We start from the raw sequence: 144179 nt of genomic DNA on the forward strand, positions 1-144179 counted from the left end.
TGATTGGAGAAAATTGCATTGCAAATTGGACCGGAGCTAAAGGAAGAAACATTAATACATTGTTGTTTTTCAATCAGTCAGCTTCATTGGTTTATTAAAGGGCAAGAACACCATCGATTTAGTTAAATTACAATGTCATGTTTTGTATTACAGTGTCAGTGAATCCTCAATACTATCGTGCCTTACAGTCAGATAATGAGCAGGTTGTGAATTATTATTATTATTATTATTTTGCATTTCATGGAGTTGTATAAAAATAACCAACCTTTGAAAATTCGGGCTCAATCCATTGTGTGGGTCGGGAAATGCAAAACAAATACAAATAATTAGGTTGCAACAACCAAAATCAGCAAAGTGTTGTTTTTTATTGTTTTTCTGTTTTTTTTTTTTTTGTTTTTTTTTTTTTTGGGGGGGGGTCGCTTTTCGGAAACTTTTTTCTTAAAATTGATTTAATTTCAAAGGTAAACAAATTCTAGTATGAACTTTAGTGAGTAAGCTACAAAATCAGGTGCTTCTCCCACTGTTTTAATTTGCCAGGATACTTGGTGTGAGGCCAGGAAGCGAGCACTCCCCAAAACAGTTTGTTTCTATCAATGTGCAATATCCATCCAATGCTTGTCATCTTTTTTTCTCACACTGCTATATAAAATAATACGAACAGAGATTGTATTTGTATTCCCCAGACGGACTACACCATTCCAGATTGTCACAATTAATGAAATAAATCAACTGTGATAAGGGGAAAAGAGAAGGGGGTGGACATAGCTGATTTATAGTTTCACAGTACGGAAAAACACTTTGACAATTCAGCTTCATGTTGTAGCTTCCCGATGTGGTGAAGTCTAACGTTATTTAAAAGTGTACAACCTTACCGGTCAATTATAAATTAAATTTGTCGGCCTCTCTATTTGAAATTGATCTCGATATGTTAAGCGGGAAGCCCATTTACCGAGGAGCTTGGGGGGGGGGGGGCGGCTCTGTCATCTTATTTCCAGTCTCAGACTTCATTATCAGTGTCTCCATGGCAACCAAGAAAGCTTCATGATTACGTTGGTTGCTTCCATCTAGCTGTCATGTAGAAGTTTCCCGTTGAGCAGTTTCACCGAGTGCCAATAAAACTGACACCCACATCAGCCTCTCGACATTTATAAATTTTAATAGACACGAACAGGGATCTTGTGCACCATTGACCAAACGAAGACATTATTATTAAAATGGACCGCCATGTATTCGGCATTTAAATGAAAATGCTCTCTTGTTAAGCAATGTTTCCTTTAAGTGGAAGGCTTTTGATTGAAAGCAACAAGGGAAATAAGTATTTACAAGTGATGAAAATAGATTTGAACAATTTTTATGAATATGTTGTCCTATGGGTGGGTTTTACGTTCGTATTTCACATGTTTTATGTCAACGATACCTTGCTTATGACGTCACCAGCTAAATTAGCGCCCTCAAGGCAAGGATGGCCGCCATGACGCATGCACGGCGCACGTTTTCAATATATAATCAGTTTGCAGCATATGCAAGGGTCTAGAGTTTACGCTAGTTAGACAAACTTCAAGATAATCAAGCAAATAGAAATAGAGGCTTTATATGTACAAGAAGAATTACACAATCATCTTTAATTCAATAAAAAAATAGCCTTGAAAAAACTGTATGTGGAAATACTATTTGTTTAAGTTTCTGCAATGCTACGTACATTGTTATCACAAATCATAATGAGATATTGAGGCTGCATCATTAACTGATGAGTTAATAAATGTCCTGAGTCTTGCTGTTATCGTTGCTGTTGCCGCTGTCATTGTTGTCATCGTCGTCGTCGTGGTTGTCGTTGCCATTGACGTTGCCGTTGCCGTTGTCGTTGTCGATGTCATGTCGTTGTAGTTGTCGTATGTCATTGCCATTGTCATTGTCGTTGTCGTTGTCGATGTCATGTCGATGCAGTTGTCGTATGTCATTGCCATTGTCATTGTCGTTGCCGTTGTCGTTGTCGTTGTAGTTGTCGATGTCGTTGCAGTTGTCGTATGTCATTGCCTATGTCATTGCCATTGTCATTGCCGTTGTCGTTGTCGTTGTCGTTGTCGTTGTCGTTGTCGGTGTCGTTGTCGTTGTCGATGTCATGTCGTTGCAGTTGTCGTAGTCGTTGTCGTTGCCGTTGCCGTTGCTGTATGTTGTTGCTGTTGCTGTTATTTCAAAAACTCTTACAACTCTAGTGGACTCTGAGGTGCGTTTTTCACAAGCTGCTATGAAACATTCTGCACTTAATATTCATCATATGTCACTTGTCCACGTTGTCAAGGGTGTACTTGAAACCATACTGGTCCGTAGCTGCTTTTCATTAGGTTCATGGCATCACTATGTTCTGTGTTTCAATGTAAGTCTCTTAACATTCTATATGTTTGTCTTTCACTGCGATAGGGCCTTCCTCTGAGATTGTTACTGGCGCCTTTCAAGTGTTCAGGGTAAAATGTATTAATTGGTCACACGCAACATACGGTCTGAGATTGAACTATACGTCCCTGTTTGTAAATTTCTCAAGAGTAACGCGTTTTAACAGACAGGACATAGACCATTATGCATTGACGTCATCCAGCCGCCATCTTAGTGGTAAATAGACAACGCACAGCGCACGGGATTGGCTAATGAACAGCCCCATTTTGACCTCTTGGCGAGGGCGCCCTACTGAAATGACGTCATATGCATAATGTATATGGAGACTAAAACATACACTGACAGTGTTTACTTAGCATAAAGTAAAAAAACTAAAACAACGTAAAGAGAGAGCAAATGAACAAAAAATGTTAAGCAACATGTAGTAAAATCGAAACTATCACATGTTCATTCGTGAATAGGTTATAATGTAAGCAACAGACTGACTAACAACACAAAGCGTATACAAGAAAATATATATTTCACACTTTTTTTTATATTATTAATAAGGGTTATTTTCTCTGTGAAACTCTTACATGTTTTGTGTACAGAGCTCTTGTAAAAGTTTTGGTTTCTTCACTATGACAAAAACTAGAATCGTTTCTGAAAGATTGTCAGCATTAGAAACAAGTTTAAAGTAATGTCTGCTCGAGCAAGCCTTTGTTGTACAATTGTTAACAAATATTTGTGTGAAATTAGACGCAGTCGATCCTTGATATGAGTTCAAAACTGCTGAACCATAAATACAAAGATCATAGCTTTAATGTCCATTATTACAGCGTCGGTCTTTATTAAAACAAATGTGGATTTATACAAAGTTTGCCAATGGGGCCAGACTGATGCGTCGTACAGAAATCGCCCCAGGCCTAAAACGAATAATGTGCTTTCGGGAAAGATTGGTTTAGCCTTGGATAATACAGGAACATGACATTTATTATTTAATAAAACACTGATATTATTGATCATGAAGGAAGACATTTTAAGGTCAGAATTCTTTATTTCATAGCCACCTTGAAATTGCTGATCACTTTATGCGAAAATTTAAGCTATAATCCGCGGAACTGATTAGCAAACATCATAAGACGTGGCTGAAATATCTAAAGATGTTGTCATCTACAGACAAGGAATTGTTTGAGGAGATAAAAGATTATCAGAAGAGAAGAAACTCCCTGTGCCAACGGAATACGTCGGGCACGTGGGGTGTATATGGATTAAACTACTCAGCTCAAGATGTGCTAGCCTTGCTCAAGGCAGTCGCATTATTCGCTCCGAAAAGACGCAGCTGTAAACCCACCCGCCGTATACCCTGTGCATGGTGTGTGCGATCACACCGAATGACCAACCCGTATACACACTGTCACATCGCACGAATACTGTTCACACAACTCATCGCACTCGTACACCACTAACCGCATGCGGAGGCCGTCAGGCCGACAGCCTTGTCGGATCTGTATCTTCCCGTTTTAATGTGTTGTATTGAAAAAATTCCAATAGTGGACGAAATTGGGGGGCTCGAGGATATGCTAGTATGCAGCTCATGAATAGGTATATCGTTCATCAGACCTATCAGACAACACAGGATGTGAGGCAAATGAATTATTCATTTTGACGTCCAATCACGCACTTCCCTTATCACGACCTTTGGACCCTATCATGCGTCCGTGGTGGTGGTGTGTGAGGTAAACATGTCTCGTCTTTCGCGGGCATTATGGTAATGAGCTGACCGTGGGAACTCTTCGCTTATTATAGTAATGAGGTCAGTGGCTTCAACACATATCCTACAAGGCTGTCGGCCTGACGGCCTCCGCATGCGGATAGTGTACGGGGGCATCGTGTCGTGCGATGTTACGCACAGTGAATACGGGTGGGTTTTACGCACAGTGAATACGGGTGGGTTTTTATACAGCGGCGGTCTTTTTTCGGAGTGAATAATTCGACTGCCTTGAGCAAGGCTAAAGATGTGCATGTTAGTCTAGTGGGATTTCTGGAAAAAGTAACTGTTTGGGGCATTTTAAATACAATTTTGTTGTGCTTGGGAACAGTTTTTTTCGGAATCAGCACACCAAAGTTGTATTATAAAGTCTGGTTCCCCGCTTTTACCCCAAAATGCCTCAATCCCCTTATCTAGGGCTCTTTTTCAGAAATCCCACTAGACTATGTACAGTATATTAACGTAACTAAAGTCTTTCTTTATGGGGAATTTTTAGAAGTGTTTGTGTTGGTTGGGGAAGAGGAAGGCTTCTGATGTACCGAACCACGCAGCCATATAATAAAACAAACCCTTTTCTATAGTATTTAGACGTGTGCGTAATATTATCGTCGAAGTAAACATCTATTATCATGTACGACACAATAGTGTAGCGTGTACATTAATGATAAGCGAGGTTATTTTATTCATATGGCGACACTTTGCTTCCTTTTATTGTGCATTTTTTCTTGTTTCAAGAAAGTATTTCCATGTTCTCTATTTGTAAATGTATGAATGACTTTCTTATACTAATCCTTTAGCAGCAGTCGTGTAACTGAAAAGAAGTACAATAAAAACACATTCTCAAACGTCGCCGCACCTGTGATCCGTTCAAACTATTATCCACCACGCACGGTTGCATCAAACGGATTGGACGAAACCCTCTAATGCGATTTACTTAATGTCTTAGAAAACGTCTAGACGGTATAAGCTTGTTTTTCTTCACATTTCTCATCAATCTCAAAATAAGCCTCGTTCAAACAAACACAAAATCACAACAATATCAATGCTAATAATATCACGATACATTTATTATGGTGAGTGAACTTGATCGTCTTAAAGGCTGTGGACACTATTGGTAATTGTCAAAGACTAGCAGACATAGTTGGTGTATTTCAACATATGCATAAAATAACTAACCTGTGAAAATTTGAGCTCAATCGGTCATCAAAGTTGCGAGATAGTAATGAAAAAAGAAAACACCCTTGTCACACGAAGTTGTGTGCGTTTAGATGGTTGATTTCGAGACCTCAAGTTCTAAATCTGAGGTATCGAAATCAAATTCGTGGAAAATTCCTTCTTGCTCGAAAACTACGTCACTTCAGAGGGAGCCGTTTCTCACAATGTTTTATACTACCAACCTCTCCCCATTACTCGTTACCAAGTAAGGTTTTATGCTAATAATTATTTTGAGTAATTATCAATAGTGTCCACTGCCTTTAAACAATGGTCCGATGATAATCTTTTACCTGCTCCCTTGTGTAATATGAGTATGTTTAACTTTAATGCTTTTTTTTCTCAAATTTTAATAGATTTAAAGTAGTAATAATTTGTGTATTTTTTACTCTTTGTACATATGCATCCGCATTTCGGCTTTTTGGCCGCCATGCTTGCATTTTTTATAAACCAATAATAATACTAATAATAATAATTGGCATTGTGCAGGAGCATGCACATCAAACAATATAAAACAGCTGAAAGTATGAAGCAATAATTGTTGTACAAGTTCGCGCTGAAACTTTTTAAAAGCCACTCTTATGGGTAGTCTAGATCGTAGGATGGGGGAAATGCACCAACATCGAGTTCCAAAAAGCTGCAGTAGGTCTACAGGGGAATAAAGCTGTTAGAGTGCCTCCTCGTTCAACATCTCAGCAAAGTCAGAGGAAAGAAGCAGAAATCATGGTATCACGCACAAGCATCATGAAAGGAGGAACCGGGTTGGACCCACTGGTGGTGGAAGTTTTACCAGGGCCCAATTTCATAGAGCTGCTTAAGCAAGCACGAAAATAGCTCGCTTATTTTACACATGTTACTGGCCAAAATGTCATGCCATATACCGTACATTGCTTGTGACTTGTATTTAGCTGTTGTTTACTTAGCATACCAATTGAGTGGAGTCTTGGCCTGTCATCTGATTTTACTTACCAATGATTTTTTTGCTTAAGCAAAATTGTGTGCTTAAGCAGCTCTATGAAATTGGGCCCAGGTTAATATACGTAGAAAAGATAGAGGTTGGTTAGAGACCTACGGTGTGAAAGACCGTGAAACAAATGTAGATTTCTGTTTCTCTTTGTAACTCGACGGACACTAACCAGACGTGACTATCTTAGGCTAGTGCTCTCAGCTGCCTGGGAAAGTTATTTTTAGAATTGAAGGATGTACGTTGGCTCGCCCAGGGAACTAAAATATGAAAAATCTCATGAATATTTGACACGTTTTGTCCTTCCACTGCCTTAGGAGAGGCGTTGGAACATTGAGGGCAAAATGGACTAATTTAATAATGGTTTTAATAAATGCAAGTATAAATTCAGAGATATAGTGCTGTAATGAACGTATAAATGGTGTAGTCATGCTTCCTTCTACAACTCAATACTGAAAATGAAAATACAATAATTCGAAACAGGTGAATTTGCAACATGTTTTACTAGCGTAGCTTATAGGCTATAATGATTTTAAACTCAAAAACATACTCTACAGCACACGGACAATAATTCAAAAACTGTTTCGTTTTTCTTAGATTTGTGTTGTTTTGTTGTTGTCTTTTTTTCTTTTTTCGTCATGTTTGTTGTTCTTTATTTCACATAAAATTGCCACGCATCAGTGGTAATCTAATTTTATTTTGCATTTCGATGTTAGTGCAGTTTTAGAATCTATCAGCCGTTTTCAGATTTGACTCCCTTGGGAATAATCTTTAAAAGGAATCAGCAATTTAAGAGCAGAAGTATTTTTAAAGTCCATTCAACCTGACAATACTCCGAGTAGTGCTGATGATATAAGGAAATGGTAGCAATCAATGTTCAGCTCTAATGCTAGCATGGATCGAATAACAACCTGGTTGGTTTTCTAACCGACTCTCCCGTACAGCATTTCAAGTATTCTGATTTTTGTCTTGTGTTTGCCATCATGTAAAACAGAGTCGAGATGTAATCCAGCATACAAAATAGACACACTGTCGATACGTCTGCATAGTGTACAGAGAGAGACAACCACGTGTAACATGTTCGATTCAAACGTCAAACTGTATTAACGGTAGAATAAAAAATGGTTAAAGGCAATGTGGATACTATTGGTAATTACTCTAAATATTATATGTGAACATAAAAACCTACTTGGTAACGAGCATATGAGAGCTGTTGATAGTATAACTCATCGTGAGAAACGACTCCCTCTGGAGTAACGTGTTTTTATTTTTTTAGAAAGATGTAATTTCTCACTTTTTTTATATTCCAATCTGCAAAATGCTTCAGGCCTGTAGCCTTTTATTCAGGCATCTGAAAGCACACACAATATTGTGCAACAGGAGTGTTTTTCTTTCATCATTTTCTTGCTACTTTTCTTCAACAAATTTCCACAGCCTTGTTATTTTATGCGTGTTCGGATACACCACTGAGTGTACCGGTCTTTGACAACACCAAACGTGGCCAGTGCATTTAAAGCCATTATACACTTTCGGTACAGACAAACAAATAAAAGTTCACAGAATTACAAATAATTTACAGGGTTTACAGAAGGTAATGGTGTAAGACTTCTCTTGAAACATTAAAACAATATAAATTCTCGTTAGCGAGAATTACGGATTTATGACACGGCGAAACGCGCGGAAACAAGGGTGGGTTTTCCCGTTTTTTACTCCCGACTCCGATGACCGATTGAGCCTAAATTTTCACAGGTTTGTTGTTTTATATATAAATTGTGATACACGAAGTGTGGGACTTGGACATTACTGTTTACCGAAAGGGTCCAATGGCTTTAACTCATGGTATTATGTTATTGGTTAATGTTAACGTTTTGTTTTATTGTCACATGTTAAACAGTGAAATGCATTTCTGAATTTGCGTGTCTAAAAACATATTTATACTAAATCATGGAGCAACGCACTCTTTCCAGTAGTGTTGGTTCTGAAAATATTTATTTGTATGCACCATCATTCCTTACAGCCGCCATGTTTTGTCATTTTGGTTAAATTGCTCCCAACACTCTGTCAGTTTCAATAGATGCAACGCTAAATAAGTTAATTTGAAATGTCTAAGGTTTGCACGTGTTTGGCCGCTGGGTGGTTATTTTGTATATTATGGATTCAAAAGCAATAAAAGATCAGGGGATAGTTACGTCGTTATCGGTGGATCAAGGCTCGATGTCAAAGCTGCTAAGCAGATGAATACTGCTTATCCAATAAATGATATACGACGTTGGTCTTTCTGAATAAATTGTATGTGCTTATTAATTTTCCAGTTCTACCAAAATTGCTCATATAAGGAATTACATAAAGAGACTATTGTATACTGATGTCTGCTTCACTCGCATTATATCGGAATGGTGGATCGATGAGTGATTGTTGTTCATTATGTTTTCTCTTCCGTTTTTTATTCTTCTTTATTTTCCTCTTTTGTACTTCGTCTTCTTCTGATTATTCTTGCGGTTGAATCTGATGACACTTCAAGCATTACATATCTTGGGGAGAGGGAGGCCCTAACAGTATTAATTACGAATGCTCATCGCGGATTTCCATTTCTCTATATATCACCATACACGTTGGTTTTATGTCTTAGTATTCATTGACATTCAGTAACTCAAGATTCGATGATATTCTATCCTGAATATTTTCAGTATGTAATTAAAAATACAATGTCAAGTATTACCGCATAATGTGGTTGCCGTAGGCCCTACCGCTTTACAAAGTTATGACGTTTTGGAGCTTATTTGCGTGACATTGCATGCAATATGACCGTTAAGTATGTCAATTTGTTTCAGTCTCGTCAATTATTTTGGTTGTCTGTAAATTATTTGTACAATCCTGTAAAAGTAACCATTTTCGTAAGAAAACATATGTACGATTAATCAATAGTTTAAGAAAATATACCTTGTTTAAATAATTGTCTCTACAACTTTTATAAAACTGTACATGGCTTATTGAAATAATTCACCTTTAATTAGCCACTCTTGGGTTTATGAAAGATTCATCGCGAGGTGATAACATTTATGTGAAGGATTCCAGTAGCATAAATTAGAAAAATAAAAGAAATCAGAACGAATCCTCACTAGTTGAGCTCTATAGTGGGTAGTCATATTTTAACTATTTTGAGAGAAAGCGTTTAGCACTCGGCGCACACGGCTTAAGGTGAAGGATTTACGGGTTGTTTGTTAAGGTGAATTTGCAATGAACGAAAGCTTTCCTGTCCCAAGCTTCCACGCCAACCAATCAAGTATGAAGTGATATTTTACGGCACAGAAGTCTCACCATACGCCAACCCATAATGAACGCCATCCCTCCCGGGACCTCACGACGGAGGCCAAGGAGTTTAATTCCCTCACCAAAGGGGACGTTCGTATTAAGTCAATAGCGAGCAGTTAAAATAAAGGTGAATTTGAAATTCACTGAATATTAAGGTGTCAAAATGAATCGTCAGTCCGTAGCTTCGGCTACTCAGAATGACCGCGTTGCCTATATCTTCTAGAAGACAGGGGTTAGTATATTGTGCGCGATATTATGAGAACGGTGAGGGTCGGAGGTTGTGCACATGTTATGCGATATTCTGAAAGCTATGGGTTGGGGTTGTGCCGATGGTCATAGGTTTGAACTTAATTATTTTGTGGGTAATGATGGTCATGCTGTCGTTTTTAAGAAATTGGCAAAATAATAGTTTATTTTGTTTATTTGCTCAGGAAAAAGATGAATACATGTTGAGTAAAGGTATACCTTTTTCTAATGAATAAATTACACAGGCAAATAATGCATGTCTTGGCTGGGTAGTTCCGCATATTTGCTATTCAAAAATTATGTCAGTGGGAATTCACTATAATAGTGACCTGTGGTAGACAAATACCGTGTTTCTAAATATATTCAAAGAAGTTTAAATTGAACGTCCATTAGGTTTGAAAGGCTCTCTTTTGAAAATATAGCTTTATGAAACATTTTAGACCTCTCTATCAATATTTTTGCGGGTGTGTGGGGAACGATAATCACTAACTTGATGGGCTTCGGAATGCTTTACACTGCATGTATGAAACTTGACTCACAGTAGGCAGTGGAGCGTGTTTGCTGGGTCTGGGTTTTTTATAACAACCTTTCTGGCACAAACTATTGGTGGCGCCCTGCACTTTATTACTCTGCCTTGTCGTTGTAAAATTGCAAAACTTTCAAAATGTTTCATTAAAGTTCGTCAAAAACAAGGCTAAAGGCCACCTGGGGTTATTTGTTACAAGAAGAAATCAGAAGAAGACGAAAACTTGGGAGTTTATTTTTTATTCTCTACCAACACCGTGTCAATTATGTCATCTACTGCATAATGCAATTGTGTCCGCCCGGACACATGTGCATAAGCAGTTGTGTCCGTCCCTGTGCAAAACCGTCCTTGCTGTAAATTAAACGCCCTTGGTCGACGGAACACGTTCGCCATTTTTTTTTACAAGCTAAGTGCATTTCATGATCAATGACATGGGAAATGTTCGGCCGTTGGGTATTCGCTGCAATTATAAAATACGTGAATATTCATGCTGGATATTTTATTATACGTTAGGTTCAATGCATTCGCTTACGCGCGCACATTATATGAACAGTCATGACATGTCCCCCGGACGGTTTTTGTACAATCCCGGACATGATTGCATAGGCAAAAATGTCCGGAGCACACAGTTTTGCATGGCGGACACAATTGCATCTGACAGCGGTAACCGTTGTGCGGCTTCAAAGCGTGGGATAATTACCTCGTACACTATGTGTCTTCCATTATGTGCCTTGTTGGGTTATTACAGAAGTCGATATCAATCATAAATGGGATGGTATTTGACACTGAGAACAATCATAATTTAAATCTCAAGTCATTCTCCAGGTTTCATATGTGGCTCCATTTCATTTGGACGAAGGTGAACATTCAGAGCACCAACATACTCCTGGCATTCAGGTTATTGGTGTAGTGGTATATTGTCTTGAATTCCACCGCAGGGTCCACGGTTCAAGTCACGCCGGAGCTCTACGTGGATTGGGTTTCAGTTCCTACCTCCTGACTGCGTGGGTTTATCTCCTGGTATAAATCTTTGATGCTTTCGTCCCACATCAAAAACTAATACTTCCTTTGTTGTCTTTTCTTGGCTAGTATCGTGGTTAGTTTCGCTTGTTCTGAGAGTCCTTGGCTCCACAACCAGATTAAATGAAATGAAATTAATTGAAATGACATGAAATAGCACATGTTTGTTTGCTCGCAAGCACTAGACACGAGACCTTTCTATCCCTGTATCCTTGCTATGCAATCTAGATTTTCGTCTAGTCAATTGAACTGAGCCAATCTCAGACTTGAAGGACATGACACACATAATCCGCTTCAATTTGTTTAGAAATACAAACAATTATGGTTATGTCTGAAGCTGAGGGTTAAAGGCTGGGCGATTTTACGTTTTTTATTTCTGTGGACAGGCTGTGCAATCTAACTATTATTTTGATTAAACTATAAGTTATTGTCGAATAAAGTTTTATAAGAACTAAGCTCAAAATGAGGCTATGAGTAAATGAGTAAACACAAAATTAGAATACTGAGACTTTTTAACATTTTTATAAAACTAAATTTCGTTGGAGTGTCCCCTAATAAATAAGTACAAACACGTCATCGTGGAATGCAAACTGTGAGTTCTAAATCAGTACTTGTTGTCTCTGAGTGGAAATAAACAGAAAAGTTTGCGCACCATCACATTAAGTAAATTCATGCACACGACCCTTTATCAATAATTGGTGGAGAGCACGACGGTATCATCCATTAATTACTGCTGCAGCGACGCTCCACGACAATGTTGGATAGCCCCGTCCAATATGGACGCTTGCAGTTTTGTGACCAAAGTAAGCATTCCTCGCCCATTTGTCTGAACGAGGGGGGGGGGGGGCTAAGTTCTTGTCATGGCGGACAAGGTTTATGTGACTGTCTACATTACATCGTCCACTTGTTTAGAAAAGGTTGGTGAGTTTCCGCGTCTATTTTTGTGTTTTGGTGAGAAGCTCAACTACATGTAAATGAAAAGAATAGATGTGTGGGTTGTCATCAAACAAGTTGATTATAATTATTTCGTTTGTGCATAATCGACGAATATAATCACACTGTCCATATTTCACAGCGTGATTGATCACTGCGTGATCATATTCTGCGTCAATGCTCGTATAGTACCCCAGCTGACTTTGTGCAATATTCTGTGAATTTAATAACACTCGTTTAGACTTGTTAGACATATTATACAAAGCCGTAAAGTTTGCCGACGTCTCAAGGGTTCTCTGATACAACAAATCAATTGCTAATGTTCAAATTTTCAAATAAATTAAACCACTGAAAACGCCCCCATATCAGACCTGATTTAATCTAAATATCAATTACAATTGCAATACCGCTCGACCGGACATTCTATGTAAAAAAAAATACCGTAAGAGGATACGTTTTTGATTGAAATATATGGGGGAACATTGATGTGGATGATGAATTTTATGTTCCGAGGATAATTAAATTGATATTCCAAGAACTCGTCACTGATGGACAAACTTTGTATGTTGCATCTCAAATGCGAAGCGTCTCGACTTTTCGACTATAACACTAACCATATCAAGGTATAGGCACAAACCAATGAATTCTAAACTATCTTTGGCGATAAGAATGTTGTAATGCTAATAAAGTTTTATTGGTCGAGTTTAGTGATCATTATTACAATACAGGGCTAAAAATTGTGCCCTTGAATCTAGTCTGTTCTCCAGAAGTAAAAGCTTCAATTCGTAAGTGACAGGAAAGAGGTTTGCAACATTCACCACACCCGTATCTTTTTAATTTGTTATTTGTTCCCATAAAAACAAACACTCAGTATTGGCGAGTTACAAACCATATCCTCCACATTTTTTAACATGATACCTCTGGTATATATTTCCCAAGTTTTATTCTTTTTAACTCTGGACTCAACTATCACTATTGTATTTTAGTAATTCTTATCATACGTTATAATAAAAATGATAAAAAGTTACAAACTATCTAAAATTATTTGTATTGGTCATGAATTCAAACCTGAGGAATATGGTCCAGATCAGTTAATGCAATACGAAGTCAATACTTAGAAATATTTTTTTATCAGAAATCCGTCCTCCGTGATTAAACCATGGAGTAACTAACCACGGCATTAGGTTGTGAATAATTAGTAGACGAGAACAATCACGTGATGTGCGCGTGTGTACATCCGAGTGTTGAACTTGCGTATGGGTTCCCCATTATGGTACATTACCTGGATTGTAGTACTTGAGTGATGTTCCCCATTGTACATAAACTTGATTGTGCACACTGTTTGGTCTTTACCACAGCCATGTAATGTGAGAAACAGCCCCGGGTAAGAGGTTGCAATTTCGCTGGTACATTGGTTTGACATTCCGTGCAAAGTGCCCTTCGTTAGAGAACATGCAAACAATTATTGGCAAGTGCCGCCTTTGGCGTTTACAATTCCTTCGCCACAGGCACTGTTCGTCTGTTTTTAACCGTGCCAGTTTCGTCTTAATAATGTTGGGATGTATACAAATCGGTAAAGGTACAACAAGACAATTGCACGCTGGGTAATGGTGTCCTTTGGTTTTAACAAAAATGGCGCCCTGTGTTGTACAAAACACCATTGACTCTGTGTAATTCGCAGCGTGTATTAAAACACATCAAGCTCTGACGTCCTTGAAGTAATCTCGATTGACATCTGGAAGGTGTAATGCATTAATTTTGCCGACTGAGAATATAAAGGCCAGTTTCCAAACGTTTGGGCTCTTCTTCTGTTGTTTCTATAAACAAAGCAGGTGTTTGACTAATTAAGGCTCTTCTTGTGTGTATGGTTTGCAAAATATTATACTGTTAAGGGCGGTTGGGTTGTATGGATTTCCCAAAAGGGGATAGGTCAAAAACAACACCCTTATCGGTAAATTTTGAAATATATTTCGAGAGAACGAAATCGAACTTTACATTTTCATTTTATTTTTAACCTGTCCCTTAAGGGACTCCTTAACAGGGTTGGCGTAGGTAGTGTCTTTCCTCGCCTTTCCCCATCCCCATTCCCGGCCCCTCGCGGTTTATTTTACCTTTTGTGTGGGTTTTGTTTGGAATAATTCTCGAGGGTTTTCTTCCCACATCTAGAACTGAAACTTCCTTTCTTGTCTTCTCTCCATGGAGCTGTTAGCTAGTACAGCAATTAAGTTTATTTTAAAGAAAGTCCTTGGCTTTGCGATCTTAATAACAATGCAATGAAAATAACAACTGCAAAATGGTAAACAAAGTTGACAGTTATTTTTAATCATACTTAAAAAAATCAAAACTGACGTGCCGTATCAAAATTTAGCCTTTTACCGTTACTCGGTTAATCACAACTTGGCTTTTTTAATAATAGTGATGTCAAGCCTTATTGAGTTGTTCAACTTTTACTTAAAGAATAATTTTTAATGTAGTATTTTTGTAGTATTTGTTTCAGCAGTGATTCGCATTCTACACACGTGTAATCCCTACACCCGGGGTAAATTAATGAATTAAGAATGATGGAAACAAATCGCCTCCGTAGATGGCAGTGTTCAAATAAACCTGACAGTTCGTGCTAGAAAGTGTCAATTAAAATGTGCTCACCATGCCTCAAGCTATCCACAACCACAGTCAAGCCTCGGTTGCTCATTACTTCGTGGTATGATTCCATACTCACAGGAATACATTGTAATAATGACAAAGTCCTGCCTGTGAAATGCAAGACCCAATACTGTCTTCAGACTCAAGTTTTACTCCAATCACTTGTTCTTTTATATGTTCTGGATTTGGATATATTCTCAACGCTCTCATTAGAGGCAAACGGGAAGAGAAGACAATGAAGAAGTTTCAGTTTGAGATAAGGGAGGAAAACCCCAGAGATTTTTTTTCAGGGAAAAACCCACGTACTCAAAGCATGGGAACTGAAAATCTCAATCCACATAATTACCCCGATGTGATTCGAACCGAGGTCCAGCAGGCGTGGCAATACACCACTAAACCAAACTTACCGCCTTACTTAAGGTGGTTTGATTATTTAGTTGCAGTGTTCATTCTCATTGTTCTCAACCTTCCTCTCAAAAACATTAACGGAGAAAACAACCATAGGCTGATGAGTTGTTTCTTGTAAGTCTCTTTGTCTCCGGTGTGCGCGTCATTTCAAGACGATTACTTCCTCGCAAGATAAAGACCTCTCCACTTCCCTTGAATGATTGTTCATTCTCTTACAAATCGAACTGCGTTATTTAATCGGATTTCCATGAGCGAAACACTGTCTAAGTAGAGACTTCACGGCAACTGCAAGTAGCTGTCCACATGAGTGTCTCTTCGAAGCTTGTGACCATAATTCTCTATTGTGGTTGAAACAATGATAAACAGTAATGGTTTTTGTTGCTGCTTTGGTGTTGGAGGTGTGCTCATTTAGTTCTACTGAGAAATGGCTCCCTTGCCGCCTTTTGCGATTTCAAGCCTAAAATGTGACGATTTCTCAATAGAAAATTACTAAAGAAAGTTTTTAAATATTTCCATATTCTTTATACTAGAATAGACAATGCAAAATATTATTTTCAAACCTCAATGTTTTAGAGAAACTAAAACAACATGAACCCAGCTTATACATATGAATATGTCTCAGCAGACCACTTTAATCACATCTTGATATGAAAAACAGGGTATCATCTCCGCATATAGGATTTCATGGTTTCAGAGAATTCTAACCCTCAAACTTAATCCTCTCTTATGATGCATGCAAAGGTCGTTGTATCCAATGTCTTAAAAGAGTGGACTTGACCCGACTGCCATTGTGTAATTTAAGAACTTCAAACCAAGTTTCACTGGCATGGCTTAGCGCTCCCTCTCAGTTACCTTTCGTGGATTTTAGTTCAGACGTAGACATGGACTTTGCAAGTGAGGTAGGACATGTGAGATGCAACTCAAGAAGGTTTTGCAAACAGCAAAGGATAATTACAGCTCTTTTTAAGACGAACATTTTTGCCATTCTGAAAATTGCTTGGACAAGATTAAGATGGCACGTTTTTTTCTCAAAACATACTCTGACTGTGTTAGAGTTCCAAGCCAGTATCTAAAGGCACAACCCCATAGTTACAGCATATCTGAGAAATAGCAGCCATTTTAAAAGGAAAAAGTGGAAAAATATCTACAATGACACTTTAGCCAAATACTTTTTCTCATGCCGACTCTCGCTGTTAGTTTCAACTCCATGCTTGTAACATCAAAGGCACTGACCCAATAATTACTGTTCCTTTGAAAAGGAGAAAGGGCAGCCATTTTGCAAAAATTTCGGACGATCCAACATGGCACTATATCCAATTTTTTGTCCCATGACAAACTCTGACTGTGTGTCGAACTCCTTGCTCGTATCATATTTATCTCATGACTTACACTGACTGTGTAGTATCATCAAAGGCATGACCCCATAACACAGTTCATTGAACAAGATAATAACTGCCATTTTGAAAATTGCTTGGACAAATTTACAATGGCTCCACATGTATAGCCAAACACTTGTCTCATGACGTACTCTGACTATCGTCATGATTGTGCCATCCAAGGCGCAATCCCATACCTGCCGTATTACACTTGATCGAAGGTTGAGATGGCGGTTCGTTTTATTGAGTATTAAATACCAGCAAGGAGCGTCCTATATTAAGACAATCAAACCATTAGTATTAACTTAGCCTAGATACGTAATGGTTACAGAGTTTCCAGAAATGGTAAATTTGCCGAGCGACATACGCCAAGGTCTTATTTCCAGGTTAAACATGATCTGGAAGATTCTTAAACAAAGACGAAGTAGATCAGTTTAAATAAATGCTACAATGCTCTCCGTGTAAGATTTGGAGAATTAAGATAGTGGGACTTTAAATCAAATTTTCAATTTTTAGACCTACGATTGGTGGATTGTCTTCAATATTTTGACAATAATTTAGAGGTCCATTTATCATACTTAAAAATTGTATAAGCCTTTATAAGCTTTTACAAGGCAAGGTCAGTAGAAGGATAAATTTTTGAATGGCACATCCGGCACTTCAATTTGTAAATGCTAATACTGATGAATACATGACTGGTTGAGTTCCACACAAAAAGAAAAGAAGAAAAAAAACTAAACCGGCCATATTAATTTGTAAACCAAAAGCTGTTTGATTTATATCAGAAACGAAACATTGATGAGAGTGCTACTATTTGGAACATTATTACTTCAATCTTCAATCAACTGTTCTTCATATTGTCTCAACAGTTGTGTGTTGCTTATATTATTGGAAATAATAAATAATAATAATAACAATAATAATAAGACTTGTAATGCGCACATATCCACCCTGCTGGGTGTTCAAGGCGCAGTGAGTACCAACTTGTGTTGAATTTAATTGAATTGAGTTTATTAAAAATGTACAATTCAACGCTATGTTGAAGCCAATGTGTAACCTGTTTTCGGGTGCAGTTTCCCTACATTCTCAACCTGCTACAAAATTCATGGACCTTTCCCAGATGCTAAAGCCGGGCCATTAGTGGTTTGCAACACCGTGCAGGAGACACGATGCGGTCATTGCACCCGATGATCGAATGTCCGATTCCACCCTCTCATCAGCACGTCAAAATCGTGGTCATTGCACGCGGTGATTGAATGTCCAGTCTTCCTATCAGGACAGCTTGTGGTTTGATGAGCGCTTTGATGAGCGCTACTAATCAGCCAATTCTGACCTCTCAGCACGTCCAAATCAATTCATTCAAGGCTTTCCCATGATGTCAATTATTGGCCAGCAAGAAAGCAAGAAAGCGAAATGGTCGTTCGTGAACAGAAGATTCCCCAAATCGATACAATGGTTTCATTTCAAGAAACACAGCAAAATAATTCGATTTAAACAATAATTAGGCCCATCTTGAGAAAAGAGAATTTTTCTTTATCAAAGTGAAGCAGGTACGCTCAAAATTGGCGATAGTTCTCCGTGATCCCATTGAGCACCTGAAGTTGACCTGTAGTCCTCTTTCAACAAACCTGCGGTCTTCTTAAAAGCATCTATCGATTACAACAGGTTCAAGAACAGCAAGATTTAAAAGGAGGCGATCTCAATCAATTAAAAAGATTCGAACAAAAGACACACAAAGTATAAAACGTCCGACATCAAATTGGAAAGGGTTAGCCGCATGTTTGATCTCTCCTAAAGTTGTATGAAATGTTCCTTTTTATACAAAACAGTATTTTTACTTATTACGTCATTTCAGACCCAAATATTTATTTTGATCGCGAGGTCGTAAAGCTAACAAACAATTAAACAACTACTGACCGGCAACCACATTTTTATGCGTTTACCCCGGGGTGGGGTGGTGGGGGGGGGGGGCACGTACGTCATTCGTGTTCTTGTGAATACGAACACAAAGAAATCGGGGGAAGTCACTGGTTGCCATGACAACATGTTATTGCCTACTGTCGTGTAAATGGCATTGGCTGGGATGACCTACAGTTTCCGTATACTTCATGTCTGATGCTACAATCTTGATACGGGTTGGCTCGGGTTATCGGAATTGTCCACTGTCGGAAATTGATTTTTGAAATCTAAGAATTGATTGAAATTGCCTCTGGATTGTTTTGTCCAAATAAAGGGATGTGAGTTCTAAGTTTTATTTTGGCAAGTGTAACAAAAAAATATTAGTGAATCACATTTCTTAAGCCTTGCACAATGCGAAATATATGTAAATTGCACATAGCGCGTGCGCGCTAACGTTTTGGTTGGCAAAATGAGGGAACATCGCGCTGTTTTGTACACGGCTAATGGGTACGTGACGCACACGCAATTGCGCGTCTGCTTAGTGCACAACTCTATAGACCTTTCCGCAAATACTGGGGCGCGCGCGTAAAGCTTGGAATTAGATGCATTGTGGTCTAGCTGGTAGCAAAATTTGATTCATATATATCCCACAATGCACCTCATTCAACAGTCTGCGCTTGCGCATTGGTATTTGCGATAAGGTCTATGGCGTTTGCCAACCAACAGGGTATGTACGCATGCGTGAATGTGATTAGCATATTTCATGGGAAGGGTCCATTGGCTGAATACAGTTGCCTGCTTATTGAACAATAATTTTTTTTAATTCGAACTCCAACTGAAATATGGTTCAAATCAGTCCACTCTGCTGTGTGATAGGACGAGACATTGCCAGTTGAAACCTTCAAAGCTTTTATTCAGTGAGTTTTGATTCAAAGCTAGGTCGACCAGATTTTGTTTTGCTACTGAAGGCAGGTCTGATAAAAGCCTCTTATACTGGCAACATTGAATAATCGAAATGGCATTGGCGAAAAAAGGGAGGTCGATGACGTCCGATTATTTAACCTTTCAAGTTATCGAACAAAGCTTTAAAGGCACCTGGAAATATGATTTTTTTTTCTTTTAAACATAAGAGTATATGTTTATTAACAATAAAACAATTTTTTGAGTAATTGTTTGTCACGATTTATATGTTAAAAAAATTAACTAAGTGACTGGGGGTTGACTCCGCCTACCCCTTTTGTGACGTAGGAAAAGGAAGACTTTGCCTCGATCAAACATAGACCCCCTCGATGCGTAGATAAACACACGTGCAAAAGTACATGTAATTCTAAGACGTGAGTTTGTACGCTGCGAAAAAGGTTTTTTCTGGCATTTTTCCGGCATGCCGACCAGGTGTATTGCTGCTGGATGCAGCAAAACAACTAAAGATGGGGTCAGTCTTCATCTGTTTCCTGCAGATCCCAAGTATAGGCGGTTGTGGGCTGCGAAAGTCAGATTAACTAGAGCAAAGTGGTCCGGTCCGACGTCTTTTTCAGCGCTGCAGCGAACACTTAGAGCCGTCGTGCTTCGAATCCTGGATACACAACTCATTTGACATGACGAGAAGAGCCATTCTTAAACACGACGCCGTCCCAACAATTTTTCTAGCTAGTGGGAAGTCGAAGAAGGTATCTGAAAGACGTGACGAACTCAGAGGAGCATTTGCTAAACGTGAAAAAATTCGGGTAAGTTTGAACTTTGAGGGTATGTTTTTAGCTATTGCCAAGTGACACGATTTTGTGTTGGTACCGCATGCGATTCACCGTGCGTGCAGGTCCTATGTGACCGTCCGCCCATTATACAGCAGCCATAGTGCGTGCGTGCAGTCTGCTCCGTGGCCATATTTCTATAATAATACGTAGGCAGACCCACATCTTACAACCCATTTGGTCACTAAAAAGTCGCATAGTTAAATAAAAATAGCAGCAATGGCTTTTGTAAAAACCACTAGGCGTTCAACATGTTCAAGTTTCAATGTACGTATGTGTGTAAAATCGTGTCTAAATTTGTTTTGATGTGCCATGTTCCCAGACGTAATGTTAGGGGGCCCGACTACAAATTTTCTCTCCAAATATCGCACCTTGAAATACGTCACGAACAGCGCCCTCTCGGGTCGGGGCCTACTCGTAAATTTGTAAATACGATCAAAACTAAGATTTTTAAACCTTAGTTAATTTTTTATTCACATTCCTCTCATAAAAACACATATTTTAGTGACAAAAGCTTTATTTAAAAAAAATACCACTTCCAGGTGACTTTAATACATTTACGCGCATGTTCTTTTCTATGTTGCTCATTATTGTGTGATGGGTTTAGTCAGACGAAATCTTTCTCTCATTCTGTAGTAAATTGTTTTGACTTAGATTTTACTTTCTGGACCTACCATACAGCAAGGACACTTTATCTAACTTGTTATAATATGCCTTGGCAACATGAGAAAATGGAATTAGCTGTTGCAAACAACCCAAGCATCCCTTGGCATAAGACTTATGTCTCAGCATTTAGACTTGAATGATAATTCTCAAGGCTCTTTTTGAAAAGACTACAACTAAAGTTAGACTGATCCTGAGTTAAACTGCTATGGGTAATCTGGTATGCACAAGAATATGGATACATTTTAGGTACTAGTTTTAACAACAATCTTTTTCTTTTTAATAACAAAAACTTGACAAACAGTCACAGCAACTCTGATCTAAAAACCACCATAAAGCGAATGTTGGAAAGTATAGTTGAGTAATATAGACTTAGATGATTATTATTTCGATGAAGTTTTCACGTTATAGTATATCAGTATCTTGCGGATGAGATTCAGACCATGCGAGCAGTTTGTCGTTCATCATGATTGCCAACCACAAGAGGGCGATATATGAAGGGAAACGGCTTGAATCTTATGCGCTTTATGCCACCTGGGGGCATGGACATAAGGTTACCTTTTTTGTTGAGCTTGGGCTCGCAACCCATAAGCAAGAGGTGGTGGCTAAATAATTATATGCCTCTGTTATTTTATATGAAACAAACTTTAACACTCGAGTTTGTAAACATCACCAAACATTAGACTGCGTCTTCCACAAAGTTGTGAAGTTTGAAAGCTTCTATATGGGGGATGGGATGTGGCAGTGACCTGCCAACCGTAGGGCCTACCCGTAAAAAAAATGACATCGTCTTTGAGCATTGGTACGCGAGAGCGTCACACACACCGCACGGCGCGAAACGCCACCAAGACATTTTACGCGCCAAGCACTAACATTAGTTTAGGCGCGCTTTATGAAGCTTAAATATTCCATCTCCACTGCGTTGCAAAATCTTTTCGTGAGCTTCGATAGCTAGCTATTTATATCAACCTAATTTGACTGTAAAATGAAACAATGTAACTGGACATCAATATGTGGTGATGGCGATCATCCCCATAATGACTTCTGAGCAAAACGAAACCAACACTAGCGAAGCCCCAACCCCGTCGGGTAAAGGCAATGGTACCGCCAAAGAACGGGGACAATCGGTTCTCGAACAGCATGGCTTTACCGTCGGAGAGACAATAGGACACGGGTCTTATGCTGCCGTCAAACTCGCTTACTCCAGCAGGCACAAGTGTAAAGTTGGTATTAAGATCGTATCCAAGAGAAAAGCTCCTGAAGACTATCTCAAGAAGTTTCTACCACGAGAGATTCAAGTTGTTAAAGTTCTGAAGCACCCTAACCTCATCTGTTTCTTGCAGTCAATCGAGACAACCAGTCGGGTGTATTTCATCATGGAACTGGCAGAGAGTGGAGACCTCTTGGACTACATCAAATCACATGGAGCTGTGACTGAGTCTCAAACGGGTATCTGGTTTCATCAACTTGTAGATGGGATGGAGTATTGTCACGATCAAGGGATCGTCCATCGAGACCTCAAGTGTGAAAACATTCTACTCAACAAAAATAACATTCTCAAAATCACTGATTTTGGATTCGCACGAGGCCACATGAAGCCACCAGACAAGAGAGTGATCCTGAGTGAGACGTACTGCGGCAGCTACGCCTATGCCCCTCCCGAAATCTTACGAGGAATTCCTTACGACCCTATGCTCGGGGATATCTGGAGTATGGGTGTGGTCCTCTTCACCATGGTCTTTGGAAGACTACCCTTTGATGACACCAACCATAAAGTTCTCCTTCAGCAAGTTCAGAAATCACCATCTTTCCCGTCCAACCGAAACGCAGCAGATGACTGCAAGGATCTCATCTGTAGGATTCTGTCAGTAGCCAAGAGGCGGATCCATATCAGTGAGATCAGGGAGGACAGATGGTTTCGGAGACTGGGAAGTAACATTATCAAGACCAAGAAGGCATCAATGGTTAAGATGCCAGCGTCCAGTGAGGCCAAGCTTGGGGGTACGGGAGAAACGGCGGACAGGACGGCAAGCAAGAAGGTTGCTGACAAGAGCGATTGATCAAAATCAACGAAACCACCAATCTAGCGAGGTGTTTTCTAGAATCGACATTGGATTCAACTGATTGCTGGATTTCTCTTTTCAACATTCAAAATAATTTGGGTAGGAGGGAGTAGGGGGTTAAAATGTTGGTTGGCTATCAATCTTATACCATTAAAGGTTTTTTTTTGCTGCCGAAGTTTTTGTTAGAGGGGCATTGTGTTTCTACATGCAGTCAAGTCTATTTTAGTATGAATAATTATCATCAATTAACAAAGTTTCATTTTTTGGTCATCTTTAACTTTTCTCATCTTTACCTTTTTTCATCTTTGATATAAGCTCGTCACTTCATCCAGTCTTGCGGGCTGAATAGTGGACAAGTTTTGAATTGTCGCCGATGATTTAAATCTACTAAGTAATGAATTCGGGAGGGGCGGGGGGTGATTGGCGGAAAATGATTTTACGGGAATGTTTTATTCAAAATGCCTTTAAGGCTCCAGAATAAAGGTTGTATGATCCCGTAGTTGTGACGGTTGATTGATTGTTAATTCCTTTATCAACCAAGCCTGTCTGGTTTACATTAAAGGTGTCATTGTGAAAAGCTCCCATCTCCTGCAAAGCTCATGTTTTATTCTGTTTTGTAATGTACTTTTCTCAAACTTTGATTATCTCAACACTTGCTTTGGAAATGCATTAAGTGGACGCCTTCGGGCGTGTCTTGGTAAAAGTTGCCTTCACGCGATATGAAGAATAATAATGGACCCGTCACTTTCCTTTTCTTAATTATAAAGGGAAGGTACACTATTAATTGGTAATCGTCAAAGACAAGTCTTCTCACTTGGCGTATCCCTACGTGGCATAAAATGACAAGCCTGTGAAAATTTGAGCTAAATTGGTCATCGAGATTGAGAGAAATTGATGAGAGAAAAACACACTCGTTGGACGAATTTGTGTGCTTTCAGATAGGAATAAAATACTTCTAGCTAGAAGTATTTTATTATTTGTGTGAGACATTACCTCTTTCTCAAAATCTATGCTACTTCAGAGGGAGCCGTTTCTCACAGTATTGTATACTATCAACAGCTCTACAATGCTCGTTACCAAGTCAGTTTTTAAGTTAATATTTGTTTTGAGTAATTACTAAACGTGTACCTTCCCTTTAAAGCCATTGGACCCTTTCGGTACAGAAAAACAAAAAAGTTCACAGATTTACAAATATTTTACAGGGTTTACAGAAGGTAATGGTGAAAGACTTCTCTTGAAATATTAGTCCATGAAATGCTTTACTTTTTGAGAAAACGGTAAAACAATATAAGTTCTCGTTAACGAGAATTACGGATTTGTTATAAACACATGTCATGACACGGCGAAACGCGCGAAAACAGGAGTGGGTTTTCCCGTTATTTTCTCCCGACTCCGCTGCCGATTGAGCCTAAATTTCCACAGGATTGTTATTTTATATATAAGTTGTGATACACGAAGTGTGGGACTTGGACAATACTGTTTACCGAAAGTGTATAATGGCTTTAAAGATGAAATGGTGGTTTAAAAATGAAACTTGATGATCAAACAGATTTATTGCAATTGTGTAAAAAAATTAAAAGTTAAATTTCTAAATCGTATGTCAACATACGTTCACAGAAGAAATTTGGCATTTTCAGTATGTCAAAATTTTCAATATTTTGGCAAAACAAAATAAGACCCAATGCAATTTTAAAACATCCATGCTATAAGTAATTTTGTTTTCTCTGGAAGCGTGTTATAATATTGAATGAAGATATGGCACGCTGCATCTCATAGCAACATTGTATTGGAGCAAAGAGAAGAGGTACATCTTTGAAATTTTTGAAGAATAAACCACACAAAAAATCTTTAAAACAAATGTTTATTTCAAATAATTATTCAGAAGGCCTATCTACTGGTAAAAGAATGCAACAATACATTGACTGTATTTCAATTTAATAACTATAGTTTTTATTTATGACATTAACAAGTCTTTTTTAATTCAATGATGGTGCATTTACATATTATGCAAATAACCTTATACAATGGAAAAGCTAAATAGTACATGAAGAGTAGGGAAAAGAAATAAAATTAATTTACACTAATATGTGAAAACAAAAATAACATGACAAAGACACTACTGACACAACATAAAAGTTGAACAAAAATATATTAATGTTAACAGCAAAGCTTACCCAATGTAAACTTGTTTCACTGCAAGGTTATATGCTGTGTCCTGTTATATAATTTGCAAAACTGTACACACAAAATCCCTCACCATTATTTGTTCTGTAATTGACACATATATATGCTTTCCTGACGCTGTCATTAACTTGATTTAATCACAAGCAACAAAGCAACTGCCATCCTTGACCCAGTCATTACCAAACCATCAGTCAGAAATAAAAATGATGTTTCCTTTCTGCAATCTAATTAACCAACCTCAAAATGTTTTAACAAAGTGGGTTGAGAAAAAATATATATATACTATTCATAACTTGGTAATAAATTGAGTGTTTATGCTTCTGACTGGCATCCATGAATAAAGATATTGAAAGAAACGTGAGATAGTCATCATTGGCGCTAGATAGCCAAGTAACATCACTGTCCTCACATTAAGGGCACAGGCTCAAGGCTATACATGTACTCAGTTTTTTCTTTGTTCGAATGCAAATAATTCAAACATTAACCCGGTCAATTTCCCTTGTGGTAAATTAATGACATGTTTTTTTTCTACTAATATTTACATCCTGTTTCTGGATCAATTATATCCAGAAACTACAAAGCTACACTTTTGTTTATCTAACCACATGATGACATCTACTAAAATGACTCAATTTCACAAGGACTCAATTTCTCCTTACCACAGAATTCTGCTCTTACGTCCCATAGAAATCTGTGTTATACAGGGCCCTATAAGCACAACATTCCATCATGAGGAGAACCATAACATTAGATCCTGATGTTTGTGTAGTTTGAACAAGAAGGTAATTTTGACCTAGAGGTTTTTCTTGTATTTTTAAAACAGTTGTGTTTTGCAACAATTAAAAATACAAATCTTGGGCACTTAGTTTTAGTATATTTTGACCCAAACTGACCTGACAAAATGACCCAAACTACTACTATTTTAATTAGCAAATTGATTTCCCATGTATAGGTTTGCCTTACTTTGCATGGTTATCCCTTTTAGTGATCGATCTCCTCTTCACCATTCTTCCATTAAACTCAAAGAACCTAAAATCTCTCAAACCTCATCTTCTTACCAAATCATCCTTATTCCCAATGGCCATCTTTTGCCACCCTAGCCCCATCCCCACCATCTGAAACCTACACCCATCAGCTCTTTCAATTGGACACTATTCAAACACTTTGCCCACTTGACCCTGAATGTAATAAAACATCACAGCCAATCAAGAACCTTCTCTAAAAGGGAAAGTATACCTTTGGTTTTAGTTAGGGACCATTAATTGTTTTAATCCTATATACATGTAAATATAGATGAACAGTTAAATTAACCTGTGTAAACTTCAATTCAAAAGGTGGTTGTGTTTTTCAGATATGGCTAAATCCACAGCGATTATATATTTAAGCAGGAAGAACAAAACGTAATTGAAATAAACAATCTGAGAAACATAACTGTCAGTAATACTTCCCAGATTCAATTTGTTTATGATAAAAATTGACATATTTTATCATAACCACCATACTTCAAAGTGAAATTATTCTCAAAATGCTTTATACTATCAAAACCTGCTGTACCTTTAGCCAAGTTGGGTTTAGTGCCATTAATTTGAAGAGTGATTACCACGGATTACATGGGCTCTTTGCTCAGACCAACCAAGGAGATTAAGTTAACTCATAACATTGTCCATGCTCAATCACTGCCGGACTTTAGGAAACTTCTTAAGTCTATTTTATTTGACTCATAATTTTGATTTCCTTTATTTTGCTATTTTGGTACTCTGCTTGTTGTGCCCTGTGATACAGCTCCGTTTTTGTGTGTATTGTATTGAATTGAACCAAATGTATACCTTCCCTTTAAACACTTCCAAGATTCAACCTCATACCCAAACCTAATCAACCCCCCAACCCCACAACACAAGTCTATTCCCTAAGAGCTCTTAACCTCTGGTCAAGACGATCCTCATCTCTAACCGACCTTGATGATGACGAAGCGACAGAGAGAGACCCTGACGCAATCGGGGCGGCATTCAGCTCGGAGATCATCTCTAAGCCGTTTTCTTCAGCTACTTCTTGGATGAGTTTATCCACCTGGTCTTGTGGGGTGGTGAGTGTAGTAGCTTGACCCATAGAACCCTCCATCACCTGTGAATGGATAAAAGGACAAATCATAGATTCATACATTTTATCAGTATCAATCATAAAAATACAATCATAAATTATCAATTTTCTTTAGTCACTTTTAGTCACTTGGTTGCTGGACGCCATTTTTAGTTCAAATGTAGCACAACAAACCATTGTCAATGATTGCAGACTACATGTAGCTATAAATTTCATTTTCTTGGCCGGTAGTGCGCGTTAAAGAACCAAGAGAACTTTATCTTTGAAGAGTAGGGTTTAACCTTGTTGTTTCTGGTTCACATAGCAAGCTCCTTTTATTACAGGTTCATTAGGCTTGCGAGCTACATGTACATTGACATCTTTGGTTTTGTTACCAGAGGTTAATAATAATGATCAACTGATGCTTGACTAGTCCAGAGTCATGGTTAGTGGATAGATGTCATTGATAAAAAGATAAATATTACTTACCTGTGTGTGAACGTCAAGGTCCTCAAACTGTTTCTCAAACTTCTCCATGACGCCAGCAATCTATTGCAAACAAAAAAATGGACATACAATTAACTGACTGCCAAACATTAATTATAACTAGAAGGGCTAACTGTGGAATGTGTAGGCATTCATCGCACTATATCATAGTACAGTGGTATAGTTAACCGGACCCAAGCTCAGGTCTTGTCAGTAGCAGGGTCTAGGTTCGATTCCCGGTCATGTCACTTGTACTGTAATTAACTATAATTCATTTGTTAAAAGTTGGGATGGTAGTGCATTCTGCTCTACCAGTCAGGCTCCTAGTTGATGATACATGCCTACAATCTGATGGACCGTGAAGGGGGTAACCCTGTTTTAGCCGCAGGAGTAGGTGGTAAGGTGGCAACATGCTCCTGGTGAAAGATGATTTGTTTTGCAGCCCAAATTAGTTTAATGTAGCCCTCACCTTGAAGCGGCCATCAGTGGCCTTGAGATATTAGGTAATCTCTCATAAACAATAATTTTTAACTGTTGTGTATTTTAAAAAAAACATATTGCTATTTTTCTCATGTTTTTTAATCCTGCACTTTAATGTTTTTCTTAACTGTACAGCGCTTTGAAACAGTGTTAAAGGGCTTTAAAAATGCATTTAAGTTAAGTTAAGTTAAGTTAAGTTTAGTTACGCAACAAAAGTTGTCAGAAAGTATGACGCTTATAAATCTAACTGACCTTTTGAAGATCCATCGACTTCATAGCTGAATCCATTCCCTTCACGACTTGACCCATTGACTTTGTCAGCTGGAAGAAGATATATAAACACATTAGTTTACGTGTCTCTCCGAGAAATACAGTCAGTTAAACTTCCCTGTAATGTGTAGCAATTAATGATTTCCCCATGTATAATATAGCAAAATGTCGCACAAAAACTCATCATTTGCTACTCATTATAAGCACTCAGTGTGCACAAAACATGTTCAGTCTAGATATTTTGCTATCAAATCGTTCCCTGCATTGAACTTGTCTATTGACCCACCCCTTGCACATGTGTCATGCACCTCTGCAAAATGTGCACCTACCATTTCTACCACTTTGGGAGTCAATTCATTGGACGAATTTGAAATAATCCAATGAATTTTTAGATTTTGCTTTTCACAGTCTTCTGTTTACTGAAAAAATTAATTAAATAAATGCAAACTCTCAATCTGTAACATACATCTTTCATCATCAGTGCTGACTGTACCCTTGATGATACTGCGTCTACCCTTGACGCCATTCTCAAGAAGTTTAGCCCCTCATTCTTCTTCCTAATAGCATTCTCAGCATATATTCTCGCTCCTTCAACATTCTTCTGTTCGATCGCCTGTTACCAAGAAACAATATAAACTTTTAGTGCATGATTACTGTAGATATTTCTCTGTTAAACAAAATAGGGATTCTTGTAAGAACAGTAAACTACAAGACAAGTTAAACCCTTCAAGATTCGATCCAGAGTGTCTGATGGACGGGGCACAGGGCCTTCTATCAGATAAACTGAAAACACAGCCCTCTTTCAGATCTAGCTTGCTCCAACCCTTTAAAGGGAAGGTACACGTTTGGTAATTTCTCAAAACAAATATTAACTTAAAAACTGACTTTGGTAGCGAGCACTGGAGAGCTGTTGATAGTATTAAACATTGTGGGAAATGACTCCCTCCAAGGTAACGTAGTTTTCGAGAAAGAGGTAACTTTTCACCAAAATAATATAAGACTTCTAGCTAGAAGTCTTTTATTCGTGTCTGAAAGCACACAAGTTCGTCCAACAAGGGTGTTTTTTCTTTCCTCATTTTCTCACAACTTCGATGACCAATTGAGCCAAAATTTTCACAGGCTTGTTATTTTATGGTTATGATGGGATACACCAAGTGAGAAGACTGGTCTTTGACAATTACCAAACATGTACCTCCCCTTTCATTTAATGACAGCTTCATATATGTAGAAGAAAATGATAAAAATACAACACAGACGTTTTACTACTTAAAAATGAAATAGATAGGTTCCAAACACTTACCTTCTTTACTTTGGCCTGTTGGACTTTTTGGTCTTTTTCACACTTTTTGGCTGATCGCTCAAGTTGCTTTGTAGCAAACTGTTAGAGAAAACATAATGTGACTTTAGTTATGATTTCATAATGCCATATAACCCACAAGAGGGAACTTACTGTGTAAATATCATTCATAAACTATAAAAAATACTTAGAGTTGTCAAATAAGAATTTAAGTCTACTGGTCTAAGGCAAGTTAGTTTTCAAGTCTTAAGTTTAATAAAAGACGTCTCACATCCTCTTAACTGGTAAGTGAACATTTCAAATTAAGTTTCACCGCAGTCAATGATTAGTTGGAACCGTTTCTCACAATTTACATCCCATGATTGTACAAGTTCAAGTAAAATGTCTGAAGTCCTTTGATTATTTGTTAAGAAAAAAAAACTGAAGTAAAGACAGTCCAGGTACTTTAAGTTTTAGAATACTTTCTCACACAGAAGAGTAACAAGATTTTAACAAGTGAAAAAATGTAATACATTGATACTGAAATGAAGTAATGATTCAATGAAAGACTTTGGAACTCTAGGTGGCAGTAGACATTATCAGGTAAATTTCCATTGTATTTCTGCCCATATCAACATTTCCAAGAACAATGGATTTACCTGGAAAGTCTGCTCCCACCTAGCGTTCCAAATTGCCTCCTTTTGTAATAAAATGTACACATTACATACCTTGAGTTGAAACAATGTGTCTACAAAGCATCAAGTTCATCAGGCGTCACCATGTGGAAGAAGAAAAGATGTCGGTGAAAATAAACTCAACCGAAAAGCAAATGACATCAAAGGCAAAAATAAGCATCATGCATGGCATCAATAACCCTGATAAGGTTTATCGTGATTCAGAACCGCAATGCGTTATGGGAAGGCATATGGGGCAGTTTCTATGCAGTTTCTACGACTCGTGCACACAACACCAGTACCTATGTGTGGGTTCAACTCTTGACATTTTGCTATTCGCGATAAACCTTATTGATGAATTTGATTTGCTTCTATGTAATGTATGCGGTAAGACTTCAATAATGACTCAACAAACATTCAACATGTTTTTTAGTTGTACCTACAGTGAACATAACCAAACATTGTCACGTTGCTTGAGAGCTAACTTCAAAAAGTACACACTTTAACGCATTTGCAGATTGCGCTCGCTTTGTTCTCCCAGCAGGTTCCGCTAAAATTCGGCAGGGCGCAAAACGCTTCTTGCGCACAAGTTTTTCTCGATTCTTCTTCTTCCTTTAAAGTGCTGCGTCAGAAAATTTGAAGATTACCGCACTGTGGTGAGCTTTGAAAAATCTCACGCATAGCTGGCCTCTGGACTTGGCATCACTGAAGTTGGTTCCTACCTACATGTATCTATTGTTAATTAATTTTATATCTTAGTTTCCTTGCTCTATGGGGACTATGGTTTTATTTTTGGATATTTTTCCGTATGGCGCCACCACTTTTTCACTCGTTTTTACAAAAAGGGATTTATCAATCAGGTAAATTAGATACTATATTATTTTATTTCGAATGAAAAAGTGGTGGCGCCATACGGAAACTTTTCCTTATTTTTAGTGGACACTGTTTTAGCATGGAGGTAGGCCCCCATGGTTTTAGTATTTACACTTTTTTACAGAAACGCAACCACCCCACTGTATATGATTTGCAAACACTTACTGAGCCTGAGCAATGACAGCTGACAGCCAGTCACCTGATGAGCTAAGCTCTGAAAAAGTTACTCTTCGAGATTGAGAACTGAATTATATGGACAACTTTCCGTATGGCGCCACCACTTTTTCACTCATTTTTACAAAAAGGGATATATCAATCAGGTAAATTAGATACTATATTATTTTATTTCAAATGAAAAAGTGGTGGCGCCATACGGAAACTTTTCCAAAAAAACGATCAATTAAAAACCACAATTACAACTACCTTCTATTTTCGGCATTTTCCCCTGAAATCTTTACCAATCCTAGGCAGAATACTTTGCAGCTCAATCAACAAATGACACAAATCTACACGAATGTACAGAGGTATTGCTAGTTGGTTAGATAGTAAGCAGAGAAACCAATGGTCAATGAATCATCAGGAGTTAAAAATAGGAAGTTATGTGTTGTTTTGCTGCTTAATGCGGTCCTACTAAAAGCCGACAACAAGCCGACAACGCCGACAACAAGTCCAGAGCGCCGCCAACACGCCGCCAACACGTTTTAAATACCTCTAAAATGGCAAATAAACCATATACATTTTAGAACTATATGTGTTCTGTAATATAAACATAAAGTTAATGTAAAAACTTCACAAAAAGTGTGAATTTTTAACCAGAAAAAAACTTCACTTGCACGGAAAGCGGTCGGACGCCATCTTGGCTTAAAAACCGTGTTTGGACCAGACCATTATGATACGGGTAGATTTAGCACTTGTCAACAACAGAGGGCGGGCTTCATGTGAAGACCTTCACTGCAGTGTGCACAGTGCATGACGCCCGCCCTCTATTGCTAAGTCTGACTCACCCGCATCATAATGGACTGGTCCAAATACGATTTTAAGCCAAGATGGCGTCCGACCGTTCTCCGTGAACGTTAAGTTTTTTTTCTGGTTAAAAATTCACACTTTTCGTGAAGTTTTTCCATTAAATTTATGTTTATACTACAAAACACACATAGTTCTAAAATGTATATGGTTTATTTGCCATTTTTGAGGTATTTAAAACTTGTTGGCGGCGTGTTGGCGGCGCTCTAGACTTGTTGTCGGCGTTGTCGGCTTGTTGTCGGCTTTTAGTAGGACCCGCTTAATGAAACAGCGCCCTCAAGAGCCTACTATTTGTTTATTGCGAAACATGGCGAAAAACAGAGCGACCCACGTTGTAGTGGACACAGTTGCATTCTTTAAGAATGTCCAGTTACAGGCAAGTAATTGTTTCAAGTTTTTGAGATTCAGTAACCTATTTATTATAACAATGATTTGTCTGTGTATAAAGAAACACAGCTAACTGCACTTCTCGTGTTTGGCACTCAGAACCTATTTGCCCAGTTTCCGGACTACTGTTGGGGTGTTATGGTTCGGGGTCCTACTAAAAGCCGACAACAAGCCGACAACGCCGACAACAAGTCCAGAGCGCCGCCAACACGCCGCCAACAAGTTTTAAATACCTCCAAAATGGCAAATAAACCATAGATATATTAGAACTATGTGTGTTCTGTAATATGAACATAAATTTAATGGAAAAACTTCACGAAAAGAGTGAATTTTTAACCAGAAAAAAACCTTAACTTTCACGGAAAACGGTCGGACGCCATCTTGGCTTTAAATCGTGTTTGGACCAGTCAATTATGATGCGGGTAAGTCAGATTTAGCAATAGAGGGCGGGCGTCATGCACTTTGCACACTGCAGTGAAGGTCTTCACATGAAGCCCGCCCTCTGTTGTTGATAAGTGCTAAATCTACCCGTATCATAATGGTCTGGTCCAAACACGGTTTTTAAGCCAAGATGGCGTCCGACCGCTTTCCGTGCAAGTGAAGTTTTTTTCTGGTTAAAAAATACACACTTTTCGTGAAGTTTTTCCATTAAATTTATGTTTATATTACAGAACACATATAGTTATAATATATCTATGGTTTATTGGCCATTTTTGAGGTATTTAAAACTTGTTGGCGGCTTGTTGGCGGCGCTCTGGTCTTGTTGTCGGCGTTGTCGGCTTGTTGTCGGCTTTTAGTAGGACCGATGGTTCGTTCTGCTTCTGGTTGAACAGAATACACAGCGTTGTTATTCCAATCATCATAATTATTAATTAAAATCTGGCAAACTTTTTTATGCCCCCTAAATTAACAATTTACAATGTATCAATACCACACGTGATATCTACTAACTAAGTATTTATTAATATTATTATTATTAAATTAATTAATTAAAATAAAGTTTAAATTAATATTGAGTTGGATTTTTGGAAGGATTTCTTCTAACTGTTCAGTTCAGCTACATACATGTATTGCCAAAATATTTATGTTTATTTATTTATCCATTTATATTGACTTAATTAAAAGGATAATTTTCCATATGGGCCACCACTTTTTCACTCGTTTTTACAAAAAGGGATATCTCATATTGAGGTAAATTAGATACTATAATATTATTTCATATCGAATGAAAAAGTGGTGCCATACGGAAAATTTTCCAATTAAAATTTCAATCCACTTAATTAATAATAAATGTTATAGGAAATTGTTACTTATTTTAAATCAATGTCAGCAATTAGCGCTAACCTAATAAAGTATTTAAGTTAACCATGTATCTATATTATTCTTCCTATAGGAAATTGCTGAGACTGTGTACACTGTCCCGGACGTTGTAAGTGAGATCAAAGATGGAGCCACAAGGAAGAGATTAGCGGTCTTACCGTATGAGCTCAAATATAGAGAACCATCCTCTGCAAGTATTCAAACAAGTAAGTCCTAAAGAGATTCCGGGAATTGGGAGCAGACCGACATTAAGCATAACACCATAATCGGAGGCCGACAATTTGGGTAATGAGTAATCCTGGTCAGGGCTTGATCTTGATACCGGACCACAGGCAGAGGCCAGTGATTTTAGCATTGGGCCAGTAAACTCATGACCAGACAAGTCTTGCACCGATGGTCTTGTGTTTGTGTTCAAATGTTGACTTTCATTCTGATTTAACTCTGTTGAGTTATGAAAAATGCTACCCTTGATACAAATGAGATTACTCTTTTCTTAGTATTTTTTTCAAATTCAAACAGGTCAATTGTTAAACTGTGTTGGGTATTTTTTTTTTTTTTCAATTAGGGTCTACACAGAAAATTCTGGTCCAGTAAATAGTTTGAGCTACAAACTCAGTGGTGTTGTTTGACTTCCCTCTAAATTTGAGCTCTGTTTGTGCTAGAGTTGGGAAGGATCCTTGTAAATTACTAAATTTTGTAGACAGTACACAGACATTTCCATTGCCAGATGATTTGATTTATTATGTATACTTTCCCTGCAGTCTCAGAGTTTGCCAAGAAGACTGGAGACTACCACAGTCTATCTTCAGTGGACTTGAGGGTACTTGCTTTGGCTTATCAACTGACTAAGGAACATGGTGGTATTGAGCACCTCAAACTGGCCCCTGAGAAAAAGGTATCATGCAACTGTCATTATTAACATGTATGTGTCTATCTAATACTGGAAAGAGATAGGAATACAAGTTTCATTGTGTCTTGAGTATCAGCTGTTTCTCTTAAGGACCTGTAAAACTTCACTCCAAGTGGTTCTGCTTGTTGCCATGTAGTTCAGCTTTGAAAAGCTTCTCTATTTCATTTGAAATAAGGACTGGTGAAAGGCTGACAGGCTATTGAAATGATAAGAGAATTGGTTCTGTTGGCTAGTCACTAGGGCAAACCCAGCTTGAACATTATTTATATAAATGCTGCATGCTGGGCGGTGGCCATTTCTAAAAACTATAGCATTTCGAGCAAAGATGTTTTGAATGACCACCTTGTTTTCCACCTTGATCATCTTTATGGCATGTAATTTATGCACACCCTCTATAAGTCTAATTGATTTCAAGGATCTTATATTTCCTCATTAAAAAACTTCAATTCTACCTCATGTTTGTTGCAGGTAACTTTAACAAGTAATACGAGGCCATTGCAGAAAGCTACTGACATTGTTGGATTTTATCTACCACCGAAGGTAAGGAGAGAATGTAGAGTTTTATAAACCAAGCCTCAAGAAACCCACAAGTACTAACAAGGTACATACAAATAGTTCAGCTAAGGTTGTTGCAGCTTGATAATTGAGTGTTGTGCTTTTGTTTCTTTTTATAGGATACCAAAAACAAAGACAACAAAGAAGAGGCCAAGACTGAAGAAACACAGACTGAAGAAACCCAAGCTGAATCTACTCCTCACCAAGACACTGAAGAAAATCAAGACGTCCAACTTAATCTTAGTAAACTCAATGTTGAAGAAAATAGTGATAAACGGACAGAGCGGGTTGCAAACAGAGACAGTGAAGGACTTGAAGAACAACAAGTGGAACAAAATACCAACACAGATTCAAACCAGCCCACATCAGAGGTCATAGGGCAGAGGTCACAGGATGACCTTGTGAACTCTTCAAGTACAGATGCAGCTCAAGCTGACACAGCGTCTTCAGGAGTTGCTCCTGAAGATGATAAGGAGAATGTTGAGACAGATGGAGTCGAGGGAGGAGATGGTATTGATGGAGAAGATGATGCGGATTGTGATGAAGAGAATGAGGAGGGTGAAGACGGTGATGATAATGATGGATGGATTACTCCACAGAATATCAGTCGTATTCGTGAAGGAGGTGTTAGCGACAGGCCAGAGGGAGTAGGCGTAGGATGTATGACAGCTGATTTTGCCATGCAGGTATGTACATACAAGGATTCAGGCTATTATCTTTGCATATCCTCTGTTTTAATATGCCTCTGTAGCACAGAGTACAGTCCTCCCAGTAACTCTCCAAATCTCCAGTTGAAGGAGTAGCATGGGGAATATCAAATGAGTCCTAATTTCAATGAACTGTTGCAACTTTGGTTTGTGGTCATGGTTGTGGCTGATCAGTCTTCATTGGACTCAAGTTCTGATGGCTGAATTATTGAAAAGTGGGTTCGATTCCTGATCATGACACTTATGTCCTTGAGCAAGGCTCAATAGAACTTTAGCCCTTTATAAAGTGTTAAATGGCTTGGTGCCCTTGACCTTTCAAGAATGAAGCATTTGGACTGCTAGTCTGGTAGCCTGATGCATGTGTTTTTATTGCTCTAAGTTTTACCCAATAATTATTTATTAAGGTTTATCTATTTGTTTATTGACAGAATGTACTAATCCAGATTGGGATCCCAGTCCTTTCTGTTAACGGAATGCTCATCAGGAGCGCCAGGAGCTTTGTGCTGAGATGTCGAGGCTGCTTCAAGTAAGTTAAATCCTAAATAACACGTTTTAATCTGAAAGGTCCAGTTTGAGTTAAGCAAGGATCCATGATTACAGTATGTGCTATGAGAACAAACATGGTTTTCATCGGGGATAAAGAATATTAATTTTTGTTTGTACCCATACACCGATGTCTATTAGCACTGTATACTCAGTACTTTCCTGAGTCCTGTGAACAAATATCAGAGGCATATAACTCTATTTTGCTTGAAGTTACAGGACGTAGAAATAGAATGTGTAGAATGCTTAGCCTTATTTTCGTCTGTGGTCAGCTTTCTATGGTCAGCTGTGGACATAGAGTATCAATACATTGTGATATGCATGTATGGCAAAATTCCATGGTCAGTTGCATTACACTTTTTTGGTCATTTCTTGATCTTGGTGCTAGAAGTTCTATGTGAGATATTCTTTCCACTAAGTTTATAGACTGATTTGTACTTCACACCCAAGGCTTTGAATTGATGATATTAGAAATGTTGTAGACTTTCTGCTCTGGATGTTATAACGTTGTAAAAAGCTGTCAGTCGCATTACACAAAAAGGACATGGTAAAAAACATACTGGTACAATTTGACAACTTCCTCTAACCAAAAAGCTTGCGAAAGCTTTACTATATGTAACACACAACTATTATACATGAGTATCCAACAGGATACCTATAAATGGTCAGCAACTTGAACTTTCAGGTTTACATGGCAAAACCATGGTCAGTCGCATTACAGTTTTCCAGTCAATTTAGCCACGCCTACATGGAGCCCAAGCTGAGTTCTTACTGTGCAAAATTGGGTTCATTCCTTGTTAACAACTTTTAAAAAAATTGTTTCATATGTTAGCTATAACTTTTAAGTGGAAAGAAAGTTGTGACAAAAACTTAAGTGGAAAGAAAGTTGTGACAAAAGTTGGTGTCATGTCCATGTTTGCTTGGAATTCCCCATGTATGACAAAATGAATTAACTTTCCTTTAATAACTTAAAGGAACACGTTGCCTTGGATCGGTCGAGTTGGTCTTTGAAAAGCGTTTGTAACCGTTTGTTATAAAATGCATGGGTAGAAAGATGTTGTAAAAGTAGAATAGAATGATCCACACAAACATGCCTCTAAATTGCACGGTTTTCCTTTTACCTCATCGACTAACACGGTCGGTCATTTATGGGAGTCAAATTTTTGACTCCCATAAATGGCCGACCGTGTTAGTTCGCACAGTAACAGGAAAACCACGCAATTTTGAGGCAAATTTGTGTGGATTATTGTATTCTACTTAAAAAAAATCTTTCCAACCATATGCATTTTATAAAAAAACGGTTACAAACGCTTTTTATAGACCAACTCGTCCGATCCAAGGCAACGTGTTCCTTTAAGTTACTTTATCTGCACTAAGCCGATTTATAAAACATCACCATTGCAAAAACTCATTATATTTCTTGGTATCTAATCTTTTTGCTCCTGTACAGAATTACAAACAAAATGGACAAGGTCTTCTGCCCTCACTGTGGTAACAAGACATTAAACAAAGTAACCATGACAACAGGTGAAGATGGCAGTCAACGTATTCATCTCTCACAGCGAAAAGTCATCAATAAACGAGGAATGAAGGTAGGCAAGGTCCTAAATCTCCCTCATTGGTCAAACTATTGTAAACAGAAGGTAATAATAATAATGAAGAAAAATTTATGAAGCGCAAAACAATAGCAGAAAGAATCCGCCTCAAGGGGTTGGAAAAGAACAACAATAAAAGTCTGAACCAGACAAACTTACAAAGCAAAGTATTACACAGTAAAATAATTTAAAAATCTAGATAATACAGAAAGCTGGCACATATTTAAAAAAATAAACAACCAATTTAAAAAGATGAGACTTGCAAAAGTTAAAAAACAATGTCAAAGTCATAAATACTGAAAAAAATGAATAATACTAACAGCTTTTGCATTTTACATCGTAACAAGTACTGTACAATAACGACAATTCAAATTTTACAATGTTAAACAATACTGCTTAAAAAGATCAGTCTCAAGGTGGGTTCGAATCTCTGTCATAGTTGTTTAGTCTTTGGATGAGACACTTTACACTTATGTTGGTCCTAAGAGGCAGGGAATGGAAGTCCGTCAGATCTGCCATGTACAAACAATTTTCCATGTGAAATGGATTATGTCCATTGTGCATTTTTAAAAATTATTCTAGCAAAAATCAGGCCATTCAACTTTAAGTTGCTTTCTTGGCATTAGTGAGGTTTGAAAATTGTATTTAGCCTGAATAAGTATTATTATTATTATGATGAAGTGCATAATTTAAACCACTTAACAATGTTAAATAATTTATGCTTAAATTACTTAACAGTTTCCTCTGCCACTACCAAAGGGAGGAAAACACGCTGATAATCCCATCCTCGTCGCTGATCAACCGATTGCTCATAATCATCTCTCTCGTAAAGCTCAGATGAAGACGGATATCTTCAACTCGGATTACGTGAGCGGAACCTCTCCGTTTGCTTTGAATGATACAACCAGTAAATCAGCACAGCTTGGTGTCCGTGGTTTCACCAGTAACGCTGCCCACAATCGACGCAATCCAAACCAAGTCAAACCAAGAAAAGGGCGCAAGAAATGATGGATAAATTTTACACTTAAAAATTTGGCTGTAAAAGTGACACAACATTTCTGCGAGAGAAATTTGGCATCATTCAGTTTTAAAGGGAGTGGGTCATAGATTGTTTTTTATCAACATAATATTGACTTATAGGAAATTGTCAATAAAGGTTCCATATAGTCACCTGTGAAAGTTTTAGCTGAATTCAGTGTCTGCTCCTTGAGGAAAACGGCAAAAAAAATGTCACAGCGTTTTCTTCAAAACTTATGCGGGGTACCAACCGTATCTCAGTCCGCAGTTCACAAACTTATACCACAGAAATGTCGATCTCCAAAACTCCCCTTGCGATGAGTTCTGGACATTCAATTTTTTCTACATATCAGCGATCTTGTTATTAGATGCATTGCATCCTGCAAAGGTCAATCTCATTTTAAAATTATAAAAAAAAATCATAATTATTTTTTATTATTGAGCTATTTTACAATTATTAATAGACAGTCCTTTTGATAGTTTCAAAAATATTGAATAAATTTTAGAAACAAAATCAGCAAATCTATGGTACTGAAGCAAAATTGTATATTTTAAAGGAACACGTTGCCTTGAATCGGTCGAGTTGGTCTTTGAAAATCGTTCTGTAACCGTTTGTTGTAAAATTTATATGGTTAGAAAGATATTGTAAAAGTAGAATACAATGATCTACACATATATGCCTCGAAATTGCGTGGTTTTCTTTTTACCCTGTCGACTAACACGGTCGGCCATTTATGGGAGTCAAAATTTTGACTCCCATAAATGGCCGACCGTGATAGTTCGCGACGTAAAAGGAAAACCGTGCAGTTTCGAGTGATACTTGTGTGGATCATTATATTCTACTTTTAAAACATCTTTCTAACCATATGCATTTCATAACAAACGGTTTCAAACGCTTTTAATAGACCAACTCGACCGATCCAAGGCAACGTGTTCCTTTAAGATGATAAACTGCCTGTATTTGATCTCTGTAAGATCTATATCATTAAAGTGGTAAATTACAGTCAAGACTCACACCTATACAAAGGCTTAAAGCCTGCACATGGAAGGAATGTTAAACATACACTGGATAATGTCAGAATAAAGTGATAGAAACTATTCGTGGAAATATTAAATGAATATTTGAAAACTCTGGACAAATAACAATGCTGTAAAAAACTTTGTTTCTTTGGTGTATTTTGTCTGTTTGCTTTGTATCGAGGGTATCAATAAGATAGATCATGGTTGGATTTGTGAAGTTGCCTAACCAGGGACCAGGCTAAAACGATTGATATAAAAAAATAAGAATTAACTACTTTGTTGAATGGCTCAAGATATGTAAAGAAACCTTTATTTAAAAACTTTAAAGTCGAGTTTATTCAAGAAACTTGTCATATAGCAGGTGAATACATTTGCTTTACTTAAAAAAAAAAACTGCTTTTTTAGTATGTGATTGTCGGTTCCCCTTACAGTGCTACCAAAATGGCCAATGTTTAGGGGCGGTCCCTTTGGGTACAACGATTTGGTGGTATCTCCCTTTTTTATTCAACTTGATGGCATGAGTTGGATCTGAAAAGTTTGGGTTTATTTCCAAAGAAGGGACAGATAATCTGGCCCAACTTTGGAAAAACTTTGAATTTAGATGGCTATTCTTTTTTGCTTTATGTTCGTGGAGTTTTATTTGTCTTTCTAAATCAAAAATTAATAAAGATTTGGTTTTTTTTAAATGGTCCGCCATGCGCCACTGCCTATTTACCATCGCGCCACCAAAAGTAAAAATAAAAAGTTAAAAGATGAAAAGATGATGCAATACTTTAGCCGGGTCCCCTGGAATCTATGAAAGTGAATCATATAATCACCATATAGAAGTCTGGATACTTTTCTAGTGTGGCTCTCCTATTTCTGTCCCTGGTGTCCGACGCTGCTTTTGTGCTAAACGTTCGCAAGTCAATGTTTACCAACGCTCTTCCATATGCTTCGTACGCCGTACATTGAAAGCGCATGTGTTTCGTGAATGTGTATTTGCCGACAGTAAAAAAAAACTACTTAATTCCTTGAAATAAACACATATTATAGTCACACAGAATTTCATAATTTGCTGATGTTATATTTGAATCTTCAAGGCATCCAATAGTATTAATATTTTGTTAATTTGAGAAACTTTAATCGTCAAAATGACCGAGGAAGAAGCGGTAAGTCACTGAATTTTAGGGTTAGCGTAAATGATTGAATGGAGTTTTGTGCATAAAACAATAGGTTGGTTTTCGTCTGCAGAATACCGGTTTTGTGTTGCATGGTTGCACTATGTTGCAGCATTTGCACGAATCCCTATTTAGTATTTGCACTATGGTTGCTTTCTGAGCTATTTATTTAGAAATCAATACTCATTCATTTTTTCATTCTATTTCTAGTTCTAGATCTAGATTCAAAATCATTCATTGAAATGAATTTTTAAATTTTATTATTTTCTGTTGATTGGAAACGAAGTTTGAATATTTCCCCTACTAAAAATATGTTATTTGTTGTGAAACTGAAATAAAGGAAATTTTGTATGAACCTTTCATATATTTGTATAAATTTCTAAACTGATGCGCTGTAATCTTTTTATTTAATTAAATGTTGACATCTGCATTCTACGTTCTACTACTAGTACTAGTGAAACTCGTTCCCAAATGCGTTACAAATACAATTCAATGGAATGGGCACTTTTGCTATTCAAATTTCCAAATCCCCAGCCAGCCACCCCAAAATAAGCCCCACTTGTGTGGACAAGACTAGCGGAATCGTTAGCCACATGTCGATACCATTTCCTCATGCAGCTAAGAAATAGGCCTAACCCCCCCCCCCCCCCCAAAAAAAAAAAAAAAATTCTGGCACCTCCCATACCCATTACGAGCCACCCGGCAGTATAAGCCGGCTGAATGTGTTCACCTAACTCTTAGCTTGCTTTGTGTGTATTGAAAAGTGAAACAAATACAATTTTAAAAAGAAATTTTTAACGATAATTTTGCTACCTTTCTCCGACTCTAATTTTACTAATTTCCTCGATTCGTACTCGGCCCAGCCATCTTGGAGTATGCCAATCAGCATGAAGTCATTGGCCTGCCGAGCTGTGACCCCATGAGGGCGCGAATACATATCAATTGCTATTTTATGTGAATTAAGCTTGGGTATTTTTCGTGAACTACATAGTGCGTAAGCGTAAAAATTACACAAGCTTAATTCACATAAAATAGCCGTTGATTTGTATTCGCGCCCTCACGGGCCCACAGCTCGGCCGGCTGATGACATCATGCTGATTGGCATATTCCAAGATGGCTGCGCCGAGTACGAATCGAGGAAATTAGAGTTGGAGAAAGGTAGCAAAGTTATCGTTAAAAATTTCTTTTTGAATTTTTATTTGTTTCACTTTTCAATACACACAAAGCAAGCTAAGAGTTAGGTGAACACATTCAGCAGGTTTATACTGCCGGGTGGCTCGTAGGGGAGGCACCAGAATGTTTTTATTTTTGGTTATTTCTTAGCTGCATGAGGAAATGGTATGGACGTGTTGCTAAGGATTAAGCTAGCCTTGGCAACACAAGTGGGGCTACCACAAAAAATGGCCCAAAATCATAACGACAATGACAAAAAGACTAAACAAAGAAGCTTGATAATTGCCCACTGGCAAATATATTCAATTTCACTGGAGTGCTAAATCTACATCTATCTACATCTATGCCGGTACTCGTCAAACGCCCTTTCAGTGCAACTAAACGAGGGTTGTGTGTGAATTTTTGTGATGTGTCGCAGTTTGTGGACACATGCACGAGGTGCTCTTTAAATTTACAAATAGTGGAAGTAAAAATTAGATCATGATTTAGACACTGATGGTTCCCTTGAACTGCGCAACTGTTGGCAGCTCAATGATGACTTGAGGAAGGGCATCCCAGTCCCGCAGAGTAAAGAGGTTGTTTTTGTAAATTTTTGTAATAGGTGTACACTACATCACCCCTTCTAGCAATATTATTATGCCTTCAAGTTCTAGCATCTCCACGGATAAGTCTTGCTTGCGTTTGGAGCTTTTCAACCAAGAACCAAGAACCCCAGCCCAGTTACTGAGTTTTACTTGGGGCACTTGTGTACTATATACCTCAGATGTCAACAACAAAACAATGAAAAGAGTACAGCGTCTCTGACTGGGTCCTAGATGAAATGATAAAATGATAGTAAACAGACACAAAGATTTGTTTATGTATTTGTATTGGAAACGGGAAAAAGACCTTCCAAATTTACATTCACTTTATTTATTTAATTGATTAGTTCTAGTTAAATACATTAAAGCGACCCGGCCAAACAACACTTTTTTAATATTATTTGGACATTATCTGGTGTACAAAATGTAGGGGTAGGTTCCATAAGATCACTCATGTTTTTGCTGGTATTACTGTACACATGCTCGATTCACAACCCCCAAACAGGAAGTGACAGAAAACTGATCTAACATACTTCAAAAGGACCTCTAACCCAGCAAGAGTTTCACGAAGAATTGATCTCTTTCAAATTCTCACACAATAACAAAAATGAAAACAGTGTCATTATTTTAAAAGCAGATGGCTGAGATTCAAAGCCTGTAACCTACATGTCCGTCCATGGTGATTGGTGTCTCAACAGCACATAACTATGGTCTATTTTTATTTTTCCTTGACAGATTTTCGATCCCAACATGAAGAAGAAGAAGAAGAAAAAGAAGACGCCCTTTGATCTTGAGGCGGCATTAGAAGGCGGTGGAGACACACCAGAAAGCACGGATGCACCGGCAGCGGAAGATACACCCCAGAGCACAGAATCCAAAGATACAGAGAAAAAGACAGATGGTAAAATGAAGCATCTTATAATCTTTAGAGGAATTCAATCTACAGTCTACAGTGGTGAAACGCTGGGGGAACAAATCACTTTACCAACCACTTAATCACAGTTTTCCTAATGCAGAAACTGCATTTTATAATTTGTAATTTGGAAGGGGAAATGTGGTTAGAAATTGCAGGGTTCTCACCATGTACAAGCTAGCGAGCATATTCGGCCGATACGCACTTATTACGTACCAATTCGCAAAAAATAAACAATAACTAACTTCACAAAAATCACCAAGTTAAAACCATGCTCAAGAATTCACATAAGGGCATTTAAAACCAAGATAAACACCAAGTAGGAAACATTCCAAAGACCTTAGTTCAATTCAGAATCCAGAATGCCCCACAGATATAAAAAACTCTTGTGGAGAACCCTGAATTTCCTTTGAAAAAAATTGAATCATCAGTATTTTTATAAATGTTTTAATCCTCAATGAATTTCATCAGCCCATGTGAGGAGCAAAAGCTAACCATGTTGCCTCATGACTTGGTATGTTCTTAAGACTGTAACTTCATAATTGTTTACACTTATCTATAAAGTGAAAGATTTTAAACATTTAAACAAATATTTTCTCCGTAGATGATTTTGACTTGGATGAGTTTAGTGTAAAGAAGAAGAAGAAAAAGAAGAAGACTTTACCCTTTGACATGGACACCATGGAGGATGCCTTAGCAGTAAGTATTCCTTTACTTTATCACCCAAGATGCTAATTATTGACTAGCCCGTCGAGCTACTAAGCACGTTTAAGCATGGGCAATATCGATTTATTTTATTCACGATATATCGCCGACAATATATCGCGATATTCGATATAATCGCAATTAATTAAATTTGACATCATCAGTCTTCAAACTCCAGGTGAAAGTTGTAGAAGAGACAGTCATAGCATAATAGAGGTGTTCTAATGACCTATTCTTCTGGTTTTACTCCAAACCTGGGGTGCAAGATGTCTCAGCTAGCAAATACATCGCGATATTTAATCGGTATCGCGAAATATCACGATATATCGTGATTATCGCAATATATCGCGATATTTCGATATTTCGATTAAAACCAAATCAATCCGATATCAAAATCGTTTCCAAATTAATATCGCGATATTCGATAATATTGTGATATCGCCCAAGCTTAAGCACGTTTGACATCACTCTTGACTAGTGATTGCATGCTGGGCTAGTGTCTAAACCATGCCCTGAATGATTGTTCACACACTGATGTGGCTCTTTATGAATCCATCAAGATGAGTTGACACACAACGCATTTATTCAGAATTGCCCCTTCCTGTATCAATAATTTGTCATTTTCACATCATGTGGGTTTGCATGAAAACATGGACAACATGTCCACTTACATGAATGTTATCTTCATGAATACAGTAAACAGTCAACCCTCCTACTATCTGACATTCATTATCATCCACTTTGGTTTTGAATAATAGACACACTATGTCAGCTTACAATAATCATGTGATGAATTTTCACAGTCGTACAGAAACGTCTATGGACATTCATTTGCATGTACCACACAAAACCTGCACACCAGTGCTATTCACATGTTACAAAGGGTTGGTCAACAGTACATTTAATGGTCTGGAAACGAAGAAAGATAAGTCTGACATTGAGTTCTTTCTTAATGTATTTCTTGATGATGATCTTAACAGGAAGCAGAGAATGCAGCTGATGGTGAATCTCAAGATGCTCCGATGGAATCAGCTCAGATGGACACCACTGACTTTGATGCTGATCTTAACTTCTCTCTCACAAAGAAGAAAAAGAAAAAGAAGAAGGTAAGACAAGTAGTTTGTGTCATTTTAAAAACAATTATGTAGCAGAAAGAACATCATTGGAATTTTGAATCCTGAAGAATCTCACTCCTATCATTTTGTTTTTAATAAACACACCACTAGACCACAATTTAAATTTAAGTTACATGTTGTTCAAGCCTGTCTTAAACTGCTGCAAAATGCACCGCGTGGTAGTAGCCATGGACTTAAACACCATACTCTGTTGTGCTATGCTGCTTTCAGCAGGGTTCTACATGGCCATAACATGTACATGTGCAATCCCAGTCCCCAGCTAGCTCCAATTGATAATAGTTGAACCTAGTGACAAGGCTGGTAGAAAACAGTTCACAATGCAGCAGACTTGTGACGTGTCATGGCTGAGCGGTTAACAGCACCAGATTCAAGCTCTGCTGTTTGATCAGCAGAGTGTGGGTTCAAATCCCGGTCGTGACACTTGCTACAAGAAATTGGGGAGGTAGTGCTTTCTGTTTTACCGGCCAGGCTTTGAATTGATGATATGTAAAAGGGGTAACCCTGTTTCAGCCCCAGGAGTAGTTGGTAACAGCCTCTGGAAATAAATTATTGTAGCCCACACCTTGAAACGGCCTTCAGGCCTTGTGTGTCTGGCAACTTGCATAAAAAAAAACATATTAAAAAAATAACAATAATAGTATTAATTTACTCTTGCACAAATTGCTGCCTAATGACCTCATCTAAGACCTGGGTCCAATTTTGTAGAGCTGTTTCAACACAAAAGGTAGCTAAGCACAACAACTTTATGTTTACCAGAATAAGGTTACTAGTTGAAAGAGTATTTCTTATGTACCATTTGTAACTGCTATCCTGCTTATTTTTGCTTAGCGGAAAAATATTTATAAGCACTAATTGCTGCTTAAGCAGCTCCATGAAATTGCACATACATTTAATTATATATTGATCGATTGATTTGATTGATTGATTGATTGATTGATTGATTGATTGATCGATTGATTGATTTGTTTGTAGCCCAAGCTTGAAGACATTGAAGCGGAAGTAATGGAGAACGGTGAAAAAGAAGAAGAGAAGGAAGACACGGAGGTGAAGGATACGAGTGGTACAACGTGGGCTGGCACCGAGAGAGACTACTTATATGATGAGGTACAGTGGAGAAATAATGTCCTACCTAATTTCTACTGTCGGAATGGTTTATAAACTATTCAAGTCTGCAATATCAGGGCTTGACTTTGGGTGGAAAATCCACAAAACCACAGGACTTTAGAGCTCAGAATCTTTACGGGGCAGGGATTTTATTAATAAGACCGGAATCAAAACGAAAAGAGATTAGAATCAAGCGCCACGGCAGCCCTCATGTTGAAGTTGCCTTGTGATGTTAGGCAATTTCTCATTTTCAAAACAGTAAACAAAAAAAGGCAGGTCAATTCACTGAAGCTGGATGGTTAATCGTGTGTCTTATTTTGACAGCTCCTTTCTTTGTTAAGTTTGCTGTGGATCCATTTGTTCAGGCAGGTGCTGGTAGTAGAAAGAATATTTAACCCTGATTTATTCTAACCTCTCATTGATCATGCGTTCCATTCCACTCCCAGCTCCTGACGAGAGTGTTTGACATCATGAGAGCCAAGAATCCTGATATGGTGACTGGTGAGAAGAAACGGTTTGTCATGCGGCCACCTCAGGTAGTCAGAGTCGGAACCAAGAAAAGCTCCTTTGTAAACTTCACCGATATTTGTAAAATGTAAGTAGCTTCATGTACTCTTTATAAATTTTCTTAAAGATATTTCCAAACTGCAGGCCCTGAATTTCATCTTTGAGAGGGCAAGGCCATTTTCATGTTCTAATAGGGCACTTTCATTGGAAAATCTTTTGTCGGGGCATGAAGGCATTTGGTAAACAAAAGGCAAGTCGGAAATTCCAGTATGCCATGCCCGATTAATGCTTGCCCACGGTAAAGACATTCCATAATTTCTTGAACGAAAACCTCAAATCCTGATGCATTTAATGAGAGGGCATTGAATCTACTTGATTACTACTCTACTGGTTGGTATAGCAAAGATCCCTGAATCTATCTCTCTCACTTTGTGTCTGTTTTTCATCATTTAATTTGTTGGTGTATATCTTGATTAAAGCCAAGTCTATGATTCGGGCTTGTCATTGAAGACCAAGCTTCCTCACCTTCTCTTCACTTATTTGCATTGTGTGAATCTGTCCATCAGGCTGCATCGACCTACAGAGCATCTACTGGCATTCTTATTAGCTGAGATGGGAACCAGTGGCTCCATTGATGGCAACAACCAGTTGATTATTAAAGGACGATTTCAACAGAAGCAAATTGAAAACATTCTCCGTCGATACATCAGTAAGCTCCACTCACATTGTTTCTTTCTTAAAGGCAAAGTAAACCTCTGGTTTTTCGAACCGTTTGATTGTTTGAAGGCAGTGGACACTATTGGTAATTACTCAAAATATTTATCATCATAAAACCTTTCTTGATTACGAGTAATGGGGAGAAATGGATGGTATAAAACATTGTGAGAAACAGCTCCCTCTGAAGTGACATAGTTTTCGAGAAAGATGTAGTTTTCCACGAATTTTATTTCGAGACCTCAAGTTTAGAATTTGAGGTCTCGAAATCAAGCATCAGAAAGCACACAACTTCGTGTGACAAGGGTGTTTTTTTCTTTCATTATTATCCCGCAACTTCGATGACCGATTGAGCTCAAATTTCCAAAGGCTTGTTATTTTATGCATATGTTGACATCCACCAACTGTGAAGGCTAGTCTTTGACAATTACCAATAGTGTCCACTGCCTTTAATCCTAAATGAATGAAGATTAAACAATAAAATTAACATCTGTAAATTTCATTTCAAAAGGTGGTCACGTTTGTGAGGTACCACCGATAATCTGGAGCGAATATGTCCATTAATCCCTTATAGGAATCCACAACGCTTCTCAGATTAAAATTTTGTGGTGTGAAAACTGTTATCTTTTTACACATAACCACAATACATTGAAGTGAAATGTTTCTCATTATGCTTTATACTAATCGAAAGTTGCTGTAGGCTTCCAACCCAACACTGTTATTGCCATTAATTTTAAGAACGATTATTAATCGTATACCTTTCAGGCCTTGAAATAACCCACGGTACCACCAGCAATTGCCGTGATGCCCTGTGCTTTTGCTTTTTCAAAGTTCCAAAACAAATTTTCCTCAAAGAAGTTCCCTTTACCAGAGGAAAAACGATGTGCCCCTTCAAGAGCAAAGTTCATGACCTAACTTTCCCTTTAACGAGGCATTCTGTTTTTCCTGTATTTCATAATTTCCAAATTTGTTTACCATTTTCTAATCTAATTTTCATTTTCTTTGCCTTTTTCAGAGGAGTATGTCACCTGTCACACATGTCGATCCTCGGATACTTTCCTTCATAAAGAGAATCGGCTCTTCTTTCTCCAGTGCGAGAGATGTCAATCTCGCTGTTCTGTTGCCAGCATCAAATCTGGTTACCAAGCCGTCACAGCTAAACGTGCACAGATTAGAGCTAAGGCAAATTAACATCGGGGGTTAGGGAAGGGTAAATCAGTTCAGACGAGGTACAAATCAGGAATCGGGCGGGGTAAGGGTGTGGCCTTGAGATTGGCACCACCTCAGGATTGGAAGAAACAAGTTACTCAATTCTTCTCACAATGAGGTATATTTTTATGGTTATGAAATACGTAGAAATATCTATGTAAATTTAATCCATTTATGGGTTTTTGGGAATACCACTGAAGCTAACCATAATCTTATTTCTATTTCCAGTCTGTTATAAGCTGATATTTTTAATGAACTACTTCATTTACTTGTATGATTCAGTGCTACATATTAGTCTGCCTTTGATGAATACAGTATGACTTTTGTATTAGCATTGTGCATAACGCCATGTTTGCAGGGAAAATGTACTAACTGTGAATACTCTTTGCCAACAGGGCCTGGTTTCATAGAGCTGCTTAAAACACAGAATGTTGCTTAGTAACATTTCTTCTTGCTAAGCAGGAATATGCAGGTTACCATTCACAAATAGTTCATGTGACATTATATTTTGGCTGGTAAACTTATTGTGGTGTAAAGCACAATATTTGTTGTGCTTTCAGCAGTTTTATGAAACTTGGGCTTGGTTCTACTTCCCTGGGGTATGTTTTACCGGACGGCCATCTGTGACTGATTTTCTTGTAATATGCTGAATATTTTATCAAAATCATTAGCTTTACGTTTTTCAGTTGTAGTTGTTGCTGATACTGTGCTATACCCTTGAAACTAATAAAATAAATGATATTCATATGATTTGTAAAGGGAAATTTTCAATGACCTTCTTCCTTTTAAAGGAATGGTTTTACAAGCATTGATTCTCCAATGTGTTTAAAGGAACACGTTGCCTTGGATCGGTCGAGTTGGTCTTTGAAAAACGTTTGTAACCGTTTTTTATAAAATGCATATGGGTAGAAAGATGTTGTAAAAGTAGAATACAATGATCCACACAAACATGCCTCGAAATTGCGTGGTTTTCCTTTTACCTCGTCGACTAACACGTCGGCCATTTATGGGGGTCAAAATTTTGACTCCCATAAATGGCCAACGGTGATAGTTCGCACAGTAGAAGGAAAACCACGCAATTTCGAGGCAAACTTGTGTGGATCATTGTATGCTACTTTTAAAACACATTTTCAACCATATGCATTATATAAAAAACGGTTAAAAATGCTTTTGTTTTTACCAACTCGTCCGATCCAAGGCAACGTGTTCCTTTAATTGGAGTCATAATCATGTGTTTTGGCGACCATAGAACAACTTTTCCTGACATCAAATCTACTAACCCAAATATTTTGTGAGAGCCAGCGAGGGATCAGAAACAGATTGTGACATAGATTCATTTCTTGAAAATTACTCTCACTTCTTTTTTCATGTCATGAAACTTAATGTTCATAATTTTATTTTGGGTATTAATTTATAAAAACCTGTCAATCCTGAACCAAGACTCTAGCCAAGAAGTCGGTTACATTTTACAATGTGGAACAGCTACATAAATGCGGTGAAAATGAATTCTTGAAAATCGCTTGTAACCAGTGACTGAAGCTTTTAAGCTTAGTCCCTGACCATGGTTAAAAACTTTTAGGGGTCAGGGTGGGCAAATCGCACCTACTGACTCGAGTTGTAGGTGGTGTTAAAACAATGCCCTGCCATACGTATTGTTTTCCTTTTCCTAACAACTTGCGCCATTATACAAATTCAATCTAGTTTCTGTAGTGACAGAAGTTCTCTTTATCCAAAGAAGATTTCCCCAAATTCTTTTGTTGAAAACTCTGAAGTTAATACAAGTTTTGTATTAAGTGTGATTGTAGTGGTCATTTATGTAGTCATTGAAATAAATCAACAGTTTAAACAGATTTAATGTTTTTTAGAACTTTGACTTAGTTCAGCGTTGGTTCTTGGCATTCTTTATCTTTTCCCTATCTTTGCTTAGCATTGAAGTGTTTTTATGCCTTGGGCATGTTGGGTTTCAGTCTACCTGCAGGTCACTAATTTCCTTTGTGATTTATCTGCAGAGTTCGCATCGTTTTTTCGTGCGTGACCTCTGTGTGAATATATATTTAGTCAAAAGGGCTTCTGAAGTTCAGTCTTTTTTGGCCTTTTCTGAAAAGTCTCAACCAAAATAATGTACCAGTTAATTGAAACGAAAAGCATATCTGTCATAATGTATAAAAAAAATTGATGCAACTCAAATTTAAACTAGAGCTAAATTGCATTTGTGCACAAATGCAGAGCTGTTTCGTCAACAAAAATTTCAAATTTCTCAACTGAGTTTTAAATTTGTTGGGTATTCAAAGCAATTTTACCCAATGTGGCATAAATAAAAAATAATTTGGATTATACCATATTCAGATAGCAATTTATGTGTTAAAGGTGCAAAAATTGAAAAAATCATAAAAAATCTTGTGATGACGTCATCATGACGTCCTTTAAAATTTCATAAGAACTTGTCAATATCCAACAACCTACCAAGTTTCAACATGATCGCATAATTACTTAGGGAGTTATATTAGTTCAAAAAGTGCACCTTTAAGGCCGCGTCACGTGACCCCCGATGACGTCATTGATCTGAAACTTCACACATATGATGGCTGTCTGACAGTTAACTTGTGTGTAAAATTTAAAGTGATTACAAAAAACTTCACCACAGACATCTTCAAAAAGTCCATTTTGAAGAGTTTTCATCCTGCCGCTAGAGGGCGCCGTTGCAATTTGTGACGTCATTGGTATTTTTTTTGAACTGCCCACCCTTGCCACGCACTAACATCGTTAAAAGCAACTTCATATCTTTTTCCAATTTGGAATTAGAGGGCCACTTCCGGTTTCGACCGGAAGTAGAGGTCATGTGAGGTCACGCACACGAAACAAAATGAAGACCTTATTTATTCCTCCCCAATCCCGCAAACAGAAACCTACGGTCTCTTGTGGCTGATTTGTTATAAATTTTCAAACATTTAAAATACAACACCTTTAAGATGACGTCACGTGACTTCTGATTATGTCATAATGACATCCTTGTTTCGCAATGATCATTGCACCAATACCTTTCATCCCTGAAAATTTCATTGCAATTGCTCTTTGGGAACATTGCAAATCAGCACTTATATGAAATTTTTCTGAAGATGACAAATAAAAAAAAAAATAATAATAATAATAATAACTAGACATGATTGCATTTGTGCACAAATGCAGAGCTGTTTCGTTAATAAAATTTTCAAATTGTCCCTCTCAATTTGAAATTCTCTTTGCATCAAAGCTGTTAAGACAGTCCAGCCTATTTAAAAAAAATAATTTTGGTTATACCAAGTTCAGATAGCAATTTATGACTTAAAGGTGCAAAAAATTTAAAAAATCATAACAAATAATGTGATGACGTCGTTATGACGTCGTTTCACAATTCACAAGAACTTGTCAATATCCAACAACCTACCAAGTTTCAACATAATCGCATAATTACTTCGGGAGTTATATTAGTTCAAAAAGTGCACCTTTAAGGCCGCGTCACGTGACCCCCAATGACGTCATTGATCTGAAACTTCACACATATGATGGCTGCCTGACAGTTAACGTGTGTGTAAAATTTGAAGTGATTACAAAAAACTTCACCACACACATCTTCAAAAATGTTCATTTTGACGAGTTTTCAACCTGCCGCTAGAGGGCGCTGTTGCATTTTGTGACGTCATTGGTATTTTTTTTGAACTGCCCACCCTTGCCACGCACTAACATCGTTAAAAGCAACTTCATATCTTTTTCCAATTTTGAATTAGAGGGCCACTTCCGGTTTCGACCGGAAGTAGAGGTCATGTGAGGTCACGCACACGAAACAAAATGAAGACCTTATTTATCCCTCCCCAATCCCGCAAACAGAAACCTACGGTCTCTTGTGGCTGATTTGTTATAAATTTTCAAACATTTAAAATACAACACCTTTAAGATGACGTCACGTGACTTCTGATTATGTCATAATGACATCCTTGTTTCGCAATGATCATTGCACCAATACCTTTCATCCCTGAAAATTTCATTGCAATTGCTCTTTGGGAACATTGCAAATCAGCACTTATATGGAATTTTTCTGAAGATGACAAATAAAAAAAAAAAAAATAATAATAATAATAAAAAAAACTTTAACAAAAACAAGAGCTGTTTCGCTGCGCTGCGCTACGAAACAGCTAATAAAAAAAACTTTAACAAAAACAAGAGCTGTTTCGCTGCGCTTCGCTACGAAACAGCTAAAAAGAGAAATTTGTATGTAAAAAATGGTTTCAAAAACAGAAAACAAGTCACAAAAACACAACAAATTTTTCGTTATGAATGTCGGCAACAGTCCCCAATTAGTGTGTATGGATAGATTATTTCATATTCTACCTGGAAATGTTAAAAGTGAGACCGGATCGTACCTAGTCTAGTCAGAATACAGTGATTTCCACCGTTAATCCAAATCTCACATTACGAAAAAATCAACTATTCCAGCATGGTCTTCCTGCACGGGTGATTGGCTGGCGATGACATCATCGACTGATAGGGCAGCATGCTGTTTTTCATTGGTATGGTGCCCCGACCACCATGCCAGCATTAGTCAATAACAAAAGCGCCTGTATAAACCATGAGCTGAATGAGGATCAGCTCATTGTGTAACGACAAATCTGATGAATAACCACAAATCTTATAAACTTGGCTTTGAAGCAAAATATACATCTTTAATATATACTACATGTGATACTTGAATCATCTAATGCCGTGACACATTAATACATGCTGTGCCTTACAAATTACCTCATTTTAAAAACATCAATAATATATTCATTAAAGTGCAACAGAATTCTATATAGTTCTATGAAGTTGAATGATGATGACAGAGTTCCTTCTATGTGGGTCACGTCAACAGTGACACTGTCTAGGAAATCCTGTTCTATCACCCCCATTTTGAAACAACTACACTGGCTCCCTATCTCAACGAATCATCTTCAAGCTGATGCTCATTGTCCACCAAGCACTTAATGGCAAGGCTCCCCACTGTATTTCTGAACTCCTTTACAGACCCCATTTGAACTTTCTTTCACACGGTTCGTAAAACTATTCCTGAAATACTTGTGGGGTTTGCACAGTATGATGATGACTTAACAGAAATGCTTAACTGGTTTAAGCCCGGCTCATACTTCCTTGGAATACTTCATGCGAAGCAAATTGGACCTCACAGTTCTGTTTTTCGATGCAAATTTTCAGCAGGAGTTTCTCCAAATTGTTTGTTGCGAATTAGTGAAGTCAATGTGCTTTAGGGGTTTCTCTCACTAAACTGCATGCAAGATGCGTAGTTGGTTTGACAAAGTTGTTGAGCTGATGTTACCAATTTTAACAAGTACACTTCATTGTTTCATTTCTCTGAATATGAAAGATTTTGAAGAAATGACAAACTTTACATGAAAGACACGATGGGTTCAACAAAACATGATTTACCATTCACTGTAAAACAGAATTCAGAAGTTTTTAACCTTATCTGCATTCTACTAAAAAATTGTTTACAAAAATCATTTAAAAAAAAATAAACAATCAAACAGGTCTCAACATTCCCGATCACTAATACTTTATACTTTCCATTCAAAAATATAACTCTTCAGCAAGTAATTCTTTCAAATCCATTGACATGATTGTACTAAAAACTTACAAACCTTTCTGAAAAATATTTTATTATATAAGTTTGTATTTTAAAATGCCACCACAAAATAGCAGCTGGTATATGTACTTTACAAATTCATTAACATCATAAAACTATCTTCCCGCTACAAAACTGCAGACTTAATTGACTGATAATTTCTACAAGAATCCATGACCAATACCACGCCACGCAGTTAGGAAGATATTGTATAATCAGGTAGTATTTTTTTAAAACAAACCCCCAAAAGTGGCGAAGTACATCTAGATTGTATTTTGACAGTCTCTACAATACCTTAACACCAAAACAGACAAGGACAGCAAGCATGGGATTTCTCCAAATGTTTCAAGATTTAAGGATTTTCTTGAAATCTCTTTGAGTCTTCAAATATTATTATTGAGAGAGAAAAATGTCACCAAAGAATGAAACAGTCCACAATGTGTCCAAAGTATTAGTTTTGCATGTTAGGTAAAGCACAGAGTCTGTAAACCTCCTTGGTCTGGAATAAAAGGAGACCCAGATCAGCAAACTATTTTCAGGAATTTTCACATTCCAATTTTGTCCCTGGACCAGACGCAAAAACTGTCACCATCAGAAGTTTGCAATAGCTGCTAAGCCAGAGGTCAAACAAAGCGCATAAGCAAATGGTCTTCCTGTCAGAGAAGGGGCTGTTTGGGTCTCTTGGTTTAAAAGTTAGATCTGAATTTTGATTTATTCTTGACGAATCCAAAGGTGACTTTTTAACAAATTGTCAAAATATAAATTTATTTGATTTTGAACAGTCAGTCAATATGCATTTAATATAACTAGAATAAAGGAAATGACGAGCCAATATCTACAAAACAATCCATTACATATTACGATAAAAACAAGTGACATTATTAAGCAACTATAACGCATGAAATCACTGTTGTGTGTGTTAATAAAATTGTGCATGTTTTGTTTCGCGGTAGATATAAGTTTTTTATCATTTTTATGAAATAATTTTGACAGATGATACAGTTTCATAACAATAATACTTTGTGAATGACGCGTACAGTGCATAAAAAACTTCAAATTGTGCATAAAAAAATTCAAATTGTTTGTCTGCTGGTTATATTAAATACAACACTAGTCATGCTAGTTGTACATGTACATGTATGTATTTTTTATATAACCCCAAACTAATAATCGTTGTTAAATTGATTTAATTCATGATCTCAAGTTTACTGTTTGTAACTTTCTGCACCACAGAAAGTAGCTATCTAATTAAGCAACTAATCAGAAGATGCATCTTTAGCAATTTAAAGTTCTAATCAACAAACTATTTCAGAAGTTATGAAGAAAACTGGGTGAAGATCATATTGTTTTACATTAGTGTTAGATTTTTGTAACATTTAGATTTCAAGAAATGCCTGGTTCGTTACAGCACTACTTAATTCAGATTTATTCCAATACTTCAACTCCAACTTTGGGAGTGAACATTCCTTAAAGGCTAGATAGTTTTTGTCCCTCATTTTGTTCAAAAGGCATTGATCGACAAATGTGAAAGGCAAAATGTACTGAGCTTGTTGGCTGCTAACAACTTTCTCAAGTGTGTTAAAAGATGTTCTAATGACCATGTCACAAAAGGCAACTTTTACAGGCAACCAACTGCAGTGCATGCTATAAGACCACTTTGGTAGCAAATGAGTATTTTATTTTTCATTTCAAACATGTCAAACAACGTCTAACAATCCTCAAGAAAAGTATGTGAACCTTCAAATGTGACTGACTTTTCTTAACTGTGGTTGCCTAGAATTTGTAGCCTGTAAATTGCTTGGTGTGACATTGGCCTTAGATGAGTATGACCAGGAAAGCCACCATGGTAACGATGAGTAGAGAGGTTGCAGTGATCCGTCCAGTTCCACTATCACTATCACCGCAGCAAACAGGGCACGTATCACAAATAGACATCTCAGTCAGGGAATGAGAGCTGTACGATGCAACAGTCTGATCACCTGAATAAACAAAAACAAATCAAGATTATCAATAATAATCATAACAACAATAAATACCAAAATAACATTAAAGGGACTGTATGCGTTTGGCAAATGGAACCCAGTGCGGTTCAATCCTACATAATACCCTAAAATTAACTTGTGAAAATCTTATTTCATAAGGTGGTAGTGTTTTGGTTTGGTTTGTACCCATACAATAGAACACAGACTTAAGCACTGTATACTCAGTACTTTCCCAAGATCTTTGGAAAAAACACTCGCAAATCACTCAGATGGGATTTGAACCCAAAAACATTTGCATTTGTCCACTGGTTAAAGGCAGTTTGAATCCCGTGTTAGCAGCAGGTACAACACACAACTTGGGAAATGCTTATAGGCATTGGACAGCCTTGGTAATTGGACACTATTGGTAATTGTCAAAGACCAGTTCTCCCTTGGTGTATCTCAACATATGCAGAAAATAAGAAATCTGTGAACATTTGAGCTCAATTGGTCATCGAAGTTGCGAGAAAAAAATGGATGAAAAAAACACCCTTGTTGCACAAGTTGTGTGCTTTCAGATGCTTGATTACGAGAGCTCACATGTGAGGTCTCAATCAATTCAAATATTTTAATGAGAAATAACTTCTTTTTCAAAAACTAGAGGGAGCTGTTTCTCACAATGTTTTATATTATCAATAGCTCTGAATTGCTTATTACCAAGCAAGGTCTTAAGCTAACAATTATGTTGAGCAATTACTATTGCCATCGTCAAAAGGGTGAAAACAAATTACACTCTTTTCCCCCATTGCAAAACTAACATCTATTACGTCTCTCTCTCCCACTCTAAGATTGTTCCGTTTCTTGTCACAATATTGCCTGTAGTCCTAATTGCCTGATCCATCGTAATAAATTATGAATACTATTTCTTGAGTTCTTTAGTACTGCATTTATTGAGGCTACTCTATTCCTGTCTTGACCCCTTGCACACACGTCACATGCGGCGACTGTGCAACGCTCACCGTTTTGGTGGGCAACAGGTTTATACGTGTAACCGCGCGTTGCCTAAAATGCACACTTCACTGAATAACGCGCAGTGACATTGCCCACCAAATGGCACATCCAAGATTATTCTATCTAATGATGACGTGAAGTGAATTGGGTCAATAGCTTTCTTTTCTAGCTTCCATTATGAGTGTCAAAGGTCATCCAGGGCATATCTGTATTGAACCACAGGAGGGCGCTGTAGCATATTTCTTACCTGGTCTGTAGTAATCGTAGATAACTGCATTACTTGGTTTCAGGTTAGTTACTATGGTATCTCGTCTAGCCATCACAGTGAAGCAATACAGGGTATCCTTACTCAACTAAAAAAACAAACAATACAAACAATCATCAATTAAAGAGCAAGTTTGATCAAAGATCGATGGTTAACTAGAGGTTGGTAAATGTCAGACTGTCGAAAGAAGAGGAGCTCTGAAGGTGATCAGGATAACAAATCCAGTTTAGAAAAGATTTGGTGAATATAGACATTATGTGGCTTGAAGTGGTTAAATTATAACATTGTGTCAAAAATCTTCTCTTTTAAATTTGTTTTTTTCTGAGAGACTTTTTGTGGGGTTTTTCTCAGAAATTAAAGTATGACACAAGAAGAATTGTTGATATATTATAGTAGCAAATTTAAATCTTCAAGTTCTGGGGAAAGATTATTTCAAACTTCTCCTTACTGCATTCAGGTAGAGGAAGACGGTACGCTGTGCGATCTCATATTTCTCAAGATGCTCATCTTCTTTGACAGCATTTTTCAAGGCGTCTTCATCGGCATAGAAACCAGACGGTAAGCCAACCTCCAGCATAGACATACCAGTTGAATCATCACTGCCAATGTATCTGTGTCAAATAAGTAATGGAGATTTGAAATGAAAAAAATCTGGATTTTGTTTTCAGTAAAAAAAAAAAAAAACAGGCCCAATTTCATACAGCTGCTTTCACCAAAAGCAGCTACATGTATGCACAACTAAATTATGTTAACCAGAATAAGGTTACCAGCCAAACACATATGTCACATGTACAATTTGTGACTGGTATCCTGTTAATTTCTGCTTAGCAGACAACTATTAAGCAATGTTTTCTGCATAAGCGGCTCTATGAAATTGGGCCCGGGATTATGTACTCAAATGAAATTGATCAAAAAGATTGTGTATGGTGTAAGTCCACAAATAAATGAGAAGGATTTTAAACTTAACAATCTTATGTAATGTTTGCAGTAAAACCATGTACAGTGTGTTCATGGGGTAGAAACTCTGCATGGTGGAGATCGATCTGGGAAGTTTTAGTGTAGTTATTTCATTTGTAAATAATATTGTGCTTTAATTTATTTTTATTATATTATCACGTGTCATTATTCTCTGCGTCGGAGACGAACGAACATTGAATATTCCCTTCGTCTTCTTTTACAGAATAAACGTTATAACTGCAGCCAAAGTGTCCTCGTATCCCTCATTTTGACCTCAAAGTTAGAGTGTCACATGTACATGAGTAGGATTTGAAACTCTGCATGGTGGAGATCGATCTGGGAAGTTTTATGTACATGGGTAGGATTTGAAACTCTGCATGGTGGAGATCGATCTGGAAAGCTTTATGTACATGAGTAGGATTTGAAACTCTGCATGGTGGAGATCGATCTGGGAAGTTTTATGTACATGGGTAGGATTTGAAACTCTGCATGGTGGAGATCGATCTGGAAAGCTTTATGTACATGAGTAGGATTTGAAACTCTGCATGGTGGAGATCGATCTGGGAAGCTTTATGTACATGGGTAGGATTTGAAACTCTGCATGGTGGAGATCGATCTGGAAAGCTTTATGTACATGAGTAGGATTTGAAACTCTGCATGGTGGAGATCGATCTGGGAAGCTTTATGTACATGGGTAGGATTTGAAACTCTGCATGGTGGAGATCGATCTGGGAAGCTTTATGTACATGGGTAGGATTTGAAACTCTGCATGGTGGAGATCGATCTGGAAAGCTTTATGTACATGAGTAGGATTTGAAACTCTGCATGGTGGAGATCGATCTGGGAAGCTTTATGTACATGGGTAGGATTTGAAACTCTGCATGGTGGAGATCGATCTGGGAAGCTTTATGTACATGGGTAGGATTTGAAACTCTGCATGGTGGAGATCGATCTGGGAAGCTTTATGTACATGGGTAGGATTTGAAACTCTGCATCGTGGAGATCGATCTGGAAAGTTTTATGTACATGAGTAGGATTTGAAACTCTGCATGGTGGAGATCGATCTGGGAAGCTTTATGTACATGAGTAGGATTTGAAACTCTGTATCGTGGAGATCGATCTGGAAAGTTTTATGTACATGGGTAGGATTTGAAACTCTGCATGGTGGAGATCGATCTGGGAAGCTTTATGTACATGAGTAGGATTTGAAACTCTGCATCGTGGAGATCGATCTGGAAAGTTTTATGTACGTGGGTAGGATTTGAAACTCTGCATCGTGGAGATCGATCTGGGAAGCTTTATGTACATGGGTAGGATTTGAAACTCTGCATGGTGGAGATCGATCTGGAAAGTTTTATGTACATGAGTAGGATTTGAAACTCTGCATGGTGGAGATCCATCTGGGAAGTTTTATGTACATGAGTAGGATTTGAAACTCTGCATGGTGGAGATCGATCTGGGAAGTTTTATGTACATGGGTAGGATTTGAAACTTTGTATGGTAGAGAGACAATCTAGTAAGATTTGCAGGGATAATGCAATGTTATGAAATCATTTGAGTTGTTTTGTTTCAAATAGGATGGGCAAGATGAAATGTTCAATTTAGAGTAGTTTTTATTCCTTTCTCATCACCTTTTAATTCATTTTCCTGCTACTTTCCCATAAATACAACACTGGATTGCAGAAGTTTAGAGCATAAATACTAGTGAATCAATATACAACTTTTAACAAGACATGAATTTGTTGCAGTTTGTAAGGGGTGCCCCAATCATGACATACTTTCCTCAGGCTGTTATGAGTTTGTAAGGAGTGCACTAATCATGACATACTTTCCACAGGCTGTTATGGTGACCGTATTTTTATCCTTGTCTACCATTTCTACCGTCAGCTCAAACGATGGGCGAACTAAAACCTCCATTAGATTATAGAAGACTGAGAACTGAAGAATACATGACCCAGTTCCGGAGATTGATGCTGAGACAGTACCCATCGTCACAGGTAACTGTAGAATGAAAAAACAAAGTTTCAATGCATTTTAGAAATTCATACTGTTGTGTCTCTCTTAAAATAACCCAGATGTACATACAAAATCAATGGGTGCCGAGAGACAAAGTTTTTTACAGGGAACATTCTCATGCAAGATATAAAGTTGTTGCACAATAAAGATACAACGAATTTTGTTCCGACACTTGTAGGGGAACATAACAGAATTGTATTTTGCTAACAAAACAGTTGCTGGCAGTGTAAGCACTTTATGTAATCCACCATAGACTGACAAACCTGTAGAAGTTTGAGATCAATCGGCCATCCGGGTCACAAGAAAAAAGTAAAAAAACGATTACATATTTTGCATGACGATGCAAACAAAAAATGTACATGTATAAATGCTCACTAAATGATAAACTCCAAACGGGATATCATCATCATCATTAGATCATGTAAATTTTATGTAGATCTGTGATCTTCACAATTTTTTTTTACCAATTTTGAAATGTTCCCTTTATGACAAATTGGTAAATTCTATTCTGTTCTTTTCCAAGATAAATGTTCCATGTGTTAATTCTCTTTTCGAATGCCTTGTCTTGCTTTCAATATTAACATATGTTTGTTTTAACGATCTGATGACGATCTGATGCACGACTCTGTGAAATGTTGTAAATAAACCATTATCCCCCAGGATAAAAAAAAAATTGGCAAATGAATCTGACTTTGAAAGACTGACCTCAACCCTCTGGGATACAACTGAGTTGTCATCATCAATGGTAAGACTGGTTGAGTAGTCTGGTTTAGCCGATGCAGTGATGTCAATAGCAATATTTCTAGGGTTGGAGTTAAAGATGGTTGCAAAGGAGGATAGGGCTTGGAGACCAATCACAGTGTCCTGTAATAGAGAGAGAGAGAGAATGACAAAGGGCAAATCATGTACCAGATTAGCATTATCTTCCAGTACGCGCCAATCCACCAATCAGATGCTCGAACTGGAGGGTGGTATAGAAACCTATATACTACATGTACTTCCTGTTTTTATTGCACAGTGCATATTGTGGGTGTCAATGCGTCATGCTCTGTAAACGGACAGTGCAAAAATTACATTCTAAACAAGCATGCTGTTTATAACGTTCTGAAATTTTAAACCTTGCGCGATGCACGTGAGACTGGAAGATAAATTCGTTATAGCACGAGCGCTCATGGAATCCGGAAAAAATATAGCGCCCTCTGCATCCCATATCTGAGTTTATGGGACGCAGACGCGCTATATTTTTCCTGGGTTTTTGAGTTATAACTTACAATATTAATGTGTATTTATTATGCGCTTTCAAACCAAGTGGTAGGTCCCTAAAACAGAGCTGTCAAAATTTGCATATTGCATGAAGATTTTGTACACAAACAATAATAATAGTAACAAGTTCTTATATAGCGCATTTCACGGTAACTGTCTCAATGTGCTTTATGTTACGGTCATCGGATCAATAACCTTCTTTTCTAAACATTCCCAGCTCCCTGGAGAGTATACAACCTGGGTAACCAAAGCACTCCAAAGGCTTCTTCATACACAATGTCAACCTCTACCCTCACTATACCTATACCACCCGGGTGAAGAGCTAAGCATTTATAGTAAAGTATCTTTCTTAAGGAGTGTCACAATCTGAATTCAAACACACACTCTGATGACTTCTCCACCAAAACTTGATTTCACTGCTCTTAATCACCCGGCTACAACACCCTAGAGAGATATTCAAACAATAATTTCAACATAATAGGGACAACATTTCAATAATCAGGGAGATATGTTTAAAACAAATCATCAACGTGGTTTATGAATAGATTGGTTTATTTTCAGGGAACTTTCTGCAGACTCAAGGCGAGTTATTCTGCACAATTGAGGAGAATTATTACAAACCTGTGTTGAACCATAACCACCATATTCATTCCTCTGGGCTGTCAGCCAGCGAGCCACAGCCGAAGACTCGGCTACTTTATCCTGTGCTAGATACATCAATAAGCCATAGCCAGTCATCTCAATGTCAGAGGAGGGTGGAGGGTAGTAGAAACAAGACCATGCATCAACATTCTCTACCTGTTCAACAGGCTTGGCCCAGTGCTTCACTCCGTCTGTGGGAATACAAAATAAATATTAGAACAGATTTCACCTCAGGATTATATTCTTAACAATTCAGTCATGTACTTCAGCACCCCAGTACTCAAGCCAACCCTTCAAGAAGCAGCTTACAACACTGAAATACTACACTCCACATGCATGTACATCCAGGCTGCAGCCAACTTTCTTTTTTTTTTTCTTTTTTTTTTTTTTTTTTGGGGGGGGGGGGGGGGTCGCCACTTGCAATAAAACAATCATTTAATTGATGTCCATTATGATTAATTTATCACTAAAATCAATGTTACATGTACAGTTGTACATGAAGAGTTGTACATGAAGAGTTGTACATGAAGAGTTGTACATGAAGAGTTGTACATGAAGAGTTGTACATGAAGAGTTGTACATGAAGAGTTGTACATGAAGAGTTGTACATGAAGAGTTGTACACGAAGAGTTGTACATGAAGAGTTGTACATGAAGAGTTGTACATGAAAGGATTAAAGGCAGTGGACGTTGATTGGTATCTATTCAAAACAATTGTTAGCATACAAACTTACTTGGTAACAAGTATTGGGGAGAGGCTGATGGTAACATAGTTTTCGAGAAAGAAGTAATTTTTCCACTAAAATATTTGAATTTGATTTCGAGACCTCGAAATTAAAATTTTAGGTCCCGAAATCAAGCATCTGAAAGCACACAACATTGTTTAACAAGAGTATTTTTCCTCCCATATTATCTTGCAACTTCGACGACCAATGGGAAACTTTAGACTATCTGCCAATCACCAAGAGAGGGCGCTCTTCACCAGGTAATGTCAACAACTTTAGGAATAGGAAAAGCATGAGTGACGGTCACTGACAGCAAATAATAATAATAATAATAATAATAATAATAATAAACCGTTCTTTTAAAGCGCATTACACATGGAGTCCCAATGCGCTGTACAAAGTCAGAAAGAAAAAACAGACAAAACTAGTTGGAGTTTAACAAGTGAGTTTTGAGAAGGCGTTTGAATTTATCCAGAGTTTTAGCGTCTTTGATGTTGCGGGGGAGTTTGTTCCAAAGAGTAGGAGAAGACGTAGAAAATGCACGCTGGCCGTAAGACTTAGTAGAAGTGGATGAACAGGCAAGTAGAGATTGTGATTGAGAGCGGAGATTTCGAGAAGGCTGGTATTTGTGAACAAGTTCTTGCAAGTATGTAGGTGCGTGGCTATGGATACAGCTGTATGTCAGAAGAAGGGTTTTGTAAGCAATCCGTTGTCTAACCGGAAGCCAGTGCAAGTCCGAGAAAATAGGTGAAATGTGGTCACAGATTTTGGATCGTGTGACCAATCTGGCTGCTGAGTTCTGAACTCGCTGAAGTTTGGAGATTCCGGAGTCAGGTAGACCGAGAAGAAGACTATTACAAATACCTTGTGTTTTGCGTGTTTTTGATTTTGTATTTTAGATTTAGCCAAACTGTATTTTGTTTTTCATAACACATTGCCAGTATAAACCAAACTGTTCTGGAACAGGATGTACTGTACACGAGTTCCCCAAGGATAACAAGCGGTGTGCATGAGTTTTGGGGAGTGTTTCTTTTAGGGTAATAAGCAAAAATTCCAAAATGCTGACCTACCAAAACTTGAGAAGAAATCTGAAATTTAGTTGTATGACAATGTATCGATTTAATTTTCAAGAGGCTGAGAGACTTCTAAATATTTTTTGAGTATTTTTGAATTTTTAGCATTTACCATTGTTTGCTATAGGAGTTGTGCACCCTTACCTGGTAGGTCTGCTGCCCTCTAGTGGCAGAGCTTTCAAAAAGTCTCCCATTGAGTTTAAAGTTTCACAGGTTTGTTATTTTGTGTATATGTTGAGAATACTGATCTTTGACAATTACCAAAGGTGTCCAGTGTCTTAAAGTGCATTTAGTTTGTGGCTTGATTACTTGTGATACAACTTAATAAATGAAAACAAACGCCTTGACATTTCATCCCTAGAACAAGATTTTAAGGTCAACAAATTCCAAGCCATTTCAAACTAACAGTTGTCCATACCTTCAACTATCGCCAGAGCCTCAAAAGCTTCTTGAAACCTCTGCACCTGTTCACTCTCAGCTAACGTCAGAGCATAGCTCACAAGAGCAAGGTCATAGACGTTCCCACTGACTGTTGAGAAACTAGCCTCCAAGTAGGTCGTTGCAAGACTAACCGAATTACTAACACTATTCCAGAACTGGGTTTCCTGTATACAGATTTAGATTAATTGAGTGATGATTATAAGAACTTAAGGATGAATTGAGTCACAAGACACGTAATAATTGAGCACAACAAATCAGATCCACATTTTGGTCTTGAGTCTGATTTCATGGCATTGCTTAGCCTAGAGGCCTGCGCTTACAGACAACATAATTATGTGATTTACAGACCACTGCAAGTGCAGAATTCTACGATAACCAGGGCCAGATAAAAACTAGCTCAAACAAGTAAACTTGTGGCTTAAAAACTCGTTTGGGAGGAGTGTTGGCTCTGTTGTGGTTAAAACATTTCGAGCTGTACACTACGCTCATCTTCAGGAGAGTTCTGCAGAGCCATATAATTATTTCATATTAAATGCAGTGGACACTATTGGTAATTACTCAAAATAATTATTAGCATAAAACCTTACTTGGTAACAAGTAATGGGGAGCTGTTGATAGTACAAAACATTGTGAGAACCCGCTCCCTCTGAAGTAATGTAGTTTGCGAGAAAGAAGTAATTTTCCACAAATTTGATTTCGAGACCTCAGAATTAGATTTTGAGGTCTAAAAATCAAGTATCTGAAAGCACACAACTTGTGACAAGGGTATTTTTTCTTGTATTATTATCGCAACTTCGACAACCAATTGAGCTCAATTTTCACAGGTTTGTTATCTGATGCATATGTTGAGATACACCAAGTGAGAAGACTGGTCTTTGACAATTACCAACAGTATCTACTGTCCAGAATCTTTAAACAATAGTTTTAGTTTAGAAACGGGTGTATTGATGTCTCAATTCTATATGTGCCCAAATTTAAAATGCAATTATCTTTAAGGAACATCACACAATTGGTAAGAAGATAATCGTCTAGTGGAAAAACATCCATTAAAATATTTCTTTCTAAAATGTCATATTTTTTAAGAAATAAATAAAACTAAATTCCCATTTTGGAGTTTATCGCTCAGTGAGCGTTTTATTCATTTTTGTTCATTCAATGTCATGCAAAATTTGTAATCTGTTTATCACTATTTTCTCATGACCCAGATGGTTCATCGATCTCAAACTTTCTACAAGTTTGTCAGTTTATTGGGGATTACATTAAGTGCTCAGCAACTGTCTTGTTAGTGAAAAACAATTCTGTAATGTTCCTTTAACTGCTGTATCACTCATACTACATGTTATCTTAGATTACCTCAGCTGAGGAACTTGCTTTTTCTTTCTTGAGCTGTACTTCCATTAGAGTGATGAGTACATAAGCTGTTATGGTGTAGTCTGATGAAACGCCTCCCTATAACAAAGCAAACAGTTTTTGTTATTATCAACAAAATTACGACACATAACCAGTGTTTATTTATTTGTTTCTTACTTTTGATTTCTAATAAAAGGGATATTTTGCCTCCTTCATGTCCTTGCACCAATGTCACGGCAAATATCTGCCGTAAGGTAGAAAACTCGGCTGAGACTACTTCTTTAGAACCAACTAGAAACACAATAAGCCATACCTGCATGTCCGTATGGATGACTTTCCCTGGCTCCAGAAAGTTTCCGTCTCTGGTCTGTTGAGAAATCAACCACCCACAAGATTTTCTGACCATGGTGAAATCAATGTAGATAAATGGCTTGGCTTGAACGAATGACTTGATGACAAATGCTGTCAGCCAAGTACTACCGGATGGATCTCCGTCACCAAACGCACTGAAGGAATGGTCAGAGTGCTTGTAAGTTAACTCGCGCTGATAACCTGTATAGGAAGAGTTAGTAATTGGTACTTAATTATTTATTTTCATTTATTACATGTTTCTTTTTATTAATTGTAGTTGTTTTTGCTTCATCATTGTCATTTTGGTTTGATCGTGCTGTATTTATTCCTGTATGGATGTATGCATTTTTGTTTTTTTATAAATTTAATTCTTAAAGAGAAGGTACACGTTTGGTAATTACTCAAAACAAAATTAAACTTAAAAACTGACTTGTTAACAAGCATTGGAGAGCTGTTGGTATAGTATAAAACATTGTGGGAAACGACTCCCTCTGAAGTTTTTGAGAAAGAGGTAATTTCTCACTAAAATTATAAAAGACTTCTAGCTAAAAGTCTTTTATTCCTATCTGAAAGCACACAAATTCATCCCCAAGGGTGTTTTTTCTTTCATCATTTTTTCGCAACTTGGATGACCGATTGAGCCAAATTTTCCACAGGCTTGTTATTTTGTGCTTATGATGGGATACACCAAGTGAGAACACTGGTCTTTGACAATTACCAAACATGAACAGTGCCTTTAAACATTTCTGAATTTAGTCTTTGATCTGTAAATTTAAAGGGTCATTTATTAGTTATATATTTCCCTTTCCCATAATTGGTGGTTTGTCCGCTGTTGATTTGGACAAGAAAAAAAAAAAAAAAAAAAAAGCTACACATGATGTCGTTAGAGAAGGTCAAAAGGTAGTTACTCATTTGGCCCATCCTGGTGTATGACTTCCCTGTTAGCATCGTTTTACCTTTAAGATAGCCAAGTGATGACAACAATCCAGTTGTTACCAGACAGTGTATTGTTATAAGTTACATCCCTCTGACATCAATCACTTAAGTTCGCATTGGCGTTTTAGCGTTGAGTCACCTTACCTTTATTCATGTAGTCTAACGCCTTCTTCATGATAGTAGGATTGTCTTGAGATGTGCTTGTCAGGTAGGAGTAGATAAACACATCAGGAGCGAAGGATAACATGGTCTGTTCACCACATCCGCTTGGAAGTCTTAGTAGCTTGTCTAGACCAGCCATTGTGGGACCCATGATATCACCTGAATGAAGATAATAGCTGATAATAATTTGGGAGGCTAATCATCCTTACTGGCAGCTAAGAGCTTAATTGCAAAGGACGCGGCTACCCGCAACGTGTTCGAGAAGCAGGCATGCAAGGGCACCTTTGGCTGCCAGCCACATCAACCCATTATGACCACCGAGATCAGCCTGAGATCAAAAGTGTTTGATTTTTCCTGAGGGAGGAAAACGGGTTGGTCTGGAAAACCCTCATGGCACAGCAGAGAACCAACGCACAACTCAACTAACATATACTAGCATCATGTGTACAGACTATAATACGCTGTTTGTTTGTTAAGATGATCTTCCTGTCAAGGGAACTCGGCAAACTCCCTTATATAGTCTTCTATTATTATTTGGTTTGCGGTAACACCATGTGTGTATCAACTTGCCAGGTAGAGTTTGTTCTTAGAGAACTGTCTTTCTTTATTCTACTACCGCGGAGTAGATTTATCGGATGTTCGGGAGACTTCTGAGTGCTGAAAAGAACTGTCCTGCTTTTTAACTACATGTACTACCTGTGCGGAAGGTACAGACAATTGGCTGTGACTACTACTTTAGCTTAAAGGATCGTAGTTAACTGCACTACCGCGGAGTCAGTTCTTAAATTGGTCTCAACGTTTGGACTAGCTTGCTCTATTCATCATCAGGATGTTTTTTGTATAAATACCTGTAGCAGTCAGCTGAGCTCGGACAGACCCATCCACCAACTTATCCTTAGGATATCCAAAGATAAAGTCCTTAGTCTTTGTCCCTTGCTCAGAACCAAAGTCAATCACTACAGGCTCGTTGAATGATGTTGGTATACCTTCAGGCTGCAAGACACACAAAGAATCAATGGCATTATTAGCACTGGCACTTTTTGAATTTCAGGTGTAACATACTCTCGTTATAAAGCAGTATTGATAGAGAGTCAAACATACAATCACTTCATGTACATGTACTCTCGTTATAAAGCAGTATTGATAGAGAGAAACATACAATCACTTCATGTGCAACCAAAGGGGAAGTTGTTCATGAATAGCGTTGAGAAAAAATAAAGAAATGGTAGCAATATGTACCCAAATCTCAGACAAATGTGTCAAATTTCACTGACATACGCACAGGTACATGGTCAAGATTACATGACGATGTTTGCTAGAACAGCTTGGCCATCGAAGTAGTATAATGTTTAGCTACCAGCTAGTTAGTTTTTAGCAAAAGTGACCGCATAAGTGCTGAGTGCTAAAACAATTAAAAGCAGCTAAAAGGAAAAGAGAATTACACAAATTTAAGAGAAAAAGCCATCAACTACAAGTTGTAATATAATACAGTAATCACCTACCTCAACAAGTAGTTGACGTACAACAGCATCACCAGCAACATTAGAAGTAGCAGTAATAGATATATCAATTAGTCCTAGCTTCTGGGGTAGTATGGGGAAGTACAGGGTAACTCCCTCACCAGCTAGTACCTTCACTGACTTCACCTACATGTAAGACAAAGTTATAATACATTGTACACACTTAATATGATTCAATCAATCAATCAATCAATCAATCAATCAATCAATCAATCAATCAATCAATCAATCAACTGGTGGTACGCTCGTACATCGTGGCTGGCTAAATTTTGGTTTTTGAGCGTCTTCGGACCTACTGTATGTACCGTAATTATTACCATATATTGTAATTATGTTGTAGAACCCTCAGGACTATCCTGGGGATTTTTCTTATATATTTTGGTGTAGTTTTCTTGCATTTTTGGTTGTGGCATCGGGTGATCTCGCCCTCACTACCCCAACTGCACCATGAGCCGGGGTGGGAGAGCGAGGGCATACCAGCCCCGGACCAACAATGGACATTCCTTGTATACCAATAGCCAACATTCTAAAATGAGCCGCAACAATGGCATAGTCTTTGATGTGAGAGAGAATGTTCCGATTTCAACTTATGTCAATGAAATGGCTAAAACCCTACCACCCGAGACGATCCTCTATGCATCCCGAATAGCAGGAAATCGTGTAGCCATGTATTTTAACGATAGAAAACACGCTCAAGAAGCTGTTAAACAAGGTATGGTTGTCAACAATTCTTTGATTTCTATTTCACCGCTTGTCCGTCAAACGACACGATTAGTTTTTTCCAATGTGTATCCTGAAATTCCAGACCATATTCTAGAAGAAAACATTAGCGATTTCTGTAACATTGTTTCACCCATCAGATCCATACCCATTGGAATGAAGGAAAACTTGGCTCATGTTCTATCATTCCGCCGCCAAGTGCATGTTTTCATAGAGCCAAATATCAATATCCCTGGTCATATTAACTTCGCTTACGGAGGGGGAAACTACAGGGTTTTCCTTTCCACAGATTTTGTTAAATGTTTTGCCTGTGGGGAACATGGACACACACGGAGAAACTGCAAGAAACAGAAAACCGCAGCATCAGACGACAGCGAAGATGACGGATCACATGACGAAAACCCCATCAACCCCAAACCCATCTTCATGCACCGAAACAAATCTGACCCAAAACACCCACCGAAATCAGCTAGAAACCGTCAAAACCAAGCTACTGACGACAACGAAGAACCAAAAGCTCAAGACGAAGCAGGGGTACGACCCCCCTCCTCACCCCCATCCCCCACCCAACCCTCAGCCCCCACCCAACCCTCAACCAAACCCAACCCCAAGCCCTCTCCAATCCCACCCATACCCCGCCCCCTCAACTCTAACCACACAAATCCCCCAAGCCCCTCCCAACCACCAACCCCCTCACCCAATCCAGACCCACCCACTACTCCAGCATCGGTGACTCCGCCGATCCCAAAAGCTACAGATCAATCTGCTTTTGTCTCCATTTGGGGATCTCCTCCTGGACCATCAAGGAAGACGTTCTCGGAAGTCCTGAGAAAACGGAAAAAGAAGACACCGTCTCCACCCAGTCAAGGACTTACCAAACTGAAGTCCGACTCTCCTCCGAAAAAGACACTAAAACCACCAAATGATGACCTCACAGACACACCATCCCTCACTCAAGCTCTTGATGGTGATGATGACAACGCTAGCGACGTCTCCCTTCAATCTCAACTACCCCCAGATGCAACACAGGAGAGCGTGGATATGAGTGACACCGAAACAGACGACACGGCATCCATCCTATCCGAAACCAACTCGCAACCCAGTGAGTTGGAGTGCGAAGAAGGAGACTTGTCCATCCCCACAGGCCCCCTCTCGCAAAAACAAATGACAGCATTTCTGAAATGTGTAAAAGCACGCAGAAAACCGGGTGAAATCGCCAAAAAGTTCACTGGCGATATCCCTGGGCTTGTAAAACAACTGAAACCCCTGCGTAGTTCCCCCCTCCTAAACAGAAATATGCAAATGAGAATCCGCAAACTTGTCAAAGGTCTAGACATAGAAGATGTGTCACGCCTGATCCCAAAATGACTCTGATGAACTATTTTTTGTTAGTCAGTATGGCGTTCTCTCTCGTATCAATAAACACGGGAGGATGCTCCAATCCGACTCGTAATACCTCATTCCATGAGTTCATTAAACAGTCTTGTTCTAACCCTGACGTAGTCTTCTTACAAGAAGTCAATGATTTGCCTACCTCCTCAACTGTGTGGAAACATTGGCAACGTCAAATCAATAGTACTCCAGGCAAAACGAGGGGATCAGGCGTGGCTACTCTTGTCAAAAATAATATATCTGTGCTTAGTCATGCTGTTCTTTATCAAAGTTACGCTCTTTACACTGAAATTGAACTTGATTCTAATATATATCATCTGTATAATTTACTTGTTCCACAGGGAGATGTAGAGGCAGGAAAAATGTTGGGAGCTCTGGAACAACACTGTGCACAGCATGATCGAGGTGAAATACTTATAGGAGGTGATTTTAACTGTACCCACAATCCCTCTCTTGACCGCCTTGCTATCACTCACGAGAAAAGGCACAAAATAGCCACCACCCTGTCGAATCTGGTCAACAAAAACACTCTTTGCGATATTTGGCGAGAACGCAACCCAGAACAAAGGAAATACACCTGGTTCCGTACTAACAATATAGCTGCGGGGACTATGTCGAAAGCGAGGCTTGATCGCATATACCTACCTTCGCATTTGGCTCCCACTGTTTCTAAATGCAACATAATCCCTTGCAGCCTGTCAGATCACAGTGCAGTCAGTGTTGCCTGTAAATCTAGCTCACATCGTCCCAAGGGAAGCGCCTACTGGCACTTTAACAACACTCTCCTCCAAGACGAAAACTACAAACACATCATCTCCCTGTTCTGGACTAATTGGCAAACTAAACTCCCCTCTTACCCTGATATTTGTACTTGGTGGGACATGGGCAAAGCCCATATCAAAAACATCACTCAGACCTATGGTAAAAAATGTGCCAATGAAAAACGTGCTCTGATTCAAAAACTTCAGAATGACATTGATGACCTTCAATCCTCCCCCGATCTCAGCCCAGATATGAAACAATTCCTTCTCGATCAGAGACATGCGCTCAATAACATCTACAAACAGGAAGCTCAAGGAGCCATGGTTCGCTCGCGCTTTCAACTCGAAAGCGAGGGTGACTCATGCTCAACGTTCTTTTTCAATCTGGAAAAACAAAACTCCTCTGCCAAAACCCACCACGGAATGCGATTAAGCAATGGTATTGTCACAGAAGATCCGAGTGAAATACGCCAGCATGTCCATTCCTTTTACAAAGACCTCTATTCTCATGTTCCCACTTCCCAAACTGCGCAGAATTACCTTCTCAAGAACATACCCACCCTTGATCCCGCCGATTCTGAAACATGTGATCTACCAATCTCAATTGAAGAATTGGATCAAGCCGTCAAACAACTCAATAAAAACAAAACCCCTGGTCTAGATGGCCTCACCAGTGAATTTTATCTCTGTTTTTGGCCTATGTTGAAAAACGATCTTTTTCAAGTCCTGCAGAAAAGCATTCAGTACCAATCCCTTCCCACAACGTGCAGGAGAGCTGTCATTACTCTCCTGCCCAAGCAGGGGGACCTTCAGGAAATCTCCAACTGGAGACCAGTCTCCCTCCTAAACACTGACTATAAAATTCTCGCCAAAGCTTTGGCCAACAGGCTGAAAAATGTCATCGGCGACGTTGTTCACCTCGATCAATGTTATGCAGTTCCAGAGCGCTCCATTTATGACAACATCAATGTCATAAGAGACAGCATCATGTACGCCAACCACTCTGACCTGCCTCTCGCCTTGTGTAATTTGGACCAAAAGAAGGCGTTCGATAGCATTGACCATGACTACTTACTCAAGACGCTGCAAACAATGGGTTTTGGTGAGCATTTTGTTTCCCTCATCCGTCTTCTTTACACGGATGTCCAAAGCACAGTCAAAGTCCAGTCCACGCTAACAGCCCCACTCCCATTTGAGAGAGGTATTCGTCAAGGATGCCCCCTCTCGGGGTTGTTATATTCCATTGCTATCGAACCCCTTCTTCATACCATCAGACGTAACTTGCAAAATTATGGTATGTCACTTCCGGGTTCCGACAGGATCCTGACTGTTTCTGCTTATGCAGATGACGTCACCGTTTTTGTTTCATCCAACAAAGGATTTCAAGTATTGAATGATATTTACACTGTTTACAGTAGGGCATCGTCTGCTTGTCTTAATCTTAATAAATGTAAAGGGTTGTGGGTCGGAGCATGGATAGACAGACAAGACCAACCACTCAATTTTCTCTGGAACAACAGAGATGTCAGATTTCTTGGAGTTCATCTGGGAAACACAGAAACTTCTAGACAAAAAAACTGGAAACTGTGCAAAGAAAAACTGAATAACGCTCTTTCGAGGTGGAGTGGTCTGGCAAGGACCATGTCTTTCAAAGGCAAAATCATTATAGCCAATCAGATAGCTGCCTCAAAATTGCTGCATTTTCTCGCTGTTCTCCCTCTACCAGAACAAGTTTTAGATGAACTCCAGGAAACTCTCATCAATTTTGTTTGGTCTCAAAAACGTCATATGCTCAGTCGAAAAGTGCTTTTCCAGTCCCCATTGAAAGGGGGACTTAGTCTTGTCTGTCTTTAATCCCGTGTGATGACTTATAGATTTTCTGTTCTTCAGCGTTTGTTTTGTAAAAATAAACACCCTGCCTTTTATTTTCTTATCCACTATTGCCACATGTATCGTAATCTAGGTCACGATTTTCAACTCTTTTATACCAATCTTGAAGTGAAATATCTTACCAGTCTCCCCGTTTTCCAAGCAGAAATTCTCAAAGCTTGGATCACATCGAAAGCCACCACGAGCGTACCACCTGCCTCTGTTAATTATGTTGTGAATATGCCTATTAATAGTTTGATTTTATGTAGCCATGGTAACAAAGAACTTCTCTCTGGTCGGCTCCTTTCATGTGGTGTCACACTAATCAGTCAACTACTCGACAAGGACGAAAAGTGGATCTCAGCTGAAGACATTCAAAAACAGCATCGGATAGGACTACGCCCACTTTCTTCAAGAACACTTGCAACAGAATTGTCACACATAAGACAAACCTTACGAGATCTCTTCCCCAAACTCTTCGACAAAAGGGGTGCTACAACGACTCCTGACGAAGGAACTGAGTCTTTTCTCCACTTGAACTTTCCAACACCTGACATCAAAATTAACGACATCAAAAGTGAATCCAACTTTCCCTCCAAACACCTGTACCCCGTCTTCAACAGAGAACTCAATACTCTGCCGGACAACCCCCGAACCCCTTGGCACAGGGACATCCTGCAAATGACCACTACAATACCGTGGAAAAATGTATACAAATCACCCATCTCCAAGAAAGAGGGTGATGTACAGTACCGGTTACTTCACAAAATTCTACCATCGCAGGAAGTTCTCCACTACATCGACCGTAGTCTACCAAAAACGTGCGGCTGGTGTGGACCATCAGAAAAAGGAACTCTGCTTCATCTCTTCTTCCACTGCCCATCAATTCAACCAGCACTCAACCTTCTGCATCGATGCATCACACAACTACTTCCCACACTGACACTAACTTTCGAAACATACTGGTGCCTCATCCACCACAGCAGGGGCCGACCGAGAGAAAACGTTGATTTAGCCAATTATTTAATTGTTAGCTTCAAAGCTAGTGTTTACTGGTTATATGTTCACTCCAATTTCAAAGACTGCCTTCACACCTGGAAATACCGTATTAAAAGTAAAATCATAATAGAGTACCACTACTTCCAGCTCCAGAACAATGTTCCCCTTTTCCTCAAGAAGTGGGGTCTCTGCAACATGTTCAAGATCACCGATAATGCCATTGAATGGACTCTGTAATTCTGTTTCTATTCCTTGTTTACCATGCCATGCTAATGTATTTGCTTAAGTGTTAATTTGGGTGTTATTTCAATCCCAACTACTGATCTCTTTTTGTCACAGATATTTATTGTCTATTTTATGTAACTTTTTAGTTTCTATGTTTTTGTAAATTCTGTACATCTTGTGTATGAATAAAGTGTTTGCTTTGAAAAGTCAAAAAAAAAGTCAATCAATCAATCAATCAATCAATCAATCAATCAATCAATCAATCAATCAATCAATCAATCAATCAATCAATCAATCAATCAATCAATCAATCAATCAATCAATCAATCAATCAATCAATCAATCAATCAATCAATCAATCAATCAATCAATCAATCAATCAATCAATCAATCAATCAATCAATCAACCTGTTTTTTGAACAGATATTTCTTGTCTATTCATGTAATTTTTTGGTCTTCTATGTTTTTTGTGTGAATTCTGTATACTTTGTGAATAAATAAAGTGGGTTTTGGGGTAAAAAAGTAGAAAGAAAGTAAATCAATCAATCAACTATGGCTTCTCAAGTCTTCCCAGTTTGGGTACAGATGGCCCGGACTCAGCTCCTCAGCATGTCCACGATGGAGAGACAACTTGACCCTCGATAAGGCTGCACCTCATATGGGCTCCAAGTGAAGAGTTGGGGCTCCAGGTGACGGACGCGCAGAGCCCTGCACGCTTCAGTTGATATTCACAGGTTGAAGGACCTGCGGTGCCCTGCAGGCTTCTATATTCACAGATCGTTTTGGTCACCTTCGGCATGGTATTTAAACAGCGCTTTATTAAAGTTGTCTCATAGCACTTTGTTAATTAGAATGACAGGATTGAGGTTTGAGAAATAAGAGTAATCCTGGAAACAGAACCACAGACTCTATTTTTCAATTATGTTACCATGGTTACGGTATGTTTTCGCTATATCAAGGTTGAGTGCACTCTTAAAGTCACCTGGAAATAAGAACTGATTTTTTCAAACCTTAGTTAACTGTTTATTCACATTCCACTCATCAAAACACATATATTAGGGACAAAACCTTTATTTTGAAAAAATACCACTTCCAGGTGACTTTAAAAACAAAGCTATCTGGGAGGAATGACAATAGACCTTTATCATGGTTCGGCCATCTTGATTTTCTTCCATTCAACTCAATGTTACCATAGTGAGGCTGGAAGGAAACTTAGTCTGTTTTTTTTGTACAATGAATATAAGCATCCATCACTGTTGTTGGGTACAGGGGACATGACGAAGATGGTGACAGCATGATAAAGGTCTATACCCGATACAAGACCAAAATGTAATACAACTGACATACATACCTGATCCTCGTTGGATTTCTTTTCCGACCTATTGTCATCGTAGGAAAGGCTTTGGAATTCCACAGATCCCGCCAAAGTTACCGTTGCCTTAAAAGAAAAAACATATCAGAAAATTACATTCCCAAATATTGGTGATCAGGTCTGTATGTTTCGATTTTGAAAGGGCAAGGGCACCAAGTCATTTTCGGTTGGTAAAGGGCACTCTATGAGGAAATTGTTAATTTGTACTGGAGCATTTAAAGGGCAATGACCAGGGGGCATGGAGGCAATTGCCTTTGTTGCCTCCGTGAAGTATCAGTTTCTACAGGAGCATTTTAAGGGCACCAAGGCAATGACCAGGGGGCATGGAGGCAATTGCCTGTGTTGCCTCTGTGAAGTATCAGTTTCTACTGGAGCATTTCAAGGGCACCAAGGCAATGACCAGGGGGCATGGAGGCAATTGCCTGTGTTGCCTCTGTGAAGTATCAGTTTCTACTGGAGCATTTCAAGGGCACCAAGGCAATGACCAGGGGGCATGGAGGCAATCGCCTTTGTTGCCTCCGTGAAGTACATGTATCAGTGATTCAACGGAAACTACAAAAATTATGTCAAGCATTATAACCATTTGGGTCAGTACCAATAGAAAAATGGTCTGCGCCTCTGCGCGGCAGTGTATTTTCAGAACTTTGTGGATTACCCTTTGGTGATCAAGTCATCACCTCACACCAACTGACATCATCCTATTATTGAGGTGTATTTAATGTATAATATTTACCTGTACAGAAGAACTCATATAGTTGAAGATTGTAGCTTTTATTACAAGTTTTTCACCACGAATGACTGAGTACGGTAGGGTCAATGACAGGAAGAAGGGCTGGAAAACCTTCACCTGATCAGAGTAGAAAATCAGAATAAACAAAATTGAAACGGCCTGGATACAACTGCATTAATCTGAATAGTTGAATATGCATATAAAGTTCCCATTAGATAATTAAGTTAAGAAAATAAATATTTAAGAAAATAGAATTAGCTGTTGCAAACAACCAAAAGGACTGAGGTTATAGAGTAAATATTTAACAGATGTTAAATTTGCTACCAGTTTTCTTCTGGGGTTGTATTTCACTTTTAACAGAAAATGTCCCTTTTGGAGAAATTTGCTAAGCTCTATAGAGCCCAAGGTGCCTTAATAATAATAACATGGTGAGTGTTATAATGAGTAGATGGTGTAAAGGCTAAAAAATGTAAGAGGTACATGTATGACGACAGAGGGCACTATTTATGTTACATGGATGTTATGGGTGTAAGACTTACTTTGTCACGCTTTTAAATATATTTTTTCAGATTTTTTAATTTGTGACATATGTGTCACATGGGGCTCCAACTCAATTTGTTATATGTCTACTGATCCATGAATTCATGCTGTTTGACAAGTGTGAAGGAAGTGGGTTCAAGTCTCACTTCAGAACATTTTTTCCCTTGTCAAATTTCCCCTAGTCCATAGTCCAGTGTTATTTAAAGGGAAGGTACACGTTTGGTAATTACTCATAACAAATATTAACTTAAAACCTGACTTGGTAACGAGCATTGGAGAGCTGTTGATAGTATAAACCATTGTGGGAAAATACTCCCTCTGAAGTAACGTAGTTTTTGAGAAAGAGGTAATTTCTCACTCAAATAATAAAAGACTTCTAGCCAAAGTCTTTTATTCCTATCTGCAATGCACACAAATTCGTCCAACAAGGGTGTTTTTTTTCATCATTTTCTCGCAACTTCAATGACCGATTGAGCCCAAATTTTTACAGGCTTGTTATTTTATGGTTATGATGGGATACACCAAGTAAAGTGACAAGACTGGTTTTTGACAATTACCATACATGTAGGTGTACCTCCCTTTAAAGCATTACCTTTGCGGCTGATTCAGCAACACCGATACCCGTCTGTGTTGACATGGCAAATGCACTGGCTACCCATGATGTAATGGTATCAGGCACAGTGGTCGATACACTCACTAGCCCATTTGCTCTGCAATCAAAATGCAATCATGTTGTAAATTAATACAATTCAGACAAGCAGATATTTGTTTGTAGCTTTGCGTGGTGTGGATAAATAGCTATACATAAATAGTAAACTTTTGGGCACAACCATGCGTTAACCTCTTTTGTGGGAGTGTTGGCTCTGAAAAGAGCCGGTGTGGTTTGGGCGTTTTGAACAGTATATTCTGTTGCGACTTCAAGAGAATCAGAGCCAACACTCCAACACATGGTTGTACCCTCAAGTGTACATTCATTGTTACTTCCTAAGCAGATACTTGTTCTCAATTTAAAACACGTCTCATTTTGGAAAATCATAGCGTTCGGCCTTTGGTTGTCTTTGCGTAGACAAGTTCTTGTTTTTGCGCCAGGAGTATGAGCATCCTTGACAGACATGGCGCAGTAGAAATGCTCAATATTATTTTTAAAAATAATAAATAGCTCACCCGTTCTAATATGGGCTGAATAACTGGGACTTGGAACATGGTGGTAAGAAAAGGATCTAATATCAAATTGAAGTTTGTAGTAATCATGTAACTTTCTAACAAACTGTGGTGGTCCTGGAAAGAACCGGTGGTGTAACTCCACGACATTTCAACCAGTATGCTCCGCTGGTCTTCAGATGAAAATCCGACCTCTAACATGTCTAATTACCAATCTCCACTCACTCACACAAGTTTGTATACATCACAAACCGTGGACCTCCTGTTGTCCCTCTTTTGTTGCAACTGTGTACACGTTTTCCAACTGTGGACTTTTCCTGAACCAGGGACCCTATTGTCCTCTTTTGTTTATAGGTCCCTGGTTTGAATGTGTTTACCTCCTCACTCTTACTCATGTTGAGTCACCTGCTTAACCTCACAACACATGGCTGTTGGTCACGTGTGTTTCTTTTTCTTTTTTTTATAATGAGCAAGCGCCATGAGCACGTTTAGGGCGGATACCTGCGCTCACAAGACTCCATTAATGTATAAAATATGTTACAAACTCATCCAAGTTCCTCGGCCCAGCAAAAAGCTTTCTTTTCTCTGGCTGCTGTTTTAAGATGACCAGTGTTGGCTGCCTAAGGACAAACTGGCCAGTCAGGAGTTGCAGATCGATGTCTGTAACAGTGCTGTACTGTCTTGGAATAACCGTTATATCTTATTTACACTATTTATTTCTTAATTTTAAATAAACTGATCGATTGATTGATTGATTGATTGATTAGACAAAGCCGATTCACACAAAAAAGAGCCTGATAAAACAAAATTTTCAGGCCACAACTCATTTGTGATAACTTCTTTTTATAGGTCAGTTTTTATGTTTAAAATAAACTATTAAAACACACAAAACTCTTTCCATTTATTGTATTTCTAGTTACAAGCATAAATGTAACTTTTTAAAGAATTTTATTAATACAAAGAGACATTCATCAAAAGTGAACTGTGTTTGAAAACAAAGCGATAATTAACAATTAATAATAAACAAATCCACAACAATTTCATGATTTGAATAAGTGACATACCCAGCTACATTTTCACTCCATAACCATGTTTCAGGAAATTCTGAGCGTACCCGAGGTGGTGTTGGGGCAGACGATGTTTCACCCACTGACCCGCCCTTAAACTTAGCTTCAACAGGTAAACGTGGAGGAGCAGCATCCCCACGATCTAACGCTAAACAAAAAGAAGAGTATTCTCCACATGTCCGACAAGGCTCATAGTGAGCTTTGATCTTACATCTCCTTTAGACAAACTGCTGTAACATACATGTAAACAAGAGTCCTAAACAAACAGACAAAACAAGCCCCAAAAGAGCTTATAAATTACTAATAAAGGGAAAAAAACAATAAGAAAAAGAAAAAGAAAAAAAAACACAGTGGCCACAAGTTTACACAAAAGCCTGGCAGGACAGACAGACAGACAATGGCAGACAGACAGACAGACAGACAGACAGACAGCCAATGGCAGACAGACAGACAGACATTGGCAGACAGACAATGGTAGACAGACAGACAGACAGACAGACAGACAGACAATGGCAGGCAGACAGACAGACAGACAGACAGACATGTCAGACAGAACGACATTTGTCCTTCATAAAATGTCCTCTAATGGACAATATTTTGATACGAACTCTACTTCAGAATTCAGAAATTATTATTCCTTTTTTGGTTATGTGCAATACAGGTAGAGTTTTGGATTGACAGACACTAAAATGAGTAGATTGCAGCATTTTACACAATAGCTAGGCTAGTCCCAAGGACACACACTGAATCTACTAATGTGTTTATATCCTAACTGTTTTTACTTATTTACTTTTGTATTCAGGTACTGCATGTTATTACATTTAAACTGTATTTTCTCTAAGGATTTAACTGTATGGATTTTAATAGGTTTATTTTTTAAATTGTTCAGCTCCAAAAAGCATGTTCCATGGATGGGTGCTATACGAATTGTCATTATGATTTATAATTATTATAACACATATTCTCCATGATTTCACTGGTTGCCAAGAATACATTTCTTAAGAATAAACCTTGCCATGCCGACACCAATTCTGAACTTTCATTGAAGCAAAACCACCTCTCCATCAACAACACTAAACAACGACTTCAATTGATCGGACAAGCAACTAGGCACACTCCTCTCTCATTACTCCTGAACAAGAAGACCCAACCTAAAGAACTCTATCGTAGGGGTAGAGCACTTATGCGCACCTACCAACAGCAACTCTCTGATGACCGGGGGATGGTTGTTAATCGGACACACAACTAGGCATGACACTCCTCTCTCATTACTCCTGAACAAGACCCAACCTAAAGAACTCTATCGTAGGGGTAGAGCACTTATGCGCACCTACCAACAGCAACTCTCTGATGACCGGGGGATGGTTGGTATTGGATTAAACTAGCTTCATCAAGCCACTCAACGTGATAAACAATGAAAGGATTAAAACAAAATAATAAATTTGTAGCCGCTGAGCAACGCCTGTTCGCTTAGCGTGCACGGATGTCACCATGATTTAAAACGGCCAATGACCTACAGCCGATGACCTCATGAGTGGCATGGTCTGAGGATCGATAGGCGTGGTTTGGTCAGGGCGAGATATACTAGGTCGGGAAGCTGCATTCTCTACCTAAGTTTATATGTTTGAACATGTTTAAAATAACAACAATAAGCGGGGCAAAGTCGTAGTGAAAACGTCATTATCGTACAAGCCGTGTGATAGCATCATGGTGAGATTGCAGCATAGTCAGCAACCATTTCTAAGTAGAAAACTACAAGGTCGGTGTTGGTCTAGGGGGTGTTATAGTGGCAGCGATTCAGCAATACTTTTGACGTAGAAGCATCAAAGTTGTACAAACAAATGTTTTGAATTGAAAATGTTGTGTCGAGTCTTTAATTTTCCAAATTGCTTGATTTTTATGGTGATTGTGTCCCGACTTGATAATTTTTCTGAGATTGGGGTGATCGGTATAAAGATGTGTGAACGAGACCATTAATGGGGTGATCGGTATAAAGATGTGTGAACGAGACCATTAATGGGATGATCGGTATAAAGATGTGTGAACGAGACCATTAATGGGGTGATCTGTATAAAGATGTGTGAACGAGACCATTAATGGGGTGATCGGTATAAAGATGTGTGAACGAGACCATTAATGGGGTGATCGGTATAAAGATGTGTGAACGAGACCATTAATGGGGTGAACGGTATAAAGATGTGTGAACGAGACCATTAATGGGGTGATCGGTATAAAGATGTGTGAACGAGACCATTAATGGGGTGATCGGTATAAAGATGTGTAAACGAGACCATTAATGGGGTGATCGGTATAAAGATGTGTGAACGAGACCATTAATGGGGTGATCGGTATAAAGATGTGTGAACGAGACCATTAATGGGGTGATCGGTATAAAGATGTGTGAACGAGACCATTAACCCATGCAATGATTGTACATACCTTCAATGGGTATGTTCAGACAGCGTACTAACTTAGACCCGAACCGGTCTAACTTTTACGAGCAGCGGGGGTGGTCGTAAAAATAAAAACCCATTGCGTTCAGACAGCACAGAGTTAAACCCGATCCGGTTTATCTTCGGTTTTAAGAGGTCAAAGTAGACGCGACCCCGTTGCTCTAACATCCGGTTTTATTCATCAGATTCACGCACCGAGTATGCCGATATACTGAGTGCCCCATGCCCTGGATGATCAGACAGGGCACAATTATTGGATACAAATGGCTCAATCGAACGCGGTAACAGTTTTACCGTTAGGAGGATATGGGCACTTAAAACAAACATGAACACGACTCGAAATTATTTTTTTAAACAAACAAAATATTGATACAAACCGCCGAGAAAACTCACCAAAATATTGTCCATATTCCATGAAACAGAACACGTTTCATTTTTGTGTTTTGTTTTATACCACTGTTTCCGATTTAATAAATACTTTTAGTTTGTACTTCAATCGATTGGAAGTTGCGATCTCTCAAAAGCTGGTGCCGCGATTTTTATTCCGATTCGTTCATAAACACAACTATACACGTGCAAGTTACGTAAATACATCTACTTTGCAGTATTCTCCCAACTTCCCAACAACGTGGAGATAATGCTGGCGTAGGGAATTTCCCCTACACACAGCCTCGCGCCCACTGCAGTTCATTCTCCTAGATTGAAAGTACAGCACGCTAGTAACGGTGGCAGCAATAGAAAGGCACATCCACGGGATCGGTGATGATAACTATGGGATATCAGAGAGTGATCACTATGGGATGGCTGCGCTGTACATGTGAGAAGCAATACAAAATATGCTTCTTCGCTGCGCTTGTAGTATACGCATGAAAAACAGTTTCAATTTATTGTAGGACACTCAACAAAAAAAGCTTGGAAAATATAAATTTTGTTTCAGAATTTAATAAATCATGGGCGTGGGCCTGTGTTAAACTGCATACACCGATGTGATCGAGAGGGTTTCGCCAACTTGGTAAGCGGCAAGAAAGTAATATAAATACTCGGTGCTTTTCAGCATCAGGGGCAACAGAAACCGTATACAAGCACTCCGGGTCCTGGGCGTGTGCATTGAACCACACAATGGGTCGTCAGTTGTGAGTTAAAACCGGATGTCATTCTGTCCACACGCAGTGTTAAAAGATAAACCCGAACCGGTTTAGACTTAGACCGCCTCGCTGGACGGTTTAAGTTTTGGGGTTTAAACCCGATCCGGTCTAACTTTATTTGCGTTCACACGCACAAAAGTTGAACCCGAACCGGTCTAAGTGGACTTAGACCAACTTTAGTACGGCGTGTGAACGACCCCAATGTAGTGGTCCATTGATAACTACATTGTACCATACAAACTGTATGCATGAAGCAGACAATGTACCACAATAAACCAAGCAACCAACAAACTAGTGTGTCAAGTTTATGACATTACAATATATAAGTTCCACTCATTACTTTCAAAGCTCTTCATGGTCTTTCTCGTGTCGAATCTTATTTCCTACATTCATACTTTCAGGTTCATCCTCTTCGTTCTACTGACCAATCCCTACTAGTCTACTTGTTCCACTAAATTCTTTGGTCAAAGAGCCTTCCACTTCATTACACCTTCGTTATGGAGCGACTTACCGGTAACCTCTTCATATTCGCCAAGCCGACTCTCTTCAGATTTAAAGGGACTTTTAAAGACTCATTTGTTTGATCCTTTATTTTGTAGCGATTTTGTCATTGTTTTATGTTATTTGTTGCGCATAGAGGTTCCTGCATTGCACTATAAAAATTTCCGATTTAAATATTTATTTTGACCAGCGAGCTAACTCGGTGACCAAAGACAGTTTAAATGCTATGTTACAGCAGCAGGCTTTAATAGATGGTAATTCTGATTGGGAATAAAGAATATTGTTAGAATTATTTGAACCCTTACACTGATGCAGGCCCTTACTTTTTAATTGAACCAAAAACATCAACAACTGAAAACAAGTTTTCCCATTTAGACAGAAAATATTTGAGACTGCTTATTATCATATCCTAAGTTACAAAGCAAGTAAAGTAGGGGTGTATCTACAAACACGAAGCTGCCACTACTGATGGCATCTGTGTTCTCAACGCTACATACACTTTATTGTATGGTTCAAAATCATCGCTATGACACAGAAAGACAATAAAAGGGAGGACGCATTCCGAAGGGTGGTATCGGAGACTGCTGAGGATATCGTGGCAAGACAAGAAAACAAACGAATGGGTTTTGCAAGAGATGTGTAGTGAGATGGAAGTCAAATAGGGAGGGCTATAATGAAGGCCACAATACAGCAACATAATTCAACTCCAACTGACCAAGAAGAAGAAGTTTACAAAGTCATGGATGACAAAAGCTGGCCGACTCAAGATCAAATAAGACACTATCATGCAGACCGTGCCATACATACCCAGCAACATAATCACTCCATAACCAGGTTTCAGGGAATTCAGTTCGGACACGAGGTTTGGGCAGATTCCCACCATCGCCAGCTGGTTTCTTTGCAATGGCTGCTTCATCAAAAGCAACATCATCAGCTTCTGGCATCGCAGCAGCAGGAACGGGTTGTAACCCACCATCAAATTGAACACCAGACCCTTAATGTCATAAAAGCAATTAGTTAACAGGTTAAAAGAATTATTACAAGTGTCTCAGATGACAACGATAACATAAAATAAAATAAATGATCTACTTTTGGAACACCCCTCAAATGGCTATTACCAAAAAGACACTCATCATTTAAACAGTTCTGCAGAGTACGGTATCAGATAAAGAACAAATCATGTAGCTTGCACAAAAAGATTTGACTAGGCCTGCATGGATTCCTTGGCAGCTTGCACTAAGGGTTGGGGCAGCTGCTTTAATTGCTCAGCCTCCAGACAACACATACAACAACACAGCAGTGTTTAGTTTAGCCTTATGCCCACCAGGCTTAATGCAGGCGTCAATTCGAAGCGTGGACCCACCCTCCTCAGAGCTCGCAAAATATCGACGCCGTTTCAATGCCGAAGCCCGAGGTCAATAATTTGTTGTTATAGTGAAGCCGTAACGTTCTTTTTTAATAATTGTGTGAAGCGCTACCTATAAAGTTGATGAAAAGGGTAAAGCATTGACGAGCCTTATTTGCGTTTAATGTGACATTGAATCCACGACATCGGTCGCGCTGAAAGTATGTCAAAGTGGTGACGTTTCAAACAACTGGTAGTCGTGATGCAATCTTTGAAAATGGCCTGTTTTGAAATTCGCGCAAGCCAACTTGAAATTTACGTGCGCACAATTTTTGAAACAAAGTTTGCCCACACAAATACACACATTCTAACATCGCGCGCCGCACAACCTTGCAAACTGTATCCTGTGGTGCGTTCCACTTGCGCAAAGGTTTGCTACCTATCTCATTTCGAGTGGAACGAGGTGTGCGCCGCCAATGTTGGTGAAAGTTAGCAACGAGGCGAACTAGACTGGACCCCTGTCCTTATCAGCAAGGAGAGACGTCAGATGTTCAGGCTAGCGATCGTGAACGTACATGTACTTCTGAAAAACTGAAAAAGTGAAGCTTCGCCTATGGAAATAATTCAAAGGGTGAAGCTTTGTCTAACACATTTGCTGATAGAGTGAAGTGGTGGTGAAATCCTGACCCTATTTAATTGGCTCAGGTGAAGAAAGGTGATGATATGAGGAGGGTGGGTTTAGGCTTCAAATTGTCGCCTGCATAAATGGTTGCTGCCTTTGTGTTACATAAACGGTTTTGCCTGAGCTGAACTCAAGCCTGACTGGTCAAAGATTCACTTAGATGACATAAGCAATTTGCAATAAAGGTCTGAACTACGGCTTGAGAAAGAAAGAGCTAGGTTTTATGGCCGACATCTAACTACTGGGTTGTCGCAAAGGTTAGTCTAAATAACAGCAATGAACAACTACCAGGTGGCAGAGGGAGATGGGATGGGCCAAAAATAAGTCATCTTGGCTCACATGACTTGGGATCTCTGCGCTACATAATGTATTTCACCGTTTATGCGTTAAAGTGTACTATCTTCCAGTAGGCGCTAATCCACCAATCAGATGCTCGAACTACTAGGGGGATAAAAAGATATATACTACTTCCTCTGTTTTATATACTACTTCCTCTGTTTTTATTGCACAGTGCGTGTTGTGAGTGTCAATGCGTAACGCTCTGTATACGGACAGTGCAGAAAATTACATTCTAACTTGTGTGCGTGCATGCTGGTCGTCGGGAATAACGTTCTGAAATTTTAAACTTTGCACATTGCACGTGAGACTGGAAGATAAATTCGTTATAACACACACGCTCATGGAATACAACAAAATAAAGCGCGTCTGCATCCCATATCCAACTCGGCCTTCGGCCTCGTTGGATATGGGACGCAGAAGCACTATATTTTTCTGTATTCCACTCGCGCTTGTGTGATAACCTATAATACTTTCTTTGTGTATCTCTGAGAATATCTACATGTACTTGTATTATTCTTCTTTCCTTATTTGTTTACTTAAAATATCCTGTTACAAGAATCCCTCTCTCTTTACAAGTCCCCTATAGATAGTTCCCATACATGTATGACGTTAATCAGCCATCTTTACGGGCAATTTGGATCACACAGCCTTGTGTTTTGCGCAAGAGCGGCGTGCAGCACGCGCACATTTCACAAAACTCGTTGCCTGATTGGTTAGTAAACAGCGTGGTTGCATTAATAAACCGAGCCCTTGACTCGCCTGCAAGCCAAAATGCAATTTGCCCGTAAAGATGGCGTCTTTTGCTACTTATCTATTGAGACATCCAGCTGCTAATGTGACAAGTCTCTATAATTATAAAGAACTATTGTCTATGCACTCACGATAAGCTCACTACACACATGCATGTACACATATAAGAGAAGCTAGTAAACTAAGACAGTGAGACAAATGGACAAACAGAAAACAGTTAATAAGCAACAATGATAAACGGAAACAGCAAATTGTCTAAAGGATACCAGAGTACTAATAAAAACATGAAAAAAACAGGATTAGTGTGGCTAAGATCAAATTTCATAGTGCTACAACTTTAAGACAGAAAATTGTACTCGTTTGTTGAACCAATGTTCTGCTCAGTTAAACCAGGATACCAGTCATAGATTGTACAGTGACATGGCTGTTTGACTGGTAACCTTATTTTGCTTAAAGCATATGTACTTGTGCTTGCTATAGCTTACTATGTGCTTAAGCAGCTCTATGAAATTTTGCACAGGGCCAAATTTCATCAAGCCCATAAGCACAGAAACTCGCTCAGCACAGAAAACTCTGTTGCTTAGCAAAAATAGATTACCAGCCAAAATACTGTGTATTTGCCTTGGTGTGCCCGGTACTCCACTCATTTCTTGCTAAGCAAGGGATTTTGCTAAGAAGAGTTTTCTGCTGTAACAGCTCTATGAAATGTGACCCAGGTCAAGGGATTGATTTACAGGCAACCAAGTCAATCCAGCAATGCAATAATCATTCTCTTTTTTGAATTCCACAAAACCACGACACCCAATGATTCACTTTGGAAACAGTGCTCCAAACAAATTCCTTTTAGTGCACTGCAGCTGGTTGCTTCAAATGTTGCCTGTAAATATCAACATTTATAATACCACAAAGGTCATTGATTGGTGGAACATGCGTTATCATGTGTTGCCACACTTTCCTCCACAGTTTATAATGCAGTCCGATATTAATAGTTATTGGATGCATCACAGCATTCTTCTCATTTTATTATTATTATTATTGGTCTATTTGAATAATCTGAATAAAAACAACAAAAGGTTGATAACAAAGGGGCGTTATGTTTGTACCCTAGCAGAATCTTTCTCAAAGGTTAAGCCTCATTCAGATTATGAGACTGACCCCTCTGGAATTGAACATCAGGCAATAAACAATTTTTGTTGTGCAAATACTATCGGTTACTTGGTTTGTAAGCAGTTTGCAACAGCTAATTCTAAATGCTCTACCAATTAAAGGCAATTGGTTTTATCGCTTACATTGCCAAGTTTATCATTTGTTGAGATAAAATTTAAAAAAATATATACATTTATGACTTAAAATTAGCAAACAGCCTCTTGAAAAAGCTATCACCATCTACCGTTTGGAAACTGGTAAAAATGCTTTGGTTAAAGTACAAGAATCCTCTTTTCTTTTCCAAGCAATAAAGTTGGATCCAATTTTGATTAAAACCACCAAAGAGGGAAAACCAAACAATGACAAGCATTTGTGATTCCCCTGCAGTTTGGTGGTTACATTTATTGCAGATGATGCGTTCAATCTTTACCATGTACAGGTAGTAGCAATTTAATTGATGCAGTTTGTAGTGACTTGCAATAAGTTATATAGCACCCTCTCTTGGTTTTTATTGTTTAGTCTTGTTTTGTTACAAAATGGCTACTGTTGAGTTTATGTACAAATAACATGAGTTGTGTAAATAATAATTCTTTGTTTTTTTATAACAATTTGTTTGAGTACTTACATGGGTAGTCGATAACTGGCGTGCTATAGACCAGTGCATCAGTAAACACAAGCATTCCTGCGGACTGCAAAAACAATAATAACATTTTACCTATAACACCAACTCGTGATGAACATTGTATTCACTGAGTCTAAGATGTAATACTTCCGTGGGATAATTATTAATATTGATACTCCAAATACATGATGACAACCAAAGACCATAAGTATAATTCCTGAATAAAAATAAATTGTATTTGGTGTTGTAACAGAGAAGAAAATTATTAGAGCCGAATTTAAACCAACAACCTCCATTTTAAAGCGCTGGTGCTCGACCAACTGAGCTACATGTATCTATCCATCTGTTGGCTTCTCATTAAGTTTGACTGGTACCAGACTTGTTAATTATCAACCAAAAGGCATAAAAATAAGTTAGATTTTCCTTCTTAATTTCTTGGCTTATGAAAGTGAAACCAGAAACTTTGGCAATTTTTATTGATACAAGGCAACAAACCAACTAATCAATAATCTATTCTTATTTTGAATTGTAAGAAGCTAAGATATGTGCAAGAAACCAAGAGTTCTTACATCTAGAACAGCTTGAGTAGTATCTCCTTGATTAGGGAATGGGTACCAACCACAACACCTTGATGAGCGTTTCTTACGAAACACTGCCCCTTCAAAAGGATTGTAACTCTGATCTGTTGTGTCAAATTCTCCAAGTGCTTCAATCACCTGGCAAAGAGCAGAGAAAACATTGTTATCAGACGAATTCAACCCCAAAAATCATTTCAAGAAGAGTTTGAGTAAGGGAATCGATACGTGGTGAATCAGTTTTAAACTAGTGGTTTAAACCCGCCAAGGTCTGGTTCTTGATAATTTTACCGAGACGAAGTCGCGCTAAAATTATCAAGAACCAGCCTAGGCGGGTTTAAACCACTAGTTTAAACCGATTCAACACACTTTGATTCCAATTCATAAATACCTTTACCTTCAAAATGTTTTTTAAAAAACTGTAATTTTGAGAGTAAAACTCTGCTACAACTACCGTGCTAGCTTTCGCCGCTTGTCACTCCTCCAACCAACATTTTTATTTCAAATTCATAGAGCTGCTTATAGTAAGCAATAAGGCTACCAGCCAAAGAGCCATATACACATTGTGACTGGTATCCTGCTTATTCCTGCTTAATAGCAAGAACTTGTTAAGCAATATTTCTTCTCAAATGCACTGGGCACCTTTAGAAATTGTCAAAGACCAGTCTTCTCACTTGGTGTATCTCAAAATAACAAACCTGTGAAAATTTGAAAAGGAAGAAAAAACACCGTCTCACAAGTTGTGTGTTTTTTAAATGAGAAATTACTTCTTTTTCAATTATGTTACTACAGAGGGAGCCATTTCTCACTGTTTTATACTAGCAACAGCTCTCTATTGCCCGTTACAAAGTAATTGTTTGTATGCTTACAATTACTTTGAGAAATTACCAAAAGTGCCCAGTGCCTTTAAGCAGCTCTATCAAATTTAGCCCAGCTTAGCCAAAACAAGTTATGAAATTGACACTTATAGTGCACAAATAAAAAGACATTCTGACAACCATAGATGTTCCTTGACAGACTTTCAGCATTTTAACAAAGGTCAAAGTTCAAACCGGCATTGTGTATCTAACCCTTACTCAATAAGTGACCTTTGACCTACCTGGTTCTGTGTGATGTCATTTCCTGTCTTGAGGAGCATTACACTAGTGTCGATAGCAAGGATGCCTACATAGGAGTTTGCTTCAGCAGTGACCTCAAGATTAATATTATCTCCTGGTTTGACCTCATCTTGGTCGAAGGTCACGGTAACCTTATTAGAAAGTAAAATAAAAATGGTATGAGATTGGATCAAAGTGAATGCTAGACAAGAACTGTCAGTCCGCATAACGACACATTTTGAGAGGGTTGGTAACAGCAGGCATACATGGCCAATTTCTATTGTGTGCTTAAAACACATGTACATCTTAGCAAGTGAGATCATTGGAAGTTTACCCAGTATGTCTGAAGCCCATAAAGTTCAACAACTTTCTCATTGTAATAAATGAAGCCCTACCTTAACAATCTGTCTGTATTTTTTTTACAACCAGAGGTATATAGGTATATGTGCGACATTACATTCAGTTGAGTACAATTAGTGATTTACCAAATTTTTCACTATTTAAATCTATTCACATTTTATTAGATACATAATCGCAATAGCAAGACAAGAATCTGATTTGTTCAGCATTTCTCTTAACATTGTCACACGATGATGAGCTCAATAACAAATCAACCTTCATTGTTAATAATAATAATAGTAATAATAACACCATTTATAAAACGCCTTTTCCTAACTTTGCAAAGCGCTCTGAGAATGACTGGAAAAAAAACAAGGGGAGTGCAATCAAAAACCAGGAGGAAAGCCAAGAAACTATTGTTTTGGGAGTACAACTTTTGCTTGAACAAAGCAACTGACACTCGTACCAGTGTATAAAAAGGAAGTTTCCAAATGAATATCATGCTTTAGAAATTCTTCCTGCCAGCATGGCACTCCTCACCACAAACTTCTGCACCAACAGTGCCCCATTAAGTGCAGAATTCTGCTGGTTATAAGCCAAGAATTATGAAGTAAGCCGTGCCAAGAAACTTCAGCCAACTCTAGGTTTGAGCTAGCTGCTAGACAGGCCCTTTTCGAAACCAAGGCTCGATTCTCTCGTCTAAAACCCTGAGCGGGTATACACAAAGAAGGCGCAATTGTCAAAACAACCCCAGGGCCAAGCTAGCCTGAGCCGAATCTAAAGCCAAATCCAGTCGTTTCGAAACGGGCCTTAGAAATACCGTACCTCATTCTGGAAAGCTCCGTCCACGTTGATGTTAATGCTATCAAGAACAACTTCAAAATTCTCATCTCTGATGTAAGAGACGATGAGACGAGCTTGAGGTGCCATTTCATGAGTCAGCTCCAGCGTTAGGATCGTTGTAGTGGTAGAGGCAACGTTACTGACTGACTCCGATAATATGATGTTACCTTTGGAAACCACCTGAGGAATAGGGAGGGATAATAATTGCTCATTTGTATATCCATTTAAGGGAAGGTGTTTAAGTTTGGTAATCAATCTTAAAAATAGGGGCAGTAAAAAACCTTTAAAAATAGGGGCAGTAAAAAACCTTTAAAAACAGAGAAATAACATCTCTGTTGACTCACCTGATATGAGAGCTTGGATGGAGTCTCGGTTGTTCTGACTTCAAAGCTTGCCATACTCCCAGACTAAGGAAAGGAAAAAACACTTTACTTTCAATTATTCAGAATAAAAACCGAAATTACTAGACAAGGCAGAGAACAGAAAGTCCCTAAATGGTAAGACAATTTTGCAGTAAAATATGAGTACAACCGAGTTGCCCTTCTTTGTTATAATCCAACATTTACAACAATTAAAAACAGATCTCTATGCCACAGTTTTCATTTCCTAGTACCAATAAATCCTTCCATAACTCTTAAATACAATGGACATGTCACTTTTACACTCATGATAACAAGCCACCCTTACCCTTACATAAAACAACATCTGGCTGTAACGAACCCTTTATTATCTTTTGAGACTATAGGGGCCTCAGGCAACTGAAAAAGGCCAAAGTAACCATGCTTCATCATTTTCCTATTGCCTATGTTTTTGATACATGTACCTCCTTTCCTTTTTGGTGTTTTTTGCCATTTTGTAAAATCCCAATGAAAATAAGCATACATGTAAGATATTATGATCTACATGTCAGAAACAGTGCATGTGATGGTATGTTGGAGGGTAACCTTATTGTAGTAAGCATAGTTTCATTGTGCTTAGCTACTTTTTGTGCATATGCAGCTCTATGAAATTGGGCCCTAGGCTCTGCATGTAGGAGTAACACCAAAACAAAAACACTCTATGTAGAGCCTGCCCTCTATTGGCAGTATTCTTACCTGAAAGCTGGTTCCTTGTGCAATGATCTGCAGGAATTGGTTGCTAGGGGATACTGCTGGAGATAGAATCTCCCAAAGCTGCTGGGATGGGTCCTCATCAGTCTCGTAATAATACATCACCTTGGAAACAAGCAATAATCAAATCATTCAATACTACTCTAACTTTATTGATTATTCTTCTCGAGGGATAATGCAATTAAACAGATAGTAATTGCATTGGGGACACAGAATATCCGTTCATTGATGTTATGTGTTTACATCAGAGGTGGATTTCACAAAGAGTTAAGACTAGACTTATCTTGAGTTAAGACGAGTTACTCTTCCTAACACACCTTGGGACCAGCTTAAGTCCTCCTAGGACTACATAGTTATAACTATCTTTGTGAATATCCACCCCTGTGGTTTTTACTACTTCATGGTGTGCCTTTACTCTGAGGTATTTTTAAAATTAACTAACTATTTGTTTACTGATTCAAAGGTTTGCTGTGAATTTATCAACTGAAACTAGCTAGCCTTAATATTGGCCATCTCCTTGCTTTGTTCGGGAAGGCGAGTCAGAAGCCATTCAACCTCTGTGAAGCTGTATCACTTTCATTACTATGTTAGGTCACATACATAGGGGTCGTTCAGACACAGTACTAAAAAGTCGGTTTTAAGGCAGTTTTAACTCATTCGGGTTTAACTTTGTGTGTCTGATGAATGCTCTTAAAACTAACCGAATCGAGTTAAACCCAAATAAGTTAAAACTGTCGGTGAGGGTGGTTTAACGCTACACAACTTCAGGTTTAAAAAGACCACATCAGGTTTCACTCTCATCAGATGACCCATTGACCTCCATAATCATTACGTAAACACACGGTGGCCAATGAACGGAACAATAAACCGGATGTTATAGTAACAGGGTCGCGTTTGCTTTGACCTCTTACAACCAAAGATAAACCGTATCAGGTCTAACTCAGTGCTGTCTGAACGCAAGGGGAACAACTTTTACAACCATTTCGAAAGTTAAACCACTTCGGGTCTAACTTAGTACGCTGTCTGAACATACCAATAAAGTGTGGATACAGGGTTTGATTTCACAAAGGGTTAATTAAAAGGTTGAATCTAGACTTACTTGATAAGAAGCTCTACTGGAATCAGCAGGGAAGGTGAAATCTAGTTTGAGTATTCCATTCTCTGGTATAGATACTTCATTGATCATATCAGTAACTTGCGGCACAGAATAATCCCTAACTTGATGTTTGCTTGTCACAACGAGTTTGCGTTGGCGCTCTGCTGCGGTGAGTGGACTATCATCAACATGAGTAACTGACACCTATTACATGGACACAAACATATACCACATAATAGAAATACTAAGTTCAATGTTCGAGGTTCATTTTATTTCCACCGTATCATCAAATAAAATACACTATCACTCAAGAGCCATCAGTTTAAAGAATACAATACAGTAAAAATACATCAAAATGAAAATAAATATGATACCGCAGAGGGATCTTGTACAGCGCTTTATCACACCCCAAGGGGCGTATCAAAGCACTCAGTATTTTGTCCTGCAAAGGTATGTTGAGCTACATTTTTTGAAGTATGAAACCTAATCATTTAAAGCACCATGTGATGGTTTTATAAGGTGATGTGGCACAATAAAACCATGAAAATCGGGGCGAACCCCTTCTGTTTTTGATAACTGTACTGGGTTCTTCTACTTGTTTTGGTTCTTTTACTTGTTTTACATAACACACGGGACCAACGGCTTTAAGTCCCATCCGAAGGACTATCTATCATGTTTAAGTGTTTTGCTTAAGGACACAAGTGTCACGACTGGGACTCAAACCCACACTCTGCTGACCGGAAACACCAAAGTTGGAGTCCGGTGCTCTTAACTGCTAGGCCACGACAAGCCAACATCACTTCACATGATAGTCAGCGTTCTCACTTTCTGCCGACCAAATGCCAGTTAAAACATTTTTGAAAACCTTCTGATCAATAATTTTCTCATAATGCACCATTTCTACACTGTATGGAATAAGTTTGCATCATGAACAAATGAAAGATACTTACATAGGCTGTGTACATAAGACCAGGCTTGAACTGTGCTGGATTACCAGGTAACGCCATCACTTTGATTGGCTTCGCATAATAAGTCAGGACACCAGATCCACTCTGAACAATCCCTGTTAGAGATTCGGTCACATTGGCATTAACCTTTAACAAATATCCATCGTAAAATCCATATTCATAGAGGGTCAACAGCTCCTCTTTAGTTATTCGGATCTCAACATCATTGCCAATCTGCTGGGGATAGAAACAAATATACACAAATGTATGTAAGCAAATAAAATATCTAAAATACTAATAATTATGTCTATAATTAAAGGCAGTGGACACTATTGGTAATTACTGATATTGAGCATAACAGATTTATTTTTAACTCATGTCATGACATTAGCCCTAGTTTCATGTACAATGGACTGCACTACTGTGACCCTGAAAGCAGTTTATTTTGGCACAAGTTTAACATTTATCACTTATAGTGTCATGAAAAAGGCACAAGGGTGCATAAAATGCTTAGGTCAGTTCTGTTAACAACCTTACTAAGCTTGACTCCTTACCACTCAAATCGCACACTCTCCTCCTGCTCAGATACAAAGATTCTCACTAACCCTCAAACCAGATACACTTCATCTTCCAATGGTTTTTCTGTAGCTACTCCAAACCTCTTTAACAATCTTCCTTATCAAATATGTCATGCTATTTAACTTTAAAGCGTTGCTTAAAACTAACCCTCTTCAGATTTCCTTAGTAGTAAGCGATATACATTTCATTCTCATGCCTTTGATTGTTGATTGCTTTAATATTGTTATGGTAAAACGTTGCAGTACCTTTTCAGTGTATAAACAAAACTTTATAAATGCTTAGATTAAAATTACATTATTATTGTTATTTTTTTTACCTCAGCCGTATAACGGAGTATTGCTAGTTCTGGCCCCCAAGACGGCCTCACTTCCAACGAGGCACGCCCTTTTACCGGCTCGCCATATGTGTACCTGATATATAAATCAAAGCATTCAACCAATTTGAATCATGTCTGATTATGACATTTATTCAATGTTTCAATTTATCTGTATGTTGGTTAGTCTAATAATCATGGGTAAGTCTGTAGCACTGAATAATCGGGCTAGCTAGCTATCAATAAATTAATCCATCAATCATCAATCAAGCAATCAATCAATAATCAATCAATCAATCAAGCGTTCAAACAATTAATTATAACCAATCAATTAATTAGCTAACTCATAAATTTATCAACAAATTATTCAATCCATAGGTTTTTAGTAGTCTGCCACTACTTTTTAAACCAACTCAATAGATTCATTTCAATGCATTTCGAAAATTCTTATCAAAATAAAGATAATTTGTTCATTTGGTTTATAGGTGCTTCCATTGCTGTGAAAGAGTAAAACCCCAATCCAAAATGCAGTAACTTAGAACGGTTTATAATACTTGTTTTCAATTTAAATTTACTTGTTTTCGTTTTAAAGTGTCTCTGTGGACATGCAGTATTTTCACACATCTGCAGCTAAGCTCTCCATGTTCTTCTCTTCTCAAACTGGCTACAGACCTGTAACCATGGTAACCCAACAATTACATGACAATGGATATACTTACTTGGCTTCAACCCTAACAATAACAAAGGCGTCTTCTTCCACGAAGTACGGCGGGACTAGGATGTTGACCTCAAACTTTGGTAAAACTGAAAGTCAAACAAAGTTTTGGTATTATTAATATTTTAGAAAATGAGCTACCCAGACACCATGAGACACAGATCTCAATCTAAACGAGACTCAACAACTCACGCGGGACAAAGCAACCTGGCACCAATTCATCAACTGCTTCTATAATTCCGTCCAAGGACGAAGGATGATGATGATGAATATTATTAGAGATCATCCTGTCTCTCTCAAAGATATTGTTTCAAGCCGTTATATGAAAATGTGTACTTTTATTTATGCTCACGTTCTATTGACAAGATCAATGATTACACACCTGTGTTTCTACACAACAAATCAGACGCCCCCACAAATGTTTGCTCCTAACTCTAATTTCACCCTAACCCTAGCATGCAGATCATAAGACAGAGGGGTTATTTACAAGTAGGGTTGTCAGAAAATAGGGGTGTCAAAACATCTAGGGTTGTCAAAATGCAGGGGTGTCAGAATATAGATGTAGCAGTATCAAGAAAATAGGGGTTTCTGAAACTAGTTTTTTTGGTCAAAGGGGGGTCAGAACATGTGGGCTTCGGAACAGAGGGGTGTCAGAACATGTGGGTTTCGGAACAAAGAGGTGTCAGATAATGTGGGTTTTGGAACAGAGGGGTGACAGAACATGTGGGTTTCAGAACAGAGTGGTGTCAGAACACGTGGGTTTCAGAACAGAGGGGTTTCGGAACATGTGGGTTTTGGAACAGAGGGGTTTCAGAGCATGTGGGTTTCGGTACAGAGGGGTTTCAGAACATGTGGGTTTCGGAAGAGAGGGGTGTCAGAACATGTGGCTTTCAGAACAGAGGGGTGTCAGAACATGTGGGTTTCGGAACAGAGGGGTTTCGGAATATAAGGTGTTGGAACATAGGGGTTTCGCAAACTAAGGGTTTCAGAACATGTGGGTTTCGGAACAGAGGGGTGTCAGAACATGTGGGTTTCGGAACAGGGGGGTGTCAGAACATGTGGGTTTCGGAACAGAGGGGTGTCAGAACATGTGGGTTTCGGAACAGAGGGGTTTCGGAACATAAGGTGTTGGAACATAGGGGTTTCGCAAACTAGGGGTTTTGGAACATAGGGGTGTCAGAACATGCAGTAGGTGTGTCAGAACATAGGGGTGTGGGAACATAGGGGTGTCAGTACATAGGGTTGGCGGAACATGGGTGTGCTTACAACTTAATACATGTAGGATTCAAACTGCAAATACATGTGTAATAATAACACATTGTAGAGTCAAAGGGAAACTTGATGGTAAACATCTGTTCTGCAATAATGAAGTTGTTTGTGGTGTCCCACCCAAGATAACTTTTTTATTTCAAGCAGGAAGCGGGAAATGTTCAATGCTTTCCAACTTTTATCTGTGAATGGCTACAATTGTTTAGCACTCCACTTTTGCTAAAAGAAATAGCTGTATAAGAAACATTCCAACACTTATAAATGCAGTCACCTAGTCATCAATGCTCCAAACTGCACTAACAGCAAAGTCAATACACGCAAGTAAACACTGCATGAAATGCACAAAGGCGTATGTTGCAAAAATTGTACGCGCTTGTTTGTGACTGAGGTACTTAGCTTCCATTTTTGGGGGCATTGGTGGTACTGGATGTCGACATAAATCAACTTCAGGACTAAAAATAATTTTATTTAAGAAATTTTAGTTTCAAAGGAATGCTTACCATACTCATCAATAGTGATTATGTGGTCCTTTTTCTCATTCTGAATAAATAAATAAATTAATAAATAAATACAATTATTTCAAATTAAAATAAGTACAGATACTCTTTTGTCTATCATGTCTATCGTGGTATTTTAAACAACATGCAAAAGGTACATCCACCAAAAACATGATTTATTCAATACGACATGATGCTACCTTAAACATTTCTAGATTGTATCAAACATTCAACGACTGTTAACCTTAGATTGTTTTCCAAATTTCCTGGGTGGATTATGTTCTCTGGAAAACGTGTCTTGCTTTGAATAGATTGTTATGTACGTAGTTCACCGACCACAAAACTGTGTAAGGAGTATTGTCCGTGAATGGATTCTGCTTGTCGTTTCATTTAAAGGGTTTGGCTACTTTTTGTACGACACAAAAGTACACAGATTTACAATAAATACACGGTTTAAAGATAATGATAGAAAGCTTCCCTTAAAATATTACTTGCTGAGGTGCTGTAGTTTTGGGGAAATTAGTAAAAAAAAAAAAAAATCCTCAAATAATTTTTGTCTCAGTGAGACAAACATTATTTTAGCATGTACATGTACAACAGATTTACACAATACTAACTCTCATAAAAAACTTACTCTGTAATTTTCACTTATTTTCTCAAAAACATGTCGACTAATGAAGCTGAAACTTCTACAGGAAATCTACAGTACATACATATTTATGCACAGTGAGAAGGGATTTTTGTATTGGCCAAAACCTTGATCTACAAAAGGTAGCAAAACCCTTTTTGCAGAATCGAGGCCTTAAGAGCTACTCACATTTGCTGTGATTGAGATGACCCAATCACCAAGTACTGGGTTATCGGACATGACTGTTTCCCCTGATACCACACCATGGTCAGCATTCTGTAGATCACTCCATTGCTGGATAATGTTCCCAACTGGGTCCTGTAGAAAAACAAGCAAAATCATTTGGGTTTGAACTAAGAAAAAAGATAATCATGAAGGCGCTCTACCAACTAAGCTATCTAGCCCTATGTTGGTGGTCTCCCCATTATGTCAGTATCTTTGTTAGGGGTGCCAGTCAGAAGCCATGCAACCGATAGCTATAGTATAGCAAGAGATCACACACCCAAGTTTTCGATACAACCTGGAAAGCAGCAGTGATGGGAAAGCACCTAAAGAGATTGCGACTTTTTCATTTTAAATATACAGGAATGATATTTGGTCCTTGGAAGAAAGTAGGAGCAATTTACCAAGGGCTGACCTACATGCACACATCGTGTAAACTCTAAAAGACTGTTCAAGCTTAATAACCAACAAATTGTTTCTGACTTTACAAAAGGCAAATAATCAGAAAACATTAGGAATTGATTAACAAAAACAACATTCCTGCAAGTAACACAGTAAAACACAAGGGGAATTGACTAGGTACACAATTTTGGGTTGAACAAAGAAGACTTCACTTGAATTAAATAAGTTTCAACGATGTAACGGCTTACCCCATATGGGGCATCAATTTCCAACACACTTAAAAAGCAGAACAGTTAGAGACTTCAAGAAATGCCCAGTACCCAGGGTCAAGTGGAAGGTCGTCCCACAATGTATGTCCTTGACCAATTCTTCTTTCAACAAAAAATACTTGTTCATGTATCAGCTATTTTTGTAACCAAGTTACTGATGCAGAAACTGTCCCAGATATTAGAAGGAAAAAACATGTGTAACCTCACCTTCAAAACTCTAATGCCAACGACTACATTAAACTATTTTTCTGGCCTCTAAAACCTCTTCAAGTATGAAATTGCAAGAATTTGTTGTTAAACCTAATTGACATGACCTATACCATCGTTCCTAAGCAAACTAACGATGACAGAGGAATCCAAGGGTTGTGTTTTCAATTTGTTATTTATTCTTTAGATCTCAATTGAAATCCTTGTGTCAATAATGACTTTAAGAGAGAAAGTAAACATTTTTTCAAAGCACTTTCAGAGATCCAGATTTTTATTCACTCAGTTAAACCTCTTAATATAAGAACGAATCAATAACTAGTATGGCATGTATTCAAAACGGGTTTGCAACCTTGGGTGTGTAAAAAATACATTGCTTTGTACATGTTATAGAGTAAACATGTATGAAGAATACTTTTTTTATTATTTAAGTTTATGTTTGTTCTCTGTAGAACCAGATGGAGAGGAGAGCCTCTAGATGGGAACTTTATTTCTTTCCTGCAATCCGTCGGGCTTCAGCTGTGGCTGTTTCTTTTTCCTTCATCTGTATTTTAATTGGTCATTGCTGTATCTTTTTAAAATGTTTTACCATAAGAGTGTGCATTATTGTTATTGTACTTTTGATACCCGAGAAATAAAATAAATGTAAATATAAACACACTGTCATCAATGTTATCAAGGTAAACTGTTGTTCCAATACACACAAGCTTTTTGTCGTCTAAAGCACGCAACGATCCTACACCAAAATAGAACAGCAAGTGATAGTTCTAATTTTCATATCATTGAAGGCGCTAGACTATCTTTTCCTTCTAGCTTCAGTTTAGTTATGTATTGGCCAAATTGAAAAGAAAAATCAAGATGGGCCATAGAGTTATATATTTATAAGAACTAGATGGCGCACTGGTGATGCTGTGTGAACAAACGCGACCAACCTCAAAGCGCTTTGAATATGAAGTACACTTTGGAGTTTTTTCTTTTATCAACTAACAAAATGGCCGCACAAACACACGCTGTGCGATGCTATTTTGTCAACTTACAAAATGGCCGCACAAACACACGCTGTGCGATGCTATTTTGCCAACTTACAAAATGGCAGCATGCACGCATGCCGGGCCGTGTATATAGACCAGTGCGCCCTCTAGTTCTTATATGATGGGCACATCATGATAAGGTCATTAGCCAGTAGCCTTGTTGTGATACACTCTGGGGTGCACTGTTTGGTTTAGGAGTTTATCCAACCTTACTACAGGATTGGCAAAGAAAGTATGAGGTCATAAAACATTTTCTAAAAGAGATGATTAGTTTGTTCAAGTTAGTTTTGTACAAACTACACAATAACAATGATCCGATAGATTTTAGTTTTGCATGAGGGATAAAGAATTAAATTTGTTTTTCCATACATCGATGACAGCACTGTAAACCTTGCATGCTAGGCTCTGTGTAGTATTAATCACATTCTGTAATACATACTGATGTAAAAGTATTAACAACTTATAACAAAGGACCGTCTGGGAAAAGTAAACGTCTGGGTGCCTCAAAGCTCTGAGACTGTATTCATGTAGTGTTATTTTAAGTCAGTTCATGGATAATGAGGTACAAATAGAAACTCAAAGAAGTGGTCGTTAAATATGACTATCCATTCGTGAAAAAGTGACTTTTTGTGTGACTGATGAAAGAGTGTGTCATTTGCTGGCAAATTCCCAGCCTATTTTGGCACCAAACATGACAACATCTGGAAGTACTTATTTAGGGGTTGCTATACTGGCGTAACATTAAAAAACAAAAATGCATGGTTTCGTAAAAGAAAATTGTTCAAAGAGTCCCTTAGATTCTAAGAAACATTACATAAAACTGTTTCATTCAATTGTGAGCCTAGATTGTTTTTGAACATTGCATAACTTGCTTTGTTCCATGATTAATGCTAATTTGAGAGTTTTTCCCTAGAGGTGGGAAGGGATCAATGCAACCATCTGTCTCTCTTTAAACTTAGAGGGAAGTCTCAAAAACAAGATTAAAGTTTACAACTGAATCAACCTTCCATTTGAGTGATATCGCAGTATGACTGTCTAAAGTTTCAACTTCCAAGTTCCAAGTTTCATATTATGAAGTTTCAAAATTTATAGAAAAAGGAAAATTGTAACTTATTTTATTTTAGAAACTTAAAGGGACACACCGGCTCACTGTTTACGCAATTTAGGGGTGTAGAATCATAAATAATGTTTTTTATAAATGGTTGCTGAAAAAAAAATCATCAAAATGTCACGTATTTAGTGAAAAATGATTTTAAAAAAACAAAGCGGTAAAAAGCCAGCGTATCTGTGTTTCCAGCCGTTGCAACAGTCAGATCTTCGTGACATTGTCGCACAATGTTGTTAGTAGACTGGTGCTTTGTGTATAGCAACATCTTACTATGACGCAGCATAAGGATCCAGTCTATCCATACCACCAGCGTAAACGGATCAGATAAATCCTTCGACGATGGAGGTAGACCTTCGTGCTTCGACGTACATGTACATCCACAGATCATCACGAAGAAAACAAAGAAACTAACCCAGAATGTGATGGGACAGGGACAAGTAAATAAAGCATTCCTGGCCCCAATAAACTAGGCATACTACCACACAGCCATGATGCAGTTTGGAATGCGGTCGTGGCGTTACGTGCTCCCGACGTACCAGGACCCAATTTCATAATGCCTTCATAGTGGCACAAAATTTGCTTAGCTGATTACCAGCCAAATTTTAATTAAATTTGAAAACTTTTGGCTGGTGCCCGACTAAGTTTTTAAACAGTAAAGAAAATTTGTAAGCAGTATTTTCTGCTAAGCAGATGAAACTGATCAATGGGCCCTGTTCACAGTGAAAGATTTTTTTATCTCGGGGGGGGGGGGGGGGGGGGGGGGGGGGGTGCATCATGAGGGATTCAAAAGCGTCCTTGTGAGAATGTATTTTGAAACGTAAGCGTAGCTGCAAATCTTGAAACGTAAGCCTAGCTTGACTCGGGATTGAAAGCGTACCTTTTGATTATAGCATAACTGGAACCTAAACATATCTTGGATTGTATAAGCGTAGCTGAGTAGCTGCGTAGCTTGAAACGTAACCATTACTTTTGGAACGTAACCATAATTTTTGGAACGTAAGCATATCTTGGTACGTAAGCGCTGCTGGGTATTTTGGAATGTAAACGTAGCTGCGTAAGAAACGTAAGCGTAACTTGACTTAGGATTGAAAGCGTACCTTTTGTTATTTTAGCGTAACTTGAAGGAACAAAAGCGTAGCTGAGTAGCTGTGTAGCTTAGAACGTAACCTTTTCTTTTGGAACGTAAGCATATCTTGGAACGTAAGCGTAGCTTGACTCGGGCTTGAAAACGTACCTGTTGATATAGCGTAACTTGAAGGAACGTAATTAAGCGTAGCTGAGTATCTGCGTAGCTTGAAACAGAACCAAATAATACCTCAACAATCTCAAAAATAACACTTCATTCACAGAATTAAAAAATTATATTTTTTTGACAAAATAATGCTTTGATGAAATTTTGTTTTATCATTATTTTTGTTTTAACCTTTTACAAAATTCTTATTCACCTGTCCTTTTTTACGATCGGGGCTCCGTTTTTTGTTATCCTTTTTTCTACTTTGTAAAACATTTTTTAAGCTGCTCACACAACAACACTGTCAATATAACAAAATGCGGTATTCCTACCTTTTGACATAATCAAACTTGTTTAATTACCTAAAAACTCATAACAAAAAGAAACTAGGAGCCATGAAACAAAACAGAGCATTATGCGATCATAAGAAATTGACGGAATCGACACGAGGTGTACCGACTGACAAACCCACGATGACAAACATGTACTTTGATGTCTGGTACCCAACCCCTCCCAAGCTAACGGCGAGACCCGCACGCTTGGAGTTCATAGCGCCTGGGATTACACCTCCAGCCCCCACGAGACACGGCATGTGCGGTACGATATATGCCCCGAGGCTTACGTTCCGATTGCTCCACGCCGTGGGGCCATAACAAGCTTCCGTTACACGGACTCTTTGAATGCGAATCTTAAGTTAGATTTTTCACCATTATTTACATTTTGTAGCGATAATTTGAGTACATGATCTTTTTCGTCAATTATTCGTTGATAATTTTGTAAATAAAAAAAATTCCTACCTTCATCTCAACTTGAAACACTCCCATGTATGGCAACAAGTTTGGATAAATTGCCATCGCTCGGAAATGAACTGTGTAAAAAAGAGAATGAACAAAAAATATATTATTCATTTTTAAACAATTACTATAATGACCGATTCTTCAAGAGGAAAAGCCTTCCCACTATTGGTAACATTTTCACAAAAGTGGAACAACCAAATTATTGAAAAAAAAAAATATCCAAGCAAATCCTTGCCATTTTGATTGGAGGGTCGTTGATGCTTGTTTTTGTATTATTTACCATGGACTTTTGTTCAATCTTTTTGCACACTAGACCACACCAAGCGTTATTTATCAATTATTAAATAAAAAATTTAAAATTTAGAATAAACAGGATGCCAAAACTAAATCTTGTACAGTGCGCATATTCTTAGGTACAGTCATTTTATCCTGATAGCTTTTCTGCCCATCTTCAGAAAATTGTTTTTGAATTTGAGCCTCCGTCTTAAAGGCTCTTGACACTATTGATAATTACTCAAAATAATTGCAGGCATAAAACTTACTTGGTAGTGAGTAATGGAGAGTTGTTGATATCAAAAACATTGTGAAAAACAGTTCCCTCTGAAGTAACAGATTTTTTGAGAATTTTTCTTTTTTTGAAGTAATTTCTCACTCAAATAGTAACAGACTAACAGCTGAGGCCTTTTATTATGCATCTAAAAGCACACTAAGTAATGCAACAAGGGTGTTTTTTCTTTCATTATTCTCTTACAAATTTGATGACCAATTCAGCCCAAATTTTCATAGGTTTGTTTCTTTATGCATATGTTGGGATACACCAAGTGAGAATACTGGTCTTTGACAATTACCAAAGCTGACGGTAAAATCCTTAAATTGACTAGACAAAAGTTGTCTTATTTCTTTACCTGTTTGACCTGGCTTGTAGATTGCCTTGTCACTCTGTACCAAGATAGCGAAACTACTTGGAGAGAAATGTAGGTCCTCAATCTGACTGAATGTCAGACCTCCACTGCCTTCTATCTGAAGCTTGAATGTGTCCGTTATAAGATGCTCAGGAACCTAAACAATTACAACAGAAATCTTGCCCTTAACCTTTAATATCTTCATATGATAGCACATTAGTTAATTTCACACTCTAACTGTAAACAAAAATCAATTTATTTGTAATAACCTGACGACCGACCCCTGACAACAATCAAAAAGGTCCTTCTAATAAACAGTACTTTCTGCACCTCATTTCTGCTTTGTGTTACTTTGTTTTGCTGACCTCTTATAACAACTTTCCTGTCTACAAAGAGCAACAATCTAACCTCATTGCACAGTCCACCATGTTCTTTAAAATACACCATGGTCTCCTCAACATCCAAACGCCACCATCTATCAAGCCAGCTACATACATTGCCAGACAGGATCACACTCTCAAATATACCAGACCAGATGCCTCTAACGACCAATATTAATTTTCATTCTACCCAAGAACAGTTAGGATCTGGAAACATCTACCCTCTACAGCAGTCTATGCGCCATCCATCTCAGTATCCCTGCCAGCAATCAGAGTCCTACGACCTCTGGCTGGCTCTGGGATGCTACCCAGTCTTGCACAATGTAAATAGTGCACAACCTTTTTGTGTCCTTTTTATTTATTTATTCTCTTCGCACCTTGCACCGTGGGCCAATGACGCCACCAATGCACCATCCCAGTTTAGCTTCCTACATGAGCTGTTTAGGGATTAAATTACTCAAGACTCAAGACCAGTACAAGCAATCTTAATAGTACAAGAGTCTTCTACATTTTTCCTTTCTGTTGACATCTTAGCTTAACAAAATCGATAAAAGCAGCACAACTTTTAGCAGCACAACTCTTCGCATCACAATTAAATACATCTTATTTTTACTTCATGTATGTTAATTTCTTGTATCAATAGCAAATCCAAATAATAGTATTAAAAATAAGAACGAGAACAACAAAAATGTTTTCCTTTTTCACATGACACACGCCCTCACATTGTCGAATGAACTAAAACTGTCTTTTATTACCCAATATTTGACATTTGTTACTTTAAACTCAAGTTAACACTCCTACATTTGTAAACATTTTCTACTTGAAAAAATTAAACTGCTTGGATTGTGTAGGATGGTAAAACCTTACAACCTTACATTTAGACTTCTGTGTTATAGTTTATAAATGTTCACCCTTTTTACCACCAAGGTCTGGGAGGGCACATCTTTTTTTATGACAGTTTTTATGAATTTTGCCTTTCCCTGGACGGACTCTGGTTGTTTTTATAATTGTTGTGCGAAGAATTAAAATAATAAGGTATGAATATACATTTCACAGACTGGCATTGTTTACTTATCATTTAAAACCACAGCTTTGATATTTCAAATTATTGTAGTAGAAGATATGTTTTAAAGGTTACAGGCATCACAAAAGGGGCGATTTTTTTAAACAAAATAGTAATTGCTAAATCCATACCTGAATAGTCATCATGGAGGTTGCTCCCGAAGTGAATCTCTCTGTTGCCGTGGCAACATTCTCCATGCTCCTTCCTTTCAAAATGGTGGCTGTAACCATGACATCACTTGCTGCTTCCAGAATAGACACACTCATAGTGAAGGGCAGTCCAGCATGGATTGTATTGGGAGCAAGGATGATGTACGACCTAATAGCAAAAGGGAAGGGTGCTAGTTTTAGATGAGTGTCTTGCATGCAATAATGGAAAGACTCAACAAGCCCAGTTCATACTTCCTGCTAATGCTTTGTGCGAAGGGAGTTTCCTTGCGTCACAACTGGAAAAACAGCGCAATCCATTATTACGTCATCAAAAGTCCCATTCCTAAGAAGTATGAATCAGGCTCAAGTCCAATACATGGTTCTGTCCAACCATTTTGCATCAACAAGTACCTTGACCGAAATAGACTTGGATACACTGACTATTGACATAATTAAGAACCAAACACGCGTCTCAAGTAGGTAGAGGGGGGTGCCTAAAATAAAAAGGAATTTAACATTGGCCCTGCCCCCCCCCAAATACATGTCATACACACACACACTGGAAAGCAGTGCACCCTCCAAAATCCTGGCTTCACAGTGCATGCACATGTTAGGCCTACCATTTTAAAATTTGAAGTTTTGGATTAACATACAGTGTAATAAGCACTAAACGTTTCTTTTAAATTTAAACAAGATAATAATAAAGACATTTGTAAAGCGCCTAAAGCAAAAAGCCTTTAAGCGCATAAAGAGAACAATAACAATACAATGAGTGAAAGAAGCAATTACAAACAAGCAGATTACAAATAAGCAGCTTCAAACAAATGAGTTTTTAATAGACTTAAAACATTTACAATAAAAAATTAGCCTGGCGAATATGCACAGGAAAACTATTCCGAAGAAACGGTGCGTTGTAAGAAAATAACCATGTTGTAACCTGTGTCCGTAAAAACTGGAAGAAGCTCTTTTAGTTAAAAACGCTGACTGTTGAGACGATTGTACAGTCCAAGGAGGGGAATAATGGTGAACAAGTTCAGATTAATAAGCAGGAGATTGACATGCTAGAGCTTTGAAGGTTTACAAAAGAATTTTACCTTGTGTGAACTTCTGGTGCTTCAGTAGCCAATGGTTCACGCTGAGCCAAAGCTCCATGGATGCAGAGTGCTGCAAGGCACAGCAGCCATAAACTCACTGGTACTTCTCTCATCCTGGTTCCCACCAAAAGGAGCTTTAGTTTCGAAATCTGCAAGATAAGAAGATAGAAATAGTGAGTAGTCAGATGGATGAATAAGGTACTCAACTCCTCAAGAATAGACTGAAAGGTGGATGTAACTACACTGCACCTTCCTCATTGATTGTCTCAGTGTAATATAGTGCCATAAACAACTGAACTATGACAAATCTCAATGTAGAAGAATTACTTGAGACATGAGCATGGAGCGACTTGAATATTCTGCATCGCTGTGACACCTGAATGCTAACTGAGAGAGAGGATTTGTACAAGAGTCCAACTCATCCCCCAGTTTTGCCAAGCCTTGGTTGAAGGTCAAATATAGCCCAGTGGAGTATTAAAGGGCATGTGTGATGACATCATCACCGTCCTGATGACATCATCACCATCCTGACCGTATTTCATTGCAATACTCCATTAAACCCTTCCAGATATAAAAACATTAATTTACAAGTCAGTTTACATCAACAAATCATTTGATCTGTGACAGTTGTAGCTAGAGCACCTGGGGCCCTATAGGGCAAGCCTAAGGCAGTATCCATGGTGCGCTTGAAGCTAGCATAGGGAGTGCAGAATACAGCACTTCAAACCTAAGGGTCCAGGGGAAAGCCTAAGGCAGTATCCATGGTGCGCTTGAAGCTAGCATAGGGAGTGCAGAATACAGCCTTTCAAACCTAAGGGCCCAGGGGAAAGCCTAAGGCAGTATCCATGGTGCGCTTGAAGCTAGCATAGGGAGTGCAGAATACAGCACTCCAAACCTAAGGGCCCAGGGGACAGCCTAAGGCAGTATCCATGGTGCGCTTGAAGCTAGCATAGGGAGTGCAGAATACAGCACTTCAAACCTAAGGGCCCAGGGGAAAGCCTAAGGCAGTTGTGCATGAAGATAGCATAGGGAGCACAGAGTACAGTGCTCCATGACTGGGGGCCCTGGGGCCAGCCTAAGGCAGTATCCATGGTGCGCTTGAAGCTAGCATAGGGAGTGCAGAGTACAGCCTTTCAAACCTAAGGGCCCAGGGGAAAGCCTAAGGCAGTTGTGCATGAAGATAGCATAGGGAGCACAGAGTACAGTGCTCCATGACTGGGGGCCCTGGGGCCAGCCTAAGGCAGTATCCATGGTGCGCTTGAAGCTAGCATAGGGAGTGCAGAATACAGCACTTCAAACCTAAGGGCCCTGGGGATAGCCTAAGGCAGTTGTGCATGTTTGTGCATGAAGATAACATAGGAGCACAGAGTACAGTGCTCCATGACTGGGGGCCAAGGGGGCCAGCCTAAGGCAGCATCCATGGTGCGCTGAAGCTAGCATAGGGAGTGCAGAATACAGCACTCCAAACCTAAGGGCCCAGGGGGACAGCCTAAGGCAGTATCCATGGTGCGCTTGAAGCTAGCATAGGGAGTGCAGAATACAGCACTTCAAACCTAAGGGCCCAGGGGATAGCCTAAGGCAGTTGTGCATGAAGATAGCATAGGGAGCACAGAGTACAGTGTTCCATGACTGGGGGCCCTGAGGCCAGCCTAAGGCAGTATCCATGGTGCGCTTGAAGCTAGCATAGGGAGTGCAGAATACAGCACTTCAAACCTAAGGGTCCAGGGGAAAGCCTAAGGCAGTTGTGCATGAAGATAGCATAGGGAGCACAGAGTACAGTGCTCCATGGCTGGGGGCCAAGGGCCAGCCTAAGGCAGTATCCATGGTGCGCTTGAAGCTAGCATAGGGAGTGCAGAATACAGCACTTCAAACCTAAGGGTCCAGGGGACAGCCTAAGGCAGTTGTGCATGAAGATAGCATAGGGAGCACAGAGTACAGTGCTCCATGGCTGGGGGCCAAGGGGGCCAGCCTAAGGCAGTATCCATGGTGCGCTTGAAGCTAGCATTGGGAGTGCAGAATACAGCACTTCAAACCTAAGGGTCCAGGGGACAGCCTAAGGCAGTTGTGCATGAAGATAGCATAGGGAGCACAGAGTACAGTGCTCCATGGCTGGGGGCCAAGGGGCCAGCCTAAGGCAGTATCCATGATGCCCTTGAAGCATTTTTCTAATTTTCCCCCTTTTTTCTTCTGTTGTTTTCTCTGATGTTTGTATACAGCGAGTCGTGTTCTACTTGCTTTTAAAACATTTTGTTCATTAAATAGGGGTTCAATGGTAACATTTTTAGTTTTGATCTACTCGCTTTCCAATAAGATAATTTATTATTATGTAAATGGGAAAAAATACAAGTCTCTAACCTACATAAGGTTAAAATGGTGTGAAATGCCACTATGATTCTCTTCCAACAAATATTCAATAAACTGACATGTTACCTTCATGGCATTTTACAGGAAAATCTTAACGTGATTGGAGGCGGTGGAAAATGCGTGCATCCATAAACCTGCTCCTTGGGGAACCTCTTTAAGTTTGAAATAAATTGGACTTTCTCTCCAAATGAGTCTCTCTCCTCATTAATTTGCAAAATTCATTTCCTTTCCAATCCCCCCGAGTCTTACTGGTAGAAACTACCTCCTTGCCATCATTAGCAAGAAATAAACCATACCACTGTCATACAATAGACCTCATGAACGTGTTAACTGTTTAGTAATTAGAGAATTGTATAAATCCAGTGTTTCTTATCCTTCAACACACAGACCCATTATTATTACGCATCTGGCATCTGGACATCAATGGCTATTGCCAAATATCATTTTGCGCCCTTTTCACATGATGATATAACAAGTGATTTAACAATGCGAACATTACCAGTCTATAGGATTAAAATTTAAACAAACAGTGAAAATGTAAATTTTTCATTTAATTAAGTGAGATAACTAACCTCGAAAAATCTGGAGAAATATAATTAATAATAATAATAATAAGACTTGTAATGCGCACATATCCACCCTGCTGGGTGTTCAAGGCGCAGTAAAACCAAAAACAAAACAAAAACAAAACACAACACAAAGAAAAACAGACACAACAAAATTAGTCATTGAAAACCTGTGACATAAGATAAGTTTTGAGAAGAGACTTGAATTTTGCGGTACAAACACAAGATCGGAGATTAAGTGGTAGAGAGTTCCAGATGCGTGGCGCGGCTGAAGAAAAAGACCTGTCACCCCATGAGTGTCGAGACTTGGTTCAATGAGGAGAAGCATGGAACTTGATCGAATTATTAAATGTCTATACAGCATGTACAGAAAGAATAATCCCTAATACATGTAACACCTCAGCGTCCAACTTGGGTTATAAAAACTGATGGAAAAAAAGTTTTCCATTATAACCCAGGAGTGAAATGACTCTCAAAATAATTTATTTACAAGCGCTGATTAGACTTTTAACTTTTTATTGCAATTAATTTTAAGAGTGATTACCAAATGTTTCCCTGGAATTTGCCAGGTTTAACATTTAATGACTAAAGTGTGGAAATGTCATCCAAATTTGCTGGGATTATCTTTTGAAATTAGTTTCTATAGTGCTGCGTTGCGCTCATGCTAGCTTAGCCCCGCGGTTGTTTTGACAACATTGCTTGTGTTTTGTAAGTACATGCAGTGCTCTAGCCTTGCTCAAGGCAGTCGAATTATTCACTCCGAAAAAAGACCGCCGCTGTATAAAAACCCACCCGTATTCACTGTGCGTAAAACCCACCCGTATTCACTGTGCGTAACATCGCACGACACGATGCCCCCGTACACTATCCGCATGCGGAGGCCGTCAGGCCGACAGCCTTGTAGGATCTGTGTTGAAGCCACTGACCTCATTACTATAATAAGCGAAGAGTTCCCACGGTCAGCTCATTACATAATGCCCGCGAATGACGAGACATGTTTACCTCACACACCACCACCACGGACGCATGATAGGGTCCAAAGGTCGTGATAAGGGAAGTGCGTGATTGGACGTCAAAATGAATAATTCATTTGCCTCACATCCTGTGTTGTCTGATAGGTCTGACGAACGATATACATATTCATGAGCTGCATACTAGCATATCCTAGAGCCCCCCCAATTTCGTCCACTATTGGAATTTTTTCAATACAACACATTAAAACGGGAAGATACAGACCCAACAAGACTGTCGGCCTGACGGCCCTCCGCATGCGGTTAGTGGTGTACGAGTGCGATGACTTGTGTGAACAGTATTCGTGCGATGTGACAGTGTGTATACGGGTGGGTCATTCGGTGTGATCGCACACACCATGCACAGGGTATATGGCGGGTGGGTTTACAGCTGCGTCTTTTCGGAGCGAATAATGCGACTGCCTTGAGCAAGGCTAGCAGTGCTCAGGGCTTCAGACCAGAGGACGGAGCCGAATGCACAGCTTGCCGCTGATTGGCTGCCGTCTATAAACCACAACAGATGATAGGCTGTTCTTTTTTGAGGGGGAGGTGTATGAAGGTACAAAAACGTAATGTAAAAAAACAAAAAACAAAAGGGGTAAAATTAATTTTTTTATGGGGGTAATGATATGAAATCAATGTATTAATGAATACATTTTGAATTTTTTTTATTTTTTTATTTGAATGAATCAAAATGTTACTTTTCTTGTTTTACTTATTATTTTTTTTGTATTTAAATTAAATTTAAATCGGTACATTTTGAAACAATAGTTTATTGCTCCATGGTTTAATTTAATTTGAATAAATAAGAATGACACCTTGTTTATGATTTTTATGCATAAATACCTCAGACAGTTTCGCTATTCCTATTGGTGGAGAGCGGGTCACGTGGGTGTGTAAACCTTTGTTTATGACCAGTAAAATTGTTGAAACATGGGCGTGACACGCGAGTTTGCACCTGTGCTTATAAGACAGTTTCTTCATTCCTATTGGTCGAGAGCAACGGCCGAGACAGTTGTGCCACATCACGCGATATGCAGACGCGCACAGCATTCCTTATAAGGAGTTGTTTACCCGAGAGCCTTGACTGGGCCTCACCATTTCATAGCTTGAGGGGTGTTGTGTTGAAAGAAATCATTGAAAAATTACAATTTGTGCATTTGTTTTACTTTTTGATCAAAAGTGTTGAGTTTTTTTACCGAAAAGGTATTTATGAATGCAATCAAAGTGTGTTGAATCGGTTTTCAACTAGTGGTTTAAACCCACCGAGGCCTGGTTCTTGATAATTTACCTTGACTTCGTCTCGATAATATTATCAAGAACCACGCCTCGTTGGGATTAAATCACTAGTTGAAAACCTCTTCACCACACATTGATTCCCTTATGAATATTTTATTATCATTTACTATTAATTGGAGCATATAATTTTATTTCACTAAATTAAAATCTTACCATGGTTACATTTCTTGTTTTAATGACCATTATTTATATAAATATAAACCATAATAGTAATTGACACATTTAAATAAAAACAAATAATTTGAAAAATTAATTTGTTAATGTTCTTGTTTATAATGATAGTAATTATAATTCACAGCACACAACAACAAAATACTAAATTGTTCCTACACATCCTCCCACCGCCTCCCCATAACCAGTCTCTGTAAACAGCCGTTGGTTTAATTTACTACCCACAATGCATCATTGCACACAGCGCTAGCGACGATCGAGTAGTCAGGGCACGTATCCGTTCAAGTCATGTGCGTGGTAGGCTGACAGGCTTACACACATCGAAGATTATCCAGCGGAATGTCTCAAAAATCATCATTTTTAAGCACCAAAAAAAGACCGTGAGCACAATTTCAAAGCTGGTGTAGCATCTTAAATACGTTGCCTTGGATCGGTCGAGTTGGTCTTTAAAAAGCATTTGTAACCGTTTGTTATGAAATGCATCCATAGGTGGAAAGATGTTGTAATACAATGATCCACACAAACATGCCTCGAAATTGCGCGGTTTTCCTTTTACCTCGTCGACTAACACGGTCAGCCATTTATGGGAATGTACTTTTTGACTCCTATAAACGGCCAACCGTGATAGTTCGCAAAGGAAAAGGAAAACCACGCAATTTCGAGGCAAAATTGTGTGGATCATTGTATTCTACTTTTAAAACATCTTTCTAACCATATATGCATTTTTATAACAAACGGTTACAAATGCTTTTTATAGACCAACTTGTCCGATCCAAGGCAACGTGTTCCTTTAAACATAATATGGATAGGCCATTTGGGAGTTTGAAGGTAATTCATGGGGCTTTTTTTTTCATTTTGGGGCATTTTTCATGTGACAGTCATAGAAAATGTCAACTTCATGAGTTATAGAGAGCTTTGGTCTGGGGCGCTAGTAGCCCCATAAATCGGTCCAATCCACTCCGTATCCTTGGCCCCACCGTGTCTGATATCAAAATCTTTTGCATTCTTAAAAAACCATCTGCATCATGAAACTTACCGATCGAATGCTTCAGAAGTTGCAGACAGCCCTACACGTGGAATTGTTCAATGTATCACATGTTTTGAGTAAAAAACAAATGAATTTTGAGTGTGAATTTTCTCAACTACCGCTCTTTTACCGCTACACCAGCTAATGCCGATTGTCCCCGACCATGCACGTATTTTTTTCCCAGGACAAACGTGGAGAAATATCTGCACACGTTCGTCCTGGGAAGAAAAAAAAATTCCGATCAGTGCTTTGTGTACAAACATATGGACACACGTCTGGGAACTATTCTTCATCGTTCAAATATAATTGTACACAAACCAAGGATTGGGTATTTTTTCTTTCCAGGACGAACGTGTGCAGATAATTCTCCACGTTTGTCCTGGGAAAAAATATACGCTCACCGTCGGGGACAATCAGCATTAGTAGAAGAGCGGAAGTTGAGAAAATTCACACTCAAAATTCATTGATTTTTACTCAAAACCTGTGATACAAATTTGAACAATTTCACGTGTAGGGCTATCTGCAACTTCTGTGCATTAGATCGATAAGCTTCATGATGCAGATCATTGCAGATCTAGATGACCGATAATATCAAAATTTCGAAAAAAGGAATCTAGCGCCCCAGTCACTGGGTCTAACACGTCTTAAAAGATTGATAAGTTTAAAGCCATTATACACTTTCGGAACAGAAAAAAAAATAAAAGTTCACAGATTTACAAATAACTTACAAGGTTTACACATGAAATGCTTTGCTTTTTGAGAAAACATTGAAACAATAATCAATTCTCGACATCGAGAATTACGGATTTATAGTAAACACATAGTATGTCATGACACGGTGAAACGTGCGGAAACAAGGGTGGGTTTCCCCGTTATTTTCTCCCGACTCCCGATGACCGATTAAGCCTAAATTTTCACAGGTTTGTTATTTTATATAAGTTGTGATATCGTAGCGTAATACACTATCGACCCTCATATGTTCTCGGTACCCAACTTTGATTCCCGTTTACTGCGAGATTGTGCAAGCTGCACCGGTGACAGAAGCTAGAATGCTAGATGCAGTTTACTCACTGTATTTTCATCAGGCTTAATCATGCTGAGAATAAAGTTTCCTGTCGTTGGTTATGCTCAAACATTTATAAAATGATTGATTTTTGGTACTAATCACTAGTGCATTTATGCCAACATTCAAATGAGTCAAAGAAACATCATCCAACCTCAAAAGTTCAAAACAAAATTACTATAAAAGATCTGCTAGATTGAGTTTCATTCTGCTATAGTCACTAGATGGATCACGTGAGGTGGTTACTATTTGGGATTCTATGGTGTGCAAATGTGGGGAAAGAAATATTACAATATTTTAATTGAAAACGACAACAACAAAAATTGTTTTTAAATTTACTGCATACTGTAATAAATTTCGATAAGCGTAATAAATATTAAGTCTACATTAAAGAGAAAATATCATAGATTGGTTTTATATCTCCTGAAAGCAAACATTACTGGTATGAAATGGTGGAAAACGGATTGTTATGAAGTGTGTGTGCTTCAAGGGGGGGGGGGGGGTTGGGTGGAGTGTTTTACTTTCATGGCTATGATATACCCGGATTCTAATAGTATCCATTATGCCTTAGGACAAAAATGTAATTAAATGTGTTAAGTACCAGTTGAATAATATTTTTGACTTATTTTGCACGCCATACTAGCTTCTGAATATTTAATAAAATACCAACCAATGTGGGTGTGAAAACATATGACGTTGCTCCAATGTCGTGCATGCATTTAAGCACTGTTAATGGCGGACTGTCTCTCGCAACGTAAAACCGAAACTCTAAAATTTTCAACACACTATGAAGTGTAAGTGTTACTGTTATTGTTAAAAAACAAGATAGATGATTTGAAAAAAAAAGTTTTTGATTGTGAACAATTTTCCTGTTATCCTACTGAAAACACATGACACCAGGATACAGGAAGTGTGGGCCTTGCACAATGTTTACCGAAAGTGTCCAATGGCTTTAAAGAGAAATGCACAGAAATTTTCTTTTTGAAAAAAAAGTAAAATAAAAAATAATTTAAAAAACAATGATGCGGCCATTAATGACAGTCAGATATGACTAAAGAACAGTCTTTAACAAAGCCAAACCAACGATGATGTAGTTGCGATAACGTACGCCGTCGGCAGGAGGGTTACATTATCGCAACTAACGATGATGATGACGCACAATCATAGAATGACAGAAAAAAAACTTGATCTACGATAAAACTCACCAGTGTAAAGATTAACGATGTACCTCGTAAGACAGCAAAACGTATAATGATCGGAACCTATCGTACTGCTTTCCTAAACCATAGAGTACCTTACTCTATGCTTTCTTTATAAACCATGCTATTGTAAGAAACGTACCACGCAGCTCCAGTCCCGATCGCCAGACTGACAGCAGAGACAATACAACCCACTTCTATTGTTATTAGCTACACATAGTGTCAGTGGCAGCATAGCATGTAGGAGTGTGCCAGGCACCAACCGTGTATGATTGTATGGTGGCCCTGAAGGGATATCGCACATCGCAAATATCTGCAAAGGTATCATTAGTTGCGATAACGTAACCCTCCTGTCGAAGGCGGAGCCGGATGGTTACAAAGCTTATTCGAGTGAAAAAGGCGAAATAGTTTAGTCAACAGATTTGCTCAATTTTTACCACTTTCAAAAATCATGACACAAGTTCTAGGAACACGAACTTGATCCTTATGTCTAATGAAGAACACTCAAAAACACAATATTGAGAAAATGTTTGGGAAAAAAAGGACAAAAAACTTACTCGAAATTGTTTGTTTTTAACCATTTCACCCTGCACACAGATTGCGGATGATACGTAACCCTCCGGCTACGCAGTCGGCACAACAGCACACCCAGGATTCCTTTTTTTTTTTTTTTTTTTTTGGGGGGGGGGGGGGGTGGGGGGGTAGGGGGGGGGGTCGAATCAATCTATTGGGTGGGGTCCAGGGGCCGGCCTTACGATCCCTGGTGGGTTCCAAGTGCTTTCTGGCGTTTTGGGTGTGAAAAATCAAGCCTCTTGTGCATAAATTTAGAAGAAAACGAATACTTTTTAAGCACAACTGATTCATACAAATGTATCGTCTATAATTTACAAACTGCAAAAATCAGTCAATAATTGTGATTCGTAACCAGACGACAATACAATAGATGTTTTCAAAGATATTTGCGGTTTCGCAAAAATTTACAAAAGTATTTGCGATATTGCAAATATTTGCAAAGATATCTGCAAAGATATTTGCGATGTGCGATGTCCCTTCAGGGCCACCATACTATACACGGTGTAGGATTGTACCAGGCACGTAAACACTGCACAAGGCCTCCTGCGTGTGAGCCATCGTCAATAGTCAGTTAACGAATTGTATGGCGGAGCCATTCAGGCACATAACCAACAGTACTGATACTTTATACACAAGGTTGAGTGGTAATTGTCATTTCCAAAGGCTGGTTGTTTACACCAGTAGGTTTTAAGGCCAGTATTTCAACAAACAAAAACATGACATCCTTGTGGTGGTTTATGTATTTATAACAATCATTGTATCTGACTCGTTAGAGCATACCCTTGAATTACCTCATCACTTTGGGAACTTCATTGGCTCCTATGATAACAGAATGACATTGATTTTAAGATTGCTCTTCTTGTTTTTAAACGCTAGATAAAACCTTCTCCATGACATATTTCCACTTTACCATTTTACTGTCACAAAAACATCCCTCTGTTTGGTCCACACTTGGCCCCACTTGTGTGGCTATAGCCTTAGCCATAAGTGGGACTACAAAAAAATGTAGTCCACACTTGGCACGTTCGCCCTGTGAAAATTGTCCTCCAAAACCATAATCCCTTTATTAAAAGATTAGATACATTATACATATAGTTTCTCAGGATGCTTAAACCACAAAGTACGATTACGGGATTTAACATCATTTTGTTTTCATGGTAACTTTAATCAAAATTGGACTTCCTCAAAAACAATTTCATTATAAAACGTTTACAATGTATTTTCACATTGATTTTCTTGCAAACTTTTGAAACATTTTATAAAGCCCTATACATGCTATATATGTACAAATATAGGAATTTGCATTGCTAGGGCCTAATGCTTGTTTTCGTTTTCCCCCCTAAGAAATCCATAAACCATTTGTGCATGATGACTCCATTCTGTAATGATAAGGAATGAACTGTGATCAGTAGGTGCACTACACTCCACAAAGTGTTTTGTACAAAATATTATCTTTTATAATAAGAAAGGTTTTCCAAATTCTACTCCCACCAAAAAAGGAGGCGAACAGCCATCGTCATGTTATCCCCAGTATTCAAATTTTCTGCTTCTAATTCAAACCTGTACTGCTTCTAGCAAGTTGTGGAGCATTTATTTCTTAACTCTTGGTAACTTTGCAAAGATTTTGAAACAACATTCACAACTACTTATAGGGGTAAAGGTCACTGAAGCATCATTGTAAGCACTTCTACAATTAACATATCAACCCATAATACCCTAACTTAAAAGCACTGGACTGGACACCTTTGATAATTGTCAAAGACCAGTATTCTCACTTGGTGTACCCCTACACATGCATAAAATAACAAACCTGTGAACGTTTGAACTCAATCATTGAAGTTGCAAGAGAATAATGAAAGAAAAAACACTTGTCGCACAAGATAATTGTGTGCGTTTAGAAGCCTGATAAAAGGCTTCATGCCTGAAATCTGTTTGAGTGAGAAGCTACCTCTTTCTAAAAAACTACGCCACTTCAGAGGGAGTCGGTTCTCACGGATGTTTTATAATATCAATGTTTTCATTGCTCGGTATACAAAGTAAATGTTTTTGCTAACAATTATTTGGAGTAATTACCAATTTAGCGACAGTGCTTTTAAGACTAACTGTGAAGCGCAATAATCATTTTGAATTGCGTATAAGATTGGTTGGGGTTAGGGCTAGGACTATGGTTTGGTTAGGGTTGGGTTGGTTGGGGTTATAGGGCTAGGACTATGGTTTGGTTAGGGTTGGGTTGGTTGGGGTTAGGGCTAGGACTATGGTTTGGTTAGGGTTGGGTTGGTTGGGGTTAGGGCTAGGACTATGGTTTGGTTAGGGTTGGGTTTGTTGGGGTTAGGGCTAGGACTATGGTTTGGTTAGGGTTGGGTTGGTTGGGGTTATAGGGCTAGGACTATGGTTTGGTTAGGGTTGGGTTGGTTGGGGTTAGGGCTAGGACTATGGTTTGGTTAGGGTTGGGTTTGTTGGGGTTAGGGCTAGGACTATGGTTTGGTTAGGGTTGGGTTGGTTGGGGTTATAGGGCTAGGACTATGGTTTGGTTAGGGTTGGGTTGGTTGGGGTTAGGGCTAGGACTATGGTTTGGTTAGGGTTGGGTTGGTTGGGGTTAGGGCTAGGACTATGGTTTGGTTAGGGTTGGGTTTGTTGGGGTTAGGGCTAGGACTATGGTTTGGTTAGGGTTGGGCTGGTTGGGGTTCGGTGTATAGGGTAAAGTGCAGGGTTTCGGGCTGAGGGCTAAGGGTTTGACTCGGGTTGTATTAAGGGGCTATGGTTATGGTACATTACATGCCGAGTTAAGGGTTTGGAGTCAATGGTAAGGTTGCATTTGGGATTGGTGTCTTAAAGATTGAGTTGATCATGACAAGGGTGTTTGGTATTTTGGGGCTGGTTAGGGTCTTTAGGAAACATCATCTGGAGGTTATCCCTAATACAAACTTTAACCAAACCCATGACTTAATCACACTCCCAACATGATCCGTAGGTCTACCCTGCTTCTCCGAGGATAAATAACTACACAAATCTTATCAAACTTGGCTTTGAAGCAAAGTATACATCTTTAATATATGCTATACATGTGATACTTGAATCATCTAATGCTGTGACACATAAATACATAATGCTTTGCCTTACAAATTACCTCACATTTAAAACATCAATAATATTTTCATAAGTGTAATAGAATTCTATATAAACATAAGAGATTTTAGCAAATTCAAAGTTGTTAAAAGTTGATCTTTTTTGGCAGGAGAGTGTAAAAGCAAGTGTCATTTCTTTGAACCTTTGCGACTTGCTAAGCTGCAAGGAGCTAAATATTGGCCATTACAGCCACTAACAGTTGCAATATTTTCTATTCATCCTTTTACTCATAGTAAAAAGGAAATTCCACAGGTACACACTCTCTCTCTCTACGATAATGTTGAACTAACCAACTTTTTGTTTAATATCAATATTTCAAAAAAAAGTGGTACTCTAGAAATCGGCCTTTGCTGGGTGATAAGATACTGTATATTGAAATACAGGTCCCATTTGAACTTTCCTATTATTGGTTCGTAAAACTGTTCCTGAAATAATTGTGGGATTTGCACAGTATGATGATGATTTAACAGAAATGCTTGGTCTTTTATGCCTCACAGAAACTTAGCTGGTAAATTTGACCTCACAGTTCTGCTGCAAAAGTTCCGTAGATCTTCCAAATTGTTTGTTGCAAATAAGTGAAGTCATAGTGTTTTAAGGGGTTTCTCTCACTAAACTGCAAAAAGCAAAGTTAGTTTGACAAAGTTGTTGAGCTGATGTTACCGATTTTAACAAGTACACTTTGGTATTTCAGTTCTCTTAAAGGCACTGTACACGTTTGGTAATTGTCAAAGACCAGTGTTCTCACTTGCTTATCCCATCATAAGCATAAATTAACAAGTCTGTAAAAATTTGGGCCCAATTGGTCATCAAAGTTGCGAGAAAATGATTAAAGAAAAAAACACCCTTGTTGGGCGAATTTCTTTGGTGCTTTCAGATAGGAACATCTTTTAATATTTTAGTGAGAGTTACTTCTTTCTCAAAAACTACGTTACTTCAGAGAGAGCCGTTGCCCACAATGTAAATCAACAGCTCTCCACTGCTCCTTACCAAGTCAGTTTTTAAGTTACTATTTGTTTTGAGTAATTACCAAATATGTACCTTCCCTTTATTATGAAAGATTTTGAACAAAACTTTACATGAACGACACAATAGGTTCAACAGTTATTATACAAGTTTGTATTTTAAAATGACACCACAAAATAGCAGCTGGTGTATAAGTAGGATTTGAATTGATATTTTCCCTCTACAAAACTGCAGACTTAATTTCTAATAGAACCCATGACCAATAAAACGCCAAGCTGTTAGGACGATATTGTATGATGATCAGATTGTACTCTTAACACAACAAATCCCCAAAAGTGGTATATTAGTACATGATGAAATGATGTTAAAAGATTTTTAGATGTTAAATTTGCATCAGGGATAAAGAAAACCGATGTGTGTTAGCACTGCATACTCAGTACTTTCCCAAGTTCTGTGAAAAAATATCACAGGCATATTACTTGGCTGGGATTCAAACCCATGACCTTTTGCAAATCTTGAGCAGTGTCATATTGTATTTTGACAGTCTCTACAATACCTAAACAAGTGACATTATTAAGCAATGATAACGCATGAAATCACTGTTGTGTGAACAAAAACTGTATTAATTTTTTTTTAAACGTTTTGTTGCAGCGTAGATTTTATCATTTTGCTGAAATAATTAATTTTGACAGATGATACAGTTTCATAACAATAATACTTTGTGAATGACCCGTACAGTGCATACAAAATTGAAAAATGCAAATTGTTTGTCTGCTGGTAATATTAAATACAACTCTAGTTGTATCTTTTATATAACCCCAAACTAATAATAATCGTTGTTAAATTGTTTTAAGGCCCATCAGCAACGCAAATCCTCCCGGGAATCTCGGACCCAAGGATAAGCCGTGTCGAAGCCAAAGGCATTGTGAGTAACGTTAAACTAATTTTACTGGGATTTAATCAAGCCATGGGTTATTCTCAAAATGTCCCCAGTTCTAAAATACATGCAGCCATTGACTATTGTTTGCCTAAAAAGTTGATTATAGTTGTTTGCCTAAAAGGTTCATCTACAAACTTTCAGTGTAAAAGCATATTGTTGTTTACTTGATCTTTTGGGTATGGCCATTGTGAAATTTGTGAAGGCGTAGCTTTACCGGGTTTAAATAGAATTGTTTTTAGTAAAGGGCTTCCTTATAATGTAACATTTACAGGAGTTCCCGTGACGCTAAACCAAACTTGGTCTAAACGGTCCTCTGGGGCATGGTCAACCGTCAGCGGGACGACTTGCGGGGCTACCGATGGTGACAAGGGGCCGGGGTCCACTCTTCTTCTGAACTTATTCTCAAGACTCCAGCAGCCATTCTACAAAGTCTATGTCGCCGTTCTGCAGTTTTGTTTATTTATTTAGGGGAACTTTCATTGTATTAAAGCCTGAATGTAAACTTAGTTACTTATGCATGGAATTCATATTGTACGGGTTGCCCTAAGCTGTGGAGAATGTAAAGGTGCAAAACTGGAAGATTGTTGAAGCTAAATTATTGTGGGGTACTTCTATTAAATTGTAGTTTATTTATTATTTCTAATCTGGTGTCACTGTTCCATTCTTGTGTCTGGGTTTGATGTATGATATTGGTCTGAGTAGAGTGGCGCAAGGGTCCACTCTGCGACATTGGGGGCTTGTCCAGGAATCGATTTATCGGTTTCTAGCCACAGACTAATTTTAGCATATTGCTCTTAATACACTACGTGGATTGCATGATATTAGTTAGATGTAATCTAGAGGTATAATTTACGGTCTGTACAATATTTCAGTTTTGGTCATTTGCAAGTGTTGATAATGGATTTTCAAAGCATTGTAGACCTTGGTAAGGAAATAGATTTAGAGGACAAGGACTTATTGGATTTTGCCCACGAAAGGGAAGTAAAGGAAGAGCAGAAGGCACAAACTTTATTTGAGATAGACGAACGCCAAAGGGAAAGAGAACATTTGAGGGAAATGAAAGAAGTTGAACTTAAACTCATTCAAGAGCAGAAAGCTCACGAATCACTAATCGATGCATCAGGAGTTGCAAACTCAACTATGCAAAGTGGGCCAAAGTTACCATATTTCAATGAGCAAAAAGATGACATTGATGCAAACTTAAGGTGTTTTGAGCGTTTTGCAAAAACCATGGGTTGGGCTAAATCTGACTGGTCATTGTCACTTAGTGCTTTGCTTACTGGTAAGGCTATTGAGGTTTACTCCTGTATGTCAGTAGAGCAAGTGAATGATTATGAGAAAGTCAAAATTTCGTTGTTGCATAGATTCCAGCTTACAGAAGAAGGTTTCAGATTAAAGTTTAGGAATAGCAAACCAGAGCCGAATGAAAGATATTTGCAGTTTGCAGACAGATTTACCTCTTATTTAGTATGGTGGATGGATTTGGGTAAGACAGATAAAACATTCGAGTCCCATAAAGACCTGGTAATTCGTGAACAAATGTTAATTGTGTGTGACAAAGACCTTGGAATGTTCTTGAAAGAAAGAAATCACAAAACAGTTGATGAAATGGCAAAAATGGCTGATGTTTATGTAGAAGCCTATCAATGTGATGTTCTGATCAATAAACCTGATACATTCAAAAAAAGCCTACACAACTTAAACCTGTTAAATATCAAAAGTAGAGCGCATTATAATAACTAGAGTCCCCAGCACCACACACCTGCAACCTATACATCCCTACAAGAAGAAAGCAAGAAGCTCTGAAAGAGAGATTAGGCGATGCTATATGTGTGTGGCAAAAATGGTCATTTTGCTCGACATTGTAATGATCGCCGAGACAAAGATTCATTTAGGTCGCAAAAAGGTGCGGCACTGGAAGTGAAACTTAACAAGACTTTACAGCATTAGAGTGCAGCTTGCGTTGAGGTTAAGCCAGCTACAATTCAAAACCAAGTACACCAAAGAGACGATGATGAACAATTATTAAATTGTAGTTTCTTTATTTTTTCTAATCTGGTGTCACTGTGTTCCATTCTTGTGGCTAGGTTTTATGTATGATATTGGTCTGAAGCTTGTTGGCTAAGCGTGTACTAAGCGTGTTAAAAGATGATCTAAAGACCTTATCACAAATAGCAACTTTAACAGGCAACCAACAGCAGTGCATGCTATGAGACCACTTTGGTAGCAAATGAGTAATATTTTCATTTCAAACCTGTCAAACAACGTCTTACAATCCTCAAGAAAAGTATGTGAACCTTCAAATGTGACTGGCTTTTCTTAACTGTGGTTGCCTAGAATTTGTAGCCTGTAAATTGCTTGGTGTGACATTGGCCTTAGATGAGTATGACCAGGAAAGCCACCATGGTAACGATGAGTAGAGAGGTTGCAGTGATCCGTCCAGTTCCACTATCACTATCACTACAGCAAACAGGGCACGTATCACAAATAGACATTTCAGTCAGGGAACGAGAGTTGTATGATGCGACACTCTGATCACCTTAATAAACAAAAACAAATCAAGATAATCAATAACAATCATCACAATAATAACCCTTTTAAGGCAGTGGACACTATTGGTAATTGCTCAAAATAATTATTAGCATAAAACCTTTCTTGGTGACGAGTAATGGGGAGAGGTTGATGGTATAAAACATTGTGAGAAACGGCTCCCTCTGAAGTGCCATAATTTTCGAGAAAGAAGTAATTTTCCAGGAATTTGATTTCAAGACCTCAGATTTAGAACTTGAGGTCTCGAAATCAACCATCTAAACGCACACCACTTCGTGTGACAAGGGTGTTTTCTTCTTTCATTATAATCTCGCAACTTTGATGACCGATTGAGATGAAATTTTCACAGGTTAGTTATTTTATGCGTATGTTGAGATACACCAACTGTGAAGGCTAGTCTTTGACAATTACCAACAGTGTCCACTGCCTTTAAACTGAGCCTAGCCCTTGTGGTCTTACACTTTCGTATTGTACTACAGTGCAACCAAGATATCAGTGTATATTTCTGGGGCGGAAATTTTCAAAGCTTCATAACTCAAATCTTGCCTGCAAGAAAGCACAAATTTCAACAGATTCACATTCCATGGCAGCATATTCTTTTTCAGCGGTTGGTTTTGATCGTCATACATTCTTCAAAAATTCATTTTCATGTAATAATGCAGCTCCTAACGTTAGGGAATTCCCATTTTTGTTCGTACTCTCATACATACATACATACATACATATAGGGCATTTATATAGCGCCACTACGTCAAGAACACAGCGCATTAGATAGGATATAGAGAATGTTTGATACACTTCTTAAATGTTCGAAGAGAGTCGGATTTCCTGATTGAGGGGGAGAGTGCATTCCAGGTGTGTGGAACAAAATGTGAGAATGTGCGACTTGAGGCCGACTTAAGAAGTTTGATTGAGTTAGGTTCCATGAGGCGCGTAGACTTGAGCGCCCAGGCCAATGGAGAGACAGGCAAGAGGATAAATAGCCAGGAGCTGTGTTGTTGAGGCATTTATACACATAAACCAAGATCTTGAAGGTTATCCTCTCCCTAATTGGCAGCCAGTGAAGATCTTGTAATTATGGTGTGGCGTGGTCATGCTTTTGGGCACGACAGACAAGTTTAGCAGCCCAGTTTTGTAGCCGTTGGAGTCCCTGTATATCTGTTGAGTTGGACCCAAACAGCAAGGCATTACCATAGTCAAGCCTGGTAAGAATCAGAGCGTGGACAAGATGACAGGTGTCCTTATCCAGGAATCTTCTGATTGTAAAGATATTGCGCATCTGGTAGTTGAGACCTTTGCACAGGGATGTTACTTGAGCATTCATACTCAAGGAAGTGTCAAACACAATACCGAGATTGCGCACACTCTCAGAGGGCTGGATGATCTTGGTACCGATACGGAGAGTCACTGCAGGCAGGAGGTGCTTAAGGTGATCAGAGATTACCACAAGGAACTCGGTCTTCTCCTCGTTGAGCTTGAGCCTGTTGACAATCATCCAAGACATGATCTCATCAATGTATGTCGACATCTGTGAGAGTGCTGATATCATGGAATTGTGGTTTCCGGGGTCGAAAGAAGAATACACTTGTATATCATCTGCGTAGATGTGAAACTGAAGGTTGTACTTACGCAGGATAATGCCAATTGGAGTGGTGTAGATGTTGAACTGTGGGGGGCCCACTATCGATCCTTGTGGTATGCCATATTTCAAGTCAAGACGTTGAGAAAAAGAGCCGTCAATACATACACTGGTTGTTCTTCCAGAAAGGTAGGACCCAATTCATTTGAGCACATAACCCCCCAATCCCATTTCATCCGCGAGCCTGTTTAGCAAGATGCGGTGGTTAACGGTGTCAAATGCCGCACTGAGGTCTAACAGGGCCAAAAACACACCTTTGCGCCTAGAAACAAGTTCCATGATGTCATTTTTGACTTTCAGCAATGCAGACTCGGTGGAATGTGCGGGCCTATATGCTGATTGTAATGGCTCTCCGAGGTTGTTAACAGTCAAGTATCTAGCAATGTTGTCAACGGCATGTTTCTCGATGATTTTAGACAGGTAAGTGATGTTGGATACTGGCCGATAGTTCTTTAGCTCATTTGGATCAAGAGATTGTTTCTTGATGACAGGAGTGATGATGGCGTGCTTCAGTGAGTCTGGGAAGGTGCCGGAGTTGAGAGAGAGAGCAGTTGACAATCCGAGTTATGAAGGAACGAACATGCGTACATTCTGCTTGATGAACCATGTAGGTATTGGGTCCAGCAGACACGATTTAGCTGGAGTCTTCATGATGTATTTCTGAATGTCAACCGCGGTAACATGATCAAACTCGGACATTGTGCAGGCAAGTTCATGAGTTCGAGGTTGCTGTGGTTCAGGGATCGGATGAGAATTAGTCAGTTCTAATTCTATTTCAATACCATCATAAATTTTGGCAACTTTACCCGCGAAGAATGTAGCAAATCTGTTGCTAAGTACCTGAGCAGAATCGTAGGTAGGTAAAGTCTTGACAGGTTTGTTCAAAAGAGCATTTACCTTCTTGAAGACTGTCTTGGTGTCAGCCCCCTCAAGCTCTTTCCTGTAGTAATCCTGTTTGGCCTGGTCCATCATGTCATTTACACGTTTGCGCTGATACACATAGAGCTGTCGATGAACCTGAAATCCTGATTTCCTCCAGTTTCGCTCATGTCGACGACGTTCTCGACGTGCCACGTGGATTTCATTGTTGTACTATGGTTGGCGAGGTCTATTAGAGCGTACAGATGTCTTAAGAGGAGCACGACAGTCATGAGTTTCTTTGATGGAATTTTCGTGGAGGTCAACAAGCTCCTGAATATTTGAACAGTTTCGGGATTGAAAACGTGGCAGCAAATCACATTTGAAGGATTCACAGTCAACCCGATTTAGCCTGCGTGTGGTAACTGTTGTTTTCACAGGTTGAGGCTTTGTTAACTGAACTGTGCAGCTAACAACAAAATGGTCAGACAGCAGTGAACCTATGTGGCAGTCAGTAATAAGATGATCACTTTCCCTAGATATTACAAGGTCCAAGGTATGGCCAAGATCATGGGTTGGGCCAATGACATGCTGGGTCAAACTAGCACTCAAGACAGTAGTCAAAAAATGCGAAACGTCACTCTTTGTAGGGACATCCACATGCAGATTAAATTCCCCTGCTATGATTAACTTACTGTTCAAAGAGTTCACAAAGTCCACAAATGTATCAAACTCCGAGAGAAATTCTGCAGTTGTAAAGCCGTTTCTTGGGGAGGGTGGGGGTCTGTAGATTGCAAAGTAGTACACACTTTTGCACATGTCTGTGAAGCATGCATGCTCGAATGTTCGGAAATTGTATCCAGTAGTGTAGGATCGCAGACCAAGTTCTTCCTTGAATATAACTCCCAAGCCACCACCAAAGGAACTCGAACTGCATGGAAGGCTCAAGAATTTGTAACCAGGTGGGGTAACTTCACCGATTACAACCTCGTCACGTTGGGAGAGCCAAGTTTCGGTTATTATCATCAGGTCGACTGAGTTCTCAAGAATATATGAAGAACACATTGTCGTCTTATTTCGTATGGAGTGGGCATTCCAAAGGGCAAAAGAAATCTGGTCACAATCTCTGCTGTCCTTGGAGTCAATAGACAATTTAGAATGTCTAATATGAGCGATTGTAATTCCTCTTCTCGTAGGCTTTTGAGCATGCAGACCCAACAACTTAATAATTTTCCAGTCGCCTTGTGAAAGTCTAGCTGATGTACCCGCATTGTACTGGAGGAGTTCACTCCTTGTATACTGTATAGGTCCATTCTTGTTGGAACACATTGTTATATGGGAGCAGTCGATTTGAATAACAATCAGCTGAGCACTCACTTGAGAAATTAGACTTGCACGATCATGGAAGTGTATCCACTGTACATGTACACATGCACATAGTGTCAATATGGCAATGACCACCTGTACCGTATGTGTGTACATGAAGTAGCCATTTGCTATGGTGCAGAAATGATGTCAAAAACAAGCTCAAAAAAATCTAAACTCTCACAGTCTGCCGTGTGTACGCAAGACGCGCAGATCTTGCAGTCAAGATACGGTGACCAATAATTCATGCATCTTGCATCCTGCACGCGAATTTATGCGCATACACATGGCAGCAGACACCACTGTGAGAAAACGATCAAAACAGGAATTTTTTAATGTTGGGAGCTGCATTATTTCAAGAAAATGACGGATTTGTGAAAAATATGACGACCACAACCCACCGCAGAAAAATGTATGCCGCCATAGAATGTGAATCTGTTCAAATTAGTGGCTTGTTGCAGGTAAGATTTCAGTTATATAGCTTTGAAAATTTTCCGCCCCAGAAAAGGGCTCAGTATCTGTGTATAAAGTCCTATATACATGTACATGTATAGGGCTAAGCTGAGCCCTGCTTTTTACCAACAGGAAGATTTTGAAACCCTTTAGACCTGACCTTTGAAATCCCCCAAGGGATTTAGTTTGTACCCATACACAAAAGCACTGTACGTTGCGAAGATCTTTGCAAAATAAACACCTGCAAAACACTCGGGATTCGAACCCCAAGACCTTTGCAAATGAATTGGGTCAATAGCTTTCCTTTCTAGCTTCCATTATTAGTGTCAAAGGTCATCCTGTGCACATGGTGCATGTCTGTACTGAACCACAAGAGGGGGCCTGTAGCACATCTCTTACCTGGTCTGTAGTAATCGTAGATGATCGCGTTACTTGGTTTCAGATTAGTGACTATGGTATCTCGTCTAGCCATCACTGTGAAGCAATACAAGGTATCCTTACTCAACTAAAAACCAAACATAACAAACAATTATCAATTAAAGAGCAAGTAAGATTTGAAACTTTGCATGGTGGAAATATGATATGGAAAGGTTTGCGGTAACACCACATAATGACTATCTCTAAACGAGTTGGGGGTGGTTCTCAAAAGAACTGTTGGTTTCAATTCGACGTTTCGTTCTGTATGCTCTGATCTTCTTCTAGAAAGAAAAAAAGGAGCAAGTTTGATCAAAGATCGATGGTTAACTAGAGGCTGGTAAATGTCAGACTGTTGAAAGAAGAGGAGCTCTGTAGGTGCTCAGGATAACAAATCCAGTTTAGAAAAGATTTGGTGGATAAAGATCAAGTGGCTTCAAGTGATTAAATTATAACATTTGTGTCAAAAATCTTCTCTTTTAAATATGTTTATTTCTGAAGACCTTTAGTGTTTTTTTTCTCAGAAATATAAATATGACACTAGAAGAGTTGTTGATATATAGTAGACAATTTAAATCTTCAATTTCTAAGGAAAGATAACTTCAAACTTCTCCTTACTGCATTCAAGTAGAGGAAGAGGGTACGCTGTGCTATCTCATACTTCTCAAGATGCTTATCTTCTTTGACAGCATTTTTCAAGGCGTCTTCATCGGCATAGAAACCAGATGGTAAGCCAACCTCCAGCATAGACATACCAGTTGAATCATCACGGCCAATGTATCTGTCAAATGAAATTGAGTTTTGAAATGAAACAAAAAGGATTTTGTTATCAGTAAAAAAAAAAACACCAGGGCCCAATTTCATACAGCTGCTTTTAAGCTACTTTTGGTGCTTAAAAGCACCAAAAGTAGCTAATTATAAGCACAACAAAATTATGCTTACCAGAAAAAGGTTACCAGCCAATGTCACATGTACCATTTGTGTCTGGTATCCTGCTCATTTCTGCTTAGCATACAACTATATTAAGCAATGTTTTCTGCTTGAGCAACTATGAAATTGGGCCCCGTATTATGTACTCAAATGAAATTGATCAAAAAGATTGTGAATGGTGTAACTCCACAAATAAATGAAAAGAATTTTAAACTTAACAATCTTATGTAATGTTTGCAGTAAAACCATGTACAGTGTGTTCATGGGGTAGAAACTCTGCATGGTGGAGATCGATCTGGGAAGTTTTATGTACATGAGTAGGATTTGAAACTCTGCATGGTGGAGATCGATCTGGGAAGTTTTATGTACATGGGTAGGATTTGAAACTCTGCATGGTGGAGATCGATCTGGGAAGTTTTATGTCCATGGGTAGGATTTGAAACTCTGCATGGTGGAGATCGATCTGGGAAGCTTTATGTACATGGGTAGGATTTGAAACTCTGCATGGTGGAGATCGATCTGGGAAGTTTTATGTACATGGGTAGGATTTGAAACTCTGCATGGTGGAGATCGATCTGGGAAGTTTTATGTCCATGAGTAGGATTTGAAACTCTGCATGGTGGAGATCGATCTGGGAAGTTTTATGTCCATGGGGTAGGATTTGAAACTCTGCATGGTGGAGATCGATCTGGGAAGTTTTATGTACATGGGTAGGATTTGAAACTCTGCATGGTGGAGATCGATCTGGGAAGTTTTATGTCCATGGGTAGGATTTGAAACTCTGCATGGTGGAGATCGATCTGGGAAGCTTTATGTACATGGGTAGGATTTGAAACTCTGCATGGTGGAGATCGATCTGGGAAGTTTTATGTACATGGGTAGGATTTGAAACTCTGCATGGTGGAGATCGATCTGGGAAGTTTTATGTCCATGAGTAGGATTTGAAACTCTGCATGGTGGAGATCGATCTGGGAAGTTTTATGTCCATGGGGTAGGATTTGAAACTCTGCATGGTGGAGATCGATCTGGGAAGTTTTATGTACATGAGTAGGATTTGAAACTTTGAATGGTGGAGACACAATCTAGTATTGACTGCTTCGAGTGCTATGGTTAAAACTATGACTCCTGAGGTGATCCCCGAGAGCTACGAGGATCGCCGAGGGAGTCATAGTTTTTAACCATTGCACAAGTAAAAGCAGTCAATATTTGTTTTATAAGACCTCAAACATTTCTAAATACTGTACTATTATTATTATGTTACAGACCTGAATGCTACAATCCACGGACGACGCGAATACAGATTGCAAACACTTTGGTTACAGACTATTAATTTATTATCCTCGTACGCGCAACGGATGTCTGGGTACTGCACGCCGTGTGCTAGTCTTCGAACTAGCGCATGGCAAACCGACGCACTATCACACGGCCGTCGTCTAGCAAAACTAAGACATGTCATGGGTTTGTAAGGGGTGCACTAATCATGACATACTTTCCACAGGCTGTTATGAGTTTGAAGGGGTGCACTAATCATGACATACTTTCCACAGGCCGTTATGAGTTTGTAAGGGGTGCACTCATCATGACATACTTTCCACAGGCTGTTATGAGTTTGTAAGGGGTGCACTCATCATGACATACTTTCCACAGGCTGTTATGAGTTTGTAAGGGGTGCACTCATCATGACATACTTTCCACAGGCTGTTATGAGTTTGTAAGGGGTGCCCCAATCATGACATACTTTCCACAGGCTGTTATGAGTTTGTAAGGGGTGCACTAATCATGACATACTTTCCACAGGCTGTTATGAGTTTGTAAGGAGTGCACTAATCATGACATACTTTCCACAGGCCGTTATGAGTTTGTAAGGGGTGCACTAATCATGACATACTTTCCACAGGCCGTTATGAGTTTGTAAGGGGTGCCCCAATCATGACATACTTTCCACAGGCTGTTATGAGTTTGTAAGGAGTGCACTAATCATGACATACTTTCCACAGGCCGTTATGAGTTTGTAAGGGGTGCACTAATCATGACATACTTTCCACAGGCCGTTATGAGTTTGTAAGGGGTGCACTAATCATGACATACTTTCCACAGGCTGTTATGAGTTTGTAAGGGGTGCACTAATCATGACATACTTTCCACAGGCTGTTATGAGTTTGTAAGGAGTGCACCAATCATGACATACTTTCCACAGGCTGTTATGAGTTTGTAAGGAGTGCACTAATCATGACATACTTTCCACAGGCCGTTATGAGTTTGTAAGGGGTGCACTAATCATGACATACTTTCCACAGGCTGTTATGAGTTTGTAAGGGGTGCACTAATCATGACATACTTTCCACAGGCTGTTATGAGTTTGTAAGGAGTGCACTAATCATGACATACTTTCCACAGGCCGTTATGAGTTTGTAAGGAGTGCACTAATCATGACATACTTTCCACAGGCCGTTATGAGTTTGTAAGGGGTGCACTAATCATGACATACTTTCCACAGGCCGTTATGAGTTTGTAAGGGCTGCACTCATCATGACATACTTTCCACAGGCCGTTATGAGTTTGTAAGGAGTGCACTAATCATGACATACTTTCCACAGGCCGTTATGAGTTTGTAAGGAGTGCACTAATCATGACATACTTTCCACAGGCCGTTATGAGTTTGTAAGGGGTGCACTAATCATGACAAACTTTCCACAGGCCGTTATGAGTTTGAAGGGCTGCACTCATCATGACATACTTTCCACAGGCTGTTATGAGTTTGAAGGGGTGCACTAATCATGACATACTTTCCACAGGCTGTTATGAGTTTGTAAGGGGTACACTCATCATGACATACTTTCCACAGGCCGTTATGAGTTTGAAGGGGTGCACTAATCATGACATACTTTCCACAGGCCGTTATGAGTTTGAAGGGGTGCACTAATCATGACATACTTTCCACAGGCTGTTATGAGTTTGTAAGGGGTGCCCCAATCATGACATACTTTCCACAGGCTGTTATGAGTTTGTAAGGAGTGCACTAATCATGACATACTTTCCACAGGCCGTTATGAGTTTGTAAGGAGTGCACTAATCATGACATACTTTCCACAGGCTGTTATGAGTTTGTAAGGAGTGCACTAATCATGACATACTTTCCACAGGCCGTTATGAGTTTGTAAGGAGTGCACTAATCATGACATACTTTCCACAGGCTGTTATGAGTTTGTAAGGGGTGCCCCAATCATGACATACTTTCCACAGGCTGTTATGAGTTTGTAAGGAGTGCACTAATCATGACATACTTTCCACAGGCCGTTATGAGTTTGTAAGGGGTGCACTAATCATGACATACTTTCCACAGGCCGTTATGAGTTTGTAAGGGGTGCACTAATCATGACATACTTTCCACAGGCCGTTATGAGTTTGTAAGGGGTGCACTCATCATGACATACTTTCCACAGGCTGTTATGAGTTTGTAAGGGGTGCCCCAATCATGACATACTTTCCACAGGCCGTTATGAGTTTGAAGGGGTGCACTAATCATGACATACTTTCCACAGGCTGTTATGAGTTTGTAAGGATGCACTAATCATGACATACTTTCCACAGGCTGTTATGAGTTTGTAAGGGGTGCCCCAATCATGACATACTTTCCACAGGCTGTTATGAGTTTGTAAGGAGTGCACTAATCATGACATACTTTCCACAGGCTGCTATGAGTTTGTAAGGGGTGCACTAATCATGACATACTTTCCACAGGCCGTTATGAGTTTGTAAGGAGTGCACTAATCATGACATACTTTCCACAGGCTGTTATGAGTTTGTAAGGAGTGCACTAATCATGACATACTTTCCACAGGCTGCTATGAGTTTGTAAGGGATGCACTAATTATGACATACTTTCCACAGGCTGTTATGTTGACCGTATCTTTATCGTTGTCCACCATTTCTACCGTCAGCTCAAACGATGGACCAACTAAAACCTCCAATAGATTGTAGAAGACGGAGAACTGAAGAATACATGACCCAGTACCTGATACTGATGCTGTGACGGTACCCATCGTCACTGGTAACTGTTGAATGACAAAACAAAGTTTTAAATGCATGGCCCTAAAGCCTGGAATTTTAGAAAGATGCAAGATATAAAGTTCGAATGCACAATAAAGATACAATGATTTTTGTTCTGACACGTGATCTCTTAAAATGAACATTACAAAATAGTTGCTGGCAGTGTAAACACTTTATGTAATCCACCATATACATAAAATGACAGACCTGTAGAAGTTCGAGCTCGATCAGCAATCTGGGTCACGAGAAAATAGTAAAAATACGAGTACACATTTTGCATGACATCAATGAAAACAAAAAATGTATAAAACGCGAGCAATAAACTCCAAACAGAGTCAAATGTGACATTTCAGACAGAAATATGTCAAGGGATGTTTTCTACTATCATCATCATTAGACCATGACAAATTTATGACAAATTGGCAAATGAATCTTTGAAAGACTGACCTCAACCTTCTGGAAGACAGCTGAGTTGTCATCATCAATGGAAAGACTGGCTGAGTAGTCTGGTTTAGCCGATGCAGTGATGTCAATAGCAATATTTTTAGGGTTAGAGCTTAAGAGGGTTGCAAAGGAGGATAGAGCTTGGAGACCAATCACTGTGTCCTGTAATAAATAGATGACAAACGGCAAATCATGTACTGGATATAATGTAATATTAATGTGTATTTATTATGCTCTTTTCAAACTACGTGGTAGGTCCCTAACACAGAGCTGTCAAAACTTGCATCTTGCAATCAGGAAGATTTTTATACAAATCATAAAAACTATAATTACAAGTTCTTATATAGCGCATTTCACAATAACTGTCTCAATGTGCTTTACGTAATGGTCATGGGGTCAATAACATTCATTTCTAAACATTCCCAGCTCAACCTGGGCAACCGTAGCGCTCTTAAGGCTTTTTCATACACAATATCAACCTCTACCCTCGCAGGTACCCATACCACCTGAGTGATCGAAGAGAAACAATTAAAGCATCTTGCTTTTAAAGGCAGTGGACACTATTGGTAATTATTGGACACTATTGGTTGATGGCATAAAGCATTGTGAGAAGCGGCTCCCTCTGAAGCGACATAGTTTTCGAGAAAGAAGTAATTTTCCATGAGTTTGATTTCAAGACCTCAGATTTAGAACTTGAGATCTCGAAATCAACCATCTAAACGCACACAACTTCGTGTGACAAGGGTGTTTTTCTTTCATTATTATCTCGCAACTTCGATGACCGATTGAGCTCAAATTTTCACAGGGTTGTTATTTTATGCATATGTTGAGATACAACAACTGTGAAGGCTAGTCTTTGACAATTACCTATAGTGTCCACTGCCTTTAAAACCATTATACACTTTCGTCACAGAAAAAAAAAGTTCACAGATTTACAAATAACTTACAGGGTTTACAGAAGGTAATGGTGAAACACTTCTCTTGAAATATAAGTCCATGAAATTCTTTACTTTTCGAGAAAACATTAAAACAATTATCAGAATTGCAGATTTATTTTAAACACGTGTCATGACACGGCGAAACGTGCGGAAACAAGGGTGGGTTTTTCCTAATTATTTTCTCCCGACTCCGATGCCCGATTGAGCCTACATTTTCACAGGTTTGTTATTTTTTATATTAGTTGTGATACACGAAGTGTGGGCCTTTGGACAATACTGTTTACCAAAAGTGTCCAATGGCTTTAAAGGAGTGTCACAATCTGGATTCAAACCCAAACTCTGATGACTTCTCCACCAAAACTTGATTTCAATGCTCTTAAACACCCGGCTACCACACCCTAGAGAGATATTTAAACATTACTTTTGAAATAATTGGGACAACATTCCCCCCCCCACAATAGTGTGGGACGAGTCTATGATTGATACTTACCCAAATAGCCACTACTTATGCATATTTCATAGCCGACAGGCTAATTCGCTAGAAAAATTGACAACCAGAGGGCGCCCTCTCGCGCCCACCCAGCATGCTACGCAGTAGCTCCGCCAAATACGTCCTTCTTTTTCTCATCTTACAGGTAACCCTGAATACGAGCCGTTAGTGGGGAAGGAGGGCGGGAAGGCTATTTGGGTAAGTATCAATCATAGACTCGTCCCACACTATTGTGGGGGGGGGGGGGAGTCTATTTCATTCACTTACCCAAATAGCCACTACTTATGCATAGAATAGCACCGTAACATGGAGGTTGGGTAGGCGAGGCGCCGTAATGAAAAATCAGACTATAGTCGACAAGTACCCAAGACTTAAAACTACAAACTGATAGGAAGTGCTTATAAAAATCAGAAGATATCTTTGGGGCTCACCTCAAGCTCTGTCCTGGCGGTGCCTGGACGGGTCGCTTGCTTGGGTCTCCCTTCTGGGTTGAGATGCTGACAGCACTGTTCTCCCAAAAGCCCCTTCGTTCTGGAGCACATCACGCAGATAGCAGGTGGTGAAGGTTGATGGGCCCTTCCAGCAAGCTGCTTGTGAGATCTCTGCAAAGGAGATCCCCCTGAAAAAGGCCCAGGATGTTGACACGGCACGGACGTCGTGTGCACGTATGGGTCCCTGACTGCCTGTATCTTTATCTGACAGCCAGTCGGGGTTTGCTGACTTTATTGCTGATACAATCCACCGTTTGATTGTATCTTTGGAGGCTGGGCCATGCGGGGGAGTAGTCGAGATAAAAAGTTGGCCGCAGGTCCCTCTAAGTGGTTTGGTACGTTCCAGATACCATTTGAGGGAGCGTATGGGGCACCAGAGCCTGTCTGATCGGACAGATGATATAGAGGCAATTTCGGGAATGAAGATATCAGGCGGGGTAAAAACTGCCGTCTGGTTCTTAGTAAGGAATGAAGCCTTGGGTACAAGGCGAACCCCTCCCGGTTCCCACCGGATGTGTCCCGGTTGGATCGTAAGTGCCTGGATTTCACATCCCCTCCTAGCTGAAGCTGCAGCTATGAGGAAGGCCAGCTTGATTGAAAGTTGCAACAGTGAAGACCGGTGTGCCGCTGCTAAGTTCTCTAGCACCCGCCCCAAGTCCCAGGATGGGACCAGCCTCTGTCTCGGGGGCCTTTCGTTGAACATGCCCCGAAGTATCTGTGTTAGCACGGGGCTCGATGAGATTGTGGAGCCATCGGAGAACCCTACGTGGACTGCCGCAATGGCCGATCTGTAATTCTTAATTGTTGTCACCTTCAGTTGGGAATTAAAGAGGTGAACTAGAAAATCTGACACCATCGCTAAAGATGCAGTGGTCGGATCCACAGCACGGTCGTCACACCACCGACTAAAATGTTGAAGTCGGTTGTCATAAACCTTTCGTGTGGAGAGGCGACGCCCCTTCGCTGCAAGGGTCGCAGCCTTTTCAGAAAGGCCAGCTGTAATGAGGGATCGTTTGACAGTGGCCAACACGCCAGGTGGAGGTCTCCCGGCGCTGGATGTAGTAGTCGGGAGTGTGGTTGGTGTAGGAGATCGTGTCGATCTGGGAGAATCAGGGGGTCCCCTACTAGAAGTCTCACTAGTCTTAGGAACCATGGCTGGCGTGGCCAGAGGGGAGCGATAAGGAGAATCCGGCACGATTCCTGCTCTATTTTCCCTATGACTCTCTGAAGGAGGGATATCGGAGGGAACGCATATGCGAACATGCCTGTCCAGTCTATGGCTAGGGCGTCGGTGGCCCAGGCCCTGGGATGATGGAATCTTGCGCAGAATACCGGGAGTTTGGCGTTTATCTCTGTCGCAAAAAGGTCTATGTGTGGTCGACCCGCTGTCGCAAAGATCTGTTGGGTCACACCGTTGTGCAGGGTCCACTCTGTAGGGATCACTGTACCCCTTGACAGTGCATCCGCTATCGTGTTTTCCACTCCCGGAATGTGGATTGCATGCAGAGTTGTCTCGTTCTCGATGAGCCAGAGGTTCAAGTCCCAGGTGAGGAGGCACAGCTGAGGTGACCGTGTGCCTCCCTGTCTGTTTATATATGACACGACTGTCGTGTTGTCTGTCCTGATGAGGACCGCACGGTTCCTGACCTCGGTTTGGAAGTGCCGTAGGGCATTGATGACCGCCTGGAGCTCCAGGATGTTGATGTGTTGGGACTTGAAGAACTTGTCCCACACCCCAGCTGTCTGCCGTGGGCCCAGGGACGCGCCCCAGCCCTTGTTGGATGCGTCGGTTAAGATTGTGACCTGGGGAGCCCTTGGTGGGAACCCAAGGCCGCAGTTGACGTTTTCCTCCTTTTGCCACCATCGCAGATGAGGAAGGATGTGGCTGCTGATTGGTACGAGGATTGATATATAGTCCCTTTTCGGCCTGAAATGTGACAAGAGGTGTAGCTGGAGTGGTCGCATTCGGAGTCGGCACCGTGGAACCAGATCTACCAGACTGGCCATGAAGCCCAGAAGTTTTAACCAGGCCCGTGCTGGGGCCGTGGTGGATGATAGGAACAGGTCCACGCACTGATATAGAGCTGTGATGCGCTCCGTTGTGGGAAAGGCTATGCCGTTCCGAAGGTCGATGACTGCTCCTAGGAAGGTCGGAGACTGGGTTGGTATGAAACGAGATTTCTCTTCGTTTATAATGAAGCCTACAGCCCTCGTCACCTCGCAGGTGGTCTGCAGATACTGGGCTGTTTCCTCTTCCGATCTGCCGACAATCAGCCAGTCGTCCAGGTACATGTAGATCATGATATTCCGACGACGTAGATAGGCTGCGATTGCTCTTGTGACTCTTGTGAACGCCCTTGGTGACGTTGAGAGTCCAAATGGGAGGGCCGTGAACTCCAGGGTGCGCCCCTGATATCTGAATCGGAGGTATCGGGAGTGTCCCGAAGAGATTGGTATGTGGAGGTAAGCGTCTCTGAGGTCGATTGACGCTGCCCATACCGCCTTGGGTAGCGATTCCAGGATCACTTTTAGTGTTTCCATCCGGAAGCGTCTCGGTCTGATGAACCGATTGAGCGGTTTGAGATTGATTATAGGTCGCCATTCCATAGTTCCCTTTTTTGGCGTTAGAAAGAACGTCGAGAGGAACCCCTGGAACTGTTCTGCGTCCGCTATCGGACGCACTGCCTGCTTTTCTAGTAGGGAGGATATCTCCTTCTCTAGAGCCAGGCGCTTTTCCCTGTTCGCCGGAACTGGCGTTTCGCGAACCAGGGTGTCTGACGGAGGGGTGCTCGTGAACTCTAGACAGTAACCGTGTTCGACCGTTGCCAGCACCCATGCGTCGGACGTGATCTCGCTCCATGACCCTACGAAATCTCTGAGACGGCCCCCGACGGGTCCCGGTTCGGGGGCCAGAGTCGGAAGCAGGGCGTCACCGCCTCCACCCTCCCGAGTAGCAAGGAGGGGGAGGGGGCCTACCGCCGCCACGTCCCCTGCTGCTTGTCTGGAAGTTCTGACGTGCAGGCTGGGAGTAGCGGGGTGCCGCTGGGGCAGTGCTGGGGGATGCCCTAGGGGCCTGTTGTTGAGGGGACTTAAGGGCCTTACGAAAGGCTGGGCGTGGCGTGAAGCCAGCCCTGGTAGCCTTTCTTCCCCCAAGCTTGGCTTTTGGGGCCGCTGGTTTTCGCAGGCTTAGCTTGTCTGCGGTTTTTAAGCGTTTTGCCTCTGTCTCAAGAACCTCTTGGAATTGCCCTCCAAAGAGGTCGTTCCCAAGAAGAGAGATATCCTCTAATTTCTTCTTGGCCCCTTCGTAGGGAATGTACAGTGTCTCAAGTACATTTGTCCTCCTGGAACGAGTGGTCTGGAGCGAAATTCTGGTGAATTGCTCCAAGGACATCCTAAGGCCTTCCTCTAGACAGCGAAAAGCTATGGCTAGCATGTCCGCTGGAGTGGATGCGCCCTCCTCACAGGCGCAGACAATGTATTCCGAGAGCAGTAGAAGAAAAGCGTTGGCTTTGGCCCTAGAAAAAAAGCTAGCTTTTCTACCACGGACGGGAGTACTGCTCCCGGAGGGAGTCCCACGGAGGTGAGACGCTAGTTTAATTTATATATCGTAATTAATTAAATTAAGGAAGGCACGGAGACCCAACAATAATATATATACACTTGGAAAATAAGGTTAAGGGGATGTACTCGATCCCCGAGAGCCCTGAGTGCTACTCGCGCTCGGGTCTCAACAGAATTCAGAATATATATCTTAGCAAATCATGCAATAATTCTCAAGAATTCGGTGATAAGTGTAACAGAAAAGACGTCTCGGGCTCTTCCAAAACGTCACTCAAAATGACTGAAAACTCTACTAATAAACTGGTTGTAATCTTTATAGGAATAAAGCGAACGTACAAGTACTCTAGCTAAAGCAAGAGGGTGGAAAAACTCACGTCTACGGTCGCTAGAAAAAGAAGGACGTATTTGGCGGAGCTACTGCGTAGCATGCTGGGTGGGCGCGAGAGGGCGCGAGAGGGCGCCCTCTGGTTGTCAATTTTTCTAGCGAATTAGCCTGTCGGCTATGAAATATGCATAAGTAGTGGCTATTTGGGTAAGTGAATGAAATAGACTTCAATAATCAGGGACATATTTTAAACCTTTTTTCATAAACTTGGTTTATTTTCAGGGAACTACTTCCAAGGCGAGTTATTCTGCAGAATGAAGTAGAATGATTACAAACCTGTGTTGAACCATAACCACCATGTTCATTCCTCTGGGCTGTCAGCCAGCGAGCCACAGCCGAAGACTCGGCTACTTTATCCTGCGCTAGATACATCAATAAGCCATAGCCAGTCATCTCAATGTCAGAGGAGGGTGGAGGGTAGTAGAAACAAGACCATGCATCAACATTCTCTACCTGTTCCATATGCTCGGACCAGTATTTAGCTCCATCTGTTGGAATAAATAATAAATATTAGAACAGATTTCAACTCAGGATTATATTCTTAAAGAAACTGGACACTATTGGTAATTGTCAAAGACCAGTCTTCCCACTTAGTGTATCACAACATTTGCACAGATAAACAAAAAGTTGAACTAATAATAATAATAATGATAATGATAATGATAATGATAATGATAATGATAATGATAATGATAATGATAATGATAATGATAATGATAATGATAATGATAATGATAATGATAATGATAATGATAATGATAATGATAATGATAATGATAATGATAATGATAATGATAATGATAATGATAATGATAATGATAATGATAATGATAATGATAATGATAATGATAATGATAATGATAATGATAATGATAATGATAATGATAATGATAATGATAATGATAATGATAATGATAATGATAATGATAATGATAATGATAATGATAATGATAATGATAATGATAATGATAATGATAATGATAATGATAATGATAATGATAATGATAATGATAATGATAATGATAATGATAATGATAATGATAATGATAATGATAATGATAATGATAATGATAATGATAATGATAATGATAATGATAATGATAATGATAATGATAATGATAATGATAATGATAATGATAATGATAATGATAATGATAATGATAATGATAATGATAATGATAATGATAATGATAATGATAATGATAATGATAATGATAATGATAATGATAATGATAATGATAATGATAATGATAATGATAATGATAATGATAATGATAATGATAATGATAATGATAATGATAATGATAATGATAATGATAATGATAATGATAATGATAATGATAATGATAATGATAATGATAATGATAATGATAATGATAATGATAATGATAATGATAATGATAATGATAATGATAATGATAATGATAATGATAATGATAATGATAATGATAATGATAATGATAATGATAATGATAATGATAATGATAATGATAATGATAATGATAATGATAATGATAATGATAATGATAATGATAATGATAATGATAATGATAATGATAATGATAATGATAATGATAATGATAATGATAATGATAATGATAATGATAATGATAATGATAATGATAATGATAATGATAATGATAATGATAATGATAATGATAATGATAATGATAATGATAATGATAATGATAATGATAATGATAATGATAATGATAATGATAATGATAATGATAATGATAATGATAATGATAATGATAATGATAATGATAATGATAATGATAATGATAATGATAATGATAATGATAATGATAATGATAATGATAATGATAATGATAATGATAATGATAATGATAATGATAATGATAATGATAATGATAATGATAATGATAATGATAATGATAATGATAATGATAATGATAATGATAATGATAATGATAATGATAATGATAATGATAATGATAATGATAATGATAATGATAATGATAATGATAATGATAATGATAATGATAATGATAATGATAATGATAATGATAATGATAATGATAATGATAATGATAATGATAATGATAATGATAATGATAATGATAATGATAATGATAATGATAATGATAATGATAATGATAATGATAATGATAATGATAATGATAATGATAATGATAATGATAATGATAATGATAATGATAATGATAATGATAATGATAATGATAATGATAATGATAATGATAATGATAATGATAATGATAATGATAATGATAATGATAATGATAATGATAATGATAATGATAATGATAATGATAATGATAATGATAATGATAATGATAATGATAATGATAATGATAATGATAATGATAATGATAATGATAATGATAATGATAATGATAATGATAATGATAATGATAATGATAATGATAATGATAATGATAATGATAATGATAATGATAATGATAATGATAATGATAATGATAATGATAATGATAATGATAATGATAATGATAATGATAATGATAATGATAATGATAATGATAATGATAATGATAATGATAATGATAATGATAATG

At 38.8% G+C, this 144179-nt stretch overlaps 6 protein-coding genes across 11 annotated transcripts in view; 3 read left to right on the plus strand and 3 right to left on the minus strand.

Moving 5' to 3' along the window:
* Window positions 1-22021: 22021 nt before the first annotated feature.
* Window positions 22022-25372, plus strand: LOC139934608 (testis-specific serine/threonine-protein kinase 4-like). The gene has a single exon (XM_071928897.1). It carries the CDS (start codon window positions 22111-22113, stop codon window positions 23149-23151), a length of 1041 nt encoding a protein of 346 aa, XP_071784998.1. The 5' UTR covers window positions 22022-22110; the 3' UTR covers window positions 23152-25372.
* A 145-nt stretch (window positions 25373-25517) lies between these two features.
* On the minus strand, window positions 25518-32085 carry LOC139934609 (charged multivesicular body protein 1a-like). The gene is made up of 7 exons (XM_071928898.1): window positions 31897-32085; window positions 30655-30674; window positions 29951-30028; window positions 29117-29263; window positions 28633-28701; window positions 27904-27963; window positions 25518-27459 (listed from the first exon to the last, which is right to left on the minus strand). Exons 1-7 carry the CDS (start codon window positions 31910-31912, stop codon window positions 27238-27240), a joined length of 612 nt encoding a protein of 203 aa, XP_071784999.1. The 5' UTR covers window positions 31913-32085; the 3' UTR covers window positions 25518-27237.
* Window positions 32086-32779: 694 nt separating this feature from the next.
* Window positions 32780-40183, plus strand: LOC139934607 (RNA-binding protein NOB1-like). The gene is made up of 8 exons (XM_071928895.1): window positions 32780-32872; window positions 34277-34409; window positions 34965-35098; window positions 35582-35653; window positions 35788-36354; window positions 36804-36901; window positions 38369-38510; window positions 39252-40183. The coding sequence occupies exons 1-8, from the start codon at window positions 32804-32806 to the stop codon at window positions 39519-39521; spliced, it is 1485 nt and encodes a 494-aa protein (XP_071784996.1). The 5' UTR covers window positions 32780-32803; the 3' UTR covers window positions 39522-40183.
* Window positions 40184-41478: 1295 nt separating this feature from the next.
* LOC139935210 (eukaryotic translation initiation factor 2 subunit 2-like) lies at window positions 41479-51602 on the plus strand. Its single transcript, XM_071929697.1, has 8 exons — window positions 41479-41701; window positions 44200-44365; window positions 44982-45076; window positions 46063-46188; window positions 47191-47322; window positions 47769-47917; window positions 48396-48538; window positions 49559-51602. The coding sequence occupies exons 1-8, from the start codon at window positions 41684-41686 to the stop codon at window positions 49732-49734; spliced, it is 1005 nt and encodes a 334-aa protein (XP_071785798.1). The 5' UTR covers window positions 41479-41683; the 3' UTR covers window positions 49735-51602.
* A 2826-nt stretch (window positions 51603-54428) lies between these two features.
* Window positions 54429-117637, minus strand: LOC139935476 (CD109 antigen-like). 3 transcript variants are annotated; one of them, XM_071930104.1, is made up of 33 exons: window positions 117458-117637; window positions 108753-108901; window positions 107641-107827; window positions 106070-106223; window positions 105165-105235; window positions 100090-100218; window positions 99276-99315; window positions 97511-97595; window positions 96795-96888; window positions 95903-96133; window positions 94956-95156; window positions 93842-93961; window positions 93092-93154; window positions 92730-92927; window positions 91568-91717; window positions 90463-90609; window positions 89897-89960; window positions 85817-86003; window positions 79275-79392; window positions 78146-78259; window positions 77392-77478; window positions 70057-70200; window positions 69403-69547; window positions 68537-68713; window positions 67419-67657; window positions 67109-67204; window positions 65733-65919; window positions 63497-63708; window positions 62318-62476; window positions 61425-61597; window positions 59088-59250; window positions 58622-58727; window positions 54429-57381 (listed from the first exon to the last, which is right to left on the minus strand). In XM_071930104.1, exons 2-33 carry the CDS (start codon window positions 108863-108865, stop codon window positions 57218-57220), a joined length of 4518 nt encoding a protein of 1505 aa, XP_071786205.1. In that variant the 5' UTR covers window positions 108866-108901; window positions 117458-117637; the 3' UTR covers window positions 54429-57217. The 3 variants fall into 3 exon arrangements, with proteins under 3 accessions (XP_071786205.1, XP_071786206.1, XP_071786203.1); XM_071930105.1 differs by lacking the exon at window positions 85817-86003 and adding an exon at window positions 80908-81058 and having other exon boundaries at window positions 95903-96136; XM_071930102.1 differs by having other exon boundaries at window positions 95903-96136.
* Window positions 117638-123036: 5399 nt separating this feature from the next.
* LOC139934697 (CD109 antigen-like) overlaps window positions 123037-144179 on the minus strand; it is a 106430-nt gene continuing 85287 nt past the window's right edge. For all 4 annotated transcript variants that reach the window (XM_071929061.1, XM_071929058.1, XM_071929060.1 and 1 more), the window contains 6 exons: window positions 141898-142109; window positions 135760-135918; window positions 135145-135317; window positions 130951-131113; window positions 130318-130423; window positions 123037-125592 (listed from right to left, as the gene is read on the minus strand). In XM_071929061.1, the coding sequence (XP_071785162.1) occupies window positions 125429-125592; window positions 130318-130423; window positions 130951-131113; window positions 135145-135317; window positions 135760-135918; window positions 141898-142109 (977 nt within the window). In that variant the 3' untranslated portion in view covers window positions 123037-125428. The remainder of the gene's footprint in view (window positions 125593-130317; window positions 130424-130950; window positions 131114-135144; window positions 135318-135759; window positions 135919-141897; window positions 142110-144179) is intronic.

The sequence above is a fragment of the Asterias amurensis genome, chromosome 3 (assembly GCF_032118995.1).
Source record: "Asterias amurensis chromosome 3, ASM3211899v1".
NCBI classification, from domain to species: Eukaryota; Metazoa; Echinodermata; class Asteroidea; order Forcipulatida; family Asteriidae; genus Asterias; species Asterias amurensis.

Bases quoted from the DNA above. Each gene is read 5' to 3' on its own strand.
- LOC139934608 (XM_071928897.1), top strand. From the start codon at position 22,111: ATGGCGATCATCCCCATAATGACTTCTGAGCAAAACGAAACCAACACT.
- LOC139935476 (XM_071930102.1), bottom strand. From the start codon at position 108,865: ATGAGAGAAGTACCAGTGAGTTTATGGCTGCTGTGCCTTGCAGCACTC. The intron at 97,596-99,275 runs GTAAGCATTCCT...TTTGACTTTCAG, and splicing joins AATCACTATTGATGAGTATG to TTTTACCAAAGTTTGAGGTC. The intron at 67,205-67,418 runs GTATGGCTTATT...GCTTTGTTATAG, and splicing joins TCATCCATACGGACATGCAG to GGAGGCGTTTCATCAGACTA.
- LOC139934609 (XM_071928898.1), bottom strand. The intron at 28,702-29,116 runs GTATGTTACAGA...ATCTTCTTCCAG, and splicing joins CAGCACTGATGATGAAAGAT to CTGACAAAGTCAATGGGTCA. The intron at 27,460-27,903 runs GTAAGTAATATT...ATCCATTCACAG, and splicing joins ACCTTGACGTTCACACACAG to GTGATGGAGGGTTCTATGGG.
- LOC139934607 (XM_071928895.1), top strand. From the start codon at position 32,804: ATGGCGAAAAACAGAGCGACCCACGTTGTAGTGGACACAGTTGCATTC. The intron at 35,654-35,787 runs GTAAGGAGAGAA...TTCTTTTTATAG, and splicing joins GATTTTATCTACCACCGAAG to GATACCAAAAACAAAGACAA. The intron at 36,902-38,368 runs GTAAGTTAAATC...GCTCCTGTACAG, and splicing joins AGATGTCGAGGCTGCTTCAA to AATTACAAACAAAATGGACA.
- LOC139935210 (XM_071929697.1), top strand. The intron at 47,323-47,768 runs GTACAGTGGAGA...TTCCACTCCCAG, and splicing joins GAGACTACTTATATGATGAG to CTCCTGACGAGAGTGTTTGA. The intron at 47,918-48,395 runs GTAAGTAGCTTC...TCTGTCCATCAG, and splicing joins TTCACCGATATTTGTAAAAT to GCTGCATCGACCTACAGAGC.